The 144,179-nt window shown below is 37.0% G+C and overlaps 1 protein-coding gene and 1 long non-coding RNA gene across 2 annotated transcripts; one reads left to right on the forward strand and one right to left on the reverse strand.

Annotated features, from left to right (window-relative positions):
* The first annotated feature begins 6,706 nt into the window (after positions 1 to 6,706).
* On the forward strand, positions 6,707 to 119,569 carry Cyyr1 (cysteine and tyrosine rich 1). Its single transcript, XM_046430480.2, has 4 exons — positions 6,707 to 7,177; positions 12,263 to 12,365; positions 102,339 to 102,496; positions 115,320 to 119,569. The coding sequence occupies exons 1-4, from the start codon at positions 7,105 to 7,107 to the stop codon at positions 115,451 to 115,453; spliced, it is 468 nt and encodes a 155-aa protein (XP_046286436.1). The 5' UTR covers positions 6,707 to 7,104; the 3' UTR covers positions 115,454 to 119,569.
* LOC131423669 (uncharacterized) lies at positions 70,381 to 75,280 on the reverse strand. Its single transcript, XR_009225528.1, has 3 exons — positions 75,150 to 75,280; positions 72,840 to 72,896; positions 70,381 to 72,125 (listed from the first exon to the last, which is right to left on the reverse strand). It is a non-coding gene; the product is annotated as an uncharacterized LOC131423669 (long non-coding RNA).
* Positions 119,570 to 144,179: the final 24,610 nt, after the last annotated feature.

The raw sequence follows: 144,179 nt of genomic DNA on the forward strand, positions 1-144,179 counted from the left end.
AAGGAGGCAGGTCCTCAATATTCATTCTCACCAGATGTAGACTGAAACCCAGCCAGTGGTAGAGCAGGACTCCATTACTAGAGAAAGAAAAGAAGTTCTTATTTGGGACATAAAACATATACCCACATGCACATATTAAACATCCTACAATAAACATAATAAATTATATGGTAGGGCAGACTATGAAATATGCCATGTCAAAGAGAAAAAAATAGAACATGCACAGTGTGAGAGGTCAGTCATAGGGAAGAGAAGAGGCTGGATGGAATCTTTGAAAGTGTGGTCAGACTAGACCTCATCAAAGATGTGACATTTAATCAACACTGTGAAGCAGCCACTCTGTCTGCTTAATTTTCTTCCAAGACTTTATATAGAAGATCATCATTGGAATTATCAGATTAGATCTTAATTGTCCCACATTTAATTTTAAACATCAAACAGTAAAAGTAAGCATAGGCTGAGGCTTTTTTTTAAAAAAAGAATGAGACACCTAAGAGGAAGGTCAAGAAATAAAGTTTAATAAAAGAACACACTCACCTTTCATTGATAAGCATTTTCTCATTATTAAAATATTTTGAATCCTATTTTTCTGTAAACTATATGTTATAACTATATAAGTTATAAGGATTTCTCCTAATTTTAAAGTATTAAATATTAATCCATAATATATATGTATCCTAATTTACTTAACTATTCTATCTCATCTGGACATGTTCTTTTTCTGTGTTTTAAAATTCTAATAAATACTATTATAAATATTTATCTTCATGGACTTACATAAACATGGAAACTGATTAGGAAATGGGATTCCTAAACTGTAGTCTTCATCTTTCAAAAGTTTAAAATATTTTCACTCTCTTTTACATTTCAGGGTTGCAAATGAGATATCTTATTATATTTATCTGATGTTCTTTCTTTTTGAAGTAAAAATTTTAATTACATATGGAAATTTATAGTTTTTAAATTTATAATTGCTAAAATATATGTATATATGTATACTTGTATATACAGACTTTTTTTCAAAAATTCTCTTTAGAACTCAGCATTTTAAATATGAACATTCAAATATCATTATAGCTCATAATTAAAAAAAATTATTTCTTTGATGAATTCTTTTCTTTTTCCTCCTAAAGTTGCTTCTAGCCTACATTTATTTCCATATTTGATCTCCTCAATGTGTTTTTACAATTTCTTATATTTTATTCATGGTTTCTATTTCTTTATATTTTTTCTTATTATGAAAGCACTCTTTATTTAATCTGATTATCTAAGCTCTTTTTTAAAATATTTGTGATGATTTTATTGTTTTTCTCTGTGAATTTTAGAAATCTCAAACCAAATATTAATTTCCAGAAACTTTCTTAGGCTCTGTAAGGCTTCCCATCTCGTGTGTGTATGTGTGTGTGTGTGTGTGTCTGTGTGTGTGTGTGTTTCCTTTTATTTATCCTTCAAGTCCTTTCTTTAAACTGCCACATATCCTTAAGTGGTTTGGTATCTTTGTTTACCTTTGTAAATCAGTTGAGTTGACTTATCTGAGACTCTGAGTACTTCAAGGTGCAATTTCTTGTTCAGTGCTGAACCAGTCCAAGTTCACATGCCCCATCTGTGGAGTCATATGAGAGAGCCCTCTGCTCTCAAAAGTAAGCTAAGAGAAGTGACTGACAAACACTGCCACTTCCTACTGGCATCAGTGGCAGAAATCAGCCTCTTCTAAATCTCTGTGCAACAAGCAGGCAGGAAAAGTTCCATGTCATTTCCAGTGGCCTGTCCTCACCTCAGGGTCTGTATCCAATCTCAACCCCAAAAGCAAGTCATCTTTCCATTTCAAAGAATTTGACACCATTCCTCAGCTCTACCAACAGTGGTATGCACCTGTATCTTATACTTTTTTTAAGTCTTTGCTTATTTGAATTTTTCTCCAGGTTCTAAACATCTTTCCAGTTATTTAGATATTATACTCCATAGTGGTAGAAGGTTAACATTAGGCTAAGAGTGGCAGGACCTAGTGATGAAGTTTCTTGGAAAATATGAATTAGGGCTGGGTCTGTAGCTAAGTGGTAAAGCACTTGCCTCGAAGGTGTGAGACCCTGGGTTCAATCCTCAGCACCACATAAAAACATATAAGTAAATAAATAAAGATATTGTGTCCATCTACAACTAAAAAAAAGATAATATGAATTAGATGATTGAAAGTTAATCTAAGAGCAACAGGAAATCATGATGTTTAACCAGATGAATGGATGTAATTTGTAGTTTAAGAAGAAATATTCTAGCTTTAATCTGGCAAATATGTCTGTAGCAGGGAGGCTGGTTGTAATGTAGACTATAAAAGAGTCTAGAGTAGGAGATAAATAGAAGATAAAATTAGAATGCATTTGAATGATGTTTAAGAGTCCAACCACTGTAACATGGTGACAGGTTAGGTGTTGGGGTTGAGAGTAAAGAAGGAATAGATTGGGCTTCTTTTGGACTAAGTGACAGGTTGGGCCTTCATAAGGGCATAATACACAGTAGAAAGCTTAGTATTCATTTACTTGGTAGTGATGCTGGCCCATCCTCTTACGGTATTGTGGTCATGGATTTACAGGTTAAAAAATCAGAAAAGAACTCACTAAAATGTATACATATTTGAATTATATATGTATATGTGTGTGTGTGTGTGTGTATATATATATATATATATATATATATATATATATATATCAACAATGTGGATGTGTGTATCAACATTGATCTCCTTAAAATTAATATTTTATTTTATTTGGTTGGCTTTTTTATATGAAAAGTGAAGTCTCATTATCAATTTGTTTTCTACTTTTATTTATTTATTAGAAATAAGAATGACACACTGTTTTAGTTACCTTTTTTGCTGCTGTGATTAAAAGACCTGACAAAAACAATTAGAGGAGGAAACATTTATTTAGGGGCTTATGGTTTCAGAGGTCTATAGACAGCCAACTCCATTCCTCAGGGCTCAAGGTGAGGCAGAACATCAGGAGAAAAGCAGTTCAGGACATGACCACTAATAAGTAGAGAGAGAGAGAGAGAGAGAGAGCTCTTTTCACCCAGACAAAATATAAGCTGGAAACCCATGCTCCTAGGGACCCACCTCCTCCAGCCACACTCAACATGCCCATGGTTACCATCAAGTTAACTCTATCAGGTGATTAATGTACTGATTAGATTAAGACTCTTATAACCCTTTCATTTCATCTCTAAACTTTCTTACATTGTTTCACACATGAGCTTTTGCCAGACACCTCATATATAAACTATAACATTCTACCCCTTGACCCCAAAAAAGTTCATGTCCATCTCACAATGCAAAGTACATATAGTCCATTTCCAAGAGTTGCCATAATCTTAAGAGTTTTAGCATTGACTGAGAGTCCAAGTCCAAAGTCTCCTCTGAGATTCAAGGCAAACTCACAGCATGAACTCTTGTAAAAAATCAAAAGTAAGTTACATATATCCTAATATAAAGGCACAGAGTAAAAATTTCTATTCCACAAGGGAGAAATAGGGGCTTTGAAAGAAGGAATGGGATCAAAGCAAGACCAAAATCCAGTTCTGGGCAAATAAGTCCCACAGCTCAACATCCAGCATCTGGGGTACATAGCATCATGGTGTTTCCAGAGGGCTGTGCAGCTCCATCTCTACAGCTTGCCTGGTTGCAGCCCACGTGGCCTCTCTGTGGATTCACCTCTGCTCAATTCCTGAAACTTTCCTCAGCAGATGTTCCACATTATTGGCATTTCTTAATCTTGGGGGTCTCCACTGCAGCTTTGGTTTTCTCCTCACAACTCCATGCATCACCCTCTAGGAGCAGCCTGCGGAGACTCTGACCCTGGAACACTGCCTGGCCTCCTAGGCCTTCCTTTGAAATTGTGGTGGAAGCCTCCATGACCCTTTAATCCCATCATTCTGCTTTCCTGTAGAACCAGTACCACATGGTTGTCACCAAGGCCTGATGCTATCTTGAGCCAGAGCCAAGCTTCCATTGACCACAGCTGCAGTAGTCTTTTAGTACCTGGTTGGCTGAGCATGGGGAAGCAACTTCCTAGGCCACCCTGTGCAAGCAGGGTGCCCCACTCATCTCAAAGGAATTTTTACTTTTCTTCCCTTGAGCCTGAGATTGGTGTGATCTTGCCAATTTTTGAGATCCTTCAGATCTAATCTTTCTAAATGTCTCTCTGCAGAGTTTTCGGAGATTTGTTAGTGGTTATAATGTCTATAACAACCACATATTCCATAGTCCCAGTTTTACTCACAGTTTTCTGGTGGAATTGCATATTTTTCAAATCTTTCTATTCCTGATTATCATAATAAACTTGCTGAAATCTGCCAGTAATATCCATGCTGCTTCTTGAATGTTATGTTGCCTAGACATTTCTTCCACCAGATTAAGAAATACCTCATCTTTAAATTCAGCCTAACAAAGTCTTAGGACTTGGGTAGAATGTAGACAGCTTCTTAGCTAGAACATAACATGAATGTCCTCTAGTCAAGTCATCAATAGCTGTCTTCTTTTTCCTCTGATAGCTCATGAGCCCACCATTGAAGATCCACAGTCCATCAGCATTCTGGTCTTCTGAGCTCCTACCAGAATCGAAAGCTTTTCAAGCTTGCTTGTCTGAACTTTCAAAATTCCTCCCACAAACTTCAGAAAGCTTCTGAACTACATGATCAGGTTAGTCAAAGCAATGCCCCCATTTTTCCGTAGCAATTTCTGTTTGAGTCAGCTTTTTTGCCACTGTGACCAAAAGACCTGACAAGAACAATTAGAAGAGAAAAAGTTTATTTGGGGACTCACAGTTTCAGAGGTCTCACAACATAGATGGCCGATTCCATTCCTCTTGGCTCATGGTGAGGCAGAATATCATGGTAGAAGAGTGTGGCAGAGGGAAGTGGCTCAGAATACGAAGACCAGGGAGCAAAGAAAGAGACACCAGGACAAAATGTAAACCCCACCTCCTCCAGCCACACCCTACCTGCTTCAGTTACCACTGAGTTAATCCTTAACAGGGAATTAATTCACTGATTGGGTTAAGGTTCTCATAACTCTTTAATTTCTCCTCTAAACCTTCTTTCATTGTCTCACAATAAGCTTTTGCTCATAATTAACACACTCGTGCGCGCACACACACACACACAAACACACACTTTAACAGAATGTCTGTTAAATTAAGTTTCTATTGTTGATTTTTCTTTTGCTTATTGGTTTTCAATGGATTGTTGTACTTTTTCTTATTGATTTTAAGCTCCTTAAATAGTAAAAGATCAGATGTGTTTATTCTATGCATTGCAAATATTTTTACCAGTCAAATGCTTAATGAGTTACATACAGAAATTCTTAATTCTTATTTAGTCAAATTGGTCAATATTGTCTTTTATGGTTTCTGAATTTGGGGAATTTTTAGAAAAGACTTCCCTGTTTCATAATTCCTTGAATGCTATTATTTATTTTATCTAATATTTTCATGTCAGCATGTTTAAAAAGCTTAAATATTTAATTCATTGTGGAATAGACTTTGATGGAAGAAGATAAGGCTCCAAAACACCTATGCATAGTACCAACTTAATTTATTGAGTAACAAGTAACGTCATTTCCCCTGCTATTACACTGTTTTATCATAAATTGAATTGTTGTACATGGTTATGTCTGCTTTTAGTTTCTTTTTTTAATAATATTCCTTTATTTATTGATTGATTGATTGATTGAAAATTTTGTTTTTATTAGTTGCTCAAAATACTACAATGATCTTGACATATCATACATTTGATTCTTTTGGTTTCTTTATTCTCTGCTATTGAGCCTGTATATCTCAATGGCTAATCCAAACTGTTTTAATTATTGTGATATTATAATACATATATATTTAATATCTGCTGAAGCTAGTCCCATTCATTCTTTCATTTTAATATATATAGCTTACATGTTTACTTTCCACACAAACTTTAAGATCAAATTGGCTTGGGGAAAAAAAAAAGAAACATTTTGGTATTTTTTTTATTGATATAATTTTGTTCTCAGATTTATAGAATAGTTTAGGGAGCCTTAGTAGTTGTTAGCTAAGAGAAGTATCTCTACTTGTTCCCCCATTTTTTCTCCTTTCTTCATAACATTGAGCACTTGATGATTTTTATTTGAAAGAAAGAAATTTTTTTTTAGATGAGAGCTTTAGAGTTGGTCTTTGATTTTCACATATCCATCTCATTTGCTAATAATTTTTGCTTCCAATCCGAAAAAAAAAAAAACAAAAAACTTTTTCCTTTCTCTTTTCTAATTGCATAGGCCAGTAACTCCAGAATATTGTTCAACAATAGTGATGAGTGTGTACATTCTTGTTTTGTTTTGCTTTCCCTTGCTTCACTGGCATGCTTTCATTACGTATTTAATAAGTAAAACATTTTACCAGCTTTCAGCAAAGATACCAGACAGTTACTGTACTTTCCAATTCTGGATTTTCTTTACTCTCATTCTTTGTACATTTAGTTTCAACCCTGAAAATTCCCTTCATTTGTTTAGAGATAAAAAAAAAAAGTAACGTTTTTTATCTATTGCTTATGAAGGACAAAATAGTGCTAGAGGGTAGGCAGGAAAAGGAGCTGGTTAAACACCATAGCAACAGCCCAGACAGAGGGTTAGAAAAAGTTCCTTCGGGACAAGGCCGTGTCCTCAGTCACTCTACAGAAGGAAGCACAGCATCGTGGGGAGGAGTCGCGCCACCCCGCCCTGGGCCCCCTGTTAGTGCCACCCGCGGAGATGAAATGTGAGCCTGGGTGGCCCGGACGCCAAAACAGCCGCCTCCCTCAAGTGCAGTGGGGAGGGACAAAGAGTCCTCAGTCCCCAGCGCGTCGGGCCACCGCGCACCAGCCGGGAGTCCCGCACCTCTCACGCACGCGACGCGCAGACAAGCTCTCCTCGGAGGTTGGCTGGGCCATGGCCAGATTCCCGCTTGGCCGGGCTCTCAGGAGCACTGCTCTCTCGGTCTGACCGCACTCCATCCTCCCGTGCCCTCCGGTACCGCACGCTCCTTTAACTCCAGCCTCGGTCCACACCGTCCGTCCGTCCTGGCGCGCAGTCTCGGGCCCCCGGCTTGGATGGACGCCCTGAGGCTGCCCGGGCATCCAGGGGTCTTGCTTCCGAAGTTGGTCCTGCTTTTAGTCTACGCAGGTCAGTGATGGAGGGCGGCGGGAGAAGGTCAGGGGTCTAGGGACTGTGATCAGGTCGCCGTCTGGGCAAACGCTGGCTGGGCAGGACAGAAAAGGACCTTTGTAGACAGCAGAGCTTGTGGAAGTCCCCGACAGGCGACAGCAGGAACCAGCTCGCTTGAGCCCTCTGCTCGGCCTTTTGTTTTTATATTTTTGATTTTTTTTTTTCTTTAACTTTTCTTGTTTGCTTTTTTTCCCCTCTTTTTTCTCTCTGCCAAGCAACTTGGAATCCACATTCCGGTACTTCGGGGATTTCACTCTAAGCAGGACAAAATGTATCAAGGATTCAAGGGAAATCTGGGGCGGTGGCGGGGACTAAGGGGTAATGGGAAATCACTTTCAAAAAAACATCTGAAGCAAAGAAGTACTGCTAAATTTAAAAATAATGTAATTTGGTGAATTTCCCCTTTTGTTATGGGTAACTCATGGCCCCTTCTATTTCCCATTTTCTGAATATTCCGGGGTTTTTTTTTTTGTTTGTTTGTTTGTTTGTTTGTTTTGTTTGTTTTTTCCTATTAGAAATAAAAAGCCTTACACTTTTGCTTTTGCTCTTTAGGAGAGTCACAAGTATTGAAAGCTAGACAATTGAATGCTCTGACTTAAACATACAATTTTTGAGAGTCAGGAATTCACCCAGAGTCTAATCTGTTTTCTTTGATGTGGCTAAGCACTTGTACGTGAAGGACATCTCATTTTCCTCCTTCCATTTACTCTTAGTGAGAATTGCTAATAATTAATGAAGCAAGTGGATTTTCTTGTTTTGTGATTGATACAGACCCCTAAATGGCCTTTCATTGGTTATTCAAGTAGAAAGTTAATTACATATGTGGTCCTTGCATCTGTTTGGTTCACAAAACAGTGCCAGCAAAAACCAAGTTCTTTGTAAAATGTTTTCATGTCTCTAAGTTCCTATGACAAAAATCACAGTCTTACCCATGACCTTGAAATGCTAAGTATATGAATAACATTGCAATTTACCTTTTAAGATTTAAAAAATTCTGCCACTGGAATGAAGATGCTCTTCTACTTTGTTACCTGAGAACCAAGGGAATTGAATTCCTTATCCAACTTTGACAGAAAGGAGTCAGAATAACTTTAATAGAAATTTTTGATCTGTTTATTAAAATGCAAAACTTGTTTTATTGTAGGGGAAATGCTGACTTTCTAATATAGAAATTCGTAGAAGTAGAAAAGTCTACTATGAATCTAACATTTTAATCTGATTGCAGTATTCATTTTATTTAAATCCTATGAGGCTTTCCATATTTGATGGAGTATCAATTGCACTCATGTTAGTTTTATTTAAAAATCTCTTTATTAGTTCATTGGAAGCAATGATGATTCTTTCTCCTCTTCTGCTTATCAAAAGAGAATAAAAATACGAAAATAATAAACAAATGAAATTTGCTTAATCCTTGCTTGCCCTTACTCAGACACTTCACTGAACCAGTTTTTTTCTTATTCTTGTGGGTATTTTATGCCCTTGGTGGACTGAAAGTTTCTACTTTGCACCCCTGTCCTCTTCCTCTAGTTCTTTCAATGCTAGGTCCCCAGCTCCCCAGGACTCAGGAAACCAGCAAGGCTGGCTGGCTGCAAGGTTGCTTCCTATGGATAGCTGTCACTCCTTCTGTTTCTCTGATTCTCAATCTACCTAGTAAACTACGAAGTAATTGCAAGCCAGTACTAGGTTGTCTTTCATAAGAAATATTTAGTTAATGAGTTCTTTGGTGTTGATTCCTGAAATTCTTATTTCAAGGCCTTTTTAAGCTTGCCCTATTTATTGGAAAATAAGCAGAGATCATGCTCTGAATTTTTTCTGGGCAAGATCTTCAAAGAATAGAGAAGCCCCAGACAAAAGGAGATGGGTTAGGGCATATAGTGGAAACAAAGGCATAAACAATGAGCTGGATATGTTCAATGATGGATAATTCCATTTGGTTAGAACTAAGATATAAAATTGGAAGTGTCTGTTGGGGCTAGATGCCAGAACACCATAGAAATAAAAATATTCAAACAGTGTGGTAAATTACCAGTTTCTTGGGACAAAAACCAAAGTATATAAACCATTTACTTTCTGAATTATTTTCTGCAAAATGAATGCATTAAATTCCACCTTCCAAGACCGGCACGGGTGGTGCCCACCTGTAATCCCAGAGGCTCTTGAGGCTGAGGCAGGAGGATCTCGAGTTCAAAGCCAGTCTCACCAATGACGAGGCACTAAGCAACTCAGTGAGACCCTGTCTCTAAATAAAATACAAAATAGGACTGGGGATGTGGCTTAGTGGTCAAGTGCCCCTGAGTTTTATCCTTGGTGTCTCCTCCCCCCTCCTCCAAAAAAAAAAAAATCCATATTCCATGTGGTTTTGCAAATAACAGCAAGGTTTCTATACCTGAATTATCATGGTTTACCCTCAGGTCACCTTTGGAAAGATACCCACTGTAGTGTTTATATTATTGTCCAACTCCCACTGCATGCTACAAAGACAGGATTTGGTCAAGGTTTTACCTTCTGGGCCAAAGCCAGTGCTTCTACCCCCTCCCTTTCCTTCCTCTCTTGTCCTTAGCTATAGCTTGCAAATGCCATTTGCAAGCAAGTGCTTCAAGCCAGATATGGCTTTTCCTGTACTGGACATTCCTTAAGGAGGGGTGCAGGGTGAGTAGGGGAACCTTCTTCCACATCATGCCTTTAATTAAAAAACCTTTGAAGAAAGTTTGAACTGGCTAATTTTCAGGGATATTAACTTGGATATTAGAAGTGATATTATTTATCTTCCAAGGACAATTGGAGTATTCCATTCTCTCACAAATGAGAAAATGACCCTGTACAGTCCAGAGTAGGATCTTCATAAAATTATCCTCACAATCAGCCAGAGAAAGCAATTAACATCACAAAATGAGCTTTAAGGTAAGACTGAAAACTCAGTCAGGCAAGGTCATGATTGTGACTGTGTTTGACATACTATTAAATTTGCCCTTTTCAGTAGTAGCTTAATTCTGGGAAATAGACAAGAGTACTGGAAAATGCCATAAAAATAATGGACAATGTGTGACATGATCTAGATGTTTACTGCAGGTATAATCCAGTTTCTTGGCTACAAGATTTTGGGCTTGGTTTCCTGTAATGTTGGCTCAAAATATTTTGATAACACCATGTTCTTATGATAGTAGTAATTGGAGTACAATGTTAGTAACTGAATCTTTGATATCCATGGAGAATTTTAGAGGGTTTCACTGCCCTGGGCATCATTCAAAAGGCACCTGTGAAGTTACTTACATATTGGTATCTTCCTCTGACAAAACAGTGAGGACTTGGCTGTGTCATGATTTTAGTGATTTTTAAGAACATGAAGCAATGTATTCCTGCTAAGTCCAGAGATAATTGACAAGTCTAAAATTTTCAACAAATTGAACAGGCCTAAAAATGAGAGCTACAGAAAACTCATGGAGAAAATTATAAAATACGTAGTCTCAAAAAGTGTGGTATCCATGGGGACTGGAACTGTAGCTCAGTGGCAGAGTGCTTGCCTAGCTTGTGTGAGGCACTGGGTTCAATCCTTAGCACCACATAAAAATAAACAAATAAAATAAAGGCATTATGTCCATCTACAACTACAAAAAATATTCTTGAAAATGTGTGACATCCTTTGCAAAAAATAGTGATGGGTAATACATTAGCTTCTCCCTTGGATATAAATGATACTGTGTTTCTCTCTTTGAAATTTAAGAGTGGATTTCAGTAGAGTTACTGAAAACTTCAAGGTTCATATTTATTAATCTGTAATGTAGAAATAAAATTGAGGGAAAGACAATATGAACTTTCTTACTTGTTCCACAAAATTCATGCATTATTAATGAAGGCAGATGAGCTTTGAGACCTTCTGAACACGTCCCTTTGTAAAGAACTATTTTAGCAAAGAGGGGATTTAAAACCAGTCTAAACTTTCTTTTCTAGATAAATGAATACAGGGATGTGTAGACAAAAATATAATGTTTTAATACTTTAAATGTTATAACTCTTAGGAACTCAAAAATTTTGTATAATTTGTACAATAATGTTATCTTCAAGGACTGAGTTGAAAATGACTCATTTGGTGATTCTTGAATATATAACTTACATTATCAGACTATTTAATGTTTTTCTAATCATATACCTGAAACTCACACATCAAATATAATTCATTTTACTGATTATAACTCAGTGATAACCTTAAACTGTTGGATATAAATCGCTTTCTACTTAAGTAGAAATCACTTTCTACTTAGGTAGAATAAAGAATTTCCAAAGCTAGTGCGATTTGTACTCGATATTTCTGGTATAAATTTTACTTATTGAAGAATACATTGAAAAAAATAACAATTTGGTTTTGTTGACTCCCACATATTCTTTTAACCCCCAAACACACTTTTCCACTTTCCACTTGATGTTTCAAAACTTAAGAGTTCTTCCCTGTGATATTAAACTATTAATTATTCACAAATTAATTATCTGTGTGAGCTCTTTGTATAACTAACTCGATCACCTTCCACCTCATTTGTGTTTTGCTGTATGTATGCAAACTGTATTTATGAGGGTAAAAATAGGTGTTAAAGGAAAAACATATAATGCATTGTCATGTCAGTCGTACATTGGTTTTAGATTGTCACTCTTTTGGTATGAGCCCTTTCAGAAACACTTTCCATTAGTTGAGGTTGAGAATGTAACACCCTAAAATCAGAAAACCATCAATTTAAAACTATTATAAGAACTCTGTTGACAAATGGAATGGCTGATTAGTTGGCTCATTCATTCATTTCTCCCTTCATTATCTCAGTTAATCAACACCCCCTCCCAATGATTGTGCTTGGTGCAGGAGATTCAAGAATGGTCTTGGCCTTTACCAGCCTGGAGTGTGACTGAGAAGAAAGGCTAGTTTAGATTCTTGCACATGTTATGGGATTCACAGCATGACCATGAAGATACAAGTGTACTGAAAAAGTGATTGTTGACCTACTAAAACATGAATTTGATTTCACAACTCTAACTGCTTTTGTGGTTTCTGTTGTTTAGAGGATTGCCTTGCTCAGTGTGGCAAAGATTGCAGATCCTATTGCTGCGATGGGACCACGCCCTACTGTTGCTCCTACTATGCCTACATTGGGAACATTCTCTCGTGAGTACTGCTCACATTTGGCAATATTGATGTTGTTGGGTTATGTTTTCAAGCGTACTAAATTAAAGATATGGCTTAAAAAATTTAAGATCAGTTGCTTATTTTGATACTGGGGATTGAACCCAGATGCATATTACCACTGAGTTATATCCCAGCCCTTTAAAAAAAAATCATCTAAATTTATTAATTATTTTTTTGTGGAACTGGTGATTAAACACAGGTGCACTCCACCACTGAGCTTCCTACCCAGCCCTTTTTATTTTACTTTATTTTTTTATTTTGAGATAGGATCTACCTAAGTTGCTGAGGATCTTGCTAAGTTGCTGAGGCTGGTCTTTAACTTGCCATCCTCCTGCCTCAGCCTCCCAAGTTGCTGGAATTCCAAGTATGCACCACCACACCTGGCCCATGTGGGAATTTTTGGTGTGATGGGGATGTTTCACACCATGTTGTGGTATATTAAATGACTATACATAAGTCAGTGCTTGGAACTATCCATTTACAATTGGTACATTTTATTGTAAAGCTGCCTCAAAATGGTAGATGAGAAACATAATATAATTGGTTACTAGCATAAAATCTTTACTGTAGATATTAAGCACTCATCATTACCTAGTATTTTGTATTATTTGACAAAATGGACAAGTTAGTATAAATTGAAATTAGAAAAGAGTTAAAAATGATAGTTTTAGGGTTGGAGATAAAGCTCAGTTGGTAGTAGTGCTTTCCTCACATGCACAAGTCCCTGGGTTCAATCCCCAGCACCACCAAAAAAAAAAAAAAAAAAAAAAGATTGCTTTGTTTCTTAATTATGTGTACTAAATAATGTTTTAAGTAGATCTTATGTAGTTTAAATATTGTCCATGATATGTTTTCATCTGCTGTGGTGAAGGATTTATAAGTTAACATTTGTTATTTAATTATGGCAGGTTTACTTTGCCATCCAGGTATTAATTGTCTAATGCATCCAGTAGATATCAGGGGGAAGAGAGATTATGAATAAAAAGCTGTTGAGATACAAAATATCAATTCTCTGCATAATACTCAGAAAACAGTTTCAGGAACAAAGTTTAGAGGCCAAGATAAGATATGAGTGAGTCATGTAAAATCAAACCACACACATATACACACACACACACACACAAACACATACACACACATTATGAAAACAGGTACCTGCAGGATGTGTTAAGTATTTCACCATAACAAATTAAGAATGTATTTTAGAGCTGCTTCCAAACAAAGGGAAATGAGGAACCAGGACCTGCCTTCAGGATTGAGCTTTTGGAAGAGTATGTGTCAGTCCTCTGCCCGTTAACTGAGATAAAGAAGGTAGAGAATTAGAAATTAAAAATTTTTCTTGAGTCAAAATCCCCATGGCTTTCAGATGGTAGCAGTGGTCTGGCTGCCAACCTCTTGTTTTGCTTTTCAAGTGAATGTTGGAGTGTTCCCAGTCTGCTTAACTCGTGCCCTTTGAAGACCAAGTGGAAATGGGAAATATTAGGCACTAAGTCACCTTGCCCAGCTATTTTAGGGATGTGACATTGAGCAGGCTTATAACACATCCTCCATTTCCTGAAAATAGAAAACCTGGCACCACAGGAACTTTCTAGAACCAACACTGGGGATCAAATTCTTTTGAATATGGCTTTAAAAAATAAGTGATACTTTCAGATACTTTTGAAGACCATGCACAAACGTCAATATACGCAATTTAAGTATTCTTTGAAAATGCAAATAAACTCTAAATGAATATTTGAATTTTCCCTCCTGGAAGATTTGGTAGGAAAAGAGAGTTAAGCACATCTTCTACCTTAGAAAACTGTCAGAATGATTTTCACATGAATTTATCAGTTGCTGTTTACAGTTGTATATTTTTAGAATTTAAAGTAATTTAAAATCACTTATTAACAGATTAGAAATTTATTTTTGAGTAATCTCCACATGCCAGATGGTACTGTTTCAGGTGAAACCAGCAGATAATACAGATTTGGGGACTTAGGTTCAGAGATTCTGGGATTGTTTAGTCTTGTCTCCTGGCCCATCTCTCTGTCCACTAATTACATTGTGGTGTGCATAGCGCCCCTGTTTCTTACCTCATAGCTACTTGCACTCTGGTAAATATGCATAGAACATGTAATTACTTATTAATCAGAATATTTTTAAAATTTAAATTTACAAATGTGCTTTATGTGTGATTTACATTTGCAATCAAATCCATACTCTGATGATGCAGGCTCTAACTAATTTCACCTTTTGATTACAGTAAATCATTAGTTGCATTTCATGTATTTATTTGGGTTATTAGGACCATGTACTCATTATGTTTAGGGAAAAAAATAATTGTGTTTTGGAAAGGAAAATAAACACAGATGGCATTATATTTCAGGCAGTTAAAATTGAACTTTCTGTTCAAAATAGAAGCCATTGACTGTATCCCTTGCTAAACAATTTCTAGCCAAAAAAAGAAAGAGAGAGAGAGAGACTTTAAAGTGTTTTCCCCACTGGATAAAAAAGAATGCATTTTCAGGATTTCCAGTTATTGTTTAACATTTGAAAAGAGCTCTTAACTCCACCCAAAGCTTTATTTTATTTTTTTTTAAGTTGTGGGAGGGTGGGAGAGGTGCAGTAGTTAGAAAATAATCAATTCTAAGAATACTTCCAAGAGTCTCTTTCATGCACAATTTTCAAATATTGCCATTTTGGAACTCAGAAACTATGCTCTTCCTCTTTCAAGCATCCAGACCACATTCCTGACCAAAAAAAAAAAAAAAAAAAAAAATCAGTTTAATGATGTTAACAGAAAGTTAAATTTTTGTGGTTATCATAGTAATAAAGAAAAAAAACAATGTACAATAAAATGTTAGATATTTTAAATGAGTAATTTTATAATTCACTTTATTTTTCATTTATTTTCAAAGTAAAAATATTGGATAAGTTTAAAATGAGCTAAAAAACAGTAGAGAATATACTTTGACATATTTTGGACTGTTCCTAAGTTGGTAAAGTTTGGTTCACATGACTCTTCTTGCTGAGGTCACCCGGAAACCAACCTAGTTATCAGAGTTGAGAGATATTCAGCCCTTGATTCTGTTTACTTCACCTGATTTCACTCTTTTGCAAACTAATCATTAAGATTCACTTTTAAAGAAATTATAGGAGCCGACTTCCATTATTTTTTAGTTGAAAAGTTTTCTTTTACTCAGTTTCCCCCTTCTTTTAGGATATTTTCTATACCAAACATGAGTTACTTTGGGCAGATAAATTCAGGACCCACACCTCAATTTTGTTTCTTGTTTCCCTGAGGAATTTTTAAATTTACTTCTGTCTCCTGAAAACCTTTCAAAATTAAACTTAAAAAATAGAATACCTACTTTTGGTCCTTCCAGTCACAGATACTGACTTCTATATAGGAGAATAATGTTATCTTCCAGAATTTAAGAATAATTTTTATACTCATTGGCATATATTATTTAATCAGTTAATTATTTATAAATGCACATAGAGTGCTTATTACCATGGCATAGCTGGACAAGGTCCTGGGGTCCAAAGATGAATAAATGATACATCTTGACTTCTAAGACCTTGAAATCTAATAAGATAATGTAGCCAAATAATTTTTGAGGTAATCCATGAAGTGTTATTGAAGGACCAGAGAGAAAACAGCCCAGCCTGCTTGTGTGTATGTGTCTGAGTGTGAGTGTGTATGTATATGTGTGTGTGTGTGTATTTAGAATGAAATGTTTAGAGAAGCTTCAGAAAAGGCATTTGATCAGAGTTTTGAAGGAAGAGTAGGAATTTGTATAGATTCACAGTGAAAAAGGGAAGTGTATTCCAGACAGAGAGGCTCCTATATACAAAGGCATAGATAGAAGGAAGGAAGTGATCAGTTGGGAAAAACCCATGTTATTCAGCTTAGTTAAAGGGGGGAGGTTAAAATCTGACTATAACATGGGAATAACTGGGTCAGATACAAGATAGATTCTTTTTTAAAAGTTAATTAATTTATTTTTACATACATGACAATAGTGGAATGCATTATACTCATTATTACCCATTTATAGCACAATTTTTCTTAACTCTGTATATAAAGTAGGTTCTTAACAACATACTTTTATTGGCCATTCCTACCAAAATTCCAAAGAAATAATTCAGTCTTTTTCTGATAAAACTAGCCATCTGGTTTATGCAGGAAGCATGCATTCCTAGACACCACTTAGAACCCTACACAAAGGTGAGCAGGCTCCAAGCTCTTATTTACTCCATAGATGAAAAGTTTAGAATGTAAACTTTGAGATGTTAGATTATTTGGAAGATTTTATATGGCAAATGTGCAACCTTGTAATTTTTTCTTAAATTTAAGAGATTGTTGACCAGGAGGACAATTACTTGAACATTTAGAAGCATTTGGTATGCTTAAAAATGAGAATTTGGGCCAAGTTGAGAAATAAACAATTTACCACCAGATTGATTCTCAAACATTCATTCAGCAACTCTTCTCCATGAAAGATGAAATACTCTGTGATGAATATGAAAAGGACATTTACATTTTTGCTGCTGATGGAATTTAATTGACATTTCCTAGAGTGTGGATCCACAGTAAAGACATAGTGTATGAAGTACTTTTTAAAATTGGTAGAAGTCAGGGGGAAGAAAGGGTGCATCTGAGTGGTTAATTACTGTTATCTAATGGGACAAAATAAAAACAGGACTGTCCTATAAATTAAAGTATTCTGCCATGTGAATAAGAGAATAATTGAATAATTTTAAATATGAACTAGAATTTGACTGTTTTGGACACAATGAGCCAGATGACAAGATACAAGTTTTAATTCACTAACTCAAAAATAGATTTTAGCTTTTCTAATTTGCCATTGTGAAATGCTGATCTGTCTAAGGATTCTTCAGAGCACCATCTGGTCATCATAAAAACCCCCATGGGGGAAAAAATCAAGAGGAAGAACTAATAATGGAGATCCTGGTGGGATTAAGTTTCTTTTCTTTTCAATGAAATGTGAAAGATGTATTACCCACAGTTTTGCAAAGACAGCTAATAAATATCACAACTGTGGTTTTAGAGCCAGGCTGTGCATGAAAGCAAAGCTGGAATAAAAGATAAAGGTTTCATATTTTCAAATGACACTTGAGTCCTATGATCATTAACTGAGTGTTCTGAATTAAACACAGGAGGGTACTAAAACACTGACAGAAACAATGCATTTTAACAGAGCTTAGGCATTCATTAAAGACATCAATTAAATTAAAATAATTTTAGTCTTAGACATGGGGAAAAAAACTCTGAAGAATACATACTGAGTGAATCAAAGTTTGTGGGATTTTTTTGGTTGTTGTTTTAATAATGGCACAAAGATAAGTAACTAATATGATGTTTACAAAATACAAACTTGATTTAAAATGTACAATAACAGGTTTGATATAAGAAGGTGGTCAGGGGCTGGGGATGTAGCTCAGTGGTAAAGCACTAGTCTGGCATCTGCAACACCTCAACCACAAACAAAAGGAAGAAGGTTGGTGGTTCTCAGAAGACACAAAATTGCATCTTATAGGTTATTTTCAGTAAGAACAAATAAAAATGTGTTGCATCTAAAGCTTCTCGCCATCAGATTTATAGTGTATCCTAATTGCCTAACCCCTGTGGAAAACACAGTATGCAGTTGAACCAGTGAGGAGGATCTTTAACTTCAACATTAGGACCTGTAAAGTCTTCTAGGAGTAATTTTAAGATCCAACTTGGATAGAAAAACAATTAATAAAATTCATCAGTCAGAATAAAACACTTAGGAAACCCAGAAAATTAAAAAAAAATGTTTTAACCTAAGAGATATCTTTAAAAAACAGAACAAAAAATAAAACCCCACTTAACCTTGAACACTATGCTCAGTGGCAGGACAGTGAAACCCTTCCCTTTCAAGATAGCAGTAGGACCAGCTAGTGTCTCTCACCACTGCTGTTCATCATAGTGCTGAAAACCCTGGCAGGTGCAATCGACAGGACACGTATAAAGACAGGTAGAAGGAATTGGCAAGGAAGAAACTAAATTGCTGTTACTTACAAATGATATAATTGTCAATACTCTTCAGGTTATAAAACTAATAATAGAATTCACTGTGATGACAGGTTACAAGGCCAGTGCACAAAAATTCGTTTATCTCTATATGCTAACAATGCTGATTAGAAAATGTACTCTGTGTGTATGTGTGTATGTGTGTATGCACTGTATATAATATACATGCATATATACATAAACAAGTCTCAAATACAATATAAGTAATCTAATAATATATGCTCGGCATTTATGTAATAATCCAAATACATAAAAATTTCAGGGTATGAAGAGAAATCTAAAGACATTGAGAAGTATATATAATTTATGGATAGGAATGGTGTAATGATGTCAGTGCTGGGATATGTCACTTACTCCTGAACTATCTGCAAATTCCATGTAATTCAATCAAAATCCACAGAATATTTTTTACCAAATTTGAAAGACTAGGCTTAAAACTTATGTGAGATAATAAAGGGCCCAGAAAAGTGAGGATAGCTATGAAAAAAGAGCAAGATAAGAAGACATGCCTCTTAGATGGTAAGGTTTATTATAAAGTTATAGAAAATAAATTGTGCCATACTGGATCACAGATAAACCAAAAATAATACAGAGCTTACAGATGACTTATACATGGGGGAGCTTGATAGGTAACACAAATAGCATTAGAAATCAATAGAGGTGGATGGGTTATTAAATAAATGATGCTAAAAGTATTAGCTACTCTTTGAATAAACATTAAACTAGATTAGTCCATTTCTCTGCATCCAAAATCCATTCCTATCGAACTAATTACATAAATTCAAAAATCAACTATTTATAATATTTAAAAAGGGGAATATTACAATATATGCTTTATGTTTTAAAAAGTTGAAACAGAATTTAGAGTGTTATCACTCTATGAAAATAATAATTATCTGTGTAGATATGTTTAACCTATATGTACTATAAAATGTATACATGTATGAAACATCACGATACCCAATTAATATATGCAATTTTTATGTTTTTATGTATAATATCAGAAAAACAGTTTTTAAAGCAAACAAAAAAAAAGAAAGAATGGCATTATAGTGTCTGGATAGAAAGGTTTCTAAAAAATGAATAAATAAAAAGCACAAATAGTAAAAGTAGAGATATACTAAAAATCATTGAACTGTACACTTTAAACTGTTGAGTTTTGTGGTATGTGAATTATATCTGTTTTTTTTCAATGGTGAATATATAGGGCAACTGAATTCCTAGATAGAAGTAAGAGAAAAAAATCCCCACTTGGAGAAGATACTGGTAATTCTTATGATTTACATAAGATTAGTTTCCAGAATACTCAATAGGAAAATGTGCAATTCATATATTAAAAAAAAAAAAACCTCATAGGGCAGAATACTGAAGTTCAGGCCATAAACATACAGAAGAGGTACTGCATGGCTACCTGAAGCATGGGAAGCCATTAAAAACGATGAAATGCCTTCTCACACCCATCAGGGGGCTGTCCATATTTCATAATTCTGATAACACCAAGCAAGGTGGTCAAAGCTGAGAGGGTCCCCACAATGCCAAAAGGAGAACATAAACCCTTAAAAATACCTGGAGAGTAATTTGACCCCATCTAGTAAAGCTGAAGATGGCAACCCTTAGAACTTAGCAATAGTTCTCCATTATATCTTTCCTAGAAATTTTCAGACATGCAGGAGGAGACATTTGTAATATTTGTTGACATATTATTTAGAATAATAAAACACTGGAAGCAACGTAAATATCTACCAGAAGAGCGTGGATAAATAAATTACGATATATTTGTTCCATGGAAGAGGTAGGTGATTAAAATAAATCAGTGTAAATTAACATATCATTATAGTAAATCTTGAAACTGTAATGCTGTGTAAAAAAAGAGTGAATTAAAGATGAATGTGCACAGCATGCAACATAATTCTGTGTATTATTTATGGAAATGTGCACATGGTAAATGTGCAAATGTATGAAGGAGAGAAGGGGTGCATGTGAATTTTAGACTGCCCAGGACTTGAGGGGTGTCCAGAGATAAAGGACTTCATCAGGTACAGATGGCCCTGGCAAACTGGGACAAATTAGTCACCACAGGGAGAAGCATAAGGCCACATAGTCTTCAACTGTGTAATATTTTATTACTTAAAAAATTGAACAACTGAAGGGAAAATTACAAATTGTTAACATGTAATTACTCTGGTTGGGTATGTAGGTATTTATATGGTTTCTGACTTAAAGGTGGTTCCACTTATGATTTTACTTTATGATGGTGTGAAAGCAGTATGCAGTCACTAGAAATAGTACTTTGGGCCTGTACCCTGACTCATCCCTATAATTCCATCACCTATGGAGGCTAAGGCAGGATGAATCAGAAGTTCCAGTTCAGCCTCAGCAATTTAGCAAGACATTGTCTCAAAATAAAAAGGGCAGGGGATATAGCTCGGGAGTAGAGAACCCCTGGGTTTAATTCACAATACCATCAAAAAATACATGAAAAGAAATAGTACTTCAAATTTTGAATTTTGAACTTTACCAAGCCAGTAATATGCAATACAAAACTCTCATGATGCTGGCCAGTTGCAACAAGTACCCTCTCTGAGCAGCCATGCCATCCCAAGAGGAAGCTATTGACACTCCACGGTGTACTTTGTTTCCAGCATTTGGGGATATTGTGTTGTGTGGTTTTCCATCCCATATTGCCTACAAAATGCTCATCTATGAGAATACACGAGATAGTCACCACTTTGTTATAAAATAGTCTTTGTATTCAATGATGTCACTTGACTCCAGGCTAATATAAGTGTCCTGAGTATATTTAAGGTAGGTTATGCTAGACTTTAATGTTCTGTTGGTTAGGTGTATTAGAACACACACACACACACACACACACACACATATATATATATATATATATATATATATATATATATATATATATATATATAACTTCATATCATTATTGTTGTGGAGCTTCTATGTTTGTAATGCACAATTTGATAGTCCTTGTAATTAAAAAGAGAATAAAGAAATGAAATTTGGATGATGGCTGTCATGCGATCACCTGGACACCTTGTTCATATACAGATTCTCATTTGGTAGGCTTAGGTGGGGCCTGAAATGCTGCACTTCTAACGACTCCCAGACCATACTGGTGCTTCCCATCATGGTGCCATTTGACAGTGTCTTGTGCTACAGGATGAAATGATAGAAGAGCCTGGGACATGTGTACTGAGATGTGAAAAGAACAAGTCCGCTTAATTTCTGAAGTTTCTGTTTGGGATGATTGGGTGGATCACATGCTGAGAACTAATGGAGGATATGCAGGAGGTTCAGAGATGGGAATGGATTCTGTTTTGAGCATATGGGGGGAGGCTGGTAGACTATACATCAATGTCTGTGAGCCTTCACTGGTGGAATGCACCAGTCTGAAGCTGAGTAAAGAACACAGAGCAGCACGTAGAGACTTGGAAGTGAGGAGCCTAAAGCTGCTGGTGGAAAAGATATGGGGAGATGAATAAGTTGTTCTGAAGACAGGCAAAAGAAACAGAACAGCAAGCCAATGATGGAGCTCCAGGGACATTCAGCAGCATGCAGTGATGTCTTCCTCTTTCACATTTGGAGGCCATTTCAGCCTCCTTCACCTCTATCAAAACTGATCTGAATACACCTAACATAGTGGTGTGGACAAATGTCCCTATTTTGTTTTATTTGTTTTTGTGTTTAATATTGCATAAAATGTAGGTAGGATTCATTGAATTTCAGTTCATTCTGAATTGCATATGGTACCCTAAAAAAACAGATTAGGTGATGGTCCATCTATATTTAATCTGTGGCTGAAGCAGATCACTTCATATCTGGTCACATATTTGAGGTTTTAGGGGTTCTTTTCATTAGATACAAATCACAGTTATTATTTTGTAAGAGAATGTGTGTTTGGTGATGGTAGAGATTCTTAGAATGTAGAGCACTACTATCTACTTAATGTTTTCTCCATCCCAAATGCTTAGAATATGTTTTTTTTTTTTTTTTTTTTTTTATTCTTTGGAGTAGCACTTATGGCCTAGGTATTATTATTTCTGTCTGTCAAAATGATGAGGTTTGGGCTTAGAGTTAAGTAATCATGCAGTTGCACTCAGGTGTGATGGAGTGGGCTAGCATTTAAATGTAGATGTACTTTCTGCTTTACTCACTGACTCCTGATAATCTGAAGGAGGTTTCAAGATGGGCTGAAAGAAGATTGCTATTGTTAGGAAGACCCATACCATGTTTGGGGATAGTCTTTTCTTTCCTTTATTATCTGGACTAAATTCCTTCCTATATGCTGCTATGACAGTATCCTTTCTAGGCCATGTTATTGTTATCCATTTATCCAAGTTTCTAAGTTATGGGTCTGTCCTCTCCTGGTTATGTTCCACACCTGAGAGGACAAGGGAGCCCCTTTGCCAACTCACCATCCAAACTACAGGGTCTATTGGTCTGAAAGATCCAATGACAAATCATTTACAGGCAGGTCAATCCTGCATTTAAACATGAAAAGCCTGAGATTTTGCAGGGTCTAAATTAATATTCATCATCTGGATAAATATTTGTTTAGACAAGTCAAATCATAATATGAATATGTTATTGGTTTCGGAGATTGTCTTCATAGAATACAGATTAGATGTTATTGCAGAAGAAAAGGTGTGATGGAGTCAGTTGTCACTTTCTAATCACACTGTTTATGATAACTTAAAACCAGACGAGAGGGACTAGAATTGAAATGCCAATTTGATGATCATGATTTAACTTCTTGTCATGTTTCCCAGTGACTGCTCTCTATCAATGAGGCAGTGTGATCTGCCAGCATATGACCATTAAGGCAACAGGCTCCCATGGAACTCTATTCACTTCTATAATTTTTAGAGATGATGTGTATTACTGACAAAATTGAGGAGGGAAATTTTATTATTGATAAAATTGAGGAAGGAAATTTACATACACTCAGTGATTTTTCCTCCCTTATATTGGGAGAATTCTGGCAGGCAGCTGCAGCCCAGAGCACAATGTCTGCCAGCCATCTCCCAACTGCAAAATGTTAGGCTGAACACACCCATAACTAATGAAGATTGCAGAGGGCGATGATAACCTCATAAAGTCTAATAGGATTTCATCCAAAAGTGCCACAGGTAAAAACCTTAGCTGTTTAACCCATACCAACTCTCTGTGACTCAAGGACAAACACCATCTCTAGTTTCTATATCATTTCTATGGAATGAGGAAGAAGAAAAAAAGACCTTACAGGTAAAGAGAAAAATTTTTTGTACTTTTGCATAAGCCAGAAAAGAAATAGAGAAAAACCCTGCACATTACTTCAAATGTATTTCTGTATGCATTCACACTGCCAAAAGGCAAGATGAACTATTTCTCTCTGCTGCATTTTGCTAAAGATAAGTGCTACCTTATCTTTTTTGAAGGCTGATCTTGTGTTATATCTGGTATTTGTAGAAGGAGAAAAATGCTGTATTAACAGTATAGAGTTGGTTGCAAATAACTAACTCTATACTGTTAACACAGCATTTCTCCCTCTACAAACACCTGATATAACACAAGATTAACCTCCAAAATATCACTCATAGAAATTGAATTGAGGGGTCTTTTTAAATTTGATTTTTATTAACATTAATTGTACATGTTACTGGGATTCATTGTGATATTTTGCATGCATATAATGTACATTATCAAACCTAGCCTTCCTTTATTCATATCCCCATCCCACTTCCCAATCTCTAGTTAAATGAGTATTCTACATTTAATTTCACAACTTTCAAGTATGAAAGAGAACATGCAGTACTTATTCTTTCTGTATCTGGTTTATTTCACTTAATATGCTGTCCATAGTTCCATCCATTCTGCTGTGAATAACAGGATTTTATTCTTTGCCATGGCTGAATAATATTCCATTTTGTACATATACCACATTTTCTCTATCCATTCGTCCATTGATGGACACCTATGTTGACTCCATCTTTTAGCAATTGTGAAGAGTTAGAATATACATTCATCAAAAAAATACTGAAGGCTCTACTTTGAGGTTATCTCAGATAATATCCATCTTTACATTAAGTAGATAGACCTCACCCTTTTCCAGGTAGAATCAAACAGGAAGCAAATCTTTGATTCTATTCTTAATTAATAGTACTTTTATCAACAGGAAGTTGTAAAAGAAAAGCCACAAAGGTTGAGATTCAGAAAAATCAGGTTTGGGTTTCTCTTTTATGCTATGTAAACTTAATTTTTCTTATATCACTGAACCTCAGTTTGCTAATGTATCAAAAGAAAATATTACAAACAACTTTCCTCCTTCTCATAATTGGGCCAATGGATTTATTCATACATAAAAGCTCCTAGTCCTGGCTTTTCAGAGTTTTTCTGTCATTGATGAAAACACTGGGCTTTGAAAACATCTGGAATTGGGGAAAAGTGGAAACACAGGAGGAAAGCAACTTCTCCAAGGTCATTTGAAAAGTCTGGAAAGATTGCCACTTCTGGTGAGAGGCACTGTTCCTGGCCCTCTGGACTTCCTCAACAGGAGAATGCCACCTGCTGAACTTGAACACCCCTTCCCTCCCCCCTAGAGAGCACTCTCAGCCTTTCCTGAAACAAATGGCCCTCTTAATCAAATGTGATTGCAGTCTGATAACTGCAAAAGCAGCTAATTAAGTCTGGTGTCCTGCTGCCCAGCAATTGCCAAAAGCATAATACACCCTGAAAAGTCAGGTGCATTAAGTCTACAAATCTGTTGTGCTGCCCTAGGCTGACCCGTGAGTTAGAGAAAACAACTGAGAAACAGAGACAAGTCTAAATGAAAGTACATAAACCTGATTTATGAAGAACCACATACGTAATACCAGCGATCTGGAGGTAATGATTTGCTTTATAGTTTCATTATAAAATTCCAATGAGATCCCTTTTAGAAATTTATTTTATGCACAACTTTTCAGAAATATTTATTTTGCATATGCCTGGCTCATCTGGGAATAATTTGTGCTCACAACAAATGTTCTAACTGCTGGTCATTTCAGTAGTGATCATGGTGCTCTCTAGATAGACGTATGCTTTTTTTCATGTGATCGGTTAGAATTGCCCTGATTAAGCTCTTTAAAAACTCTATCAGCAGTTCTCTCAGTGCAAGTCAATGCTTTTAAATTTACAAGAAAAGGGGCAACAACCTGCCTCTGACGTTATTGCACATAACCTACATTTGCAACAATCTCCAGTCTGAACATATTTTCAGGGGTAGCAGATAAATGCCAGATGGTGACGCCAAATAAAAAGTCATTGATCAAAGCAGGGACCAAAAGAGGTCTATCAGTTCCAAAGTGACTTTCCTTTCATTCAGCTTGTTGGTGCTACACAGCCGACTGTTAGATGAGCTCTATGTTTTGCTTAGTGTTTGTGAACTGGAAGGGTTGTTTTCGTTCTGCGCAGGATGAAGGAAGCAGCTACTCAGGGCTGTGCAAAGTGAATGGTAGGAAGATGGAGAGCAGAATCCACAGTACTGCCTAACCAGCCTTGACTTCATTAAGTGTTTTCCTTTCTTTACCCGACCATGGACTAAGCAGCACAAAACACATTGGAGGGCATTAAGGCCAGAGAGAGCTACTGGAGGAGCTCTCTAATTTCAGTAAAGTAAGCAAAGGCTCTTCATGCTTCAAGACCCTGGTAGGCATTCTCTGATATTTTACTTTTGTAGTACTAATGGATGGGGTGAATCCCACTGCTTTTTCTTTTCTTTCTATCCTCCTACCACTCCACCATGGATAGGAGCCCATTTGTTGACATATGTATACAGTAGGGTAAATAAAGCCCAACCTTCTGGCCAGAGAACCAGAAAGGGTTGCCCCAGGGAACTAACAGGTGCTCTAGAGATTGTAGAGATGGAAAACTCAGGGAAGGGGCTTCTATAGTTGCTTGTGAATTCCTGGGCTTACCTCCAGTTGCACATGCATGGATCTGACCCTCAACAGCCCACCACAGACCTGAGAACTAAATACAGGTAAGATAACCACAGAGATCCCACAGCAGTAATTGAGTGGTCACACAGGGGGCCCATCTGAACACGACTACAAAGGTTTTGAAAATGGAATTTACACTGAAACCACAACCCACAGAAGTCTGGTTGGAACTTATTGTCTTTAATTGAATCTAATTGATTGCCTTCTAAAATGAAAATATCAAAATTCTCCATAAGCTTCAACAAAAATTAAGTCTCTTAAAGAATTAAAAAGTCCAGATTGCAATTTAATATACTCAGCATAAAAAGAATCAAGGAAATTTTAACTCATAAGTAAGGTATTAGTCTCACTGACAGATGTTGCAATTACCTAGTAGAGACTTCAAAGAAGTTATTGTAAAAATGATCCATGAAGTTGCCGCAGTCCGGCTGGCTGGGCAAAATAACCGAGGGGGTGACGAGCAACTTGTGTAGATTGATACAGCAGGAGTGGGAGCCGTTTATTGTAGGACTGGAGGGGTATATATACATTCCACACAGCTTATCTTAATTAACATAAACTAGATACAGCAGTCAACCAATAAGGAATCTCCACACTTAATGGCTCGCTGGCGTTACTTCACAAACCACTCCCTCTGCCAAAATGCCAGGTGCCATCTTGACTTGTTTACAGACCCTAACATGAAGTAATGGCAAATACTACTGGAAATTAGTGAAAAAGCCGAAATTTAAAAAAAAAAGATAAGACAATATGAAATTTTAGAACAATAGCAAAAAATATACAGTAACTAAGGTTTAAAAAAATTCTCTATATGGGCTCCAAGGGAGAATCCTGATGTCAGAGTAAAGAATAAGTGAATTTTAAGACAAAGCACTAGAAATTATCTGGTCAGTGAATTATCAAAAAAAAGGAAAAAACATAATGGTTGTTGATGTGGGTGATTGGTAGAATGTTTGCCTACCCTGCCCTTGGGTTTGATCCCCAGGACTGAAAAAAAAAAAAAAAAAGCAAAGTGTCATTAGAGCAATGACTGACATGAACATAGATGAGGCCTGGAGTTCATTGTCATCAGAGTCCCAGAGGAGAGGAGGAAGCACATGGTGCTAAATCTGGGCATGGGGCACACACCTGTAATCCCAGAGACTTGGGAAACTTGAAGCAGGAGGATTGCAGGTTTGAGATGGCCTCAGCAACTTAGCAAGAACATATGAGTCTCTGTCTTGAAAATAAAAAAAATAAAGGACTGAGGATATCTCTCATTGGTAGAGTGCCCTGGGTATGATCCCCTTTAACAAAAAGGTAAAAAAAAATATGGTGCTCAAAGAATTTGGTGAAATTAGATAACTACAGAGTCAAGAAGCCCCACAAATTCCACAAGGATGAACCAAGAAATCTACGTCTAAATACATTATAGTTAAACTGGTAAAAACCAGAGAAAAGAAATCCTCAAGCAGCCGAGAAAAACAGCATATTACCTATGGGGGAGGTAGGACTTTCATGACTTCATATTTATCATTAGAAACCCTGTTTTTTAAGTGCTGGAAGAATAGAACTATCAATCCCGACCTACATATTCAGTGAAAGTATCCTTCAGAAATAGGAATTAAACATAGACATTCTCAGATTAAGAAAATATGAAACTAGCTGACCTGATCTAAAAGGATTGCTAAAGAAAGTTCTTAAGAAAGAAAGTGAATGATACCAGAATGAAACGTGGAATATTAAAAAGGAAATAAGAGAATTGGTATACGTCTGGGTAAGTATAATGTAGATGATTTTTCTCCTCTTCAGTTCTTTAAGATGCATTTGGCAGCTGAAGTAAAAAATACTGCATGATACTGCTTTCAAAGGGTATCCATGTAATCATTGATGCCTCTCCAGCACCAAAGGGATGTGTTGAGAGATTTAGAAGATAGTGAAGTTTCTATATTCTAAGTAAAGTGATATAAAATCAGTTCAAAGCAATGATAAGTATATATTCTGCAATTCCCCACAGAATCCAATTAAAAAAAAAACAATGAAAATCTACAGAGCAGTATAGTCAAGGTCACAATAGACAAATTAAAATGGAATATTAATAAATATAAATGTTCATATAGCCAAAGCAAAAACTGGAAAAGGGGATCAAAGGAGTGAAAAACAGGTGGGATAAACAGCAAATTAAGAACAATGACAGATCTAAATTCAAACATATCAATAATTACATTAATAGTCTAACTGGACCAGTTAAAGGACAGAGAATAGACATTTTTTGATGCTGACCAAAATCTACTGATATAGATAAATTAAAAGTCAAAGGATGGGGAATGCTGTGCCATGCCACCATGAACTGAAAGAAAGCTGGAGTGGCCCAACTGATGTAAGATAAAGTTCTGAATATTACCAGAGATAAAGACTGACATAACAAAGTGATACACGGGTCAGTTAATCACAGAGATGTAACAACCCTGGATGTGTATACACCTAAACAGAAAGAGAAGGTTCCTGAAGCAGAAACAGGAAGAACTGAAAGGGGTAATAGATAAGTCCATAATTATGGGAGACTTCTCTCTCAAAAAACAGGATTGATAGAAGTGGTCAAGGGAAAATCAGCAAACATTCAGAAGACCCCAAAGATTCCGTCATTCAGTGGATTGTGGTTGAAATGTTTGAAATGCTCCTCTCAAGCAGAAGGTGACCTTCTCAAGCGCTTTCATGGAACATTCATTAAGACAGACCACAACCAGGGTCACAGAACAGCCACACTGAAATTAATGAAATATGTTATCTTTACAATAATAGAATTATGCTGGAAACCAGAAACAAAAAGAAAGGAGAGGAATTCACGAACACCTGAACACAAAACAGGAGACAAAAATAACCCACTCTCAAGAGGAAGTGTTCAGGCAAATTTAAAAATACTTTGAACAAAAGTGAAAATTCAACATAAGAAATAAGCAATGAAGCAACAGCAGTGTCCAAAGAAAAATTTAGAGCATTAAATTATATTACGAAAAGTATTAAATCAGCATTTGGTTTCTATTTTTAGAAACCACAAAAGAAGGGCAAGATAAACCCAAAGCAGGGAGATCCAACAGAGAAAAATAATGAAACCAAAGCTTATTCTTTGAAAACATCAATGAAATTGACAAACCTCCAACAGGACCAACAAAGAAAAAAAGAAAGAAAAGTCACCGATTACTGGTGTTACAAATGACTTAAATATCTGAGGTATTCCTTGTAATATATTATCACTAAAATATGATATATTGATAGTCATAAAACACAGAAAAATACAAAATTGCATATCAATTTTTTGAATTTTATATAAATTCCTCCTCATTTACCAATTGCCCATCCAGCCAATAAATAATCAAGTAATTCTTTTTTTATTCCTTGTAGCAATTTATTCTCACAATTCTAGCAGTATTTACCTCTTTTTAAAAAATATTTTTAGAATATCTCCTTGACTAAATTCTTGAATGCAGATGTCTATAAGAGTCACATCTTTAGTGTCTCTCCTTCCTAATATGATACCCAGTCCTATGAGAGTTCAGAGTTTGACAAACAGCTAGCCATATGGAAGATACAAACTATTAAATAAAACAGTTGTTGGTTATATAATCCAAGGAGAAAGAGCTATGGAGACAAGGAAAACCAGGTTTGTCTCCTGGCTCCATATTAGCTAGTAAATTTATACAAATTTATTGACTTCTTTGATTATCTATTTTTTTTAAGTTAAGAGGAGATCATAGTAGCAACTTGCAAAATTCTCGTAAAGTCTAAATGAAAACAGCACTAAATTTCATGCTTATGTTACAGCAGATGCTTAAAATAGTTGGAGGCCTTAACACTTGCTGCTTGTATATTGCTGAACAGCTGGAACTACATAATAGAAGAGTGGTGTCCAAATTGTGTTCAACCAGGAATGTAAAAATGATTCAGCCATGCACAGTAGCGCACGCCTGTAATCCCAGCGGCTAGGGAAGCTGAGAGAGGAGGATCCCAAGTTCAGGTCCATCTTCAGCAACTTAGTGAAGCCCTAAGCAACATAGGGAGATCCTGTTTCAAAATGAAAAAATAGAAAGGTGTGGGGATGTAGCCCAGAAGTAAAGTGCCCCTAGGTTAAATCCCCAATACTCCCCCTCCCCAAAATGATCCACTGGGGTGTCCTCAAGAAATCATAGAAATAGAAATTTTTTTTTGAAGAAATTACTTTAGGTTCTTTATCACAGTAGGGCAACTACTGGTTAAAACAATCTATTTTAAAAATTTAAAGACACTAAGGTAAGGGAGAAAATGGCCCATGAAGTATGCTTTGGGAAAGACAAGATGTAACTGTTGACTTTTAATCAAAGTGATAAAATATATATTTAGGTCACCATGAACTAAAGAGAATTGTAAAAATCTAAATATCTAGACCAGTGGTTCTCAGTCAGAGGTGATTTTGCTCCACTATGGGCATCTGGAAATGTCTTGAGATGTCTTTTTATATGTAAGAAGAGAGGTACTGGCATCTAGAGAGTAGAGGCCAGAGATGCTGATAAATATCCTACAAAACTTGGGCTGGTCCTTCACCTCAAAGAAATAGCTAGCTTCCAAAATCAGTAGTTAGTGGTAAGGCTGAGAAACCCTGAGCTAGAAAAGGACCAAGCTTCAAACTAGCTCTGCCATTTAGAGGCCTTGAAGCAAAGCATTTAAATTATTTGTAGACATTTTAATCTACTTTAAAGAAGATCTAATAACACTTTTTTTCCCCACTTAACCAAAATGTCACTCTCAGTTGGCAGTGAAATGCTTATTGTAAGCATACTTCATCTTCTATTGGTATGAGGGGAAAAATAGGTGGCACTATAACAATTGATAGACAAAGAAAAAGAAAATATGTCGCCTGTTTCAGTAGCACATGTTAAAATATCTTAAATATATTATAAATAAGAGATAGAACAAGTGGCTGAACTAACCACTCTTCACGAGGATACTGGATGGCCCTCTATGCATTTTGGAACAAATGTTTAATAAAATCATGACAAACTTGTTTAGTCAAAGAATAAATCAGAAGAAAAAAATCAAAATTTTGATATTTGATATAATAAAGAGTAAACAAGAAAACTACTTTATTGAAACTCACCTTCAGGAGAAAGAGAACAATACAAGTATGTCGACTTATATGAGTGAAATTGTTTGTATTTCTCTTTCTTCTTTAATTTTACTTAAGTGTTCTGCTGGCAGATTGCAAATAATACCATGAAAACTTATATTTATGCCAGTCTGTTCTAAACCAGTTCAAAATTTGACAGTCCCTGATAGTTTGTACCTGTGTGAACACCTCTCTTAGGAATTGAGATTTTTGAGGAGTTGGCCCGCTCTGTGGTACTTTCCCTCATGCACCAAAAAGCCATTCAGAGATGGCAGAAATTCTAATTTCTGATGCTGTATAATGAGAAACCCCGTAGATGACATGGAATAAAGACAAAGACATGAGGAACAAAAAGTTAAGGATGTCGATAATTAAATTTGGTGATGAAAATACTAAAATAATTAATTTCAATGGAGACTTATTAAGACAAAAATACTGTTTCATGAAATGTGTAAGAGAATTTTGGAAGAGAAAAGAAAATAACATGAAATCAAAACTCTTTAATCTCTGGCAGCCTTCCCCAACTATGTTCATACATTTTTAAAAATTCATTAAACTTTTTAAAAGAATGATCCTGGTTTTCGCCTTGTAATATAAATATTTATGAGAAGGGAGAGCTCACACACAACTTCAGAGACCCAGAGATTCATTCCTTTCTGGATGCAGGGAGAAGGTGGTTCATAAGGGAAAAGAGCTTATCCTGAAATGATTTATCTGAAGCCAGTAAAATCTGTTCTGCTTTTCAGATTATGCTATTAGGAAGTCCAACCCCCAGGTGTTTCAATTAATCAATGGTCTGATTTAAAAATCTGCAAAATCTTGTAGGGTTTTTTTTTTTCCTGTACTGCATCCATTTGTTTCAAATAGCACTTTTAAACTTGCATTTACATACCAGAAACAAAAAATATACTTTATTTCTTAAATCACATTCAAGCTTTTAAATGTCTTGCATTTGTAAACGTCAGACCTTAATTATTGTCTGTTCAGCAGAAGTAGAGATTTCATAACATTTAAATTAGAGGTTCTCAAACTTTAGCATGCATGGAATCACCTAGAAGTGCTTGCTAAAAATACATTTTCTCAGGACCTGACCTAGGAATTCAGGTTGAAAAGGTGCAAAATGGAGAAAGAAAAGCTTTTTTTTCCACCCCCATTCTTGAATAAATAGTCCTTGGATCACACTAGGCTGAATAAACCATACCAAAAAGCTTTTCTTTTCAGACTTTTATTACTCTCTTTAGTTATCAAATTAACCTACATAGTTAAAGTCATTTAGTGAATTTTAACTTCTTTACCCTTACCTAGACCTATGTAAAGGGTTGTTTAAAATTACTCTTGTAAATATGTATCAGGAGTATTAAACATAAAATGTAATAAAGATTCTCTTATGTTTGGTCAAAGTAATTAAATAGGAAGGCGAGATAAGTGTTATCTCAGTGAGTCCCCAAATAGTCAAATTTACAAAGTTTCTACCTCTACCATGAATGGGCTATGAAATAGAGATGACATTACAATCTGCCTCATTGGTTGCTATATGGACAAAATGAGTGAAAACCTATGAACCACTTGGAACTAGTTCTCAGTAATTATTGCTACCAATGTATGCTTCCATTATGTCAATTAATACATCCATGATGGGTAAAACAGGAGCGGACATTGCTATAACTGATAACTTGTATTTATTTAAACATGATCTTTCCTTGGCAAGAAGAACCAAAAAATAAAATGCAAATAAAATTATAACTTTGAGCAGAAAAGGACAAAGTGCGCCAGAGACTGGACCCTAATTTTTTAAAGAAAACTTTAAAATGAGTGGTGGCTCTAGGGCTTTCAAACCAGAAAACTCCACTATCATCCATATTCAGCTCTTTACTTCTAGACATGCCCTTCCCCTATGTCCCCAGGCCACTTCAGTCTTTCATGTCTTAATGCTGGCAAGTTGACCTTTGTACTGGACAGTTTCTTCACCTTTTTCATGTCCTCTGAGACAGACTCAGGCTGCATTAACTTCCTGCCAGAGCTGGGCAAGCTGTTTCCTAAGGTACCCATTATTGTTGCAATAATACTCTAAGCAGAGTGAAATCTACGGTGGCATGGGTGAAGCTTTCTCTTCAGGTGTCCTCTCTACTTCAGCCTGGTCTTAGTCTTAATATGATGTGTACTGCTATAACAAGATACTGACTAATTAAATCCATGAGACCTGCCTCACTCCCAATGAGGGAAACATTAATCTTTCTTAAAGACCTAATCACCATCTTTTAAAGACTCCAACCCTCTAACACTGGCACATTGGTGACCAAACTTCTAGCAGTTAAATCTTTGTGGGACAAGCAATGTCCCACGTATAGCAGGCCCCTTTCTTGCATCTCAGAGGGTGCAATTGTATGGTCATGAATTATTATAGCACTTGAGAAGGTATTTTAATTGTCAAGATCATTATCTTTTCCATTTCCATTTTCTCTCTCCCTCTCTCTAATGGTTTGGAATAGCTGCACCACTTTGGAGGATCCTGCTGGAATTGTGGATGCATCTTCTGAGTTTATTTTAGGATGTATTTTTGTGGGTGATAAATCATGTTTATGTATAGTTAAGTTGCTGCTGGCCATTCCTAGATAGGAAAAGCTCCCAAGAATGATCAAGTAACCCACTGTAGAACTTACTCAGCATTCTGAAAGGAAGGAGAACATGATTAGGTGAGTAAAGTGTGTCCTACAGCTGTGCAGAGTAGAAGTCATAGATAGTGATGGAGAAACAAAGTTTGAAATATAGGAGTCAGGAGAGAGTCTGCGGAAAATTCTTTTAAATACAGTATTACCACTTGTATATAAAAGAGACCTAATACAAGTTTTCTCAAATTTGATAACAGTCCTAACTTTTACACACTGCCACTAACATGCTGTGAACCTAAAAACAAAAACAAAAACAAACAAACAAAAAAAACTTAAATCAGGAATAGCCAAAAGCAAGTTATAATCCCTCATGCTAGTAGAATATTATACTACTTTTCTCTTACCAGTTTGGAAGAAGATATTGCAAGGTGGTTGTCACATGAACAGAGGATCAAAAATTTGCAGCCAAAAAAATGTAATAAAACACTCAGGAATGTATATCACTGACTGTGTTGAGCAGTTAATCTAATGTATTGATATCCTTAAAGAGAGGCCCCAAATTTTATAAGGTTCAGACTTAAGAAAACAGATCCACAGCTGGCTTTGATTAGGAAGTTGCACAGATTTTACTTATTCTACCTTGAACCTGTTTTTCCATGGCTTCCCATAAGTTCTGTTATTTTTTTATTTTTTATTTTTTTATTCATGGTATTGCAGAACTTAGGTGTTCTAGTTTTTGCAGGAAGGGATATGCCATGTAATAATAGATTCACCTGTTATAACAAATTAATAATATGGTATCCAATCACTACAGTTGTTGGATATTAGGATGGACAACGAGGGATATGTGTGTGTGCATGTGTGTGTATAAATAACCAAACCAGTTAAATAATAGAAAGATTTATTTAAAGTATTATCACAATTTCTATTTCATTTGTTAAAAACTGAATTTTAAGGACAATCTCAAGAGTATTAAAGCTCAAGGAAATGTTACCCCAGCTATTTCTGGAAATTAAGAACTAAGCAAATAAGTGATTTCCTGAAGCAGTTATTGAACTTATATTTTATTTTAAAAAGGCACAAGCCATTTCCTCTAGGCTTTTTCTTTTTCTTTTTTTTTAAAGAAATCTCTGAAACCTAGCCTGAATAGTGAAGTCTACATCCTACCCAAGAAAATCTATAATTTTCTGCTCGTTTAAATTAGTTTAAATTATCTGTTTAATCTTTCATTATTGAGAGGTGAATAATGTAAACTCTCTTTAATATTAGGAATATGTATCATATTAAGCATAAGATAGAAACCATTCCACCCTGCCCTGTTTGCTCACCACATCACTTCATTAACTCAGCCATCTTGGAATCAAACCTTCAACTTGTTCATTATTACCTTTCTACGAAAAAAAGAAAAAGAAAAGAAAAGGAAGCAGGCTAAAGGACAGAGAATGGTGGGGTGTGCTTCACACTGTATATTTGGGACCCCATAGACGGTGCTGAGGAGGTGACGCCATAGGAGGTGCTGAGGAGGTGACTTTTGAACATAGAACCGAGCAAAGTGAGGAAGTCAGCCCTGGAAGCTTTTGAAGAATGCAGTGCCACCAGGAGGGAGGCAAATCCAGACCTGAACACCATGACATGAGAGAAAGCTGAACTTGAAAAATCAGACAGCTCAAAATGGCTTGAATATTTTATATTTATACTTAAATTTCTTTTAATGTAAAATTAAAAATATTTCCCAAGAATTTGACACAGACCAGAACGTATAATAGAGAAATTATTTTTTTATATGTTCTGAAACATTTAACCTACTCTAAGATATTTTTGATGTTTATTTAAATGCTCTCTTATGTGTCATTTTATAATGAATTAGTCATTTATCTTATTCTTTAAATATTTAAACCTATATCTCTATAACATTAAAATATAAATATTTTATAATAAATTTATTCTTTAAACTTTATTTAGGTAATATTAAATGATGTGAATAAAATTATCTTTCCTTGTGGCATTTTCATTGATCCCTGTATCCCAAGTTTCACCAGTATGTCTGCCCATCCAGGGTGTCATTAGAGATGGATTCTGCCTGCCAAGGGTTAATGAAATTTAGTTTTATAAGTCAGAAAATAGATTTATAAACATGGCATTCTTATGGTAGGCATTCAACTAATAAATCCTAAACATGCTTTGATTTATAAATCATTTTATTGCCCTTGGAATTCCAGTGACTGACTTATGAGTCAGTATGCGAAAATCTATAATTTGATCAGGCATAAATCTTATTCTACAATTTCTGTTTTAACACATGATTCATAAATCCTGGTCAATGTTAAGTTTGCATTTAGCACTGAGTTTTTAAGTCCATATTTGAGGATTTTGATGAAGAAGAAAGTAATTATTTGCCTATAATTCAATTAAATAAAAATAGTAGCTGAGTAGAGCTTTCTCTGTGTTCCGACAGGTGGATTAGTAGAAGCAAGCTCTAAACTCATGGATGATTTCAAAGTGTTTTAGCTTTAAGAACAGTAAAATATTGCAATTAAAATTCATCTTGATTGTACATAACAGACAGCATTTGTGTTGGAGATGATTAACTGTCTCCTAATATCCAATCTCTGTAATTCAATAGCAATTGAACTTCAATAGAATACCATGGCTTCCCATGATAAAGACTGACAGCCTCTCTCAGCCCACCACACAAGTGAATGTGACTATGTGACTGACTTTCAGCCAGTGGTGTGTGAGCAGGTGATTATTTGCAACATTATTACATATTCTGTCAGGGGATGCAAAAGTAGCTCAGGTCCAGGTGCAGAAACCAAGGAGCACAGACCCCTGACAGGAGGTGCCATGTTTTGATCCCTGGTGCACATAAGCCTGGAAAAATAGGGAGAAAACAGTTTCCATTTTATAAAGAGTAATTAAAATCTCTTGTATAGCAAACAAATGTTCTTTGATTATTCAATAAAATGTGTTCAGTGTGTTATTTGTTAGGCATTCTGCTGCTCATTGTGGAAATAAAGATACATCAGATTTGGTTAAATTTTTCCTAATAGCAATTTCTTTCTTTTAAAAATTTTTTGTTTACTTATCAATTAATTTTTAAAATTTTAAGTGATATATAAAAATTATACATATTAATGGGGTACAGATATTTCTGAGCACTATAATAGAGAAGATTGTTTTAAGTATTTCCTGATTGCTACAAGAGCATAAAATTGCAATTATTGGTCATTTATTGTCAATACAAGAACCTTGCTAAATTTACTTAGTAATTCTAGTAACTATTTTTTACATTGTTTAGAATTTTCCATGTTAAAAAATGTGAATATATATATATATATATATATATATATATATATATATATTACTCATAATCTGAAAATAGAGTTTTAGTTCTTCTTTTTGATATGTCTTTTTTTGTTGCTTGTGTTAACCTTAATTCCCTGAAAAATATTGAATAGAATCGTTAGAGAAAACATCTTTGCCTTGTGCTAGAACTTAGGGGCAAGAAAAGTGGGACATTAACCATACTTCTTCCTGCGGATCCTTTTTATCAGATTGAGGAAATTCTCTTCTGTTCCTGATTTGCTGTGAGTTTATTAAGGAATGGAGGTTGAATTTCATTAAATTCTTTTTACAGCTATGGAAATGCTCATGTTTTGTTCTCTTGAAAAGTGATTCAAGGAGTTGATTTTCAATTTTTAAACCAGCCTTGCATTCCTGGGAAAATCAATCAATCAATCTCTCTCTCTCTCTCTCTCTCTCTCTCTCTCTCTCTCTCACACACACACACACACACACACACACACACACACACACACGCCATGCCCACCTTCTCATACTGTTTGTGCTGTGGAATGCAATAGTGTCTTCCCAGCCTTTAACTAAGTCTGCATTCAGAGTGCATCTACCTTAAGTTTTGTATTCAAAGCTCCACTCCTCTAGACAGCAAATAATTTGTGCTTTATAAAGTTATTCTGACTATCCCTGTCTCTTAACTGAAGTATTTCATTCCCAATCAGTGTAATTACTGATGTGCTTGGATTTAGTTCTGTCAGTTTGCTATTTCTTTTGTCCACCTCGTTTGTTTTATGTTCCCTTGTTGCGCCTCTCCTACCACTTTGTGTTAATTGAAATTGCTTTCAGGATTCCATTTTCATTTATGTATTGGCTTTTTAGCTTCCATCTTTGTATTATTATTTCAGAGGTTTTCTACAGATTACAATATGTACCTTTAATTTTTCAGCATATTGAAAGCTAATATTGTAACGCTTCTCATGAAATGCAATAAATTTGCAATCTTGTCTTTTAGCCCCTGTAATTTATGCTGTGGCTTTGGCATTTATTGCACATGCTGTCATTTTTATTTTAAACAGTCTTCAGTGTTTCAAAGAAGTTAAGATCTGAATTTCACTCGACATCCTTTCCCTTCTGCTTCAAGAACTTCTGTTAGCTTTACTTTTAGGGAATGTCTACTGATGAAAAATCATCATTGTTTTTGTTAATCTGAAAATGCCCCTATTTCACATTTATTTCCAGAAGTTATTCTTGATCCATATAGAATTCTGGGTTGGTGGTTTTTTGCTTTCATTTCACATTTTTTAAAGCTATCATGCCACTATTTTCTGGCCTCTACTGTTTCTGCTGAAAATATAGGGGTAATTTATACTTTTGCTCTCACATAAATAATCTTTTTTCTGTGAATGCCTTTGAGATTTTCTTATCTTTTGTTTTTATCATTTTCAGTATGACATTTTCAAAGTTTCTGGAACTTAGGGGCAAGTAAAGTGTGATTTTTGTTTGTTTTTGTTGTTTTTTTGCTCTATATTACATAGGATACCTAAAATTGGAAAGGGGTCTGTAAAATATAGGGTTTTTAAAATATTCTTTCTTCAAATGTTGAGTTCTTCCTCATCCTGTCTCTCATCTCCTCTAAAACTCCACATGCATTTGACCTTTTGATAAAATCCCACAAAGTACTACGATCCATCTTTTTCTCTTTTTGTTCTCTTTTTTCCCCAGACTGTGTGATTTTTGATTGAAATATCTTCAAGGCACAAGCATCCCTTCCATCTCCAATAAGCTAATAAGCCCATTCAATGAATTTTTTCTTCTGTTTTATACATTTTATTGGTCATTTAATTCATATTCTATTTTGTACACTTTTTTTTGGTTACCATTTCTCTGCTGAGATTTCCTATTTATCCACTCATCACAAACATATTTCCTTTGGTTCCTTCAGCATAGTTATAATATCTCCATCAAAATTCTTGTTATAATTCTAGCAGTATCTTGGTCATTTCAGCATTTTATTTTAAATTGCTTTTCCTCTTGACCATGTATCTAGTAACTTAGAATTATATACTAGACATTGCTTAAAAAATACACTGTAGAGATTGGACTTTGTCATTTCTCCTTATTGATGTTTTTTCTTCGTGTGATTTATCAGGTAGTTAATTTGTGTCTCTTGTGAAGTACAAAACTCTGTTTAGTTCTTTGAACCTAACATGGGCTGCTGGGTGTTTATTCCATGCAAACACAATTCTAAAGTTTTCCTGATATTTTCCCAAGATTTATAGGTAAAATGTGATGCCCCCCCTTTTTTTTGGTTTTCTCTGATTTCCCCCTCATTAACCATCTGCTTTGTCTTCCTGAACTCTCTCCTCTGGTTTTTAAAGCCACTATGCTACCTGGGCTTCTGTGTAAACGGGAGTTATCTTTCTTCTGACTGGAGCATGCCCTTAGGACAAAAGCTTCATCCATTGGAAATTCATTTCATTCCATTCCCTTCTTCCCATTTTTGACTCACTTCCTATTTATGCCTGCTTTTGCTTTATTTCTGGTGACTTCAGGAAGTTGCTTTTACATTTGTCAATAATCTATGGTTGTTATCTGTAGTGGGGTTATACCAATAGGAAATACTCCCTTCTACCATTCCCACAGAAGATGTTGCCCCATCCTTGAACTCAGTCTTATGTTCTGAAAAGAGATGCCAAAGGCATCTGGGAAGAGTCCAAGGAAAGTTCTTTTAAGAAATGATTACTTTACAATACAGAATAGATGTCTTCCTAAAGTGGCATTACGTATCAACCTTGTTTTCCCACTTACTTTCATATTGAATTAGAAAGAAGTAGATATGCTATTATGAAGCAGGGAGAGAGGATGTGAATTCCAGACATAATAAAATGCTACTTAGGAATGCACCAATGCTTCTGGTTAAATAGCATAGATTGAATGCAAATGTCTCTCTGTAATTCCTCCTGAATCTTCACAAAGCAATGACATTTTTTAAAACTCACAAGGACAAAAAGAGGTAATAGTTTGAATTCTGGAAAATAATTTAAATGCTGGTAACTGCTGTAGTCTAGAGAATGCAGAAAACTGAATGAGGCAGAAAGCCCCCAAAGCTAGTCATTTCCACGCAAAATACTATAGTCTGCTGGACCCGGAGACAGGCAAGTAGTGCTTTCAAGACAGTTGTACCAAAAATGGGGATAAAAACTTGAGTGTGGATGGAACATATTTAAAAGACAAGTTCGACTTCCCATGTTCCCCTCCAACTGTGCTGCATGAAGAGAAAACCGGAAGTCGGTCATTGGAGAGGATTCATCAGACAGGCCCTGAATTTGGAAAACGAATGTGTTTGAGATGGGAAGGTGAGTTACTGTGCTGAAATCCAAGGATTATGGGACAGTCTTTCCACTGAAGAGAGATTTATTCTTTGCATGTCTTGAGAATTGCTAGCAGCTGGGCTTAAAGTTTAAGGTTAGAGATTGGTGAACTGCTTCCTGGAAAAAAAATCAATCTACCCAGAAGTAAAGACCTACAGCAAGAATGTTTAAACAGAGGGTCTGAGCTTGAGTGAGAATGAGGATTCATCTCCATTTTGACTCACTTCTGAAAGTGAACATTTCTTCCATTTCTGAATGTAGGTAGCAAATCATCATGCTCTAATCATACCTGTGACTTTGTGACCAATAGCAATCAGTTATTTTCTGATAAGATGACTGATTGCATGGATCTCAAAATAGCATTTACACTCACCATTATTTCAAAATTATAGCGATCTGGAGAAATAATTCTGAAACAGGTTCATAGAAGTTTTAGTCAGTTTTTGTGTTGTTATAACCCAAATACCTGACAAGAACAATTTAGAGGAGGAAAAGTTTATTATGACTCACAGTATCAGAGGTCTCAGTCCATAAGAGCCCAACTCCATTGGTCTGGACCCAAGTAAGTGAGAACATCATGGAGGAATGGGTGTGAGGGCAGAAAACTGCTCTCTTCATGGCAAGTAGGAAGCTAAGAGAGGGGAAGAGGCCACAGGAAGAACAGCCCGTCCAGTACACACCCTCAGTGACCCACCTCCCCCAACCACATCCCAACGGCCTATGGTTACCATCTACTCCTTCAAACCCGAATGTACTTATTAGGTTACAGCTCTCATAATCATTTTACCTGTGAATATTTCTACATTAATCAGAGCTTTGGGAGTCACCTCATATCCAAACTATAACCATAGACATCACCAGGTTGCATGGCATTAAAACATTCAAGAGCCTCTGAATTGTGGGCATTTAGAGTCGTCTTCATCACAATAATGATCCCACAGTAGCAAACCTACAGTGAGAGTCAAATGATGATAAGTTACAGTCAGCCTTCCAAATCAGGATTTTTAAAATTTGTTCTAATTAGTTATACATGACAGTAGAATGCATTTTGACCCATCATACATACATGGAGTATGACTTCTCATTCTTCTGGTTGTACGTGATGTAGAGTTATACCAGTCATGTGATCATATATGTACATAGGTAATAATGTCTGAAATAATGTCTGATTCATTTGACTATCATTTCTCCCCTCCATTCACTCCTGTCTGTCTAATCTAAAGTACCTCTATTCTTTCCTAGACCCCTGCCCTTACTCTGAATTAGCATCTGCATATCAGGGAAAACATTCAGCTTTGGTTCACTGGGATTGCTTATTTCATTTAGCATAAAATTCTCCAGCTCTATCCATTCACCAGCAAATGCCATAATTTCATTCTTCTTTAAGGCTGAGTCACATTCCATTGTGTTTATATACTGCATTTTCTTTATCCATTCATCTGTTGAAGGGCACCTAGGTTGGTTCCATAGTTTAGCTATTGTGAATTGAGCTACTATAATCATTGATGTGGCTGCATCACTGTAGTATGCTGATTTTAAGTCCTTTGGATATAAAGCAAGTAGTGGGATAACTGGATCAAATTATGATTCTAGTCCATGTTTTCTGAGAAATCTTCTTACTGCTTTCCATAGTGGTTGCACCAATTTGCAGTCCCACCAGCAATGTATGAGTGTACCTTTTCCCTCACATACTCACCAACATTTATTGTTGCTTGTACTCTTGATAATTGCCATTCTGATTGGAATAAGATAGAATCTTAGTGTAATTTTACCAAATCAGGTTCTTTAGAGCCTCATTTAAAAATATAATTTGGTATCAAAGGAAAACCTGACATTTAAGGAAAGCCTCTGCCACGAAAGGTAGAAACAGAACAAAACAAAGTAACAATGAACAAGAGGGAAGGAGAATAAAGTGGAAAAATAAACACACCAAAGAAGCATCATGATTAATATCCTGACAGAAATAACAGACTATATTGCTTTCATGAAATGAGACCAATCTGATACATATAAAGCAAAAAAGTAACAAGGAGCTCTTGGAAATTAAATAGATAGCTTCAATAAATGTACAGGAGACACATGGAAAACAATATTCAGGACAAGGTTACTCTTCAAGGTAATTCTTTCTAGAAAGTAGAGGAAAAGGTCAAAGAGACGGAAATGGTATTTTATCCAATATAATTATTTTCCACTTACAAAACATTGTGCATCTTAGTAAACAACTTCTAACTTCCACGTTTGCACATTACAACACCACTGCAATGCCACTAGCCACTCCCATTCACCTGTAGTTGGGAACAGATGCTTGAAAATAATGGAAGGTTTGACAATGAATTAGTTGCTGGTAGGGCACTAGTAATTTTCTCTTTACATAGACTTTAGCATCTGATAAAGGAAGGTTTGTCTCTGTGCTGGTCACTGCTGTTGCTCATCATCTTGGTCCATTCTTGCTACTACAAAAAAAAAATACCATAAGCCAGGTAGCTTGTAAATTTATAAGAAATTTCAACAGAAATCTATTCCTCAATAGTTATGGAAGCTGGGAAGGCCAAATTCAAAGTACTGGCAGCCTCCGTGTCTGGAAATGGCCTGCTTTCTCAAAGACAAGGACTTCTCCACATGTTCTTATGTGGTGGACAGGGCAGGGCAGCTCTCTGGGGTCTCTTTTAGAAGCACATTAATCACAGTCTTGAAAGTTCATCTCATGACCTAATCATTCCCCAAAATGCCCATCTCATAATATTGTTTCACTGGGGTCAGGTTTCAGTGGATGAATCTGGGGAGGCACAGACATTCACCAAGCATTTCTAACTTTCAACTCACTAGTCTCATGCAGGATCCCTCCACTTTGCTGTAGCTTGAGGTTAGGCATCAGCTCTGACTTGCTTTGGCCAGTGAACTGTGAACCACTTCTGGAGAGAAGCCCCTACAATGGTTCAGTTTGGCACATCCTCTTCTTTGTCACAGTGAAGCCTCTGCTAGCCCAAATTGAAGAATGCCAATTAAGGACAAAGTCTCCTTTCTGCCAACCCAAGCTGGACATAAAGATCAAGCAGTAGGTAAACTTTGTCCAACCCAAGTTGGACATAAAGATCAAGCAGAAGGTAAACTTTGCTTGGATCACTCACTAAGAGCTTGAGGTCATTTGTGTCACAATGAGAACCAGAATCTCTCTCTTCTATTTCCCTGTGTTTGTTTATATGTCCTGAGCTATGAACTGCTATGATTTGAATATGTCCCACGAAAGTTCATGTGTTTGAAAGTCAATCTCCAAATTCATATGTCAATGGTATTTGGAGATGGGCCTTTTAAAAGTGATTAAGATTAGATCAGAGGCTAGGGCTGTAGCTCAGTGGTAGAGTGCTTGCCTAGCATGTGTGAGGCACTGGGTTTGATCCTTAGCACCACATAAAAATAAACAAAATAAAGGCATTCTGTCCATCTACTGAAATATCCACAGATCCCAAACCCGGAATGAACCACACGAGACACTGGCTGCAAAAAGCAGGAGGCGTTTATTCTCACACAGGCGCCTGCGGGTGCACAGCAAAACCTCAGCCGGAGCTTCGATGAGCTGGCACACCGGGCTTTGGGGTATAGATCTTTTATATGGAACAGGTGGGTTAGGTCTTAGCTTAGCACAGCAACAGCCTTCCTATTGGTCCCTCTGAATTCAGCAGTTGAGTCACCTAGGGGGGTAAACTTGTTTTTCAACTTTTTGTTCTCAGAAAAACCATAAAATTGCATTCTGTCCTTTCAGTTCCTGTTTTTAAACCTAGTTCTCAAGTTTAACCAGTAGGACTGTCTAAAAGGAACATCTTGTGATAGGGGGCCCGTTAGGGTTATCTACATGGAACATCTTGTGGTAACATTGTGCAACACCTGAGGTGCTACATGCTGCTGGAGGGGTTTTGACATGGGGGTTGGGTGAGGGAACATCTTGCAGCTTCAGGGCACAGGGGTTAGTTTTCCTAATGTTGGGCCTGGGGCCTTGGGGTCCTTCATTCCCCCCTTTTTTTTTATATCATGGATATAATCTTATATCCATTGACCCATCTGCTCGGATTCCAGCATTATTTCAGCTGACGGCTCAGCATACTGGTTGGGGGTTGGTATTTACTATTAATCTAATTTTGAATAGGACCCCAGGGTCATAGGCAGTTTTATGATATACTCTCAGGCCCCATTGTTTTTTTTTTTTTATCCAATCTTTTGATGCTTTGCCTGCCTGAGTAAAGGTAATGTTTAAGGGGTTGCAGGCAAATGCGGTACATGGCCCTGCCCCGTACCATTTCAGGCTCCTGCAAGAGTCGGCAGAAAGTGGGGGATCCTGTTTTTTTTTTTTTTTTTTTTTTTATTTGAATTAAATTTTAAGATGAGCTTGGCTTCTACTATGCATCCCCCGTAGTTTTATATCCCCAAGACTTACAATAGTAACTTTTATGTTGTCCACATTTTTGTGCCTGCGACTTAGTTTTCAGGCCCTAGGGTAGGCCATCAAGCCCAAAGGGGGTATTTTGCGGATGTTTTTTTTTTTTTTTTTAAATTATATTTTTTGTCCCCGATAATACTTGTCATGTCTGGCTCACAGATTGGTTGGGGTTAACTGATATGGGGAAGACACAGCACAAAGCAAGAAAAATTAACAGCGAGTGAGTCTTATCTTTAGCGGATTTTGGGTACGTTGCAACTTCCATTCTGGATCCGGAGAGGTGTCTGCGGACTCCTGTGGATGTGCAGTCTTCACGTGGGAAGCATGGATCTAAGCAGCGATGCCGTCCACTTTGAGTGCAGTAGGAGTGGTCAGCAGGATAGTGTAGGGTCCTTTCCACCGCGGTTCGAGGTTCCTGCTCTGGTGCCTGCGTACCCAGACGGTATCTCCGACCTTGAAGGGATGTGGCAGCAAGGGGGTTTTAAGTTCCTCTTTGTATGCTGCGGCTAGAGGCTTTATTGCATTCAGTGTCCCTTCTTTTTAAGTAAACAGAGATTAAGTAAACAGATCCTTAAGATGTAGATAAGGACCCAGGGAACTCCCCAGAGCTAAATGGCTCTGGCAGCTGCTGGGAGTCCCTTAATCCTATCTTTCACCCACAGGATCAGTTCCTTTAGTTTAGGTATTTTTTTTTTTTTCTAACTTGTTAGTAGCCAGCTCCCAAAAAGTCCATCCTCTGCTTGCAGTTGTTTCAAGTGCTAGGCTTCCCCAAGAAAGCAGAGTGGGAACTCCTTAAAAGTCCCCTTGAGAGTGTCAAAATTTGTGACTGAAAATTTGGTTCCCATCTCTAAAGTTAATTAACATTAATTTAATAATGAGGACAGGGCTTTGAGAAAAGTCAAAGCGAGATGTCAAAGTTGTTAAATCCCCAGCAGGCATCTCTATTTGCACTCAAGCCGGTTATGGGGGGGGGAAGAAAACATTGCTTCCCTAGTCTCAGTATTTAGCCTTAGATAGAATTTATCATCCGCCTTGGGCTGCATTTCCAAGCAGCCCGACTCCAGGAAGACCCGTTCGCTTCCTGGGGTGGAGGGGCCGGGAGGAACAGGGACGGGACAGATCCGCCATACCGCCGGGTGGAATCCTCCCGGCGGACTGCGTGGATCCCACCCATGCAGGAGGGGATTCGCAGAGGTCCTGAAAGGTTAAAAGCCATGATCTGGATGGCCATGCGGCCCCGGCTGAAAGACAATCTCTGACTTTGCAAATTAGAGAGAGAGATGGAGGGACTCTCCTGGGGGCCATTTAACTTCGAGGGTGGGCCAATATTGGCCACTCCGTGGTACAGAGTGTTACCCATTTTTTCTTTTTGACTGTCACGGACAGGTTGTCTGCCCGATCTTGAACGTCTTGCCAATGATCTAGAGTTAGGCTCAAAGGGGTTGTTAGTGATTGTCCCATGTTATTCTCAGAGAGGAAATAGAGAGACAGACACAATGACACAAAAACGAAACCAAACAGTGAGATCGCTGCGCGGCTTCGGTGGAAACCGAACAAATCAGATGGCCTGGGAGAAGTTTGTACTTCTTTGTCGCCTACAAAAATGGTGTAACCCTCGGAAACACCGGGGGCCCCAAAGAAATGGACCCTTCTGATCCCTGGGACGTCTCCCAGGGTGGCAGGGGAGAAGTCCGAGTTCGTCAACTCCTTCTCAAGCTGCCTCAGAATACTAAATGACAGAACTGCCTCAGAATACTCAGAATACTAAATGACTATGCCTAGGATCATATAGTCTTACAGACGCTGCGCGGAACAAAGAACAGATAACCAACAGGACAACAAGACAGTCAGTTTGAGCTGGCCAGCTTACCTCCCAGTGATGTCGGGTGTCCTCCGGATAGGGACCGGGATCGGAACCGGAACCGGGATCTTGGATCTCGGTGGGACCTCCACAATGAAATATCCACAGATCCCAAACCCGGAATGAACCACACGAGACACTGGCTGCAAAAAGCAGGAGGCGTTTATTCTCACACAGGCGCCTGCGGGTGCACAGCAAAACCTCAGCCGGAGCTTCGATGAGCTGGCACACCGGGCTTTGGGGTATAGATCTTTTATATGGAACAGGTGGGTTAGGTCTTAGCTTAGCACAGCAACAGCCTTCCTATTGGTCCCTCTGAATTCAGCAGTTGAGTCACCTAGGGGGGTAAACTTGTTTTTCAACTTTTTGTTCTCAGAAAAACCATAAAATTGCATTCTGTCCTTTCAGTTCCTGTTTTTAAACCTAGTTCTCAAGTTTAACCAGTAGGACTGTCTAAAAGGAACATCTTGTGATAGGGGGCCCGTTAGGGTTATCTACATGGAACATCTTGTGGTAACATTGTGCAACACCTGAGGTGCTACATGCTGCTGGAGGGGTTTTGACATGGGGGTTGGGTGAGGGAACATCTTGCAGCTTCAGGGCACAGGGGTTAGTTTTCCTAATGTTGGGCCTGGGGCCTTGGGGTCCTTCACTACAATCATAACAAATTAAAAAAAAAGATTAGATGAGGCCATGAGGGTGGAACTCCCATGATGGCATTAATGGCTTTATAAAAAGGAGAGAACTGAATTAGCATGCTTGTTCTGTCTTACTCTGTGACGCCGTTTGCCATATTATGATGTAGCAAGAAGACCCTCTGCAGATGCTGAGCAGATGCCAGAGTCATCTTGGACTTCCCAGCCTCCAGAACCATGAGCTAAAGAAACTTCTATTCTTTATAAATTGCATGGTCTTCGGTATTTTGTTATGCCAACAGAAATCAGACTAAGTATAAGCCAAAGGGAATTGCTACACAAAAGAATAGACTAGAAAAAGCAAACTGGAATCCCTTCATGTCTGAGACCTAACCTGATAAATGAAATAATTTGCATCCAGTGGTTTTTCAGTCAAACATTGCATGTATCCATACCTCATCTCAGAATCATGGAATCTCTGAGCCCCTAAAGGTGCCATCCTTTCTCTCTGATAAACTCTTCCCTGGACCTTCTCTTAACCCCTTTAATTAACTGATGAACTTATACTCCTCAGTCACATGCTCCTCCTTCATTGTTTCCCTAGGAAACTTCTCTGAGTCTACCTTTTGGGGAAGGCTCCTTGCTTTAGGCTCCTACAGTATATTTTTGCTTCACAGTTTCCCAGTATTTATGGTGACACATTCTTGGCTCTTTTGCTTGACTGCAATCTCCATGAGTGCAGAATCTCTATCTGGGCTGGCTCACAGCAGATGCTCAAAGGATATTTATTGAGTGAATGAACAAGCAAACGAAGCATCCAGAAAGCTGAGGATATGTCTAGAGAATACAGAAGTGACGTAGTTTGGGGAAATGCAGAAATAAAGATCAAGGCACAGATCAAAGCAGACCCTGTTAAAGGACTGTGATGCAGTGGTACCCAAGACACATCACAAAGCATATACATTTTCATTCCGGTGTCTCAGGGCTGCCAGTGTTATAAAAATAGTGAATAAAAATCAAAAAGAAAGAGTTATCATTTTCTTTCTACCTAAGTATTGAATTTTAAAAGCCAAGCTTCAGGCCCTTTATAATCACATTAGAGTGACTCCTGCCATGCTTTTCTGACATGAAAACCTCTGAAGTTTGGAGGAAATGGTGTTTAAAATGGACTAAAGCAACTGACTTATACCTTCTAAAAAAAGTCTTAAGTTGCTGCTATCCCTGATTTTGAAATGTTGTCATTTGACATTGCCTTCCTTTGATAATGTGCACTCTTTGTTCATTCGCACAGACTATACATATACCCATTTGTTAAAAGCACAATAAGGCATCTCATGGAGAAGTAGGGCTCACCACCTGCATGCAGCTTTCAACAATGTGATACATCTGCCCTCTTTTTCATGCGTCTCTGGCAACTTAATACTTAAGTGACACAAGAGACGTACAAACTCACTGAACCCTGTGGATAGGGAAGTTATGAACATCTTCCTGCAGAGGTCTCAGAGTTCAGTCCACTCTTGAGATTGGAGGAGAAACTGAAGCAACATTTGGAGGGTGGGGCTCAGACAGTGGCCACCACTGCATTCTGGCAGCACAGGCAAGGGGAAGAGCTCAGAATGCAGACACTATGTATGAAACAAATGAAGTTAGAGAGCTCTCTGGTTTTCTGAGGGTACTGTAATAAAACTTGATTTGGAAATCATTGACTTTATAACCATGGATTAGATACTAGCAAAAATCTCACACACTTTCTTCCCTCCACCTAAATGAATAGAGAGAGCAGAACTTCAGTAGTACAGTTCCTGATAATAGCAAAATTATTCTGCACTAAGTTCTTCCATCCTTCCTTTCATAAGCCTCCCTCCCTTTTTGCCCTAATTCAACAAAGAGCCTTCTTAAACTGACTTATTCTTTGTTCCAATGGATACATTCACTTTGGGCCAGACTGTCTCCATTTCACCTTGTTCTAGCAGTTGTGGTGTCAGAAGACAAATTTCCAATAACTTGTGGAAAACAAAAATGCATGACTAAAATAAATAGAATAGAATAATAAAGCAAAGTAAAATAAAATAGACATTCCAGGTGGGCATCACAGTTCCCCTGTAAAATGAGAAGTCATATTTGCCTTGCAGATGCAAGGAGTAACATTAATTATGTAAAACCATTGTGAGACATAGTTATGGTACCTGGCCCTATCAGTCTGTCATACAAATAGCACATTTGGTCTGGAAATTCCAAAGGAGTTTAGTAAGAGGACTTCTTAGAAAGGTGCAGGCAGGGATTACAGAAACCAACAAAACATGGTGCAGCGTTCTGGGATATCAACAGTGGAGAGCATTTATGGTCTCTGAGCCAGAGAAGAAAGGAGAATGAGCAGTTTCTAAGAGCAGCTATATGAAAGGGGCCATCCACAGAAATGATGACTATCTAGAGAACAAGGCAGCCAGCTAGCAGCAGTGGACTGAAGAGGAGCTGGCGGACCACACATCTCCTTCCCACTCTCCCCTCCACCTCCATTCTCCAACACCAGGCTTCCACTGGCTAAACCCAAACAGAAGTCAGTGAGCAGCTTGATCTGTTGACACAGTCAGTCACTGATTACTGATGAAGATGGAGAACTGTACATAGATCCTGAGGGGCAAGAAGAAAATATCCATCACATTAACAGAACAGAGATGCAATGCATGGCCACTAAATCCTGATACTGAGTCTGGGGATGTGAGCAAGGAGCAACTCATTCTTTAATCCACTCCTTTAACATTAGTACTGTATTAAGCCCTTAATGTGTAAAGAAACCACCAGATTCCCACAAAGTTTGACATTATTTAGGTCCTCAAAGGGTTCTAATGGAGAAATTAGGTAAACAGACAAATAAGAATATATATTACAGCCATGTTAGTAAATATTGACTTAGTATTATTGCAAATTTGGTTTTGAGATTCTGGTGGACAAATTACTTAAACTGATTTGAAAGAAGTGCTATGAAATAGTAACAAAAATAGTGGTGTGTGACATGCTGTGTGTACTTGGAGCTCCTTGTCTATGGTACAATTAGACTTTCATACTAAATTTTTTATCATTTGACTCAATCTTAAAAATATGTGAATTCCAAGTTCTTAACAAAAGCTTCTAGGCATATTGCCATGAAATAACAAATGGCTTTAGTTGGTTAGTATGTAAACTAGTATTTTCTGACCTTCACTTTTATAAAAGTGTTTTCACTCTCAGGACCAACACCAAGCATTGAACACAAGCACCATTACCACCAACAGCAATGGCAACAGCCTGGTTGCATGGTTAATTTTATGTCAACTTTACTGTCCTAAGGAATACTCAGCTGATAGGACATTTTTATGAAGTGTCTGTGAGGATATTTCTGAGAGAGTTTAGCATTTGAATACTTACACTAAAGATCAGCCTCATTTGTGGGCGGGGATCCTCCAACCTGTTGAGGACCCTGCTAGAACAAAAAAGGTGAGGAGAGGCAAAATCACTCTTTCTGTTTGATCTAGAACAAAATCATCTTCTGCTCTTGTATTTTCATATTTTGAATTTTCTGAACTTTGAGCTCCAGAACTTACACTAACCAGCAGCCACATACCCCTAACCACCCAGCTCCACTCCTGACTCTCAGACCTTCTGTCAGACTGAATCATACCACTGGAATTCCCTGCTCTCCAGTTTGTGCCTGGCAGATTGTGGGACACCTCAAACTTCATAATCCTGAGTTATGTATGATGATACTAGAGAACTCTGATTCAAACACTAGCTAATTTTTGTCATGAATATGTGCCAGTGGTATGGCCAAAATAACAGGATACTCAGAATTTTAGAGATCAACAAATTTCTCCATTTGAAAATAATTTCATTATGGGAAAAATAATTATTCAAGCAGCTTGTGAGCAACTTGACTTCACTAAGCAGCTTCTCAACTCTAGTGTCTTTCATAATACACAAATATGAGCAAATAGACTGACAAATTAAGGCGTCACAGTACATCCCGAGTCTTGTAGCTTGGGTTGGTTCTACTCTCCCATGGAAAAATGGTTTATTGTATCACCATATTTGTACTGTTACTTACCAGTACTTAATACATGTCAACATATGTCAAGATTTCTCTTGATATATGTGTTTCATCATAGTTCATCATTGTCACTAGTGAAAGTAGGATGGATAATATTATGGGCTATATATGAGATGCCCCCCAGAAAGCTCCTGTGTTAATGCAAAAATATTCAGAGCTGAAATGATTAGATTTTGAAAGCTGTAAGCTAATTGGTTCATTATTCTATTTGATGGATTAATAAATTTGAAAAGACCACTGAACTGAGTTAAAACTGTAGGAAGGTAGGGTGTCAATAGAGGAAGTAGATCACTGGGGACATACACCTGGATTATGTTGTCCCTGGATCATTGCTCTCCCTCCCTGGTTTCTGGCTGTTTGGAACTGAGCAGATTTCCTCTGCCATGTTCTTCTGCCCTGATGTTCTACCTCACCTTGGGCCCAGACCATTGGAGTTCACCGACCATGGACTGACACCTAAAACCTTGAGCCTCAAATAAACTTTTCCTCCTCTGAGTTGTTCTTCTCATGTATTTTGGTCACAGCAACAAAAACTTGACTAACACAGGCAGCAATAACATTAATTTGTCGAGAAAAGAACTTTTGAAGATCAACTACTATTACCAAAGGTCTAAGGGCTAACTTCTTAACCTTTCTGAATATACCTCTGCCTATCAATCATTCTAACAAACTTCTAAGTGCTTAATAAGATAAAATTTAATAGCAATGAACCACACTGACCTCTGTCAAAAACAACACTACCTACAGCAATTAATTTCAGATTAAATGAAATAGGAACTGATGATATTGTCCTTGGCTGTAAGAAACCATACTCACCTGTGCCTTCATGACCTGTTTTCTGAGCCATGCTACTGGGTTTAGCCAGCCTCCAAATTTGCAACAGGGACTTTCTCCTAAACCATGCTAATGACTGCTGCTGGATCCTGAAAAACCTTAATGTACACATTTGTATCCAAAGTTTAACTAAAAATTGAGTCTACCTCTTTTCTTCATGAAATTGAATATTTACTAATGTAATGCATAATATTCATTAAACAGTGAATATCTCTATTATATGTTAATATGGGACTCAATTTATAACAAGTTATTTATATCCAGTTTATCAGTAGCTCAGTTATTTCATGAAAATCCTCATACATGGCTGAGGATGTGGCTCAAGCGGTAGCACGCTCGCCTGGCATGCGTGCGGCCCGGGTTCGATCCTCAGCACCACGTACCAACAAAGATGTTGTGTCCACCGAAAACTAAAAAATAAATAAATAAAATAACTATTTAAAAAAAAAAGAAAATCCTCATACATTTCTAAAAAATATGCAAAAGGAATATATGTATGAAAATTTGATGTGATAGACAGAATGGACTTTGGACTAAACAGAGTACTTTTTAAATTTCAGCCTTTGCTACTTACTAAGTAACCTTAGGCTAGTTGCAAAATGCCTCTGAGCCATACTTTCTTTATATGCTAGATAGCATTAATGCACAACTTTGGATTATTGTGAGAAATAAGTGCTGTATGTAAATTTTATCTGTGTACTAGCCACGGTGAGGGTGAGGCACTTATAATTATTGGGAATGACTCAAATTTATTTTAATTTTACCTATGACCCTTTGTTTGCTGCTCATGATGGACTATGGTTGTATGAAATAAAACTAAACCAACAAAACTTTATGGTGTTTGCCCTCCTGCCTGAGAAAAACTTTGTTGAAAGATTTATAAGGTATCTACTTGCATGTTCCTCCTTTTCTTATAGGTTATGCTTTCTAATGGCCTTGTATGATTAGTAACCAAGCTCTATGGTAAAATTAAATCAAATTGATTTCAGATCAGGAAATGGTTTCTGAGTATGAATAATGGTGCCATCTCAATAGTTGAGACTGAATCTTAGATTTTTTTACTTTCACTTTTTCCCTTATTTTTAATTTCTTTCCAAAATTGCATTAATAAAGTTCTAGAAAATATTATTACACAGAAATTCTAAAAGAAAGAAAAAATATAGTTTTTGAATATTTAATTTTTTAGTTTTTCTAGGTGGACACAATATCTTTATTTTTTTAATTTTTATGTGGTGTTGAGGATCGAACCCAGTGCCTCGCGCGTGCCAGGTGAGCAGGCTACCACTTGAGCTACATCCCTGGCTGATAAGAGCCACAGCCAAGTAATATGATGCATGGCATTTTGGGTTGAAAGGTGATGCCAGCAAGCCATTGAGATGATATGATTATATTAAGATTTGCATTCATATGGATATTGGACTCCTGCTGTCCACCTCCGCCTGCTAGGGACTCCTGGAGAGTTCCCATTGGTTGGGGAAGTGCGGTAGGAGGGAATTCCGGGAGGAGGAACTTCCTCTTGGGATCTGGGAGAATGCCGCGTGCGTTGGTCGGCAATCTTCCCAGGAGCATATGGGGCATTGGCGGCAGTTTCAAAAATAAAGTTTGTTCCTGCTTGAGTGGCTCGTGATTTTGTGCCCAGCCAGACTGCGGCACCCAGCCTAGAAAGAAAAAATATTTTAAATGCAAACCTTTTGAGTGAAAAGCAGAAATTTAGTTATTAACAAAATTTTGATAATATTTTTATGTAAAACAAATATTTGTATTTCTATTCTGTCAAAATAATTTTTCCCTAGTATTGGATTGTTTTGTTTGAGAGTTGACCAGATTTCTACCAGAAAATCTCTGGATTTCTACTCACTTTCGGTTTTGCTATATTTTTCCTTTGTTCTTTATCTATAGAACACAGTGGTTTGTTTCTTGAAATTTCCATGTTTTTTTTTCTTATAAATCGATTACTTCTTTGAGCTTTCAATAATGTAATAATGATGCCTCCACCGTCAATTTCTCTGACTTGGTAGAATGTATATATTTCTAGATTCTCAACAGGAGAAAAGACCTGATGATCACTGAGCTGTAGTATTATTTGAACAAAATATTCTCCTGGGACCTATAAAAAATTTGGATATCTCAAACCTGAATTTAGCTTTGAATCTGGCAGCAGTGCACTTTTGTAAAACAGCACTTTTCAGGAGGAACAGAGATTTCTTTATGTGTGAATCATCTGGTCATATTCATGCAAAATAAAAGAAATATACAAAAGCAGCTATAAAATGGCTTATATCCATGCCAACATAGGCCATTTCTACTTGATGATGAAAACAGATCTATTCAACAATCAGTAATTATCCATAAAATGACAGATACGGAATTCAGAGGGAATATAAAAATTAACCTATCAGACATTCCTTTCTGGTTAGTGTTCTAACCCTTGAGGTTTCTAGGACATTCATTATGTAAAAATAAAAGTGATCTGGATGTACTTTGGTTATGTAAGTTGATTATTTTACATAAGTGAAATATATCAAGTTTACCCAACTTCATGCCTGTTCCCTCTCCTCCCCCACAAAAAATGGAGGAGGTGGTTATAATATTTTAGAAATTATGCTTGTTTATTTCTAAACCCCAAGACCTAGTTTATTGACAAGACTACTTATTTTCATAACATTTTGCACTGTGCAGGAGAAAAAAAAGAGAGAAACTGGCAGCCTTTGCTCTCTAATTTGCTCCAAATGTAAAAATGCCTTTCTTATATGTTTCCTGTGCAGAATAGGTATGTGAGGGTAGCCCTTCCCTGATCTCTGATCACTCGTGGTAGGAATGTATTCATATATTTGGAGGGAAAAAAAAATGAAGCCAGAGTGTCTTCACCTGTAGGGTCAACTTACTTTATTTTCTAATTCATTACAAATGATTGACATAAACTCAGCTTCCTTTATTATGCAAGGACAGGAAAATCTTCTCTCAGGCAGAGTGAGAAGGAGCAAGGCCATAATGCCTGGAGGGCATGTGATATATTTCTATGGGGATTCCTGAATTTCAAAATGTCTTTAACTGTCTTGCTTCCTTTGATACCTAGGACCCTGAAGTAAGGACAGGAATTATTATACAACTTTAAAGATGGGAAAAAAAATTAAACCAAGAATTAAGTAGATGAAGAAGCTTGTATGTCGTTCTCAGTCACTTAGCTAATGAAGAGTGGATCTGAGATTGTAACAAGTTTTCTGAATCTTACACCAGGATACCAACATGGAAAGATGTGTTCCTGGAATCCTTGAGGTGTTGTTAAAATTCATTATTTTCAATTGAAACACTTAAAAACTATTTTTAGTGTGGAAGACACTCATATTTATCAAATAATTCAAATGTTTGTAGTGATCTTAACATGAAAGTGAATTCTACCTTACAAGTATCAGGTTTAAAATGTGTTGCTAAACAGTTGATTAGTAAATGGGGGATTGCTCATGAGGAGGTTAAAAAAAATAAGACCTTTTTAATTAATGGGAACTACCATCAGAGATAGCCCAGTAAAAATGATTTGCACATAAGCAATGATTATTGTGGTTTGGGAGGGTCAGAAAGCCAAGTATACTTCTAATTAACAAATGAATCCCTTCAGAAAACAGATAAACTTTAACATGTGCTAATAAATTCACTTATTAAGTATCCCACATACACATAAGAATAACATCTTTTTAATGAAAAGCTTAACATAAATAACTCCATGGACAAAAATAAATAAACAAAATGGGAAAAAAAAAAAAAAAACAGAAATACATAGGTGTTCGTCCATGTTGAAGCCCTAGGAGAAAGACAGGCAGGGATGGCTGGCGTTCAGCTCTAAAGTCCTGGGCTCATGGTGGAGGCCCACATGTTTGGGGTGGAGCCAGACTCATTGCTAGAACTAACTGGTGAACTGCTGTGGGGCTGAGGTCAGATCACCTGGCTGTCAGAGATGCTTTATACAAATGCAATGGAATGATGTGATAGACATTGATAGTCAGCTCAAAATAAATATTTTAATATTCCCAAAGACATAAAGGGAGAAGTCCACTAAAAGATATGAAAGTACAACCCAGAAAACAGGCAGAAATGAAAAAACAGGTCATTAAGGATTAGGAGGGTGAAGATAAGGCATTAGAAATTCTGAAAGTGAAAAATATGGCATTGAGATTTTAAAAAATTGCAATGCAATAAGATCTCTAAAGAGATTAAAGTGAATTGGAACTTGGTACTGGGAAATCACACAGGGCATTAGAAAGGAGATGACAGAGGAAATGTTCTAGAATTTTCATGCCAGTTACCCATTTATTACCTCTTTTAAAATCTTCAAATTAAAAAGCACTAGTAAGCAAAACTGAAAACAAGAAGCCTGTTGCCTGGGCCTTCCATGAAACTGAAGCAGCACAAAGGCCCCCCTTTATCCCAATTCTTGTGATGAGGTCAGAAAGAATTCAGACATGCCATTCAGAGTAATGGGCATGAGTTCTTTAGAAGGAATAGGAAAGGGGTAAAGGGACATTCTCAAGGGAAAGAGTGGTTCCTCTCAGAGAGGAGATTCATGGTGTAAGCGTCTCCTGCTCACTAGTTTTACTGGGGTCCCAGGGAAGATTCCAGAGATTCCCACCCAGGTATTTCTCTTGACTTTTAACTGACAGCAGGATGATATCAGACTTTCAAGTCCCCGCTACATGACAACTCTTGGTCATCCTGAACCATGCTAACTGATTCTAATTAGAACCTGTTCTTACAGATTTTATGGTTAGAAGAAGTTATCCTTATCTCCTGGAGTTCTGGGATCTGGTCTGTGTAAAGATCACAAAAGTCCTTCACCTTCAGAGTGGCTTGTGTTCTTATCATTGACACTCAGGGCCTACATTTCTTCTGCAGATAATATAATATGTCATATTCCTCAGCAGTTTTGCTGAGGAATGTGACATATCCTGTTTACTTAAGCCAGGCAGGGCTGCAGGTAAATTACTTTTTTGGAAAATAAAGCATGTGGGGGCCAGCACAGTAGGCCCATTTTATAGAATTATCCCCTAATCTCATGTCCCCAAACTCATTTTGGTCTTTTCCCATCAGCACTATTTTATAAAGATGATTATTACTTATGTAAGAAAATAACAACCTGTCAGTCCATTGATTATGATAAAAATACACAATTGTAACCCTGCACAATTGACAATATATTCTGGAATTATACAAAATGAAAGTTGATAATGCCTTAATGATAATGGGAGATTTTTAATACACTTCTCTAAAAGATCTTTTAAACAAACAATGAGTAGGAATCTAGAAGATTAGAATGTCAGTCAAAAACTCTGCACCAAAAATTAGAAAATTCACATTTCATTCATTAATTCCTGGGACATTAACAGAGTATGACTACAAAGAAAATTAAGCAGATACCAAGAAATGATGTCAGACAGATCATCCAAGATGCAATTAAATTTCATACATACACATACAACAAACTGAATTTAGAAACTGGAAAAAAGAAAAGGAAAAAATTATTGTTAAGTAATTTGTGGAATAAATTAAAATATCTTAATGGGAATGACAAAATGATTTGAATTAAACTCTCTTATATAGCATCAAAAGTACTGAATCAAATTTTATGAAATGCAAATAGACTACTGAGAGGAAAATGCATAATCTTAAAAAGACTGAAAATAATCAAGCTAAGCATTCATCTCAGGAGGCCTGAATACAGAAATAGAATCCCAAAGAAAGTACAAGGAAGGAAATCATAAAAACATTTTTTTTGCACCTCTTACTAATAGGAACGTAAATCAGAACTTCTGACACATGGTGACGAGGGCATTCAAAGATACCCTTCAGGGCATTATTATTTTCAGGAGGAAAATAGTGTAAATAGACAAAACATTCATTAAAAGTGTTCATCAAGAAGAAAAAAGATAAGTCATGGCAATAATTAAGTAGAATACAATACTGTGATTAAGAAGAAACAGGTTTAAATAAAATAGAAACTTGTAGAAAAATATACATATATAAGATTTTGATAACAAGACACTTTATTATCAGATAAAAATTTACATATGTGTATTTTCCATATATTTGTGTATCATTAAGAGAGTCTAAAGTATGACTCAGCTAGAGTCCATGTTCCTAACAACAGTTATCATGGAGAAAAAAGAAGGAAATAAGAACATGAGGGGACTATGACAATCATATTCTTTATCTGGAATGATTTTGTTTTCCTAAAGAAAGAAAATATCTGAGGCAAAGAGACAAAATGCTCATGGCAGTTTCTTCTGGGTGAGGAGTACATGGTATTTGTTAAGGGACCCTTTGTTTGATGATGCCATCTGTTAGATTGACAAAATTTTAAAAATTACACAAAGAATATAGAGTGGCTATTTAAGAAAGAGAGGAGACACACACACAGAGACACTACTCAATTGCTAACTTGGAGATGATAACCAAGCACCTTCTGCTTCCAGGCCTCAAAAGCCAAAAGAACTGCCTAAGCTAATTAAGTCTTTATTTCTCCACTACAATGTACTGTATTTTAGAATGCCTTATCGCTTTTTCTGCTAGGGAAAGGGGAGATTAGGATTTCATATGTACAGGCCAAATATATTTTACTGCTTTTTTGCAACATCAACTGCCACTGAAGTGGCCAAAATATCAATGGAAGCTAATTTGAAATTTTTGGGTTAAACTCAGGAATAGCAAATTTGGATATTCTACTGGATTCAAGTTCAGAGTTTTAATTATGCTGAATTGTGTTGAATATCAGAGTGAACTTTTTGAGAAATAAAATGGCTAAAAACTAAGAATTGCAAATGCCCTGTATACATACATTGTTTATAGCTCAGTGGAAGATCAACCCTGGGTCCAATCTCTAGTATCTCATAAAGAAGAAGAAAGAGAAGGAGAAGAAGAAGAAAAGTCAGTGTCCATCCAGACAGTTTTTATTGGAATATGTTATTGCACTCAGTGTCCATCCAGACAAAATAAATAAATACTTAAGCATATCTCCAGTGAAAGCTTATTTGCAGTGCTATATTTATTTAACTAGGTTTTTGTTGTTGTTGTTGTTGTTGTTTTGTTTTGATTTGTTTTTAGTGTACATATGAAACAGCTTCACTCTGGGCTGTTAGTTTGATAATTTAGCTCATGAGAAAACCAAGGTTGTGGATTTCATCTTTTAAAAATATGTTTTACTGCCGGGTGTGATGGTGCATACCTATAATCCCAGCAGTTCAGGAGGCTGAGGCAGGAGAATCACAAGTCCAAAGACAGCCTCAGCAATTTAGCGAGGTCTCAAGCAACTCAATGAGACCCTGTCTCTTAAATAAAATATAAAAGGAGATGGGGATATGTCTCATTGGTTAAGGGACCTTGGAGTCAATCCCCAGTACCAAAAAATAAAATAAAAATATGTTTTACCTAAATTATTGCATTGCCTACTAATTCATCTCCATAACTTTACCCTCACTATGGTCAATCTCTTCTCAATCCAGCAATCAGTGATTCTTTCAAAAACGTGAGGTTGAAACATGTCATTCTTGGATCAAAATCTTTCAGTAGCTCCCCATTTTCAAGCAGAGTAAAAGCCAAAGTCCTTAAACTGATTACTAGTCACTTTGCGACCTGCCCTTTAACCTGTGTCCTCAACTGCCCTTGTTCCCTGTGTGGACTTTGCTTGAGCCACATTGACCTCCTTTCTTAAGTATGTCAAGCATTCCTCAGACTCCTGCTCTTCCAGGGCCATCTGCCTGGAACAGAATGCTCTAGGCCGTATGTCTGCTTCGCCAACTCCACCACCACCTTCAAGTTTTCTGTTCCTCAGTTTACTCCTATCCCTGTCCCTGTTCCTCCTTATTCTGCTGGCTAATTTTGTTATTCCCTGTGGAGTTGAATACCTAGTGATGATATTTATGCTTTGTTCATGTATGATGCCTGTTCCTCTACCCCGCCAGAATTTGGAATTTCTTCATGGATTAATATTTTACTCAATGACATAATTCCAAACATCTAAAATAGTACTAGGCACACAGTATGCTCCTGGTAAATACTTGTCGAATCAAATGAACAGATGGATTGGCTTCACATCCTAAGATTTTCTTATTAATTTACTCTGAGAATACAAAAAGTAAAAAGGATAATTTGCTCTTGTTTTCCAAAAACTACACCCGCCAACCCTCTAACCTTAGAAACTGTATTAAAAAGTTACAAACTCTGGAAACAAACATATTTGAATGAAGGAGCAGGGATGATTTGCCAAAGCTATTGTACCTTGGGAGAAAAGACATCTGCCACCAAAGTTTCAGTGACGCTTTGAAAATGTAAATTACTTGTCCAATTCGTGAACTCAGAGTGACATTCTGATCCTGGGCACCGTTTGTTTCTTAAGGCACTCAGTTGATGAGGAACTAAGATCAAAATTGATTGAAGGTTTTGTTAGGTGTTTTAAAAAGCTAAGAAGCACCAAAAAGTATGGAGTTATAAAGAACAAAGTAGTACAATTTCTGCATCTCACCACTGGAGAGGTAAAAGTAGCAGGTTCAAGTCAGTGTCTTGGAAACCATGTCAAGAGTCTAAGTTTGGAATTTCAGGTGTTTGCAGATGTGTAGTTTCTCCTTTCTTCTTCCATAACACAGACACTGCCTCCTCCGAGGCTTAGGGAGTGGCCCCACACTCATTGGAAATCAGTCCTTCCTTAGAAAGATGCAAGGTCTTCATTGTGGCTGTGCGTCAATCAATAAGTGTGGGCCTCAGGGCCACATGAGAGGAACACTAATATATTTTCAGGTCATAAGCAAGTGTTGGGTTCCCCCAAAACACCTATCTCTGCCTATGTGCAGATCATCTGGAGTCTCCTAGAGATATAATGGAGAATTGTCCCAGCACCTCAAATACTGAGGTTCTCCTCCCCATCCAAGAAAGTTAGTATGTCTGATTCCTCATCAATCTTTTCTTTTTTGACAAAAAAAAAATATCTCTAGATGGATGAAAATGTTTTCTTCTGCATTTTTCTTTCAGTTGCAAGTCACTGCTGGGAAATAATTAGGTTTATCTGACAAGGTACTTAAAAGATTAGAAGTAATACCATATTAAAACCATGTATAATAATGTGCAAAGTAAAAAATAGATTCTAGAAGGAACAGGCTTGGATATTCTTAATATAAGCCTGTTCTGTTTTCTCCATGATAATTCACTTTCTTGGTAGGCACATTATTTTTTTAACCTTGATTATAGTCAAAATTGTTATTGGGTAGATTGTCCCAGTGAATTCTTAAATTCTAGCTAATCATTATTTTTCTTATTCCCTAGAATCCCTTCATTACTGGCTAGCTTGTAGACAAATTTTAATATTAAATTAAGCAAAGAATTTTGAAGCAAATATTTCCTTAAACATAGAACACATCCTAGAGGGTGTGACTATAAATTTGACCATTATCATGCATAATATACATAGCTACTATTGCCTAGTTAAGTAGATAATTAAAAATTGATTACATTTTGGGAGGCCTCTGTAGATCTATCAAAACTAGGGAACTTATTATCTAGCAGAATCCTGGAGTTTGATATTGTGCCATTAATATTTTTAAATTACAATTTTCAGAAGAAAAATATGTTTATATTTTTAACTTTAGTGGAGGAAAATATTCTTGTGGTCACTGAAAACCCAAGATTTATTTTTTCATAATTTAGCATCCATTGGTCATCTACTAATAAGAACATTAATGTTTATAAGATGGGATAGTAAGCCTCTTTTAATATTCTTCAAAATGTCCTAAATTCATTCTGCCCTCCAGTTCAAACTGGCTTTCATGGAGCCTTGTAAACTCTCTGACTGTCAAAACACTGTAAATTGTGTAGTAAAAGAAATTATGCAGAGATTTGAATAGAACTTCTTAAGAAGGATGCTTGTTCTCCAATGCAAATCAGCATAGTATTTCATTGAAGACTTTGAGAATCAGATTGTCTGCCACTAACCCTACACATGCTATTGACAGTGAAAAGTGTTTTTTTGACTCAGATCTTCACATTAGCTTTTCAAGAGGTATAAGGAAAGGTACCACAGTCTGCCTCAATTATTTCAGCTTCTACCATTTTTTACAATTGCTTCATTCTGAAGAATTCTGGTAATCAGAGAGATTTGCATTCATTAAAAAGAACCTAGTCAGAAAAAAAGAGGGTAAATTTGTAAATAAACTTTAGAGGGGAAAATTGTCCATATAGTAGAAGCTAAGAAAGTTAAATTTTATGTATACATTATATTTTAGTACTTATTAAGTATCTTAAACACTTTTAGTGTCTAGGTGACACTATAAGGCACTGTGGAAGATAAAAATATGAGTACCAGGCTGGAGCTGTGGCTCAGTGGTAGAGAATTGGCCTAGTATGTGCAAGGCCTTGGGTTCAATACCCAGCACCAAAAAAAGAAAAAAAAGAAAGAAAGAAAGAAAGAAAGAAAAGAAAAGAAAAAGGAAAGGAAAGAAAGAAAAAAATATGAGTATATACTGTTTGTAGTGTACTTCTTGAAGTTTATAGTATATGCACAAGTTTTATTTCCAATCAACTATAGTACCACATAAATAGTGTAGATAAAGATGCTGTAAGAATAGAAAAAGAAAAAGATTGTTTCTGAAAACAGAGATCAGAGGAGGTAGCATTGCTCATGGAGGGACAAAATGTGCAAAGGTTGATTGGCAAAAGTAACCCAGGAGAACTGAACAAAATAAAACTATGCTGGAAAGGAAGTTTGGACTACTTTGTAGAGGGATTTGACAGTCAGAAATCTAAAGCAACTTCCCAGAGCAAACAGTATGTTCTTAAGTCACATCATGTGCCTTTTGGCACTTGGGTCACAGAATATGTGTGAGTTTTTAGTTTCGTGGCCAGCAATAGTAGAGACAGAAGCAATCTAACTTAAAAGGAAAACCTCAAGAGACCATGGGCAAAGTGGCAGGGTGTGCTATCACATGCCTGTAATCACAGCTACTCAGGAGTCTGAAGCAGGAGAGTGGCAAGTTACGGTAGGCCAGCCTGGGTGAATTAGTTAGACACCCCCTTGCAACATATTTTTTTTTAAATAGGGTCAGGGATTTAGCTCAATGGTAGAGCACACTTGAGTTCAATCCCCAGTACTGAAAATGTACACATACACAGAACAGAGAAAGTTTAATACTACCATGCAGACCATGTTGAATTGTAAAAAGCCGTCCATTTATATAACCTTTCTATCTTCATTATTCTTTTTAATAATATCTGTTGAAGAAATGTGATGTAGTCACAGGGGGTATGTGGGAAAATTGGTTTGGATTCATTTAGGCCTGCTTTTGGATCTCAGTTCCATACTTACCATCTCTCTAAGCCTCCATTTCCTCATCTAAAAATGGGGATAATGTGGTTTCCTTGTAGAACTACTATGTTAATGTGACAACCTTATCACAGGACCTCACAAATGGTCAGTGCTCAAGTTCAGTTAGTCCCTCACACTCTGGGCCACTCCTCTCTTGGCTTGGTTCTTTCTTCTGTGTCCCTTGTTTTTGCCCACAATATGTCCACTTTTACTTCTTTGTAGGTTTCTCTACTCTGTAGACCCTGGGTTACATCAAAACTGAAGTAAGAGTAGTTACTCCATATTTGGGACTCGGTTCAGATCACCTGCACTGCAGTGGTTTATTCCTGAGCTTGAGTGTGGTTTCTCATCTCTGAATAGGCAGGATTGGGCAGAAGATCTGGTTGAGCCAATCACTTCCCTAATGAGGTCAAGAAAGGTATCATCTCTGGGTTGTGTTTAAAACAAAAACAAAAAAAAAAAAAGAAAGAGGGAAATAACACAAATCCCATTTATATCAGAGGGGTTTGCAGTCACGATTATAAAAGTTTGTAAATAGAATTTCCAAATATAGGCTACCATTCAGATACTGGCATATGATAGATAACAGCTGTGATACCTAAGCAGTGAAGGTAAGAGCTGATCCTCACTCCAGTTTTTATGCCCAGTCACCTCTGTAGGGCCCCAATCCTCAGGATCCAGCCACAGCCTCCACTTTATCCTCTTTTCTATTGGTCTCTTGACCTTCAAACTGGTGTGGTTAAGATTTTGACATTTAGGGCCTGACTGGTTTACTTCTGGATTGGGTCCTGGGCTTCTGACTCAAAACTCATTTGATTTGTCTGGAACTGAGCCCTCCCACAGCAGCTTTATTAGAACACCAACTTGAGTCTTTGGCTACCCCACTGGAATTTCCTTAGGACTCTGCAACTACATATGGGATTGTGCATGTACTAAGGGATCTGTACCAGGCCTGCCCCATCTGCAGCATTCTTAAGGGTACAAAGACAACTGAGACAGTCCTTATACTCAAGGATCATATAATACATGAGTGCATGACTAAGGACAGCACAGGCCAGATGTGGGAAGTATGTCAGAAAAGTACGCATCTCTGTGTGAATTCCCAGCAGCAAGAAATCACACGAGCTTGACACACTTCTGAACTGCCATGCTGACAGGGACATTTGATTCTGGATCTCAGTGTCAGATTTTAACAGAAATAAAAGAGACATGGCTAGGCCAGAGAAGCTATGTAAACAGACATGGGTAGTTAAGCCACACCAAGGGAAGAGTAAGCACTGGGTAGGAAGGTAGAAAGAATGTAGTCTTGGTCCTGAGTACAGAATACCTTAAATGGCTGGGACTGGAAAAGCACTTAATATGGTGGATATTTGAGAACAGGATCATGGTATACAGCCGCACAGTTTATGCACAGCCAACTCCAGGAGGTCCATTCATACATACTGGGAATTGGCAAGCTTTTGTGTTTTATCTGGCCAAATATCAAATATTTTAGGATTTGGAAGCCATGTGGTCTATGTTGCAACCACTCAAGTCTGCCTTTGTAACTCAGAAGTCATAATAGACAATGTGTGAAAAAAATGACTATGGATGCATTCCAATAAAGTTTTATTTATGGACACTAAAGTTTAAATTTTACAAAATATTGTGACTTTTTTAACCACTTAAAAATGTAAAAGGAAGAAATAATGTTCTTAGGTAATAGACTATCCAAAATCATGCAAAAGACCAAAAGACCAGATTTAGTCTTCAGACTGTAGTTTGATGACCCCTAATATGAAAGATACCCCTAAACTTAATATTGATGACACCCTGGAGTTGTTAGACACATGGACCTTGGTGGAAAGCTATTGGTGCTGCTCATTAAAGTAAATGTGACCTAATGACATATAAGAAATAGACTAGTAGAAAAATCTGTGTGAGAAAGGGATCCAATCTAAAAAAAAATAAAATAAAATAAAGGAATCCCCTTGTGTATGTGTGATATTTTTGATACATTTCTGAGCTTTCATGTAGAAAGTGGCAATTGAGCTGAGCTTTCTAATTTTTTAAAATTTTAATTTGTTATATATGACAACAGGATGCATTACAATTCATATGACACATATAGAGCACAATTTTTCATATCTCTGGTTGTACACATACATGTGTACATGTCACATCCTTCTGTAGAGTCACATCCTTCTGTCATCATACATGTACTTAGGGTAATGATGACCATCACATTCCACCATCTTTTCTACTCATATGCCCCCTCCCTTCTCCTTCCTCTCTTTTTCCCCTTTGCCCTATATAGAGTTCATTTGATCTTCCCATCCCCCACTCCCTGTAGCGTATTATGGATCAGCATCCTTAAATCAGATAAATCATTCACCATTTGTTTTTTGGGGATTGGCTAATTTCACTTAGCATTGTATTCTCCAGCTTCATCTATTTACCTGCAAATGCCATGATTTTATTCTCTTTTAGTGCTGAATAATATTCCATTGTGTGTGTATGTTTATATATATAACTGAATAATATTACATTGTGTGTGTGTATATATATATACGTATATATATATATATATATTATGTTTATATATATAAACATACACACAGACTGCAGTTTGATGATGTCTATTTTCTTTATCTATTCATCTACTGAAGGGCATCAATGATGGTTCCACAATTTAGCTATTGTAAATTATGCTGCTATATACATTGATGTGACTGTGTGTCTGTAGTATGTTGTTTTTAAATCCTTTGGGTATAGACCAAGGAGTGGGATAGCTGGGTCAAATGGTGGTTCTCCATATTGTTTTCCATATTGGCTGCACCATTTTGCAGTCCCTTCAGCAATGTATGAGTGTGCCTTTCCCCCCACATCCTCTTCAATACTTATTGTTCTATTTTTATACACCTATTATTCTATACTTTTTACTGCAGATTTTCTTACACATTGTGCTTTCAACTTGGCACTATGATCAGCTCACCGAGTATCTCTCATTAAAGAGAATAGCAGAAGTGTCCAAAGAGAAGAAGAAAAAATTTCTCAAGGTTATAATTGTGTTGGAAGTGAGGAGGAGTAACTCAAACCCTTGAGTGAAAGCAGTAGTATAAGTTGCCTGCAAAATAAAACAAAAAGGCAGTCACATTGCAGTAACCCGATCTGTTTTATCACACCATCATACAAAACAGCATATAAAATCCACTATGCTTTCCCTTACCCTCCATGATAAGCCACCACTTGGGCATGTCTCAGATTGTTGGTTCAGGGAACTTCTGTTGTGGAATGATTTGTCTTCTTGTTGATAACCCGCCTGCCTTCCAGCACATGGCTTTGGATATGTATTTGTGTCTGGTCTGACTCAGTCCATATTCTTTGGTTCATCACAATAGAGCTATGTAGGCCAATGAGTGGGCAGGAAAATCACACAAGCCTCAATTAGAAGATTCACATCTTACTTTTTATATGCTGGTTGGCCTAATACTGACCCCATTATGATTGCTAATACTTTAATCTCAATCTGTGATCTTTAAATAATCATAAAGATGTTTCCAATGTTTGATATGTGTGTGCACAATACAGTCATTAGCACAAGAAGCATCTTCTAATCTAGTAACAAGTGGAGTTCCAGGGTGAAATACTTTGCATCAAATACAGACACAAATGAATGGAATGAGCTTTCTCCTAGGTAATCAATGGCATGCTACAGGAAATTGCTGAAAAGTTCTTCATAGGGACAAATGGTTCATTTGGCAGGTAATGGGAGCAGGAAGCTTGTCCTCCCTCTACCCTGATATCATAAAATAACTCTGAATTTTCTAGAAGATCAAAACCAAATTTTAATAGAGGAACACAAAATTGAGCACTTTGCATTAAAGGTATTTTAAAAAATTAAGTTGCTATTTTTAAGACTTTCACATTGAGAAAACTGTCAGAACAGCATTATTGCCATTATTAACATTAACATTTTATTATCATCAGCAACTTTAAGGTGACTAACAAAATGATTATGTATAAATTCAGTATCTTTTTGAGGTTTGATGGGAAATGTACTCATCAATTTTCCAAATCTGTACAAACTAATGTTTTTAAAAGATTTTGACATATCCTTAAATAGATCCTATTAAGACTTTAAATAGCTGGTATTTGGTCAATGCTAAATATGCATAAATCCTTGGAACAGTGATTGACAGTACTGCAAAATTACCCATCCAGGAAGGGTCTCCCAGCAACAGAGCCTAAGATTCAACGCAATCTGCCAATGTTGAATTCAATGAAGGAAATGATGAGAAAAATGTCTTCATAGTCTGTAAGCACATGATTTTGGTACTCTTTAATATTTACTGTATATCTGAATTTCCTTGGCATTTTCTTCATGCTCAATACATAGAAAATAAGCCCAATGCTAATGCATTATCAGATCCTTACCTCACCAACTGTTAAGCCAGCAGGTCCACAAATGGGAAATTCTCTATGGCTCTGATAATAGGATAACTTTACCAATATTTATGTCCCAAAAGAGCATGATTCGTTTTCTCCTATCTGGTCAGTGTTCTATGATCATACTATACTATTTGTATACTAGCACTTGAATGGTAGCCTACCTTTGAAAATTCTGTGTGCAGACTTGTATTGGTGACTTGCAAGCCTTTCTGTTATAAGCAGGATATGTGTTGTTTCCCTCATCTCATGCATTTGAAAACAGAATCACAGAGCAGATACCTGACTCAGCCCATGACGGTAGTGGTTGGCTCAGCCAGATATTATGCACAGATCTGCTGAGTTCTACTTCAGTTCTCTCTGCATTGTCTCATGCTGAAGGTTAAGATTATTTCAATGCCAATCAAAACCATTATCAATGACAACAAACAAATGTGGCAAGGATGTGGAAAAAGGGAAGCTCTCATATACTCTTAATGGAAATGTAGGTGACTGTAGTTACTATGGAAAACAGTATAGAGGTTCCTCAAAAACTAAAAATAAAACTCATATGATCCAGCAATCCCACTACTGGGTAAATATCCAAAGGAAATGAAATCAGTATGTCAGAGAGATATCCATACTCCCATGAAGCATTATTCACAAAAGTCAAGATATAGAATCAACCAATGAGTCCATCAATGGAAAAATGGGTAAAGAAAAGATAAAGAAAATAGAGTATAATATTATTCATCTAGAAAAAGAATAAAATTCTATCACTTATAGGAACGTGGAAGGAATTGAATGACAATATATTAAGTAAAATAAAATAGACATAGACAAATACTGCATGTTCTTCCTTATGTGGAGACTGAAATGTTTACCAGAACTTGGGAAGACCCTGGGGGAGGGGAGATGGCAAGAGAAAGGTAACAGGTACACAAGTACACTGTTGAGTAGGAGCGAGAATTTCTAATACTATACAGCATGGTGAGATGACAATGGTTGAGCAACAATAAATTAAATATTTCAACATAGCTAGCTGAGAGGATTTTGAATGCTCTTAACACAAAGAAATGATTAAACAATAAATGTCTAATGTGATGGATATGACAATGATGTCATATGTCATATGATCAGATCACATGTTTTTTTATATATATATATATATATATATATATATATATGTGTATATATATATGTCCTGAAGTATCACACAATACCCCATAGATTTGTAAAATTGCTATCTTTCAAGAAGATCATTCCAAATATGGCTGTTGTGGTAGAGCTAGAACTGCTCAACAATAGCTGTGCCTCCTCCCTTTCCATGGAAATAGTTCTGACCATTAGACCATGAGCAGAAAAGATATGCATCACTTCTGGCCTGAGTTAGGTAATAGCCTTTTATAGGATCTTTCAACACTTTCTTTTTCCTTCTGGTGGCAATCACGAAGCTATATGATGAGATGGTGGGTTCATAAAATGGAATGATCCTGAATCCCTGAATCACTGCATGGAGGAGAGCTTTCCTGGAGACTCACTTGAGTTAATCATACTTTGAGGAATAAATGAACTTTTTCAGTTAATTTATTAAGCCACTGTGACAGCAGCATAAACTCAGTCTATTCCACCATATATGTATTTTCTAGTGCAACTCATCTAGATTCTTTCTACAGCTACTCTTAGCACTATACGATTACCATCTCCCAGTATACCATTATCTCCAGTTATAATATTTAAAGGAAGACCAGCAACTGCTCTTTGGTTCTATGGTGAAAATAAAACAGAAGAAAATGACAGGGAGTGGATATGGTTTAGGTGCCATGATTTTAAATTGGGTGGTCAATGAAGAACTCACTTAAAAGGTAATATTCGACCAACCACTTAAAGTTAGGCAGACATCTACAGAAAGCATATTCTATGCAAAAGGGAATTGTCAGGCATCTGTTATTTTAGGAGCAGCAACTAGGCCAGAGGAGCCGAAATTCTGTGATTGAGAGGGGGGAAAGCCAAGAGAACTGAGGACAGAGAGATAAGGAGAATGAGGCATATCATGGAAGGACATGTGAGTTTTTTAGGAACTTTGTTCCTGGTCTAAGTAAAACTGGAAACCCCTGGGAAGTATGGTGCAATGTAGTGACATGATTAGATTTATGTTTTTAAAGAATTGTTTTCTAAAAGCATATTTATGGCACGGAACAATTACTTACAATGGATAGTATTGTTGCAATATAAAAATTCTGGCTTTGATCAGGTGTTGTTTTGATCTATGAGTGATTCTCAGCAAACCACAGTGATGGTGGTATGAGCTCAGAGTTTACATTATATTGATAATAATCAGGCTTCTATCTGAGGTTCCTGGTACCCTAGACTGCCATTTCCTGACTTCAAATGCTTGCCATCAAGCTCTTAAAGAGATCTTTGCAAGAGTCTTTATTCTCAAGACCCTCCAGTGTAAATCACAAATAGCTGGCTATAGTTTCATAGCATATGAAACTATTATGTACAATAACAGTATCTATCCTAGGTGATGACAGAGTGCATACATTGATCTCACAAATAGTTTACTTTGTTATTTCCACCTCAACACCCAAAAGAAAGCTTTGGTTCAGCATCTTCAAAGAATAAAATCATTTTCACTTACTTGTCTTTACTTACTCCAGAATTTGTGCCCATTATATTCCTTTCTTCAGTTCAGAAAATACCCCTTACCACAGTGGATCAAGTCAGAAACGCTAGCAATTTGTAAGAGTTCTTTTTCTAAAACCCACCTTTCCTACAACCCCACACAACCTCGAATTTAGCTCTCGTTTTCTCGCTTGTGTAGCTCGCACAGCCATTTATGGGGCTTCGCATTGCACAATAGTCCAGAAAGTGTCATTTTAAAGTACAGGTCAGGCTATAGGATTCCTTCTCTATGTGTGGGCTTAAAGATTCCCTAATGATCCTGTTTCTGCCTGCATTTTCAGCCACATCTCCTGCTGCTTCAAGATCACAACATTTGCTTCAGCCAAACAAAGCTGTTTGCTGCTTTCCATTCACTATAAGCTACTTCACCCATCTGTGACTTTGCAGATGTCATGCCCTCCACTGGAATATTTTTTCACCTTGTCTAACTGGCAGATTCCTATTGCTTTCAGCCTGTGTGTAGATGTCATATCATTTGTGAAGTTTTCCCTGACCTTACCTTCAGGGCTTCTCATAGATAACTTTTCTTTAGGGGTGACTTTGAGCTTATGTCTGTCGGGCCCATAAGACAACTCTTTGTATGCCAAACCCCTAAAATAAAGATGGATATATGGCATTGATCTTTGTGGAACTCTAAAAACTGTTCTGGCTAAAAGTCTGGTGTTAACATAATTAAGAAGATATCACAACTGTAGGGGAATATCCATTCTGTGTTCATGAGGGAAAATATGGCCATTTCTTCCAGCAGTTTGCCTGGTAACAGACTTTTCACACGGAATTTGTTCTTCCTCAGGACGGGTTCTGTATTTGTTTTTATTTGTTTGTTATACAGTCATTTTATTGCCCTAGGATTTTATCTTTGTCATCCTTCTCTGTCTCACAGCAGTTGTTATGAACTGATTGCTGTTTCTCTAAAGGCTCACCTGGTCATCTCGTGTTCTGGAATCGTTGGCTATCGAGGAGAAATATGTTGAGAAAAAAATCAGCTCCTGTTTCTTGCTTCATGTGGAGATCCAATTTTCTATATTTATATAAGGATAGATTTCATTTAAGAGAGCAGCCATTCTAAAACTCATGGTCAAATTATGAGAAACACAGGAATACTCCATTTTTCTTGAGAGATTACAGTTCAGTTATATAATGTTGTTCAGTATTTGTATTTGTTTTGTGTGTGTGTGTGTGTGTGTGTGTTTCTTATTACAGAGTAGCATATGTTCTGAGACGGGACATTGCTGGTTCTGCCTCATCAACTTGAAACCCTCTCTAGACAACATAAGGCCTGCTGAGTTGAATACTGCAATGACATGCTCTTCTAACTGGTGGCTGAGTCCCCTGTTTTCACAGGGTTCGTGCCATAAGGAATTGAGACATATGTCTCATGTGTCAAATTTGAGTGTGAATTTGAAAGTTGAAAGTAAAATGAACCCTTGAACATTCCAAGAGGAAATCATAGCAACCTGAGGGCTGAGGATTTTCATAGCTACTCTTTGATTTTTTTCCCCAAAGTTGCATTTTATTATACTGCTTGTATTTTCATGCAGTGCATGGGAAACAACTAAACCCACACCTTACTGATAGTGTCATGAAAAAGATATTAAGAATGATTCTGATTTCTCTGTGATCAGTTATAAATCTGTATTTTCGGGTCACTGGGGGCTTTCCTTTCTTGTAGAACAACCAGTGAATAAATGGTCAAATGAGGGGGCCAGGGTCATTTTAGCAAGTGGATACCCACCTAGATTGGGTAGAAACCCTGCAGAGGTCCATGCACCTTTGAACCTGTTTCTTTTTCCTAGAATGGAAGGATTCACAGCATGAACATGTAGGTCAGGAATCCAAGAGAAGACAAAGGGCACATGAGATGTGGATGGTGTCAGGACATGGAGAGGGTTCCAGGGACACTGAGTAGCTTCTGCTGTTACACTCTGACTTAACTGAAACTGGAACCAAGACACCTTCTTCCAAAGGTTGAGATTGAGAGTGTAGCTGCTGCCCCTACAATTCACCTTTATGTCTTCTTAAAGCATATTTTCTCTGTCTTCTTATTTACTATCTATGGCCCAAGATGCTTTAGAGAAAACAACTCAAGGATGGTTAAAAATATGGTGAAATTTATAGGGCTTATGAATAAAAAAGAGGGAAACTTCAGTTAACATTGCAGTTGAGAGAAAGCCCCTAAATGTCAGAAGAATGTCACAGTGCAGATGAGTTAGGATTGGGGACATGCTTATTGTAAGGTAACTAGAACCAAGGTGACCTAGAATATAAATAAAGTCAAATTTATGGGTGAGGATTTATGTCTCACTAGAGAAGAAAATGAGGGCTTCAGATTTCTCAAGATCATTTTTCCAGATTAAGAAGAGAACCTGAAGTCTCATGTAATCCACAGAAATGGGTAGAAAGTGGAAACTGAGTAATGGGTTGACTGTGAACAGACCAAGGGGACCTGTCAAGAAATATGTTCTATATGTTGAAGTGGTCATGGTTCCATGGGCATATAAAAAAAACATAAACCTATCAAGCAACAAATTTAATACTTATATGCTGAAATGAAATATGTCTCACTAAAGGTTAAACAAAACAGCGAGAATGTAGAACTGGGGCAAGACCTAGATTTTATACATCTCCCAAGAACAAACAGTTTCTCAACACAATTTTATATCAAAATTCTCTCCTGTGCTTATGAAAACTACTAAAAACCCTTTCTTGTTTGTTTTTTCATGATAACCTACTTTCTTCAGAAAGTCCTCTTTGTATGGTATTAAATAGACAATAACTCCCTTTCATTTTCTTAACAGCAGTTCATGATTAGCTGTGTGGCTCTGAGACTGCTCTCATAAACCCTGTCTCAGAATTATGATCATATTGGTTTAATGTAACTTGATAATAATGATAATGATAATGGCTAATGTGTATTAAGTGCTTAACAATGTTACTGATACTCTGGTTACATACATACATACTCTCATTTAATTCTCAAAATGATCTTATAAATAAAGTTCATTAAGTATGTGCATTTTTCTTATAAAACAAAAAAAACCCAAATCTTGTGAGGTTGGGCAGCCAATGCATGGTCACCCTGAAACAGGACAGAAATTTCGGTTATCAAAATTTAATCTTAAGCTCTCCAGACTGTAGCATCTCCTAGCAGCACCCAAACTCTCACATAAAAGCATATCTTTATTTGTAACTTGTTCTTTTAATTGCTCTTTACATGCTTGGGAATAAAAAATTTGAAGATTATATTAATTGTAAATACTTTGTCATACCTTGGTGACCATGAGCCATCATATGAAAAGCACAGGAATAATTAATAGAATCAAAACTATAAAAATTTAGCCAAGAACATGTTTTCCTTCTAATTTCATCTCTGTGCTGGATTTTAATTCACATAAATTTTACAGATTAAAGATTTTTTTTCTTTGAGCATAAACATTTTTAAACTATTTTAACTATTTTTTCAAAACTGAAAAAGACATCTGTTTATATTCCTCACTTCTTATCTATAATACACATTCTGCTACATGCTCACCTGTTCTTGAGGTCTTTTGTTGATCACTGTTTTGTCATAATACAGTGAGTTATGTAGTTACCATTAAAATGGGCTGGACTCTTGGACCTTACTCAGAATGCCCAAAGTCAATACGCAACTCATATTGTCTCCCTGCTCGCTCACTTTTTTTTTTTTTTTTTTTACCGTTGTCCTTAATGCTATTTCATGGAATTTGATGATTCAAAATCATCATAAAGAGAACAATAATAGATCAATAACAGAGCTAAAATTACAGGTGATAGAGACTTTTAGAGAAGTTTTTAAAATGCAGAATAAACAAATAACCAGAAAAAACTCCTATAAGTGAAAGTGCAGATTTTATAGATTTATTTTTATCCCAGCTTCCTCTTGCATGGATTTAGACAATTTAGATTTATACAATTGTACAATTTAGATTGTTTTCTCCTTTGCATCCCGTTCTTTATTGTTATGGTTACCAAAATAGGTATTATCCAGAAAAGTATTTTATTGTGACTTTAAAAAAGCTCTTACTTTCTCAGGAGCAAATTGATGACGTCTGTCAGCTCCTCATTAGACGTCCTAAATTTCCAAGAGGCCACAGCAGTGGATGTTCTTCAAGAATGGTCTCCTGGCAACCAGGTTTCCAGGAAGATACTGCTAAGGACACAAAAGTGAACAGAAATAAGATGAGGCAGTCAATTTAGAAAAAAAAAATGGAAGAATTTCATACATAGCATGTATGTATGAGTGTGTGACTGTGCATGCATGCACGTGTGTTCTATGACCTTAGAAGAGTTGAAGGGAAATTTTTCAACCCATAATTGTTTCTTAAACTGAGGTAGGGATTTTTAGTTATCTGCTTAATAGTATTTTAACTTTTACCAATAAAATACAATACTCAATGGCATAGAGAAATGAAATGTTCAGGTAGAAATTTTATTTAATTTTGATCATATATCTCGAATTACTGCTTTCTTTTTCAAGAATGAAATGAATGATCAAAGAATGCAGGATTTAAAATGAAAATCAGTCCCCGACTCATGAACAGATTCCAAATCCCCTCACCAACAACCTCACTTTAATGAGATAAATGAAGTTCCCACATATGCACTTCTTTAAAACAATACCTTCAAATACTTTTTAAAAATTTTTTTAGATGTTGATGGACTTTTATTTTATTTGTTTACTTATAAGTGGTGATGAGATTCAAACCCAGTTCCTCACACATGCTAGGCAAGCACTTTACTACTGAGCCACAACTTCAGCCCCCTTCAAGTACTTTTAATGATGATGATATTACTGTACTGAAATTGACATTGTTTTAATACAGTCTGATTTTTTTAAAAAAATATTTAGTCATTGATGGATCTTTAATTAATTAATTTATTTATATGTGGCGCTGAGAAACCCAGGGCCTCATACATGCCACCCTCTTCCACTCTGATACATTGCCTCACCTCAAGCCCCAAGGAATGGAGTTGGCCATCTATGGACTGACCCCTAAATAAATAAATAAATAAAATCTGCTAAAAACAATGTTCAACTACTTCTGCAAGATGGAATATAAACATCTTGGCAAAAATAAGGAGTAAGAAGAATAAGAATTAAGAAGAAAAAAAATCATCATCAAACATATTAATCTAGACGAACAGAAAACCATCTCTTCCACATGTCTTTTAAAATGACTTAAGAAAAATAAATTTTCTTTGACATTATCTATAGCTCACTGTACTACAACATAAAGGCAAACAATAAGAAATATAAAACATATTTGAAATTCAATAAATAGCAAGACATGGACAATTGTTTTAGATTTACAGGGAATTGGAATACTTTAAAGGAAGAAAGGGACACTGTCCATCTCCGAGACCAAAAAGAGATTGTAAGGGCCAAAGTAATTTTATTCTGGAGAGTTTGTAGCTTGAAATAATTAGTTCATAGGAAGGACACAGTGACTTTATCTTTAAAATTATTTAAATTTATAAATAATGTAATCTTTTATTGCTCTATAAATGTAAAAATGTAACTCGCCTAAGTAATTATTAGTTATTCTTTTTGTCAAATGTACTATTCATTTCCTGTGTCCCTTGACTATCCTCCTAAGCAAGCAGCTTTCATATCCTCCTTTCAAGTCAAAAAGAAAGAAAAGCACTTACCAAGTTATCAAGCACATACACAGCAAGTGAATTCTGCTTATGGTGCATTTTGAATGGGAAGCAGAGAACCCTTTGTCTTGATTCTATTTCTGAGTGTCTCTGTCTTTAATCCTTTGCCTTCCTATATTGATGATTCTAAAGTTTCAAGACACATTATTTTATTCACTAAAGTCTGGGTGTACCAATCAGTGCTTTATTTTAAAATTGGAGGATGAAATTTTCAGTGTGCAAAGGATAATTCACTATAAATGTCTCAGACAGGTTTCATTATTGCTTTTGTTTTTCTACTCAGGTATCTTATATATTCTTTACTACTCTGCAGCTTTGAGGCACAAGGCAAGATCCTTTGCTGTATGTTTTTCCACATTCATTAAAATATACTTATCCTTTGACACTTTAAATAATACTCATCACTTCTCTCACTCCCCCTCCCTTTCCTCCCTCTCTCGTTCTGCATCTTCGATACACTTTGCAGACTTCATTAATTCTTACAATACTTCAGAGAGGTAGATAAGTGGGTATTACTGGTCAGATTTTCATTCAGTCTGACAGTGGGAATCCTTCCATCGAGATAACATAAGATGAAATTGGGACCCATTATCTCCACTGCACAGATGAAGAAAATGAGACCAAAAGATTAAGTGGTGAACCAAGGGCAGAGAGCCCACGTGAGCAGAGTGGAAAAGCCTTTTCAATTCCACCTCTCAATCCTGGGTCTTTTGTATTTACCTTGTTACAGACCTCCCTTGGCTAGGGAGAACAAGTGGAATCTATATGTGATACTCAGAAAGTTCTGTATGAAATCTTCTCTAAGAATTAGGAAGGACAAAATCAACCAATGCATTTCATACCTTCATTTGTGCATCCTAATTTTAGCACCAGGGAATAAAGAAAGCATCCATGTAGAAGAAGTCTTTGGCATCTTCTCGATTTTGTTCCAAAGAAAGATGTCCCTCACTGGTATTTCTTAAAGGAAATGTACATCCTTTTCTTTCAATGTCTGAACACACATTGAACAACCAAGATGCTTGATTGATAAGCAAAGCTCAGCTCTAGCCCATTGTTTACAGAAAGTTTTCACCTTCTGATGGCTGAAAATGTGGTAAATCTATGGCTTTTTTGCTCACAGTCCATAAGTCTCTTAAGCCCCAAATCAATGTATTTCAGAAATTTTCAATATCTCTCCTAAGGCATCAGTAAACATTCCAGATTTTATGCAAGACTTCTCCCCATCTACCAGCAGAACCCAGCAGTTGGTGGACCACCTGAATTTGGGGACAGGGCTACGGGCACTTGCCCTCTATTCCCACGCACTTCTACCCAGCAGTTCTCTTCGTCCACTACCAGTGCTGGTCCTCCACTACCTGACCTATCCGAGGGAAAAGAGAAGTAGGTGGCAAACAAAAGTTCTTGTTCAACTCCTGTTAGGTAGTTTTCCAAGCTATTAGAATGCCTGGATAGCAGCCTCCAAAACTTAAAGAATCTCCTCTGCTGGACTTGTTGACACCTACTACAAGGGACCACTGTCTCTTCCTCCCTGTTTCCCCTCCTGTCCTTCCATTATTCACTCCACATAGACAGCTCTTCTGGTATAGCCCTACTGCCCTTCCAGGTGGATCTCTCAGGACTGAGAACAGCTCTAGGCTGACTCTGATCCACATGGCCCACACCTGCTACAGAGAGTCAAATCCCTTGCCTTCTATGAACTGAAGGTTTGGGTCCCCACAAAATGGACAGGTTGGAGCTCTTCTTCACAAGATGATGTTATCAGGATGGCAGAGGCTTTGAGAGGGAATAAGGTTTAAGTGAGATCATGGGAGTTGAACCCCATAATGTGATCAATGCCCATCTACAAGAGAAACCAGAGCTTCCTCTCTCTGACATGTGAGGATGCAATAAAAAGGCAGCCATCTGCACACAGGAAGCAGGTCCTCACCGAGAAGCAAATCTGCCAGCATCTTGACCTGGGGCTTTCTAGCCTCCAAAACCATAGGAAATAAATGTCTACTGTTTAACCAACTCACCTTGGTATTATAGCAGCCCAAGGTGACTAAGGCCTTGCTCTATTTGGAGCAGGGCATAAATCCCTTCCCTACCCAGGTTTGTTGTCCCTCTCCTTGTATTCTACTGTAGAAAATATTGCATTCTGTTTATTTTTCTTACCTTTCCAATTTTTCTTTCCATTGTCCAAAACATGGTCTTCCTCCAACCAGTCTAATCTACTCACTGGTCTTCTGGCGTGTGCATTCAGACCCAGAGCTTTTCACAAACATAACCTGCTTGCCTATTTAGCCTCATTTCCAGCTTCTCACTCATAGACTTGGTTAGATCTTGCTCTTCTGGACCTGTTCAGAGTACACCAGATTCTCTCCCTCCTTCTAGGTCTTTCTCCTACCTTGCTTGTATTATTTACACACAGCTAGCATGACAAATTACCAAAAACACTAGCTTAAAGCAAGAAATGTTTAAAACACTAGCTTAAAACATATGTCTCTTGAAATTCCCAGAACCAGAAGTCTGGGAGCAAGGGGTCAGGCAGAGGAATATTCCCTCTGGAGTCCCTAAGCATGAAGCCCTCCTAGCCCTTTGCACTTTCTGGAAGTTGCCACTCCTTGGCTCATGCTGAGACTCTGCCTCTACAGTCACTTTGCCTTCTCCAATTTTCATCTGCAACATCCCCCTGATGTCTCTTTTAAGGACACTTGTCACAGGATTCAGTGCCTACCTAGATAATCTAGAATGAAGTCTATATTTCCAAATCCTTAATTTAACTACAGCTGTAAAGACCCTTTCCAAAAACAATATCGTTCATAGGTTCTGGGAATTAGGACAAGGACATGTCTTCTGGTGACCACCATTCAGCCACTAGGCACCACAGCGCTTTTCCTCTCCAGTTACATAGAAGCCTCTCTACTGGTATCCCTGTCTCCATTCTTTCCTCTTCTAATCAATTTTCCCTTCTACTTGTGTACTTCTGAAAGACTGTTTCCTTCCTGCCACCTGCCCCTTACGTTACAGGCTTCACTGACCTGCGGCCTTTCATGAGTTAGTTTCTGTGTGACCATTAGTCAAGCATCCTTCTACCATCAAACTTCACATAGTACTTGCTTTATTGAACTTCTCCCTCTTTAAAAGAGGCCTGTGCTCTCTCACCTTTCTGCAAATTTCCTCTTCCCAAATAGTTTTTCTTTTCTTCCTTGACTGGCTCACCTTTCAAAGTCCATTTTCATGACCACTAAAAATATTATCTTGAACATCAGATGTCTGTGGTCCAACTATTTTTCCCTAGCAGAGGTTAAATGGCATACGTTCTAGGTCACTATTTTGTCCCCAGTACCTAAAAAACACCCATAGTCAGTAAACGTTCTCTTCAAGAACTTGCCAAATATAAAGGATGGATATTACATAGCGTTGACAACAAATTTAGCAGCTTGAAATTTCAAAGCAAATAAAAATATATGATGCAAGTGAAATACATGGATTTGGTTTGAGACTCCACTTAGGGTCTTTAATTCAATGGAAAGCATAAAAATCAATATTTGCATCTGGCTCTGCTGAAGGGAGGAATTATTTACTTGTCTTACAATGCAGAAAACAATGTGTATTCTTCAGGCATTTTACCACATAGCAGGGGCTTAGATTCTAATTTGATTGGTTCCCCAAAAAGAAATTATTCATTTTGTATTATTATGATGTTGTAATAGGAGGCAGTACGTCCTTCTCAGGTAGATCAGGTGGACATGACCCACACCTCACTAGAGTTCATGGCATTTTAATAACTTAAAATGGTAAAAAGCCAAACTGCATTTTTTTTCTAGCTCTATAGAGTTTTAGAACCTCCCTCAGGGAATACATAAGACACACACTATCTGCTAGTAGCAGAAGGGAAAAGCAAAGTTACAGATTTCTGGACTGAAGTCTCCTGTGACCATTTTTCTTCGTAGCCACACTCCTCCTGGCACTCTTGCGAGTTGATTTACTTTTAAAAAATGACCTCATCTTTCTTATAGAATCAAATCCAGATTCTTGTTAAAGGATTTATTTTATGTTCTTTGACTTGAGAGATACAAGATTGATGAAACAATCTTTGAAATCATGAACTGGTGAATTGGTTGGCATAATCCAAAACTAACTCGATCAAGTAAGTTATTGGTGTTGTTCCCTGGAATTTTTATGAAATGGATTTTCTGCTAAAGGGTACATTAGTATGAAAGGGCCCCTTTGCAGATTAAATTTGACCAAATATGAGACTATTTGGGGGACCAGTGAAAACTATTAAGAATTTTTACTTTGATTTCAAGTAAAAATAAATAAAATCTTTGGAACTGTTACAACTTTGAGTAACTTAGTCATGTGCTCCTTGGTGACCAAATAATTGATACATTACTGTCCAATAATTATCTTTCATTACCAAAAGATATTTTTAAATTTTTCTTCCCACTATCACTTAGTGATTTAAGAAACAGGAGTAATTTATGAGTGACAATTATAAATTACTAAAGGAAATTATTATATATCTTTTCATTATGGTTCATTCACATCTAGGAGGAAATTGGTCTTCCTTGCTGACTGTGGATTAGTCAGCAGTGGAATATGGAACTGGATACAAGATGAGTCTGAACAAATTGGGAAATGTCTAGGTTGCTGGGCCAAATGTTTTCCTTTTCTAGGAAACACTGATCAGTCAATTTTTCTACAAACATATATTTTAATGACAATCTATGAACAGAAAAGACTGCCGGCAATTATTCAATGTCTTTATTTCTGTAACATTGTGTTAATGTTTTAGTAGCTTTGTATATTTACCAGGCTTAATTAAAAGTTTCCTATGTTGCGGGGTTTAGGGTTGTTGCTCAGTGTGTAAAGTGTGTGCTTACCTTGCTTGAGGCCCTGGTTGAATTCCTAGCAACTCCTCTCCACAAAAATGGTTTTCCATGTTGAATATTCACTTAATATCAGTCATTTCTTCCTATAATTTACATGTATCCAGTAGAGTAAGAATATGAATTAATTCCAGTGGTTCAGAAAGCTAAGCCAGGAGGATAGCAAACTCAAAGCCAGCCTCCACAATTTAGAGAGGCCCTAGAAGCAACTTAGTAAGACCTTGTCTCAAAATTAAAAACACACACACACACACACACACACACACACACACAAAAGGACTGGAGATATGGCTCAGTGGTAAAGCACCCCTGGGTTCAATCCCTGAGGCCCCCCACACACCCAACAAGAGAAAATGAAATAAAATGAGGGCTGAACAGAAAATAAGAATAATAATATTCATAACCATTTTTCTTCTTTGTAATCTCTATAAAAAGTGCTTTAAATTAAATCAGTCTCTTTTTTGTTGTTGAGAAATTGCTACTAAAATCACTTCATTTTCCAGTTTCATACATTTGAGTCCATTTGAGTTCAAGGTGTTTCTTTGCCTTGGACCCTGAACCTATTTCTACTGAGACAACTCTTAAGCAGCTTTAGATATCACTGTGGAATTCTTAGCCTCTAGTTGCACCAATTCAGTAATTCCCAACACTGGTTATATAGTAACAAGACCAGGGTAACTGTAAAATATCACAATGCCTGGCTATCATCACCAGAGACTCTGATTTAATTGATTTGGGTTGGGACCCAGGCATCATCCTTCTTTTATGATTTTTTTTTAAATCTAATGTGGAGCCAGAGTTGAGGACCACAGCCTTCAATCAGAGAAAATGGGATTAGCTCTTATATTTTGAACAATGTCAGGTGCCTCTGCAGGCCCATGCATCTATATATCTGGGGGATCTTAGTGGCCACCCCAGAATCCTTGGAAGAGTTTACCACTGAATTTCAGTTTTGTTTCTTGCGTTGACCTCTTCCAGCAGTCTGTCCTGGTAACAAGATTCTTACTCCAAAATCTGAAGCTCAAAACGGTCAAGCCACAGAGCTTATTACTAGTGGAAACTGGATTTAAACACGGGATGTGGATTGCTGAATTCACATCTGTTCTCTTAATGATAAAGCCAAAGCTGCAGAAACAAACAAACCCTAGCATCTCAGTGGCTTAACCCAACACACTTTCATTTCTTGATCACAGCACCATCTCAGTGGTGCAACTCTCCCTCAGTCCATGACATGGTGACTCACCCTCCTTCCATGTGGCAGGCTTTCTCATCTCTAAAGAACCCTTTACTTCCAGTCATGTGGGCAGACAGGGGCATACAGGTAGTTGAAGAAGAGGCATTGATGCTAACTGATGTTGTCAGGAAGTGACATATACCTTCCATTAGTATCCATAGGGGAACATTAGTTGCAAGGTCATTCCAGGAGATATGAGAAAGTGGGAAATGTAAAGAGGCATGTGGATGTTTGGCGATCCTTATCCATTTCTGCCTGAAGTTTTCTGCTCCCCTTATTAAGGTGGATCTCCAAAACCAAAGATTATTACCCCCTTATTCCCTGTTGCTGAGTTTCTCTTTATTAGATCCACATCTTTCTGCCTGATCTGCATTAATTTCATCAGAAGAATCATCAATTGGTAAGGACAGCTCAGACTAATGTGCTTCACTCTGCCTGTCTACACCAGCAATATAAGTTACTTGAATAACTGTAGTTTATAGTGTTCTATATTGACAGTCAGTCTGAAGAGCTTATATTGACTAATTTTCTTGCCCCCTAGCAGGAAAGCTGTCATTTCTCAGGCTACTCCTCCCTGTTACCTGTCCTAATACATGGAGCAGGATGAACTTTGCCTGATTTCTGAGACATACATCTAGACCAAACTGTGATATAAGAACCATCACTCTGATGGTTTAATCCAGGAATAAATCCCTTCTCTTTCAGTTGTGTGGCTGTAAAAGTAAGATGCTCCCTGGTCTGTGAGAATTTCAAAGAATGCTATAAAGTGTTCTGTTATTAAAAAAAAAAAGTACAGAATCCCCATTTTTAAAATTTTATTTCTTTTTTAATTGAAAAAAATGTATATACTTATGGAATAAATGCAATCTTTTAATACATGTACATGTTGTGGAATCAGCAAACCAGTGAAGGCTGCTTAACATATCCTGACTACTTTATTTTAAAAAGTCATGTAAGATGATGTATTTTCTACATCAGTTATTTTGTAATTATTTAGTCTATTTTGCCAGGACTTTTAAGATAAAACTATATATTTCCAAGTTTAAAGTCATTAATTTAGAGTGAACTAGATAATATGAATAGGTATATGCAGTTACAATTACTTATATAAAATATTCATTACTGTCTTGGTGATTATTATCTCTCCACAAACAAAACTGTTGCTTGTATTGACAATACATGAGATAAGAATTATTGGAAAGAGATATTTTCTCTTCCTTTCAGAATTGAAGGTGATACTGGAAAAGACAATTGTGTGAATAAATTCAGCTTCAGTTACAACTTCAGTTACAACTATATAGAATTTTTATTCTCATTGGACTGTAATTAATAACCACACTAAAATTTAACTTACTTCTAGTCTTTTTTATAAGTTCATTAGGCTAAGAGTTCCACCTTTGCTTAGCTTTCCTTTATTGACCAGCAGCAACTGTATTACTAAGGTAGAATTTCTGCTAATTAGCTGTGGTGCTAGGAAGCTGAAGGGAAGCACAAGCATTATCTAATCTAATTAGATTCTAACTGTACAAAGAGCTGGGTGAGAAGATCAGACTGCATGAATCAATCTAAGAATAACTCAAAAACTATTATTTTTTAACTTGTATTTTAGAGAGGCTTAAGTATAAGAGTTTTGGAGGACAATTAAAAGTTTGTTGCTTATATGAATAAAGCCAACCTCCTATCTCTGTGTGTTCATTATCCCAAAAGTTTATGGAATGCAGTAATAAAAACTAGACAAGCTTTTTATAAAAATTTTCATGTTGGAAAACACACTTGGTTCCAAGTGGGCCAGGAGGCATCACTAACAAAGGCATCATAAGCACAGTTTATGTCCTGCCCTCTCTATGACACCTTGCTGGGTCTGACCCTTACCTTCTTTCTTATAAAGAGTCAGAGTGTTCCCTCTGTAGAGTTCTCTTTTTTGGAAGAGAGATGGAGGTCTGATAGATTAAATTCATCCTCAAAGCCACACACATGCAAGGCCTCCAGACTTACTGACTTTTAAATACTGGAATTATTCAAAAACTTCAGGTGACTGTGATGGCATAGTTCTAATAGTCCTGGAGGAGTTGAAACTTGGTGACTTCAAGACACTGATGAATTGGTTTTCTATGTTATTCCTGAATTCCCTTCTTCCCACCTTCTTCCCTGACACACTTCCACTGTCACTTTGAGTCTTGTGCCATCTTTTACTCAGATAATTACAGTGATCTTTTAATAGGGCTTCCTGCATATAGTCTGAAACCATCAAATCCACTCTCCACATTACTCTTAGACTGATCCGTGCTGACAGCTTTTCACTTGCTTCCCATGAACTCCAGTAAAAACTCCAAGATCTTTAGAGTGTCATTGAAGACCTTCCCAATCTGCCCACACCCCTGCTTATTCTGCAACCTTACCTCCTTTCTTTTTATTCCAGCAACTCTTGACTTTTCATGGCTTCTTAAACACATCATGACATATTAAATTCCTACGGCACTTATAAATTGTTCTTTCGGTACAAAATGTACTACTGCTATCAATTCTCTTTGATTAATTCTGTATCTTCTTTCAAGAGTCAAACAAGTTACCTCCTTCAGGAATCCATGCTCAGGCACCACATATGCAATACAATCTCTTTCCTTAACACACCAACCTCGACTCACCACACACTAAAACGTGCCCTCACACACTAACATGTCTGGATTAGGTACCATCCTCTTTGGTCTCATAGAACCAGTCTGTGCTTCCCCATTTGCTCTTAATGCCTTACTCTACTATGAATGGCATGTATATATACATCTGTCATCCCCAATCTCTGTTTTCTTAAACCTTCAACATTATATTTAGGACAGAGGAGATATTTTTAAATGTTTGGTGTTGCATAATTTACTATTCTCACCAATCTCTAGATTAAACTATTTTTTTTTTGAAGTAAGGGTCTGCCAAAATGGATGGTCATAGAAATCCTCATGGTATCAAACCTGCAGACTTGCCCAAGATTATCTTTCTGACATTTTAGTGTCACTTATATGTTTGGGTGAAGGGCAAATAGATCTTAGATTTGGGGCATTTGTCCCTATCTGTCCTTCTTTCCTTATATAGCTTATACCTATAGATGCAGACGTGGACCTGGAATTATAACAATGCCAACTATATAAGTTTACAGGTGAGCGAACATCTATTTCTTTGTTTGCCAACTACTACTTCCTCTATTGAACCAGCTACCTTTATGTCCCCCATTGGTTACACAGGGAAGGTTTAGGGACAGACATGTAATCTAAGCTGCACTACTCATGGTACTAAAACTATTGGTTTGTTACCATTCCCATCTGGGCCAATCACATTCCTTCTCTGGGATTATATTTGCTGGAATGAGAGGAGATTTAAATTATTTTTTCTCTGATAGATAATGGTAAGACATAAATGCAGTAACTATTTGTAGCTCTTAGCAGCAGTCATTTAAACCAAGAGGGAATGATATTGATGCTCTGATGAAAATGAATTGCTTGTGAATGACTTTACTGAGCAAGAGGTGAGATCCTAAGAGAAAGACCAAATGTGACAGCTCTAATCAATCACATCAGTCTGGCACAGGTGAAGTTGTAAGTAACACCTTCTGAGAGGTGTGACCAGGCAGCAGCTGCCAGGTCTAGACAGCCTCCGGCTCATGAGAGTTAGGTATGGATAACTAATGTCAAAACCAGGCAAATGGCTGGCAGGGCTAGAACACAAGATGTCCCCAACTGACAGTTATCAATCATATGCTTGTCTTGGCAGAGGATGGGACTCACCAGGGTCCAGGAAGAGGATAGCAAGCCAGCTTGTAATGTATAGTCAAGCAGTCAGCAGAGACACAGGAAAAAAAATACTGGGCTGGCACAGGAGCTCATTGCCAGGGGACTTTTATACCATCAGGGTCTGTTGCCTGCTTCAGCAGTTAATCTGGAAAGGTTTACAAACTCCAACATCAACCTTTAAATTCTAGGACCTGAAAGGTAGCTGTTCTGCCAGGTCAATTACTGTGAGCCTCTATATGTATTTGAAACTCCATCCTTGAGTAAGTAGGAAGAAAAGCAGATTAGGTCTGAATTTTTATAATAAGATCCAATTTATTGAGTCTAATATGCTTTCAGGACTTAATCTCAGAAAGAAGTGAACTTTCAATAGAAATCTTTGTAGTCTCTGTCAAAAATTGGTTTGTGATTTTTTTTTATTTGTTTGATAAAAAGGCATAGAAAGTCTGGTCTAAAGTAATCATCATAAGCAAGTTAAAGTGATTAGCTCAGTGGGAAGTTTCAGCAAACCTTACATCAGAAGGATACCCTTTGCTGATATAATAGGAATGACAGTGTTATATCCAGAAGAATGTTTTAGGGTTCAAAAGTGGAAGGCAGAAGAACTCATATGCAGTGACTCCACTTATTTAAATCTTGTCTTTTCATGTCAACACAGTTTACAGATTATATTGTTTGCCATGTAGGGCATTCTGCATGACTGCTTCTCACTCCCCCATTCAATTAGTCACCAGATTTCTGAGCATCAATTTCCAAGCATATCAAAAATCACTTTTACTCTGTCTGTCCAATTCCCAACTAGACTTTCTTTCATCTTTACATGCCTAGTGCTTTGTAGAGAATTGGGTTCAATGATGAGATTCTCTGTGTTTTAGTCAGCTTTTTTCACTGCTGTGACCAAAAGACCTGAACAGAACAACTGTAGAGGAGGAAGAGTTTATTTCATGATTCGTGATTTCAGAGGTCTCAGTTCATAGACATCTGGCTCCATTCCTCAGGGCTTGAGGTGAGGCAAAACAACATGGCGGAAGAGTGTGGTGGAGGGATGCAGCTCACATGGTGATTAAAAAGCAGAGAGATATTAAGCTCAGCTCACTAAACATATACCCCAAAGATATGCCCCATCTCTTCTAGCCACTCCCTATGCACCACCAGTTACTCCCTATCAGGGATAGATTCACTGAATTAATTAATTAATTTCTCCTCTAAAACTTGCATTGTTTCACAAATGATCTTTTTGAGGGGAGGACACCACACATCCAAACCATAATACCATGAACATTGTAAACAGTAAGAGCAAGATAGCCCACTGCCACCTAGACAGCTCTGTGGTGACAACTTAAGACTGCCAAGCTCTGTCCTTAAACCTACCACAAAACTAGACACAAGATCTTTCACAAGTACTTTTTTTTAATCCTCTCGCATATTTGGTTTTTATATCTGCAAAACATGTGGGTTGGATTCAATTTCACAAAACACCATCCAGGTCAAGAACTGTTAGATTGAGAAATCACAACAACTCCCTTTAGTTTGCTATCTTCATTAGGTTTTATTGTTAGAAAAATAAATTCTCTTTTGCTGAGTGTGACCAATTCTTTCATTGTTCTCCAGTCTTAGTCTTCTATGCCTGGAGATAGTTGACCCTCATAATCTCTGTCCTTGTTTGCTATATGACATATGACTTTAAATTTTTTTTCATATATTATATATTTCTCAACTTCATACCTCAGGACCCAGAACAGTGCCAGTATGTGACAGATGTTGCTATCTAGTAACAGCCATTTGGAATAATTGTAGACATAATGGCTGAGGAATAAATCAAACCCCCTGAGAGTCATGACTGGAAAATTAAATATACTCAATGGTGGGTCAGTACCACCTTTTCAAATATTGCTGTTAAATAGTTAAATGAAACACTTTTATGTAGAAAATGAAACTATAACTTGAAAAGGTTCTAGAAACTTCCATAGCTATGAACCATTGCATTTAGATTTTGATATACAGTATGTTTTGTTGTATCATTTTGGAGCTACACTGACAGCTAATCAAATGACATTTGGTTTCTGTTTTGGTTTAGATGTGTAGTGTCCCCCAAAAGCTCATGTGTGAGACAATTCAAGAAAATTTAGAGGTGAAATGATTGGGTTATGAAAATATTAACTTAATCAGTGTTAGTTCACTGATAGAGATTAACTGGATGGTAACTATAGGTAGGAAGGTTGTGGCTGGATGAGGTGGGTCATTAGGGACATGCCATTGAGTTTATATTTCACCCTTGGAAAGTAAAGCTCTCTTTCTGCTTCCTGAGTGCCATTCCCAGATGCTTTCCTTTACCACACTCTTCCGCCATGAGGTTCAGCCTCACAGGCACTCCAAGGAAGGTAACAGCCTGTCTATGGACTGAGACCTTTGAAACCATGAACCTCAAAATAAACTTTTTCTCCTCTAAATTTGTTCTTGTTGGTCTATTGGTCACAGCTATGAAAAAACTGGCTAGAACAGTTTGTACACAGTATTTATAACACATCAAGGATATATAATAAGGCCCCAGGTGCAGTGTCACACACTCAACTTGTGAGGCTGATACAGAAAGATCACAATTTTGACACTAGCCCTCTCAGCAACTTAACAAGATCCTCAGTAACATAGTGAGACTCTGTCTTAAAAAGAAAAAATGTAAAGGACTAAGTATATAGCTCAGTGGTAAAGTTCCCCTGGGTTCAATCCCCATACTAAGGGAAAAAAAAGAAAATATCATAGAGGATAAATGTGTGTGCATACACATATCAGAGTAATGCATTTGATAGAATATATTTAATAAATGGCTTTTTGGTTTATAAAATATGCTTCTGAGTGAGGATTCCCTGAAATATATATGTTGTTTCTCTCTCTCTCTCTCTCTCTCTCTCTCTCTCTCTCTCTCTCTCTCTCTCTCTCTCCTCTCCCCTCCTCCTCCTCCTCCCTCTCTAACATATAGATAGATTAGATGATAGATATGTGCGTGTATATATATATATATATATATATATATATATATATATATATATATTCACACACGTATATACACATATGTATATGTATTTATATCTCTATGTAGTAAACTGGAAAACAATGTTTAATTGGTATTTTCAATATTACTCTTGTTTAACCACACACACTTAATCTCCATTGAATCTATATTGGCACAAAATCAGATTGGAGCTGAGCACTTTTTCAAAAAATATGATCAGTGGAGATAAGAGCAAAACAACTAACTCTCAAAGGATCCTTTTTGTCTTGAATTATTCTTGCTCTCTTCATCAATCAAAGCATTTACATTGAGATCTAGTGATAAAAGTATTATTGCATAGATCACCCTACATTTCACAACACATTCAAGACCATTTTTATTTTCATTTTGATGTCTTCTTTGATGTCTAAGCAATGTAGATTATTTCTTGAAGGTCCTCACTGAGTCATAAAATCCAATTCTACATAAAATGTAAGATGAAAGATTACAATTTAACAGAATTTGAATGTAATCTCTTGTCCTCTTGCTACTGATATGCGAGGTGGTGGTGGTGGTGTGGAATCTTTATACAGGTTTCCGAGTATCTGTATATTCCATAAAACTGCTGTTTACACATTAAATATTTCATTTTGTTTTCAGTAGCTGAGATTGTATAATAACCTTGAAAAAGGAGTTGTATTTAATCAGATTAAGTCAGGCAGCATATCATACACACATACACAGCCACACACACACTCAAAGTAATGGTAATTTTAATGGATTAAAATAAAAACTAATTCTCTCAGGTAAAAGAAATTCAGAGATAAGCAACTGATATAGCATTTCTAAGTAGCTACTGGGGAAGCAAACTCTATCAAATTCATACTTTCTCTGTCCCTAGGATATGGCCTTTTTCTCTTAGGCCAACATGGAGACTTGGTCACTGCATTTTTTATTTCAGAAAGCAGAATAGAGGGTAAAATGAAGAAGTTGGGACAAAAAAATCCAATTCAAGCCATCTCTTAAGTGGGTTTCTTAAGGAATGACACAAAATGTTTTACCTACAACTTACTTTCCGAACTTCATCACATTAAAAGAAAAATATATCTTGAAGGGTGCCTAGATCAAATATTTATTTCAGCTAGCTGTGTGTTCAGCTAGTATTTAAGATTTCTTTTATCAAGGAAAATGCAGAAGACAGAAATTGAAGTAGACAACTGTCTCTTCCACAGGGCTTGATTCAGTAAACCAGATAAATTTACCCATTCAGAGTCATTATTTTCTTACTTTACTATTATCTTTGGAAATGTGTGTGTCACAGGGATTCTTTTTGCAATTAATAAAAGCTTATTGGAAAATCATATAGGTTGGTTCTCCTACTCTCCATAAATATTATGCACATGGATTAGTAACAATATTTCATAACAATTTAACCATTTGGAATTATAGTTTTATTTAATATATGGAGATGTGCATGTTACTAGATATAGTGAGCAAGTTGGTGTTCTGAGGACCTATGATTATTAGTGGAAGTTTTAGAGGTAAATAATATTGAAAACTATACTCCATTAAGTTTGTTTTTCCATTCTGACCAATCTGTAATGATTTGTTAAAGCACCCGGCAAGAAAATGCATTAGTTTAAACTTAAGTAAGTCAAAATTTTACTGAACTATATTTCTTACAAATTCTCCAAAATATTATAAAGTATTGGTTTTGAAGGGTATGACAATATTGTAATGCATTGACACAAAAAAACACAGATTATTAAGCAAATACTACTGTAGTAGTCCAATGGGCAATTTTTTCTAAGATTTATTCTTCTTTTGTATATTGTTGGAATAGGATTTTTGTCATTGCTCTAATTCATCACATATGGATTTTGATAAAGAAATAGAATGTTTTTACATTTCCTTCTTTAATAAATAAATTTAAATTTTTTTCATGTGTAATTTATTTGTACATTGTAATAGGAAATTAACTCATTTCAAATTAACTCATTTCAAAATTGTGGTCATTTTTCCAGAAAGCTCTCCCTTTTAAAAATTTACCTTTTGCTATGTACTTCTTAAAACCTTTTATGTCCATATGAAAAGTTTCTCTTAGCAAAAATGTTCTACAGTTTGCATACTTTTTACGTGGGCATCAAATATTTCTATGGCCTTTTTTATTTTTCTATATTTTGTGAGTGATGTTACTAAATAATTATGTAAGATGTTCATAAATTCTTTTATTATGCTTATTGCTAAAATGCATTTGTAAATTGAATCATGTCAGAGAACAGAAATATTTCCCTAGAATTTTTCTCACATTTACTATTTTTCTTAAATATTATTTAATAGTAAAATCATGTCAAGATGTCTGTGTGAGGTTGCTTTATAATAACCTAGAATTGTGTTGTCAGTATCATTCTAGCAATGCAACATTATCAGAATCTTTTCTACACATAAAAGCTATTAATGGAATGAAATAAATTATCTTTGAGCCTTGATATAAAAGACAATTTTATATTATTGTCAGAGCCACACTACAAATACATTTAATGTCTAGATTGCAAAATTTCACTGTTACAAATTTTGAGACCATAATTTTGTTCCAATTTCTTTCATTATCATCCAGTAGTCAACATCTACCTATGAAGCTGAACAATAGGAACTTGATACTTACATGCATCTTTAAAGATTTTTTTCCCTTAACATGAGCCAATTTTGATAACAGTATCTGTCCTTTATAATTTAATTTAATTCTGACATTAATTATGTGGAATTAGCTTCAGACTTCACAAGTTTGAGAGCTTATTCCCACCTGTGCTCACTGCAAACACCAGACAGACATAACTTGCAGGTCTCTGAATATCAGATACCCTCATTCCTATGTATGCAACTTGGTTAGAAAGCCAAAGAGATCCCTCAAGGATGGTCACTTGCAAGAACTGCTCATAGGACTCAGGAAAGCACTTTGCTGTTATTGGTCTATTATAAACAAAAAAGATGCACAGATCAAGGTATTGAGGGAGGGGAGCTTGAAGCTTTCAGGCTTCCATGCCCTGTCCAGCACAACACTGCCCCAGCACCTCAAGGCGTTCAACAAGCTGAAAGCCATCTGTATGTATATCATTGTTTTATAGAGACTTCATTAAGTAGGCATATGTTATGGTTTGGATGTGAGGTGCCCCTAAAGCTCATGTGTGAGACAATGCAAGAAGTTTAACAGAGAAATGATTGGGTTGTGACAGTCTTAACCCAACCAGTGAATCAATCTCTGGAATTAATCTCTGGATAGGGATTAACTGAGTGGTAACTGAAGGCAAGTAGGTGTGGCATGAGGAGGTGGGCATCAGGGGCATGGATTTGGGGTTTACATTTTTATCTGGTAAGTGGATCTCTCTCTCTCTCTCTCTCTCTCTCTCTCTCTCTCTCTCTCTCTCTCTCTCTCTCTCTCTCTCCCCTCCTCCCCCTCTCCACTCTGCCTCTGATTCCTGCTTCTCTCTGCCACACTCTTCCACCATTATGTCTCACCGCACTTTGAGCCCTAAAGAATGGAGCCAGCCTCTTATGAACTGGAACCTCTAAAACTGTGAACCCCTAAATAAACTTTTCCTCCCCTAAAATTTTTCTGGTCAGGTCTTTTAGTCTCCACAGTGAAAAAGCTGAGTAAAAGAGCATGTGTGATTAAAATCACAAGTCATTGGTGATAAATTTAACCCTGAATCCTCCTTCCCTTCCTGAAGGTCAGTTAGTAGAGCTGAAAATTCCAACTATTGAATCATACCTCAGTTTTGCTGGTGACAAGTCCCTTGTAGGAGCTCCCAGCAACCAGTCTTTTCATCAGCTTGAGAAAAACACTCATCACTCCAGAGATTCCAACAGTTTTAGGAGCTGTGTGCCAGAAACAGGAAACACTAGAGACCTTATTTATTATTGTCTTTTATTATTCACACTTATTTTTTTTATCACTGATTTATTATAAACAAAAGAGATGTACAAAGGGGAGGGGAGCTTGAAGGTTTCAAATACTTTTTATTTATTTATTCCATGAAACATAAATGATTTTTGTGTTAAGATAGCATCAGAAATATACTAGAGTAACTAATATTAATAGGGTTAATCAAAAAGAATATTCAAACTTTTGCAACTCCTCTGAGTTTCTAATTAAAAGAATGAAAAGAGAATCCCAATACCATAGGGTGTTCAATTGTCAGTACAAATCGCCCCACTTATGCCACAACTTTGCTTTGTTACAATATCTTTAGTGGCATAACTTTTTCAAAAACTTCATCTAGGGAAAATCAACATTAATATATTTGAGAGAATTAAGTCAGGAATCAGTAAATATTGAAACTCGTAGGCATGTAGTCTCCGTCACAACTATCCAACTTTCACTTTGTAGCACCTAAGCAGCCAGACCACACATAAGGAAAGAGTGTGGCTTTGTCCTAACAAAACACTATTTATGAAAACAACTAGTGGGTCTCATTTCACCCATGGCCTTTGTCTGTCTGCTCTTTCACTAAATCAACTAAGAATGCATTCATTTAGAATAATTACAATGAATGATTACAAAGAATAACTTGATCGTATCATGGTTTCCGTCAGCTTTGTTGCTTCTGTGACCAAAATACCTGACAAGAACAAGTCAAAGAGGAAAAGTTTTTATTTGGGGCTCCTGGTTTCCGAGGTCTTTATTTTTAGATGGCTGATTTCATTCCTTGGGGCCTCAGGTGAGGCAGAACATCAGGGAGGAAGTGTGTGGCTAAGGAAAGCACCAGAAAGCAGAAAGAGAAACTTCATTCACCAGGGACAAAATATATACCCACAGCCACAACCCAGTGACCCACCTCCTCCAGCCACACACTACTCACCTGTCTTACCACCCAGTTAATCCATTCAGGTGGGTTCACTGATTAGGTTAAGGCTCTCATGCACCAATCATTTCACCTCTGAGCTTTCTTACCCATGAACTTTTGGGGGACACCTCACATCTGAAACATAATAAATACCTTGGGGTTTTATCTATTGATTGTCATACAAATAAGAAAGCTAACTGTTATTTAGTACTAAGCTCACTCAAAATTACTAAAATAATGAGATATAATTATTTTTGAAATTTGTAATTTCATGAAAGGTGTTATGGCAGTTATCCTGAAAACAGAATGTTCTCATTCTGTGTTTTTGACTAAATTATGCTTTATGAGACAGAAAATCAACAGTTCAAATAAAAATAATCAACAACACTAAAAATAAATTATATTTATTTATTCTCCCAAGAGGGAGGAAATGTAACTTCAGGTTTGATCTATGTTTACAGTTGATATGGTTTTAAGAAAGGATGACATTTCTATTACAGAGTTCTGCAGGTGATAGTTCCATTTTGGCTTAAATATATGTGATTGAATAGTTTATTTGTATGCATAGAAAAAGGTCCATAATCACTAAATATATGTAGGCAATTGCTTTCACACTAAAAACCTAAACGGTATTAAAAGCTGACATTTAAAGACATTTATCATGTATTTATCTTTTCTATAAAGGTATTTATATATTACTTGTGTTTGTAAAAAACTCACTTTGCAATTTTAGACAATACCTTTTTTATTATAATATTTTATTTTTCAATAAGCCCTAATCAGAAGATTCTGAAGAGTAAAGAGTAAAAGGCAGAACAATTAGGAACCTGGTGGACCACAGAACACAACTGTGAGTTCCCTGAGTTTTCAGCTGGAAATACAAAACGCCAGTGGGTTCAGATCATAAAAGCCCCAATAAAAAGATTGCTCTCTCCAGCCAAATTCAGAAAGAGGCAACCTAGAAAGAAAACTTTTAGACATAACCGTTTGACTGTGGTCAAACACTACAGGCAGAACTCAATATAGCCCCACTCCAAAGACCACCAGCAGCTACGCAAGAAAACAAAATCAGGACTGAATGGAGAAAAAGGCAAACCCACAATCATACCTAAGGACTTCAGCACTCACCTCGATAATTGATAGAACATCTCAAAGAAGAATCAGCAAAGGACACAGAAGAACTGAACAACTTCACCAACCAACGGAATCTCAAATCTGTCAAAACACCTATGCAACAGCAGAACTGCACTGAACCTAGAAATAGTCCCAGACAGGCATGGCCAACTGATTTTGACAAAGGGACGAAAGCACGTCAATGGAGGAAGGTCAGTGTTTTCAGTCAATTGGCAATCCATGTAAATAAATAAATAAATAAAATCCTAAACCTGACACCTTATTCAAAAATTAAACCAAATGGATAAAAAGCTTCAATATCAAATGTAAAGCTATACATAAATCCTTTAGAGGAAACATAAGAAGACCTAGGGCTCTGCAAGGAGTTTTTAGACATGACACCAAAAGCACATTCCATGAAAGAAACAATGGAAGGCTTCATTAAAGTTCTTTTATTCTGTCCCTGTTGGGAGATCAACAACAACAAAATACTATGGAGTGGGGGAAATATTTGCAAACCACCTATCTGATAAAGGACTTTTATCTATAATTTAATAAGTCTTTACAAAATTTCAACAGTGAAATAACCAATCCACTTAAAGGGGGGAAAAAAAAGAAGAGACATTTCATTGAGGAAGATATAAAAATGTCAAATAAGTTCATGGAAAGATGTTCAACTTCACTAGCCATTAAGGAAATGCAAATTAAGACTACTACGATGAAGCCAGGCGTGATGGTACACACCTGTAAACCCAGCAACTTGAGAGGCTGAGTTGTTAGGGTTTAGATATGTTCAGATGCATTCCCTAAAATGTTTTCAAGGTGCCAAATTTCTCAATTAATAGTTTCTCTTTCCAACAGTTAAATAAAATTGTTTATATACAGGAAGATTACTGTTTTTTCATTGCTTCTTTTAATTGATAACGCAGTAAATAATGCTATAAGTTCTATACTTGCCAAGTGTTAAACTCTAATTTTACAATTTCGAATGGGTGTCAAAGCATCAAGGACACCAAAATCATGATTTAATCAAAAAACCTCCTTTAATGTGTGAGTTGCAACTTCATTTATTGAGTTTAAGAGCAGGCACTGAGTATTATGGTTTAGATATGAGGCGTCCCCCAAAAGCTCATTTGTGAAACAATGCAATAATGTTCAGAGATGAAGTCATTAGATTATGAGAGAGATGACCTAATCAATGGATTAATCCACTGGTAGGGATTAACTGGACAACAACTGTAAACAGGTGGAGTGTGGCTAGAAGAAGTAGGTCTCTGAGGGCATGTTTTGGGGTTCTGTTTTGCTCCTGGTGAGAGGACCACTCTCTCTGCTTCTTGGTTGCCATGTCCGGTGCTGTTTCCCTCTGCCACACCCTTCTGTCATCATGGTCTGCCTCCCCTCAGGCCTAGAGCTACAGATTGGGCCAACCATAGAATGCAGCTCTGAAACCATGAGCCAAAATAAACTTCCCCTCCTCTAATTGTTCTTGTCAGATCTTTTGGTCATAGCAACTCAAAAGCTAACTAAAACACTGAGACAGAAGGATCACAAATTTAAGCAAGACCATATATCCAAATTTTTTTCAAAGTTCTAGAGATACAGCTCAATGCTAGAGCCCCTCTGGGTTTAATCCCCAGTACTACTTTTAAAAGAAGAAGAAGAAAAAAAGATTGTGTTGAGATATATCACAGCATTAAAACAGTTAAAATTAAAAATTAATGGCACTTATAATGGCAATACCAAGGATGCAGGGAAATTACCACAGGTGCAGAAAACATGGATCTCATACATTGCTGGTATAAACATGAAATGGTACAGGTACTCTGAGGAAAACAGTTTGGCATTTTCTCTGGAAATCAAACATAAATAATATACCTCCTAACAATCATACTCCTGAATATTTATTGTTGAGAAATGAATACTTATACTCAGAGAGAGACCTGTACATGATTGTTTACACCAGATATATTTGCAAAACTCAAAACTTGAAATAACCAAATGGTGCTACAATAAGTAATGATTAAACAAATGGTGTGATATCCATACCATGGAATCCTACTTATCCAGGAGCCAACTGTAATTCACACCTAAAACCTAGAGTGGATTCCAAGAGCACTGTGCTAAGTGAAAACTAGCTGCCTTAGGGGTCATGTATCATGTGATTCCATATATATAACATTCTTGAAATGACAGGTGGAAAGCAAATCAGTGCTGCCAAGGGGTACTGAGAATGGAAAGGAGGAGTGGACGTGACCATGAAGTAGGTGCCCAAGGGAGGTATTTTGTGGTGGAATAGTTTGGAACCTTGCTAGCTGTAATGATCATAAGAACATAAGCACATGTTCAAATGACATAGAACTGGACGCTCTCTTTACACCAATGTGGGTTTTCCCACTCATGCTGTACTATAGTTAAGATGTAACCTTTAGGGGAAATTGGGTGAAAGATACAGCAGACCTCTCTGTTCTATTCTTATGACTTCCTGTGAATTTAAAATTATTCCAAAGTAAGTTTTCAAAGGCAGGAAATATGCAAATCCTGCAAAGCATTCTTTAAAAAAAATACATTCCCTAAAGTGTTTTCAGGATGCTAAATTTCTCAAGTTAATAGTTTCTCTTTCCAATAGTTAGCTAAATCAAATTGTTTATATACAGAAGTTTCCTGGGTTTTTTTCCCATTGTTTCTTTTAATTGATAACAGAGTAAATAATGCTATAAATTCTATACTTTCCATGTGTTAAACTCTAATTTACAATTGATAATGAGTATCAAAGGATCAAGGACACCAAAATCATGATTTAATCAAAAAACTGCTTTAACATATGAGTTGTGACTTCATTATTGACCTTAAGAGCAGACACTTTTGCAGCAGCTGTCAACAGGGAAACAAAATGTGACTAATATTCTACTTTCTTCTATTTAAAAAAGGAATTAATTAATATAACTATGCCCCAATTAGATATCTTAAAAGCTTCCAGAACACATACTTTGAAAACTCTATGCCTGAATAATTGGGTTATTGATTATTTCTGGAACATAAATTCAGCCCTCCAATTTAATCTTATTTAGACATGAAATTACAATAAAAAAGGTTTCCTGATAACGTTTCATCTTCTTATTTCAAATTATCTCCTTTGATAAATCTCTTTTTCTTGAGAAGATTTATGTAATAAATTACTAGATTCTGACATGCTTTAATTACCAATAGCAGCACCTCCAAATATGTCTTATAGTCTGCTTTCATAATTTACTAGCAAAGTGAAAACTCCTGTAGAAGTATCTTAAAGGAGTTTATTGAAATCTTCAATGGTATTCTATTTTTTTCTTAAGTGAGTAGGGAAAAATCCTCAGAAAATACCTTGTGGAAAGTACAAATACAGGTTCACAGTCCCTTATCTGTACTTTCACTTGTCACGAGTTTTTGAAGATCTCAGAATTGCAGGTCAAGGTCTATTGGTGGCAACATCAGACTAGAACAATCCTGAGAATTTTTGGCCATCTCTTTGTAATCTGTGACACTATTTCTTTAAACAGAAAGATTACAGGCATGCAAAGACCCGAAAGACTACTTCTCTTTGAATCCATCTTTAATCCATGAGTGTTAATATTCCTACCTTCATTATAGAAACATAAATATGCTCAGGATGCTACCCAGCTGCTTGTGCAAGTATCATAGAAGACACAGCATACTGTATTTCAAAATCTGAGAGTTCTCATCATGTGAAATGTGATTGGCTCCAATAATTTGCAGTGGAAGATTATGAGTATCTTTAAAAAGTATAAAATAGGGCTGGGGTGTAGCACAGTCAAAGAGTGCTTGCCTAGCATGTGTAAGGCACTGGATTCAATTCTCAGCACCACGTAGAAATAAATAAAATAAAGGTCCACTGACAAATAAAAAAATATTTTAAAAAAAGAAGTATAAAATAGATGTCCAGGGAGCACTGAGAATAGAAAAAAAAACTTTAACACAGAAATCCACAAGCACAAAGATCATGACAAGAAATTCTACAGATTGGCTCCAAATTATCATTTTATAAATGCAGAAACTGAGTAATAGAGAAGCTGAGAAGCTTGCTCAGGGTTCCCCAGTTGGAATGTAGGTTATTTGGGTTCAGAGATTATACTCTTAAACCCAAAATCCAGCAGTCATGGTATTGTGAGAGACAGGGTCTCTGAGGTAAAAGCATGAGGATTTTGTGAAAGTTTATTTTCTTTCCAGCAAAAGTTCAAGGTTTAAGATACTGGAAATCAGGTGCATGATATCCAAGTTTGATATTGGAGAATCTTTTCATGGAGAAAAATGAACAGCCCACAGGAAAAGGTATAGGAAAACTGACCTCAGTTGGTCTTTATCTGTGGAGGTCACCTGTCAAATTCTGGTCATGAACACTGAAATAACAAGCACCTATTTAAAGCCTCTCTCTCTCTCTCTCTCTCTCTCTATATATATATATATATATATATATATATATATATAAAGAAAATGTATTTAGGGGTTGGGGATTTAGCTCAATGGCAGAGCACTTGTCTAGCAACACAAGGCCCTGAGTTCAGTCCTCAGCCTTGCAGGGAAAAGAAGGAGAAGGAGAAGGAAAAGGAGGAGGAGGAGGAGGAGGAGGAGGAGAAGGAGAAGAAGAAGAAGAAGAAGAAGAAGAAGAAGAAGAAGAAGAAGAAGAAGAAGAAGAAGAAGAAGAAGAAGAAGAAGAAGAAGAAGAAGAAGAAGAAGTATTTCTGTATTTGTCTGTTTTCAATTACTATAATGAAATACCTGAAGCTGGGTAACATTTTTAAAAAATTGTTTGTTTAGCTTGTACTTTTGGAGTCTGAAAGTCCAAACACCTCTGGCAAAGTTTCCTGTGACTGTGTCACATCATGGCAGATGGCATTGTGATGGGAGCATGTTGAGAAGGAGCAATCACATGATAAGACAGGAAGAGAGAGAGCAATTGGAGAATCATGTTAATTGTTTACAAGGACATGTGCCCAGTGACCTCCCAACCTCCCACTATGCCCACCTCTTAAAGATCTCACCACTTCCTAATATCACAACACTAGTGACCATGCTCCTATCACATGAGCCCCTGGGTACACATTTAAACCAGAAGTAAACCACAGCAGAGGGGATTCAAAAATCCCCAGACATTTGAGGAAAACAAACATAAAAGGGGTCAAAATGAACAATCAATGAAAAGGAACACAGGCTAGAGGAAACAGAAAAATTAAGGCAAGTTTTAAGTGAATATATCATAAGTACCTCAGAGAATAAGAAACAAGACTGAATTCACAAACACAAAAGAGGTTGCTATTTTTTTAATGAGAAGAGCTTACTGGCATGCAAAGACCTGAAAGACTGCCTCTGTTTGAATCCGTCTTTAAGAATGTTGTTCCACAACTTTGGATTGGTCAGAGGGCAGGGAAGGCAGGGGAGGGGCTGTGGGACTGGGAAGGATGGTGGAATGAGACGGGCATTATTACCCTATGTACATGTATGATTGTACGAATGGTGTGACTCTACATCATGTACAACCAGGGAAATGAGAAGTTGTGCTCCATTTGTGTACAGTGAGTTGAAATGCATTCTGCTGTTGTGTATAACTAATTAGAACAAATTAAATAAATAAATAAATAAATAAAAGTGGTTCTACAAAGCAGTTCAGCAAGACATAGCAGGAATGGGGTCCAGAAGCTTCATCTGAAACCACTAATGAAGGTCAGAGTGGACAATTCCTTTATTTCCCCATATTTATAAAATAACTGCTCTATCTCTATTTAAAAGATTGATATTTAGAGATATAGTTTTACCTCATTGCAGTTATTCTGTAAATACTGTTAAAACTTGCTTTTTTGTTCATATATTATTACTAAATTAACCATGTTCTGTGAACATTTCACTACAATCATGTTGATGAATATCCTTGTTATTATTTGTATACAAATGTGCTGTTTTTCCTTAGGGAAAATTGTTCGAAATGATACTGACTAGTCAAAATTTTCATTTTGATAGATTTTTTTCATTACTTTTCAAATTAGTAGATGAATATAGTTGCCTCCAAATTATCCACAAATAAAGATAATGTTTTATCTCATGCATTTTTTTATATTTATGGTTTCGTTGCATGAGCTAAAACTTTTTGGAGAAAACTATTAGCATGAGTAGGAATAGAAGTTATGCTTAAGTTGTTCCTGATTTTAATGGGAATGCTTGTTTGTTATACTTTTGAATATTAACGAATATGATGTTGGCTTATTTTTCATTCTGTGGTTAAAAAAATCCTCTGAAGAGTTTGAATTAAGAATAAATATTAAATCATATTTGGTATCATGTCATTTATCAGATTGTCTTCATTAAACACATACATACTGTTCTCAATAGACCAGATTCTTTGCTGCTTAGGTACACAGCAGAATGGGTTTTTAATTATCTTTTCAGATTGCCTACACAGAGAATTGTGTGTTGTATAAATACATCCACTCTTAAAACCAGCACCAAAATGATGATTGGTCAACTGTGCTAGAAGAGGATTCCCTAAAAGTTTATAACTTATCCTTACCTGTTGAAATACAGACTGTTTGCTTGACTGACTCAAGGAATTCTCTTTTTAAAAGTTGTCCATCAGAACATCTGTAAAGAAGCACTTGTCCTATAGCCATGGAGCCGTATTTGAACGACTAAAGAATCCTTGAAGTCCTTTTTAACGAAGGTGCTTTTGTTTGTCCTTTTAGGGGCACTGCAATTGCTGGCATCGTCTTTGGAATCGTGTTCATCATGGGGGTCATTGCTGGAATTGCCATATGCGTCTGCATGTGCATGAAAAACAACCGGGGCACCCGGGTGGGTGTCATCAGAACCACCCACATCAATACCATCTCCTCCTACCCTGGTGAGAAAAACTGCCTTCTCCTGAAGGAGGAGTCCAATTTTCTTTCTTAGACTCAAATCCTTAGAGAGGAAAAAAAAATTAAAGACTCTATGTGAAATAATCTCAGGTTTCTAGGGTATTTCTAAGTAAATGTAGTTTGAAGCTCTAGCTTTGAATAGAGATTATTTAGACCCAAGTAAGAAAATCCATTTTGTATTTGAGGGTATTCATATTTTCAATGGATCTCTCATTGACTACAATTGCCAGTCAGCCAGAATGAAGATAAATAGACAATTCACACACACCATCTACCTACCACTGAGCCTGACAGGTAATTACAGAGAAAGCATGTCTCGGGAAACTGGTATCTGATTTAATAGCATATATGTCTTGAGAAAAATTATTTTAAAAAGTTTTCATGTGTCCTCATTATACTAAAAGAAGAGCTTTCACATAATATTAAAATTCTCAACAAAGAGCAACAAAGGTAATATATTATTAATTTGACAAGTATTTGTTGAAAATCTGCTAGAAACTCCACATATAAATGTATCGAGTACATGTGATTCCATAAACAAAATACTGCATTTTGCACTAGAGATTTCAATAGTGCTTTCATTGTCAATCTTCATATATACTACTTGGCATATAAAAGGCAAGTGAATTCTTACTTTGACACACTCTTAGAAAATAATTTCCCCTTCACCCTTAAGTCCTCTCTAAGTCCCTGCAATAAAGAAACAGGGTGCCTTTAAAATATAGTCTACCCTATGCATCAATCCTATAATTCTTTCTTCCTTTTTAAATCTTTTCTCTATTCATTTGAGGGAGCAAGTTTCAGATGAATGTGGGAATGATGACTTCTGCAGTTCCTCTTTGCCAGTTCTTCCTCTTCCCTCCTATCTTCGTGTTGCAGTGTCTTGGGGCTCTGCATCTTCTTCCATGCGTACTTTAACTGTACCATTTGACTTTGCAATGAAAGTACCACTTATATGCTAATGTTTCCCCAAAGTTATATAATATCTCCAATCCAAACCTCTGCTCTGAATTTCAGATTCATTTTATCCCAGGGCGTATTGGACATCCCCACTGTGTGTGCCTAATAAGCATGCCAACTGTGACATATTTAAAGCTATTTTTCTGATCTTCTCCCCAAATCCCTTCTAGCCACAACTTCCTCCATTTCAATGGATGGCAACTCTAGCCCTTTAGTTAAGACCGAAAACCTTGAAGACACCCTTGATTCCTCTCTTTCTCTACATACAGTCTACCAGGAAAATGTTGCAGCTGTAGTTTCAAAATATATTCAGTATCTGACTCCTTCCTGCAGCGAGAAGCAGAAACTGTTACTTCCCTAGTGGGAACAGCACTGTCAGCCCTCGCCTGTCACTGCCTTAAAGTTCTGGCAGGTCTCCCAGCATCCTCCCTGGGCCCCCGGGATCTATTTTCAACAAAGTAACCAGCACAAGACTTTTTACCTAGATGTCACACACTCCTGTGCTCACAATCTTCCAGTGGCTCCCCATGTCCCCTAGAGGAATTTATCCCAATGTAAAAAGCCATTTCTTTATTGGGGCTTTCGAAATACTGTATTAATTGGCCCTTTCTCCTTTTCTTTCTGTCTCCTTCCTTCCTTCCCTTTCTTTCTTTCTTCCCTCCTTCCCTCTCTCTCTCTCTCTCTCTCTCTCTCTCTCTCTCTCTCTCTTTCTTTCTTTCTTTTCCCTTTATTTATTAAGGCTCATTTCCTTCTCCTCTCTCCCTTCCCACCCTGGCTCCAGTGCACTTTGTCTCTTGCTGTTCCCCGAACACAGGGCACACTCCCATCTCAGAGCTTTACCAAGGTCACTGCCTCCCTCACTTATTCAACTTTTTGGTCAAAGATCATGTCCTAATGGAGCCTGAATGAATCCCCCTCTTAAGATCCTAATGTGTCCCACCCAACAGCATCCCAGTCCTCCTTATGTTACTCTTGTTTTCGGGGTTCTTTTGTTCTTCTAAGATGCATATAGTTTAGCTAATAATGATATGATATTTATTGTCAATTATCTAATGCTGGGCTTAGCACATAGTGAGTATCCAGAAAACAGCTTGATGATGAAAAACCCACCTCATGACAAGACCTGATTTAGTCTTAGATCAATACCTATGGAATTGACCTTAAGTTTTCACCATGTAGCTTTTACTCCCTTCAGAAGTATGCTAGTCAGCTCTTGTCAATGTGACAGATACTTGAGGAAAAAAACCTGGAGGAAGAAAGATTTCTTTTGGCTCATAGTTTCAGATATTTCAATCCATGGTCAGCTGCCTTCAAGGCAGAAACAGGGAGGAAGGTCATGGTGGAGGAAAGTTACTCAGCTCATGGCAGCCAAGAAGCAGAAGAAGGAAAGGTCCAGGAGCAAGTCCCCAAGGACATGCTCCCAGTGACCTACCTCCTCCTACCATGCCCCACCTGCCTGTGGTTTCCACTACTTCTAAGTATTTCAGTCAGTTATCAATGTATTGATCCACTAATAAGGTCAGAGTCCTCAGGATTCAATCATTCTTCAAAGGCTCTACATCTGAACCTTGCTACATTGGGTAAGCCTTCGACGCATGAGTCTTTGGGGAACTTCATATCCAAACCATAACAGAGAACAATTTGTGATTTAAAATATCCCCAACTTGTCAAGAAGGTAAAGATGTTGGGACTAGGATAAAAGGAGAAAAAGAGATGAAACTATTTGTTATTCTTCACATCTCCCCATTTTTTCCCTGAATCAAACCATAACCCAAGAACAGAACACAGGAAAATCAAGTAGAGACATTAATTGGAGAGAAGGCAAGGAGAAGTGCTCCATAAGTATTACTCTACATACACATTTGCTTGACCAAAAGAAAAAGTTTATATTCAATTTTAAATCAAATAAATGTACTTTTATAAAATATTTTATATTTAATTTTATCTTTCTTCAAATACAAATCTTGTATCAAACCAGAAAATATCACTATTTTAAAGTGAGGTCACATTTTTTTAGGTGTGCAGTTTCTGTTTTGCACCTAGAATCCTGTTTAACTCTACAGTGGCTCCTTCCATAGTGGCAGGTCATAGCAGTATGTTGCAATTCCAATAAATGCATTGTTCTGGAAACAGAACATGCTGGAAGTGTTTTTCTTGCAAAAATAGCCTAGATCTTCAAAAGCCTAATGTGCTTGATTACTTCTCATTTCCTTCTCAAAGTCACTAATTAAGCTTTTACTTAAAGGATCAGGAAACCACACATAATGGTATTGACTGCTTTTCAAAATCTTTCATGTGTGGAAATGCAAGACTTTTACCCACATTAATTAATTAACCCTGTGAAAATTGAGATAACAACCCAACTCATTGTGTTGTCTAGTCCTACAGCCTAGAAGCCAGATAAATGAGAAGAACATCACTTAAAGAAAGATGTCTTGTCCCATGGTGAAAGTACTTAGTGGGAACCCTGCAGTGAATATTACTGCTCTGTACAGGGAGAAGAGAATGTCATTCTGCTGTCACTTCTAACCCTTTCTTGGAGAATGACCTTCCCAAATTAAACTTTTCAGCTGTATTGGGTAGAATAAACAGGAGTCCTCTTTAGTTGCAATTATTTTTAAAATAGTTAGTGTGAAGATAAGAAGTGTTGAGTTGTACATTTTCACTCTTTTCAAAGAAAACTTCAGAGTAAACAAAGAAAAATGATCATCTTAACCCTTTTTCGAAAAGTAGGTTGGGCTGATACACATATAAAAGAAAATAATATAGTGAAGCCGTAACAAAAATTGGCAGATATAAAAATCAAATGCAAACAGAAAAGAAAGCAAGCGATTTTAATCCCATCAAGAAAATGGAGGTTTGAAGTACAGTATTGAGTCTCGTAGGAGAGATAAATGGTAGATGGATAGATATTGGAGAAGTGGGCAGGGTCTCTTCCTAACAAAAGAACACACAAGGATAAACATTGAAGGAAACTGTAGAATTGGGGGGGGGGAAATTACCCCTTTAAAATCATCATAAGCTTTGGACCAAAATCTTCATCAACAGTCACTAACACTAGAGGAGAATGTTGCCAAGGAGCAAGATATTTGCAGTGCTTAATGTTTAGCGGATGTCTGGTTTAATGTCTGGTGGATGTTTTTTTCTCAGTTAATAAGAGGAAAAAGAGTAACTATTCAGATTCATCTTGGCCAGATTATCAAAATTAAGAGCACCATAGAGGGACAGATGGGTGTTATACATCCTGTTTGTAGTGTTCTTTCTGGGCGTTCACAGCCTGGTCGTTAGCATGAAAGGTATCTGACAAACCCAAGTTGTCATTGACCCAGAGACTAAAATAAATAGCATTTATTTGAAAACAAAAATCACAATTCAGGTACACTGAGTCAGGTCAGCCCTTAAGAGTGTCCTGTAAGGCAAGTGCAGGAGAGATTTCATAGGAGATTATTAGAGAAAGCTGTTTTCAGGGTAAATTCATTGGCCAGGCAGGAATTCTAAATCACAAACCTGTTCTGTTTGACTAGTTAACTGGGGTACTGCCAGCTGAGGACTGGGGACTCTGACTTCAATTGTTCATCCAGTCTACTGGAACATTCTGTGGTTTGATCTTTAGCAGTGTTAGTGCAATTGTATCACATTCTCCTAGCTCCTGTTAGAAAGCATTCGTTTTAGTTATTTCGTTTTCTTTTACATTTTATAAAGCAACTGGCCTGTAATCTTTACTATCTCTTGAAAATACTTCATTGGGAAACAACGCTCCATACGCCTCACTGCATTCAGAAACAAAAGCAACCTTAGTACATGCACTAGACACAGGAAGACTTCTGAGTACTCACCAAACCTCTTTCAAGACCAGAAATTTATATTGAAGAAAATGCCTTTATTTGTACTTAATATGAAAAAAAAAGGTTCAGGTCCTATGTGACCTTTTTAATACATGAAAATTCATACTAGAGAGGTTCTCTGTAATAAAGTTGTGACTGTGAACTTGAAGACACGACTCCTACTGGAGGAAAACAAAACAGATGGAAGGAATGTGGTTGTCTTCACCCAGGCAAGCTGTTCCAGTAACCTGCTTCAGAGAACCCAAACATGAAGTGAAAAAGCTTTCTCTGCAATTATATTAATTATACTTATAGAATCAGTACTGCAGATAAACTTATGAAGGTATTGTAGGATGAAGCAGAGATAACAAGTTCAAGTGTCCTGCTATATGATGGGTCAAGAAAAGTGGGATGGACATGAAATCAGAGGTTTTTTGCTTTCCATTAGTTAATCCAGATCCTGGTGTCTGGTTCCTCTAGCAAATACACTGATGGGAAAGGTCAAGGAGGAAACTGACAAACACTGAAGGTAGAGGGGATTGTTGAAAATCAGGGTCCATGAGTATGTGGAATAGGATTTAATACACAGTAGACTGGGTAGCCTTGGATGGAATCAGAGAGTGCCTTAACAGAGGGCAGGCAGTGCATGGATGAGGTCAGCTGTAGATGTGGGGATCAGAGTATGAGGATCTTCACTTCTGCTGGTGCCTATTTTTTTCAGTAAAATGAGAAGGAAGTTTCCCTCCAAAGGGTAGAATACAAAGAAGAAAACACGAAACTCATCTCAGAAAATGGGGTGTGAAAAATGCCTTAAGGTATATATGATTTCCAAGCAATACCAAGGGTCCCCACTCTTAAGAAAATGATCATTTATTTAAAGTGAGATCAGTTAGCATGATTGTACTTTGTTTCTAGGCACATTAAGCTCCTGGATAAAAAAAAAATGAAGGGCAGCCAAAAATGTTGGGTTTCATCAGGACTAGGGAGAAAAAGAGATAAGGTCATTGACCATAGATGCAAAGGAACCATCTTAGTGATGAAGCATAGATCTAAGCTGAATGAAGAAGAACTTTATGAAGATGGCAAAGAGATGACATACATTTAAATTGATTTTTTAAAATTGCCACCTATAAACATGAAATCCCAGATGTGGTGGAATGGACATTCTAGGAAGATAAAGGGTACTGGTCAGATTTGTAAACTGAGATTTACAAAATAGCACCATCATTGATGATAACATGAATGAGGAAAACAATTGAAGGTAGAAATGTCAGGGGACTGAAAAGCGGTCTTACATGGACGTTCAAATGACAGAAAAATAGTAATAGATGAGGGGAAGGAAAAATAGGTGGACCAGATTCTAAGTCTCCAATGAATAGGGGTTTGGGGCAAGATGGGCCAGAGACATCAATAAAAAGAAACAGAAAGTAGTATAATCTGGTGGCATATGTGTTACAAAAGAGCTCGGATTTTTAAAGAGGGAAAATAGACAATAGTTGGAAAAATAGATAGGAAGACCACAGATAACTCTGAGCAAGTTCTGACCCTATAGATTGTGGGATGTGGGAGAAATATAACAGTTCCAATTTGACAGTGCTGCAAAGGAAACCATCCTGCTGTGGAAAATCAGATTTCAGTAAGAGTAGAAAGGTGTTTTGGATGTTCGCTTCCATCCCTGAGAGAACTGTCTCAGGCAATCTTGTCCCTTCTCAAACCTTAAAAAAAAAAGTCTATTTAGGGCCTTTCTCACTCTCAGCAGTTGTCTTTTCATCACATCTTATTTCCCAGAGAAACAGACACAATCATAAAAGAACTTCCTCATGTTCTGAGCTGGAGTGGTGAAGGAAGGGACAGGGACACACGGGACTTTTGTGGTGACAGGCTTTGTTTTCCGCTGAGCACAGTCCAGTGGGTGGAGGAGCTTTGGAAAAATCAATCAGATTAGATGTGCAGAAGCTTCCTGGGTTAAGTTTACAATGAAGCCTATTCTGGGAGATTGTCCTTGTCATAGTAACAGAGGGATGTAAAATATGACAGGACTTGTCTTGATGTCCTCTGAGAGGAAGGGGAACAATGAGTTCTAATATCTCTTAGTATCTTAGTCATTGTGGAAGAGAAACAGGTAGTACTGTTTGTGTGGCTGAGCAGGGGCACTAGCTATCTGGCAGGAGCTTTGTGGGCTTCTGTTTAAATCCTCTGCTCAGGTGACTTGTGAATAGGGGTTCTGGAAGAGTGGAAGAAGAGATCTGCACCTAGCAATAAAAAAGTAAAAATTGTCTTTAAAACTAAGATGAGATTTGCAGTCCACCAAACATTAAAACCATTTAAAATCAGTAGTAGTTTAAATGAGGTATTTTTAATATTAAGAAAGCCTTACTCTTGGAACCAGAACATTATATTAGAATTGTACATATTCTAAAGTACACAGCAAATCAGTGTGAAAGTTGAGGGTTATTTGATAAGGCCACATTTAGATAATTTGGTTTGCACAAAACTTAAAAACTTAGAAAAAATAAACTTTGATGCAAAAACATATAGCAAAATAACAAATGTAAAGCAGCATTAAGTATATAAACACAAATGGATAAACTCAAAATAATTATATATCAGATATCTGAAAAAGAAGACTAACTATATGCTTATAAAAACAGAGAATAATGAAGATGAAAAGGCACATTTTGTTATATACAAGCTTGAAATTTCAGTATACTAATGTGGTACAAATTGCATAATGAAATAAACTATTTTTACAAATTATCCCTAAAAGAAAAAGCAGGTAATTTTGTATGTTGTTTATATTTTTTACCTTAATTTACCTTAACTCTAATTGAGCTCAATTTGTAAGTTATCAGTGCAGAACAAAAATTTCACATGGTATGAAAACAGAAAACCTAATGTAAAATAATGTAAACCCTAGCTATTATCAAAGAACTGACAAAGTAAAATAAAGAGCTATATTTTTTCTTTCATTAAATTGAAACAATTCTTTCTGAAAATAATACCATAGTATGTTCTAGACAATAAAATTTATGTTATTTTGGCCAGTTTAGTCAACTTCTGGAATTTTATTCTAAAGAAATCATTTGAAAAAGTCTCTGTGCAAGAAGATAGCCATCTCACACCTATTTATAATAATAAGAATTTTAATCTCAAAATAACTGAATGATCAGTAGAATCTTATGCAACCATAGCAATAAGTCTGTGAAGAATATGTAGCAGAATGAAAAAGATATAATGCAAAGTGGAAAAACATTTGGCATTGTATGTGACTGCAAAGATATAAATATACATAAGCAACTGGAAGATAATATGTAAAGATTTTATTTGTCAAATTGAGATGACAAAATCATGGATGATTTTCTTCCATTTTACAAATGTTCTAAAATCCTTTGTGGGTAAACAGATGCAACTGGTTTAGAACACAGTGCTAAGTGAAATAAGCCAGACTCAGAAAGGCAAGGATCCTATATTTCTTCTCTCTTCTACGCAGAAGCTATAAAGTAAAAAGGTATTAAAAGGCAGGGATGGATCTCATGAAAATAGAAGAATCTTCAGTAGAGGAGAGAAGGAGACCAAGGAGGTCTGAATATACCACGTATGAATATACCACACTTACCACACTAATCCCACTTTTATATATAACTTTCACCAATGAAAAAATGTATACATGTAAATAAAGAAAGGAAAGACTGAAGAGTAGAGAAAGGGGAACTGGGGGAGAAAGGTGGAGAGGGAAAAGAAGACATACTGGGAATAAATTAGAGTAAATTATGTGTGTACATGAATATGTCACAGTGAACCTCAGTATTATGTATAATTATAATACAGTGATAAAAACACAAAAAAGAAAATGTTGCTTTACAGACTAACTCGCTTTAGATTCATTTTGAAAACAAATAAGATAATAATGTTGAATAGTTTTGATGACACCAGGCATCTATTTTAAAAATAGTGGTCTGACCCTAAGATACCATCACACTCCAGTAAGATTGGCAGCCATTATGAAGTCAAACAACAACAAGTGCTGGCGAGGATGTGGGGAAAAGGGTACACTTGTACATTGCTGGTGGGACTGCAAATTGGTGCAGCCAATTTGGAAAGCAGTATGGAGATTTCTTGGAAAGCTGGGAATGGAACCACCATTTGACCCAGCTATTCCCCTTCTTGGTCTATTCCCTAAAGACCTAAAAAGAGCATGCTACAGGGACGCTGCTACATCGATGTTCATAGCAGCACAATTCACAATAGCAAGACTGTGGAACCAACCTAGATGCCCTTCAATAGACGAATGGATAAAAAAAAATGTGGCATTTATACACAATGGAGTATTACTCTGCATTAAAAAATGACAAAATCATAGAATTTGCAGGGAAATGGATGGCATTAGAGCAGATTATGCTAAGTGAAGCTAGCCAATCCCTAAAAAACAAATGCCAAATGTCTTCTTTGATATAAGGAGAGTAACTAAGAACAGAGTAGGGACGAAGAGCATGAGAAGAAGATTAACATTAAACAGGGATGAGAGGTGGGAGGGAAAGGGAGAGAGAAGGGAAATTGCATGGAAATGGAAGGAGACCCTCAGGGTTATACAAAATTACATACAAGAGGAAGTGGGGGAAAAGGGAAAAATAATACAAGGGGGACAAATGAATGACAATAGAGGGGGTAGAGAGAGAAGAGGGGAGGGGAGGGGAGGAGAGGGGAGGGGGGATAGTAGAGGATAGGAAAGGCAGCAGAATACAACAGACACTAGTATGGCAATATGTAAATCAATGGATGTGTAACTGATGTGATTCTGCAATCTGTATATGGGGTAAAAATGGGAGTTCATAACCCACTTGAATCAAAGTGTGAAATATGATATATCAAGAACTATGTAATGTTTTGAACAACCAACAATAAAAAATTTTAAAAAAATAAAAAATAAAAATAAATAAATAAATAAAAATAGTGGTCTGAGTGGGTGAACATACTAAATTCCTCCTCTGAATATTATAGTGTTCCTCCATTATTTTTTTATGTTATAGACAACTACATCTGACATGGCGTAAGTTACCCAACTTATAGCAAAGCATTATATATTGGTTATGAAAGAGTTTCAAAGGCTCTCCACTGCATCCGCACATTTTTTCAAAGATTATTTCAGGTATAAAAAAGAACAAAACCTCTGAGGGTTAATCAAGAAGTCTATAATTGATTAATACCTTGAAAAGTTTATTTCCTAGTAGAACTTATTATCAGTAAGAAAGATAACAAAGTCCACCAGTATACAAGTATCATTGGAAAATATTTTCTAGCAACAGTTATGATAAAAATGCACCATGTTAATTTCATGATGAATCATCCTTAAAATACTAACTTTCAATATTATGTTATTGCTTTATCAAAATTCTGAGGTTATATGTATAAAAGAACACTGTTTCATACCTGAGATGTTCATGTTCAACATGCAGCTGTGGAAACACTAAGGATATCTCACTGAAACATCATCCAGCAGTTTTTATGCAGATGGCCCAGTGCAGACACTTTGTTATGGATACAGCAACACACACCAGGAGTCCAAGACATGGACTGGTATAGAGTCAATTGGCAGGATAAGTCAGAGTATGTTCTTAAGCAGGAAGGGGAAAATCCTCAATGTACAGTTTTACTGTCACAGAAAGCTGTGGAATGGGGGTCAAATTGGACTTTACATGAAGGCTGTAGTGTTCCCTTCTTTGATTTGGATAAAGTTTTTCATAAACCTTTTTTATCTAAGTCCTCTTAAGACTTAATGCAGCCAACAAGTCGTAAAGTTCAGAGGGAAAGTGTGCTGTTATTCCACAGTGTTGTAGAAAACACAGCTTAGAGTAGCGCAGGTTGAAGGAGTGTTAGAGACTGAAAACGCCCTCGTTGATTTTTTTCCAGAACTGCATCCTCTGCTGAAAGCCCTCAGCCTGCTCAGTGTCCACCAGGGACTTAGCAACCGCCCTCAGGAACATCTCACTTAGATCTCTGGTTCCTTCTTCCCCTTTCTGTAGGTTACTCAGTCCCGCATCATCATATCCTCCAGCTCTAAGGAGGTCTGTAAATGGTTCCATGATCAAGCACTTGACAAAGAGGCAAGCCAGAGCAATCCAAAAGGAAACATACTGGCAGGAGCCTAGCAGTTGATGCCCCATGTTTGTCTATCCCTGTTTAGCAGAACATGGCTAAGTTCTTAGTAGAAGGAGCACAATTTAGAAGACACTTAGAAATATATTTATATAGATAGTTGCACTCTAATGTTTAAGGCTTAGCCATTCATTTGCATTATCATGACACAGATCTTGAGACTGAGGCTGCATTCACAGTAACCAATTAAGGCATGTTGATTTCCAAACACAGCCAGGATCTTGAGGATGATTCAGCTTCTGCCATACCTTCAGAATGGCTGCTGAGGGGTTGCTCAGCTGGTGCAGAGTGATTAATTCCTCAAAGAGCTGGATGAAATTCAGCTTAAAGGGGAGTCTCTCTTCTGATCTTGGAGACAGGATTGAGATCACTACAAAATAGACATCCATACGTAGTCATCATAAAGTGTTTTAAGTGTGATTTTAAAACACACATATAAATAAATTCAAGACAATTTTTTCAAATATTTAGAAAATTAAATTCATCATTCTGAAACCTGCTTGTCACATAGAGTAGATAGATTGATAGATCAATGGAGCAATCATACTTCTGCATCTTCTTTCTCACTGTCATCCCTTTTTCCACATACCCAGGCATCCCCTAATCACCTAAGTACTCAAAATGCTTGGCTCATCAGGGCATATATGAATGTTTTCTCCTCATTATCATGAATCCCTTATTATTGTTTGACTGTGAGGGGTCCCCCAAGAGCTCATGTGTGGGACAATGCAAGAAGGTTTAGAAGAGAACTGATTGGGTTATGAGAGCCTTAACCCAATCGATGAATTAATCCCCTTGTAGAGATTAACTGAGTGGTAGCTGAAGGTGGGTAGGGTGCGGCTGGAGGAAGTGGGTCATTGGGAGCGTGCTTTGGGGGTATGTTTTTGTATCTGGCAAGTGGAGTCTCTCTCAACTTCCTGATCATGATGTGAATTGCTTCCCTCTTTCGCCATGATGTTCTGAAGAACATCACCTTGAGACCTGAAGAACACAGTCTGATGTCTATGGACTGAAACCTCTGAAACTATGAGCCCTCAAATAAACTTTTCCTCCTCTACAGTTGTTTTGCTTGGGTCTTTTAGTCACAGCAGTGGAAAAAGCTGACTAAAACATCTCTTAGGTATGCTCCTAAATCAGTTCACCTTTTCTTCAGTTTTCCTGTGTCCGTGCTGCTTAAAGCATCGTCTTCCTGCCAGGCACAGTGGTGCATGCCTATAATCCCAGCCGCTTTGGAGACAGAGGCAAGAGTATTACAAGTTCAAAGCCAGCCACAGCAAAAGCAAGGCACTAAGCAACTCAGTGAGACCCTTGTCTCTAAAAGAAAATACAATAAATAGGACTGGAGACGTGGCTCCGTGGTTGAATGCCCCTGAGTTCAATCCCTGGTACCCCTACCCCCCTTAAAAAGGAATCCTTTTCCCAAAGCATATTCACTAATATATTAAAAAACATATCTGATAACTCTGCAGTGCACACCATAAAGACACTCGGAGCCTGCCATGATAATGTAGCCACACTCCACAATGTCTTTCCCTATTTCCCCTCCACAGGCATCTTGCTTAAACAACAGTGCTCTCTCCTGCTTCTTTGCTTTGGGTCAAACTTGAATTGTTCCTCATCTTTTTCTCTCTTTGCTCCTCAGCATCATACTTCCCAGGATCTCTCCCTATGCCTCCAATTCTAAACACCTCCATCCATTTGCCACATTTCACAACACTTATCCTTTCACAGTATACGTATTTTTGACCTGAAAAAAAAATTTTTTTCAGACAAAAATTATGCTCCCTATCAAAGTATCCAGTCCAGTGGTCCAAGTACGACTCTTGAATACTCTCCAAATGCCTGATGGTCTCTTCCTTTTCTTTTTCAGTGCCACCACCCCCCTATGGTTACGACCAGGAGATGGAATACTGTGCAGACATGCCTCCTCCATACTCCCCAACTCCACAGGCCTCAGCACAGCATTCTCCACCCCCTCCTTATCCTGGACATTCACGGAAATAATGTTTCTCCTGGAACAGAATATGTATCAATCAATGATCTTACCTAGATTAAAATGCCTCTACTCCTAAACAAACAGGAGAGGATTGCTCTAAGGAATACTTTTATGGGTCAGATACTATTTCTGGTGGACCCTCTGTGCTAAGAGGCACAGGGTTCCCACCCTGATCAGAGCTGATACCCATGTGGATTATTTTGCATGGTTCTTCAGAATCACGTTTTAAGGGATCTGATCCACTTAAGCACATTCAAAGAAGAGGAATGAGGATTGAGAAAACTTCTCATAACTGATGTTTAAAGACTAGATGAAGGAAGTTTCAGTATTGATCCTGTAAAAGAGAAGACTGCAGTAGCACAGGAGAATGGCCCGGACTACATAAGCCAACAGCTTTATTCTATGTAGCTTTAAAGTCAGAACCAGAATTGCTCCTTCTTTCTTTTATTAATATATGTATATTGAGTGTCTGAGGCCTAATATGTGCCTGGCACTGTTTGAGGCACTGGATGGAAGTTACCCGAGGGGACTTTGGTTTTTAGTACAGGCATACCTCATTTTATTGCACTTTTCTTTACTGTGCTTCACAAAAAAATGCATTTTTTACAGAATGGGGGTTTATGGCAAGCCTGCATTGAGTAAGTTCATCAGCACCATTTTTCCAGTAGTATACAGTCACTTCTTGTCTCTGTCTCACATTTTGAGATATTACAATATCTCAAACCTATTCATGATCATTGTATCTGTTATGGTGATCTGTGATCAGTCATCTTTGATGTTACTATAGCAGTTGTTTTGATACGCTACAAACTGTGCCCAAGTAGGGCAAGGAGCTTAACAAAGGGTAAATATTGTAATGTTCCAACTGCACTACCAACTGACTGTCCCCGTTGGGACTTCCTATTCCCTAAGATATAAAAAAAAGTTGAAATTATGTCAATTAATAACCCTATGTGTTTAACTGAAAGGAGAAGTCACAGATCTCTCCTTTTAAATCATGCACTAGAAATAACCAAGCTCAATGAGAGGCATGTAGAATGCAGAGACAGCTGAAAGCTCAGCCTCTTGCAGTAGTAAACCAAGTTGTGAATATAAAAAAAAAAAACAAATCTTGAAGGAAATTGAAAGTGTTACTCCAGTGAAGATAAGAAAGAGAAGTAGCCTTATTGCTGGTATGGAGGACGTTTTAGTGGGTAAAACTTTCTGGATAGAAGATCAAACCAGCCACAACATTTTTTTTAAGCCAAAGCCTAATCCTCTCATCAATTTGATAAAGGCCAAGAGAGTTGAGTGAGCTGCAGAAGAATAGTTGGAAGTTAGCAGAGCTCAGTACATGAGGTTTAAGGAAAGAAACCATCTCCATAACAAGACAGCACAAGCGAAGCAAGTGCCTATATAGAAGAAGCTGCAGCAAGTTCTCTAGAACACCTAGCTCAGGTAATTCATGAAAAGGCTAAACAGATTTTATTTTTAGTTTTTTAAACAATATATTTTCAATGTCAATGAAACAGCCTTATATTGAAAGAAGATACCATCCAGGACTTTCAGAGCTATGGAGAAGTCAATGTCTGACCTCAGAGCTTCAAAGAAGAGGATGATTCAACTTTTTTAAGGGACTAATACGGCTGGTAACTCTAAATGGAAGCCAATGCTCATTTGCCATTCTAAAAATCCTAAATTCCTGAAAGTTATACTGAATATACTGTTCCTGTGCTCTATTCATGGAACAAGAAAGCCTATTTACAACATGGGTTACTGAATATTTTAAGCCCACTATTGAGATCTATTACTCAGAAAAAAAATTCTTTTAAAGAAATTATAGTTTATAGAGGTAGAATCAACTCCTGGTAAAGACGCTGTGACCATTGTTGAAATAAACACAAGGGATTTAGAATAGTACAAAAAATTAGTTGACAAATTAGCATCATTGTTTGAGACGATATACTGTAATTTTGAAAAAAGTTCTAATGTAGATAAAATGCTATCAAACAACATTATATGCTACAGAGAAATCTTTCATGAAAAAGTCAATCTATGTGTCAGACTCTACTTTTGCCTGATTTTAAGAAATTGCAACCTCCTCCCCATCCTTTATTAAACACCACTTTGATCAGTCAGCAGCCATCAAAGTTGAGTTAAAGACCCTCCACCAGCAAAAATATTATGATCCAATGCTGACTGAGATGATCCTTATCATTTTTAGCAATAAAGTATTTTTTAGACATAATGTTATTGCACAGTTAGACTCAGTACAATATGAACCTAACTTTAATAGTCACTGGGAAGCCAAACAATTGTGACTCACTTTATTATGCTATTCATTTTATTGTAGTGGTCTAGAACTGAACCCACAATATCTCCAAGGTATCCTTCTATTTAAAAACAGCATTTAGAGCTTTCTTATTGACAAAACTGTTTTGTAAAGCTTCCTATTATGAAGACTTCAAAACGAACCTAATATATGATCTAGAAAGGATACCTAAATCAAATGGTAGATAAGCCCATTGGACACCCAAAAGTTCTGCTCATTTTTTTAATGCAAGTAAGTTTCTATGGTTTTAAAAATAAAAGCAACAATTGATTCTTACTTATTTACTTTGAGAGTTAAAAACCAGTTGATACAAGCCAAACACTCTTCAATGTCAGCTGCCACCTCCTGAAAAATCATCTGACTGTTCAGTGGATTTATGAGGTTTTTCCAATGATGAAAGAGAAATTGTATCAAGTTCTACAGGCAATAAAAGCTTCACTTTAAAGTAAAAGATAAGAAGGCAAATATTCCTATAGATTTTACATCAGTAAAATCTCAGAACTTAACCATGAAAATATACAATAGATTAACAAAAAGAAAAGGGAAAAATACAATTTGGTTTGCCTTTTGTGGGAGTCCATTTAAATGTAACTGAGACAAATTTATATTCCTCTTTTGTAAAACTATGGTTATCTATTCTCTTGAAAAAGTTATATAGCAAATGAAAAAGGATAAGATATTGACATCACATGGTTGCCTTTTACCAAAATGTAAATTTTATGAAGTGCCTACCTTTAGATGTAAAAGCACTTAATAAATAATTCAAATGTGCCATATTTGGCTGGAAGTGATCTTAACATTTATATTTTATATGGATCCTTTCATATATTTAAAATTGTATACTGAACTTTGGGGATAGATGATAGGACTTTTGTGTCACTATACAATTAAACCTAAAATGCTTAATCCACTGTCATCACCAATGTTTGGTGAAATCCTAAAATGTTGTTAAGAATTTTGCTAAATAAAATGATCAAAGGAAATTCCTTAAGGTATAAATTATAGTATCTGCACTTATAGTTAGGAAACTTAGTAGTTAATATAAGTGGTTATATAATATACATTCAAATATCTATACTAGAAATACATTGATCTGGCCTAATATAGCCTGCTTGTGAGGTCTAAAGGCTAAATTTGTTTTAAATCACTTGCCTGATTTTTAGGCACAGTTGATTTTCTTAGTCATGAACATGCACAGTATTCAAGAGTTCCAGTCTATTCTATTGAAAGATTCCCTGACTCACTATAGTATTTAGCACAATGTTAACAGCACATATGATTTAATTTATTTTTTCCTCTGCAAGTGTGATCAGATCCAATTACACTGCAGCTATGAAACTGAATGTGCCAGGGTCTCCACAATTTTGAGAATGTTGATTGCAAATACACTGTATATTCCTGAAGAAAACACGCAGAGGAAAGACCATTGGAAATTGATTTTCATCATCTCTGCCATCAACAGGTGTTGACTGGCTACATCTTATGTTCTACAAGTCCCGCCCACAGAAGCCCTTTCATTCCATACCATCTCTCCTGTGTTTATGCCCTCCTTAAGGGATACAAACCTATATTCCTACAATAGATGAGTATTTTTACTACTTGTGTTTAGTGTAACAGTATCACAATTGTGCACATTATAGACTTTTGAACTTCAATGATTATTTTCACAGATGATGCAACTTCAAGGGGAAACAGGAAGTGAAGTGAAAGCTTTAAATTATAGTGATTTACAAACTAACATATTTGCTGTGGCCAAACTGTTTACAATAAGCAATAAAATGAAAGAACCCATTATAACAAGGGTTATATTTTAGTTGTCTCGAGTCCATTTTTCACACACACACACACACACACACACTCACACACATAAACACACACACCCGCCCCATTCCTACTCACCCTCATTGTTCTGTACAGGAAATAAAGGTTAGAGCCAGACAGACTTTTTTTTTTTTAATCCTATCTCCTGCTTCTGTGATTTGAAGCAGTTGACTTCATCTCTCTAAGATTCAACTTTCTGCTCTGGAAAATGTAAGTAATATTATGGACCTCATCAGGTTTTGTGAAAATTGTATGAATATATGCAAAATTATAAGTATAGTGCCTGACTCTTGGAAAATGTTCTACAAACATGAACTAAAAATAAATTAGTGAAAAATCAGTATAATGAGAACAGCCTCTAGAACTGTGCTAACCAACACAGTAGTTGCCAACTACATATAATCATATAAATTAAAATTAATTGAATGTAAATTGGGTGAAAATTTCATTTCTTGGGCTGGAGATGTAGCTCAGTGGTAAAGCACTTGCCTAGCATGCCTGAGTTCCTGTGTTCCATCCCTAGCACACATATACATCCCCCCCCCCACAAAAAAAAAATTCTCTTCTTTAGTCCCACTAACCCCATTGCAATTGATGCCTAGTCTCATGTGGCTGGTGACTACCATATTGGTTAATGGTGCCCAGAAAAGCCTATGTAAAATGCAAAGAGGTAATGCTGTGGTGTGGCTCAGTGGCAGAGCTGGCCTAGAATATGCAAGGTCATGGGAATCCCCAGTATCCCAAGAGGGAAAAAAAAAAAAACAAAGCAATGAGGTAGCAGGAAGAAGAAGCCTCTCCAATCATCTCCTCCAGCAGAACCTATGGACTTTGTCAGTTGTTTGCGATGTCCTCTAGTAACATAAGAAGATATTGACATGAAAGCAAGGTATGACCTGCATGAGGACCCATGAGCTACTTCTTATGTTCTACAAGTCCTGCCCACAGAAGCCCTTTCACTCCATGTAAAGCACTTAATAAATAATTCAAATGTGCCGTATTTGGCTGGAAGTCACCATCTCTCCTCTCTCTAGGGCTAGACTGGGAAAGCCATTGCAAGGGCTAAAGGACTCATGATAGAAGAGAGACCTTGGAGTTGCTGCTGGAGCTAGTCAGACATTCTTTTCAGCTCTCAGAGCCATCATGCGAGAGTACAGGACAACACTCACCTTCCTGAGGTGCAGTCCTACAATGTTCCCTTCTGTTTTTTCTTTTTTTTTTAATAATCTTGTTCTTACACTAAATGAAGTAAAACTCACCACATATCCCTTTCATTCCCAACTTGTGCTTGTTTAGCCAAATTCATTTTGCTAACTCCTGGCTGTAGGTGAGGTAGGGTTTAGCACTCATTGGATGATATATACAAACCATCAAATAGCAACCCTGGGCACTATTGTTTTTTAACTTCATCAAACAACCTAAGACCAGAACACCAAAGTCACGAGATCACTTCTCTAAGCAGGCTTTTAAAGGCTACCAAATTCTCCATCAGAAACTTCTAGGAATGAGCAAAATTTACTTTCTACTCACTGATCCCAGCTGCAAAGGGTAAAGCTGAACTTGTGTAAGGTCAGTGTTTTTCCTGTAAACCTCACTATATCATATATTTCACTTCACACTGTCAGTACCTCTAGAGAAGGAGAGTGACATCAGTAACTTTGAAAAGATCTGCAGGTGATTCTGATTGCCCCCCACCTCTGCCCCCTCCTCTTATCTCTAAATGTAAAGGAAAGAGCCAGACTTGAGAGCAGGAGACACTGGTCTCTCACATCACTCTCGTCTTCTAACCATATGTTCTGAGTCAAGTAACTGGATTTCCAGAATATCTACTTCTTCCAAAATATGTGAACAACACTACCCTTGCCAGGTTGTTGCAATTATTATAGACAATATATGTAAGACATCTGTCACAAAGACCATTTGAGTTGGTGACTCAGATGCAAATGTATATATGTATTCTTTTTCCAATATTTGTGCCCCACCCAAAGCCTTATTACCTCTGTAATCAGTTGTTATTATTCATGGCTATGTAACAGTCCCTCAAAACTCCTTGGCTTGAAACAATATTTACTTTCTCAGTTTCTATAGAGCTGAACCCTGGAAATAGCTTCTCAGGATCTCAGGGACTCTCCCAGGTTACAGTCCCATGCAGACTTGTTGATGAGATTCAGTTCCTTGAAGGCTTTTGGACTAAAGACCCTTTTCAACTCTTCATTGGCGATTAGCCTGAGGCCACCTTCTATTTCCTGCCATATGGGCCTCTCCATGGGGGCATCTCAAAACATGGCAATTTGCTTCCCCAGAGCAATTGAGCCAACAAGAAGAGACATACAGTGAGAAAATCCTCATAAAAGACAGTGCTAGCAAGACAGGCGTCCCAGACTTTAAAAACCTAATCTTGGAAGTGACATCCCACCATTTTTGCCATATTGGTTCCTTAGAATCAGGGCATAAGAGAGATTAATAACACAAGGGAGCAGAAACTAAAAGTCAAAGATCTCCAGGAGCTATCTTGCAGTCAGCATACCAGAGCCCAGATTTCATCACAGTCTCCTCGATCCATGGTTTGGAGTTTAAGCAGTGTAAACATAATACTTCCCTCTAACAAGAACAAACCAACTCAGCAGCTGCAAGAGTCCCAGGCTCTGCCTGGCTGTGATCAAATTGCTTTTATTGAACTGACAAAAGAGGACTGGAGCTGGCAGCATTCAAAGGCCACACTAACTAGATAAGGCTGCATTCCTGAGGAATATCAAAAGGAGACACTCAGGTTTGTGTTTCTCATAAACTTCATTTATGAGCTGCACATCACATTTGGCAGAGAAGGAAATACACCACATACCAAATATCTTTATGGACAAGTGTTCACACAGTCCCGGTTCTAACCTTTGTTTCAACTTTGTTCCAAGATATTTAATCTCCACTGAGAAAAGAATTCCAAGACAAGTTTCCAGATGAGTGTTCAGTGGCCCAAGTTGCTACCTAACCTAATCCTGAATATATTTGCTAAAAATGGAGACACAATATATCCAAGGAAATGTTTGGAGCAGCAGAAACATGTGTTAGAAAGGTTCAGCTTCACTGGACTCATGAAGAAACATTGGTCAAAACACTGTTCCCAGACTCTCTTTTCTTCTGCTTCTCTTCTCCTCTTCTAACCCAGTCATGAGTAATTTTGGAGTTTGTGCCACCTGCCATTTCTAAGTGTGAGAAAGAGGCAGAGGCGTCATTTTCTGAATCACGTTTGGCTGCGGATGATAAAATGAATAAGAGATCTAGCACTGTTTCCATGACCTGAAAGACAAATCAATTATTTTTTTTACTGACTAAAATCCAAAGACAACCAAGTGATCTGATTCCTCATTTCTGTATCTTATTAACAGTTGATGTCTTGTTTGTCACACAGGGTGTGGGTCATTTTCTCTGGGTTTGTCTAGAAGGATTAGATATTCAGAATTCAGCTTCCAGTTTGCATGTGAAAAAGCATATGAAGACTTGAGCCCCTCCCCACCATGGGGCAGGGCATGTTAAGCTCATTCCCCTCCCAGTTTTTCTGGGGGTAAAAATGCCTCTAGCTTATTCTACAGAAGCTGTCCTCCTCTGTACAGACCTAGCAAAAGGGAGAGGACTTTATTAACTTCTCCCTTGAAAATTGTTTCCCACCTCTTTCCTTTTTTTTTTTTTGCACCTGTTTTGTGCCCCTCACAACCTTGGCCCAGATTTGTTTGAACAACTGTCTCCCCCTTAAGACTATAAGCTGTTTGAGAGCAGGGACTGTCTGTTAGATATTTGTAGTCCAGGTGGGTACTTACATATTTGACTCATGAAACTAATGGCTGAATATGTAGTCAGCAAATAATAGTTGACATTTAGAAATGTTAAGAATACTGGGGATATAGCTTTGCAGTAGAGAGAGGGCTTGCCTAACATGCATGCCACCCTGGGTTTAATCCCTAGCACTAAAAAAGAAATTGTTGAGAGGAAATAAGATTATAGTGTACATTCTAAGTGGGGGCTAGAATCCAAGAATCCAAGGTGTGGATGGAGGAACTAGACAAAGGGCTGGAATTTGGGAGTTTTTCATTGATTATCTGTGTCAGTCCAGAGACTGGTGAATTTGGGTGTTAAACTCGGTTTTAATTGCATCCATTTCTAAAATGCACATGCTAATCCATACTGACTCATACAGTGGGAACAAACCAAAAAGCCAGTATGGGAGAGGCACTTCACGATTCTCCAAATTAAAATGGAGCTGCTCCTTTTTTATATAAAAAGATTTGCCTTATAAATCACATTTCCATGGATTCTAATATAATTTTAACGTCACAGGCAATGTCCCAAAGATTCACTAAAAGCGTTTTTACTATGATAAGATGACACAGCTTTTGTAGTGCTATTTCTTCTGGGTGTCTTGAACAACTACTGAATATTCTGAAATGAAACAAAACAAAACTGGCTGGAAATGGGTACCAAATGGCAGCCAGTTTTTGAGCTGTGGTTGTTAAATATCTAGGGAGCATAGTGGTGCATTTATCCAAGTTCTAAAAAGCAGCAACAGCCCGGTGAAAAGACTGATTCCCAGTAGAATCATCCCTAGAAATGCATTACCTTAAATAGCAATAATAACAAGTTTTGCATGTCTGTGTGCATAGCACTGTTTTGAGGCCCTCTGTGTTTAATTTACATTTGATTCTCTCCCAACTCCCAACGATAGTGGCAGGTACTATCATTGTCCCCATTTTGCAGAATTAGAAGTTGTAAATGTGATGCTCAGTAGTCCAATTTTTTTCCTCTCAGTAAGAATAAACTTTTAATGCTGCAAAGAAAAAGCCCAGATCTGCCCTTTATTTGCACGTGCTACCTGTGACAACCTTCAGGTTGGTCATGGAGGATGCTTTTGCCTGGTTTGAGTTCCAAGCAGATGGTTTGAATAGTCTTAAGGCTCGCATCTTTCACCTTGTCCTTCTGTTGCCATTTTTCTTTTAGCCTCCACAGGCTCCAGTTCCTAAGTACACAGTGGACAAGACAGAGAGGGAAAGGGCTCTTTTACCTCTGAAACAGCACCTGGTCCCAGCAGATACCTTCCTTAGATTACATCCGGTATCGACATTCACTTGCATGTTAAAAACCACTATGAACTTTCTGTGAGTAGTTTATATTTCCTTTCTGTGAATGAAAGAATCAGTATTTAGGCAAAAAGGGATAATAGAAGGGAACCACTTCAAAATGATGTGAACTTTTATCTAATTTTGCAAGGATATTCATGAGTGCTGGTATGCTAGACTGAGAGCAATAAAAATTGGGACATTAGTCCAACCACAATAGTTTATCTGTAGCTTTGCTTTCCATAGTTTCAGTTATATGCAGTCAAAATATTTAATCAAAAATTCCAAAAATAAATAATTCATAACATCAAACTCCTCTGGGAAGCATGATGAAAACTCACTGTGCTTCCTCCTCCCACCAGGGGGCCACCGGTCATCCCTCTGTCCAGCAGCCTTACACTAGGCCACCCATCTGTCAGTTGTTGAGTAGCCATTTCAGTTTTCAGATTGATCGTTGACTGCAACAGTGTCACAGTTCCTGTGTTCAAGTGACACTTATTTTTACTTAATAGTGGACCAAAGAACAAAAGTAGTGATGCTGGCATTTGAGACATGCCAAAGACAAATCATAAAATGCTTCCTTTAAAGGAAAAGCTAAAAATACAATAAGATACATTGAAAGGAGAGAGGCCACATTCCCATAACGTTTATTACAGTGTATTGTAGTTGTTCTATTGTTGACATTGAGCAGTAGGACCCTAGCATCTTTGCTGTTATCCACCACACAATGCAACTTCTCTGTACAATTATTGATTCAGGTTATTACTGTCCCAGTCTTTCCAAGATCAGGGCCTTTGTACATGCTGATCCCTGTCTGGAACATTGCTGACTCATTCTCATTCTTCTGCTCAACCTTAAATAAGGGGCTTTCTTGATATTCCCACTCAAGTAGCTGTCCAACAAACCTGTCCATTATTCTGTACCACTAATTCCCAAGTATTGTCTTCATAGCTCTTATCTCAAGTTGAAATTAAACATGTATTTCTTTACTTATTCCTGTACTGTCCCTTTTCTCTACTAACTTTAAAATCCCTTATAGCCGGGATATGTCTATTTAATGCACAACTCTATAGCCAGCACCTGGTACAGGCATTCAGAAAGAAACATATGTTGAATGAATTGTTGAATGTGTTTACAGATCTACAAATTAGGGTATAGAATGTAGTGGCACAAGTGCTCTTATGAGAGCAAAGGTGGATTTAAGCCCAAAGTTCTTTAGTTCAAAGTGATCATCACAAAAAGCTATTATCACAAAAAGCTATCTCCCCACCCCCTTTTCCATGCTACCTTTCCTAACGGGCAAGATTCACAACACAGGCTGGTACCACTCCTCGCACCCAGACCAGGGGTCTTTGAAACACTGCAGTAGCACTTCAGTTGGTACCTAAGTTATGCTATTGGTACGCAGTGCACTGTAGGAGATGGTCATCTACAATAAGGAACCGTCCTGCTCAAATACACCAGGACCACCCTTCCCACAAGATTTTGCTTCCTGAAGGTACCTCAAAGTCAACCAGAAAGGTAAAAATAAAAAATCACCTGAGGCATCCTTACTCTTGAAATGTTTCTGATACTTAATAACCCTAAGATACACCAGCTGACTGTGTCAATCTGGGGAACAAAGGAGTATTAAGAAATAGTCTACCTCAATTCACTTCTTTAAACTTGTGAGATGGTGGGTAAGCACCAAGGATATCTCCAGCAGTGTTTTAGTCTCTTGCTGCAGTTCTGCTTTGACAGCTATGTTTTACCCAGGTAATGGCCACATGCCACTGCCTCCAGAGATAGATGCAAATAGCCAATGTTAAGTCAGGAAATATTTTCATCTGACAGTCACCTGCAGTCTATTCAGGGAGAAGCTGTATTTTATTGTTGGTGAAGAGGTGAGTTGGTGGATGCACAAGTTGCTGGAGTATGAATAATTGATACTGGACATAAGTCCTTTTTATGGTCTCCATTCATTAGGACAAAATCCAATCAGGAAGAGCTGTTCCCATGTCACCAGGTTTGAAGTATGTCTCGGGGAATAAAAACACTGGCTTTTTACATGCATTGAGCACGAGTTTAAGTGAGTTAAGCCTTATAACTATACATGAAAAATGAAGGTCAATACAAAATCTATTCACCAAATTTAATTGTAGGAATTGCTGTGAAGACACAACTGTTCACATGAAAACTTAGAGGTCAGTAAGCTTGAACCCATGATCTCAAAGGCGGGGATGCTGACATGGAGGAAGGGAAAGTGCTGAAGTGTACATACAGTTTGTCTGCACCCTTGGAGTGTTCATATGCTGGAAGGTTGGCCCTCAGTATGGCAATATTAAAAGATGGTGGAACCTTTAAGAGTTGGGAGTCCACTAGGAGGTAATAAGGTCACTGGAGTCATCACCCTTGGAATGATCTCACGGAATGCATTAGTTCTCATAAGAGTGGATAGTTACCATGTGTGGCCACTCCACATGCTTACCCCTTTCTGCATGCAGCCAGTCCCCTTTCCACTCTTCCATTGTCTTGTGGGGTAGCCAGGGGGCCAGCAGTGCCATGCTATTTGCCTCTGGCCACCAGAATTGTAAGCCAAATAAGCCTCTTTTTCTTATATAGTACCCAGCCTCAGACATTCGTTATAGCAATAGAAAACAGACCTATGAATGAATGACTCAGCTGGGTAGAGACTAAGGAAGCAGCAGGCTTGGTGCTCACACCAGTCAACATGGAGGAAGGATATGAGATCTTCTATATACATAAGTTTTACAGGAGTACTAAAGGGTAAAATCCCAGTCTTTCTTTGTTTTAGGCTTATACCTAATGCGACCTAAAGAATTTTCTTTGAGAATATTTATCTTTGAAACCAGAGAATTTTTTATCACTTTAATGTGACAATATTGATGGTTTTCATTTGGTTTTATCATACTTATTGGTTATGCATCTATAGTTTACTTGCTGGTTGTGCGGTAACATGGCTCAACTATTTCACACTTGTACAAGACACAAATCATCCTTGAGTAAACAAAGAGAAGACTCGTAGTACCCCATAGGCCTACTTTTGTTAATGGTCCTTCATTCAATCAACATCTATCAGTTGAACACCTCCTACGTGCTATTATGGGCGTAGGTTCTGGGGATTCTCCAGATGACAAAAACTTCCTAGAGTTTCATTCTAATGTGGGAGAAGGATCAAAATAAGTAAATAAGTAGTACATCAATTGTGAAAAAGCTCTATCACAAATAAAGAAGGTCAAAAGAGAAAGAATGATAGGGTTGCAAAACCAAAGGCTGTGTTCTTTATAGGAAGATCAGGAGACTTTCAACACAATGCTCATAGGAGTGAGTCTAATAGACAGATACCGAGAGCATGAGTGTGCCAGGAGAATGGAATAGCAAGTGCCAAGAGCCTGGGGTGGGAAGAGATTTCACTTATTTAAGGAAGAGCAAGGAGTCCTTTGTAGCTCCAGAAGAATGAACTTAACAAAGAGAGGATGGAGATCAGGTCACCCAAGAATCTATACCCAGGAAATGTAATGGCTTATAAGTCACAATAAGGATTTTGGAATTCATCTGAAAGAAATGCAAAGTCACCAGAGGATGTTGAGACAGAAGAGATATATAGTAACCGATGTGATTCTGCAATCTGTATTTGGGGTAAAATTGGGAGTTCATAACCAACTTGAATCTAATGTATGAAATATGATATGTCAATAGCTTTATAATGTTTTGAACAACCGATAAAAAATAAATTAAAAAAAGAAGAGATATATAAACAGGTAGATATTGGTATAGATAGATTTATGATGTTACTATGATGTGTTTATTTCAAAAAATAAAATCATTAATATATATCACTTTGTTACAATGTATAACATTTTGTATACATGACAATGTATTGCTCTTCAGGTACTAGAGTGCTTCTGCTTATATAACTGTATTTTTATCCTCACATAGGAGCTTGCTGGTTGCCGGGAAGCTGTGAAACAGATATTGATTTAAGGCAAACAGGTAACCTGAGATTTCAGCACATGGATGGCCAATATGACATACACAGTTTTTCTTTCAGGACTTCATCCAACACATCCCTAATGGGCATTTTTAGACTATGGAAGAGACAGGACAATTTGGAAATTTGAGGTCACTGCCATGGATCTCGAAGAGACCGGATAAGTAGCTGGTTGTTAAGGAGCAGCTGGAACTGGCTGGCAAAGAGGTGGTACTGAAATACAGTGCAGAGTGCTTCAGCATGGGGAGTTATGTTCCCAAAGATATTTTTTACTTCAACATTTCTCCCAGTACCTGGAGAATACTGGCAAAGCTCTAGCCAGCTATTCTTAGCCCACCAACAAGAAACAACCAGAAATAAAATTTCACAGCACAAGATCAGGTCTCAAAACTTCATCTTCATTTGTAAAAAAGTCCTTGGGTAGGACTAGGTTGTAGCTCTGTGAGAAAACACTTGGCCAGCATATGGGACGACCCAAGTTTGATCTCCAACACTGAAATCAAAATCCCTTAGGTCTTACCTCTGAAATTTTCTACCAGCTTATTTGTTGTGCCCTGGACTGGAGCACCAGTTCTTCGTGTGGGTCTATCTACACTTCCAGATGTTAACCACCTGTATCCTACTGCAGCAAGACACACAGCTCATTCCATTCATTCTATGGAAGGGGAAAAAGGGACAACAGTTTGCATCAGATAGTATAAAAGTGAGGATGGATGAGTCCCTGGTTTGTATGAATGTTCTTACAGAACTTTTACCAGCTTTCTGTAGAACTAAAATGTAATATGGGCCTTTCATTTATTAAAGCTTTTGTGATCCATGAGATATTTAGTATTCATATAAAATTAAAAATGGAAAATATTATTTTACTGCACTCCCACTGTGCACTGGGAACCAATTTCTCTGAGTCCAATGAGGCAGAACACAATCACAGACAACAAGTTACAGAAAGTGGGTTGATCACTTACAGATGGGGGCCAAGGGATGACAGTGGCCTAGGATTTATTGACAGTCAGACCCCCAAAGCTCAGAAAATTGCTATGGGAGGATAGAGTCTGAGCTGTGCCTGCCCCATTTGCACTGTGGCTGAAGGACCCTGGAAAGTGGTATGCCTCAGTTTTATACCCCAAGGTTATATACTGCACTAAAGCCTCCTGTTTGGGGCAGGGTCTAGAGCAAGGCCTGGGCTGTTCCTACCATCCCTCTCTATCTCAGGAGGCTGCGTTCCTAGCGCATTCTACAAGTTATTGTTAAGAACTATAAAATCAGAAAAGGGGGAAACTGGCTTGGTCTGAGACCACTCAATTGTCCCTCCTACTATCCTTTCCCCTTAAAATGAATTTAAGAAGTGTCTACATCTCTTAAAGTAGGAATTTTTAGTATACATTATGATTTGAATATGAGATGTTCCACCAAAATCTGCTATATTACTACATGCATATTCAAAGGTGAAATAATTGGATTATGAGAGCTATAACCTAAACAGTGAATTGATCCATTTGATGAATTAATAATTTGAAAGGACTGTTATCCTAGGTGGTAACTGTAAGCAAGTGGGTGTGGTTAGAAGGTGGGTTTCTGGAGGTTTGCCCTCGGGAATTATAACCTGTACCCAGGCTCCTCTTTGTTCTCCCTCTGCTTGGTGGCTGCCATAAGGTGACCAGCTTTCCTCTTCATATCCTTCTGTCATGGTGCTCTGCCTCACATGGGGCCCAGAGTGACAGAGTGGGCTGACCATGGACCAAACCTCTGAAACTGTGAGAAAAGAAAAAAAATAATTTTCCTTTCCTAAGTCGTTCTGGTCACTTTGGTCACAGCAGCAAAATGCTCAGTAACATAGCATACCATGAATTTTTAAGTCTCTGCCTTACCAATGATGAGTAAATTGCTATAGAGGTCAGCGATTATTTAAGAATCTGTAATAGATCCATATGATACCAAATCTAGAGAATACATATGCTTATGAATATAAATCACTGCTCACTCTACAATTAGTCAATGATAAAATAAAATTTGCAAAACAATCAAATGTCTTCTATGACAGTTATCAGATTTTAAGCTTTTAATCCCATAAAATAGGTAAAGGAGAACCTTGAATCTGAAAATAGCTAGTGTTTTTCATTATAAGATTTACCTTTGCCTTGAGTCAGTAATTTGTGGTATTTTCCAGCTGTCTCTAAAATTTAGCCCTATAAAATCAGTCAAAGAAATGGGGACATTTTAAATGAAATATAAAGACAATTTAAGGAATACCATTTTGTCTCCAGAATAATAAGTTTGCCTTCTAATACTAAGCCACAGCAAGGAAAGTTATGGGTTGAATATTTATATTTTAATGAAGCAGAGCCATTTCATCACTTCTGACCTTTTAAATTTCCCATTTTATATTTCTGAGTGGCATGAATCTTTTCAACACATACACAATGAAAACTAATTGAGCCCAATATTGAAATTACCAAACCACCCAATTTCTTAACATGGAGCCAGTGAAAAACAGAATCTTCTAACTTTCCTGAAAGGGAAGTAAAGGGGAGAGGAAGGAGGCTCTTTATAAAATGCTGAAGTGCTTGAGAAGGAGGCTGATCCCTGCTCCCAAGTAATTTGAAATATCATGACAAATTGACATGGTTAATAAGTTTTCCCTTATGCTCTGCACATGTTAGACTCAGCCATAAATACAAATCCCTGAAAATTTTTATTTTTCCAAAATCAGTGGAATTCTTTTTTAAAAATGGGGCCCAAACAAAATTGGAAGGTTTTGATTTATTCCCCATGACAACTGCTTTCCTTTCCTTTCTGACTCAATTTGCCCACACACTATGGCACAGCCTCCCCTGGCAAATGTCAGTGATAACAAAAGATGGTCTGGGACATTTTTCCTCTAGTGTGACATGAATTTTCCAGGAATTTGTCTATAAAAGGCAAGAGGAGAGTGAGGGGGAGAACTTGCATAGCATGTGCGTGTGAGAGTGTGTCTGTTTGTGCAGTGAGCTCATTGTGGACTTTGGCATCAGTCAGAGATGGATTTGAATCTTGATTCCACTCCTGACAAGCTGCAGGATCTTGCTTAAAGTTAAATAATTTCTCTAGGATTCTGTTTCCTCATCTGTAAGTCATAAGCCACTTAGTGTAGATTATTAATTTTTCTGCACTTCTTAGATTTCTCCATGATGTTTAATATTTTGTGTCATTTTGGCTAAATTATGGTGTCCAGATGTTTGGTCAAACACTCATGTATGTGCTGATGTGAAGGTATTTGTAGATATGATTGACATTTACAACCAGTTCACTGTAAGTGAAACAAATTACCTTCCATAATACAAGTGGGCCTCTTCTAGTCAGTTGAAGATATTAAAAAGCAATGACTGAGGATTCCTAAGGAAGGAGCAATTTCACCTCAAGACTGAAATATAGAAACCCTGCCCAAGTTTTTAGCCTCCTGGACCACATTATAGATTTTGGACTTGCCAGTCCCTACAATCACATAAGCCAATTCCTTAAACTATACACTCATTAACACACACACACACACACACACACACAAGCGCCCACCCTATTGGTTCTTTGCTGGAGAAATCTAATATACTATCTCATGTAGTTATATGAATAAAAGGAGAGATTTCATACAAGGCCAAAATATCCTAAGTGTTCAATCTTACTCCATTACCCACTCCCTTAAAGAAAAATGTCAGAGCATGCCCAAAAGGCTAGCAATAAAAGCAAATCATCTCTTTCCTTTGGGCTTTGCAGAAAAGCAAAGAAAGAGTGTAGAAGGAGAGAAAGTCACAAGGGGTAGACTCTCCCATGGGGAAATAGCTGTGTGTGTTGATCCGTCTTTTGCCGCAATTTATTCACAGCAGCTGTCCACAACAGAAAAAAATTAAAGTCCCGTGTGTCATTAGCTGTCATTTGGCCCAGATCCAGTCCTAGGCAGGGTCTCACTCCACCAGAGAAGAGGGCCATATGTCTGGCTGCAGTCATTAAATGAGAGCTGTTGGCCCAGTTTCTGGAAACCATCTAACATCAAAATCAGAACCAAACTGTGCTTCTCTTGGGCTCTGGCATCGAAAAAGAAAGTGGAGAAAAAGGATTCAAAAATAACTCCATCAGAAGAAATCTGAAAAAGCAAGGCTCAGGCTTTCCTTTATCACCTAAGCTGATAAAAAAATAATGCAATGCCTTCAATACTCTTTACCAGAATTTCTAAAGGAGAAACTTAAACCAAAGTTAGTTCAGCTGCAGAGTTGGCACTGTTCTCACAAGACAAGTGAATACAGTATTATGTTTCAGTGACCAGAATTTAATGCACTGTTATCTCTCCCCCACTCTCTAACAACCTTATATTACGGGTTAAACTGGAAAATTTTCATCTGGGAAAACACTGAATTATATAATCATTGCTTATGAAAACATAATCACACTTCACAGTCAAATTAATCCCATTCAAGACTTCAGAATTTTGGCAGCCTTCTTAATCTATTGGAAACTATTCTAAAAAGTACGTGTCTGGTGAAGAAGTGGGAGATGGGTGCACGGGGGACCTATTAGAGTGGCAATGGGCAGCTCTTCCTGGAGAGCAGCCTGGCACCAGGCATCCAAATGCAAACTGGGCATCATCCTTTAACTCCAAGTTTCCACATTGAGGAAATTATCTGCAAGAAATAATAAAACAAATAAGCAGAGATGTATGCCTGCTAATCATAATTGCAATGTTGAATATAACATAAAATAAAATCAACATAATTACACATAATGATCATCCACCTGATGAAACTCTCTTCAGCTACCACAACTGAGAGATTAAAAACAATTTTATGTCCACATTATATAAAGCAGAAAAACAAGAGGAATTGTGATATATGTTTAACAAAAATTCTATCTGGGAATTTTGTTATCCAGGAAAATAGATTTAAGGGTTTTTAAAATATTTTTATCTTTAGGTTGTTGTACAAAAGGGCTCATTATTTCTTTTTTAAAAAATGTTGGGCTGGAGTTGCAGCTTAGTGGTAGAGTGCTTCCCTAGCATGTGTGAGGCCCTGGGTTCGATCCTCAGGACCACATAAAAATAAATTTAGAAAAATAAATGTATTGTGGCCATCTACAACATATATATATATATATATATATATATGTGTGTGTGTGTGTGTGTGTGTGTGTGTGTGTGTGTGTGTGTTAAAAAATTGGCATTATGTTTTAGATAAATAGTACTTTGATTTTTTAATCATGAACAGAAGTTAACTTAAAATTCTAAAGCTAGATAAATTCAAATAAAATATGAATTTTCATGTATTTTAAGGGGAAATTTAAATTTTTGAAGTTTTAGGAAATTGGTAAAAATTCTTTTTTTTTTGTATGAGGGATTGAACACAGTGAGCCACATCCTTAACCCTTTTTTAAATATTTTATTTAGATATAAGATCTCACTGAGTTGCTTAAGCCCTTACTAAATTGCTGAGGCTGGCTTTGAACTCTCAATCCTCCTGCCTCAGCCTCCTTAACTGCTGGGATTACAGATGTGCATCACCATGCCTGGTTGGTAAATAATTCTTAATAAAAGACTTTTAAAAAGTCATAAACAGGGATGCACTTTTTCAAATTCAAACAAAACAAGAGACTTCTTTGAAATCCAGGGAATCTGCAAAAAAATATTCAAATGCTCAAGAATCCTGCAAATAAGATTGTAAACTTAGATATATGGTACTACAGAGTAGTGCTACCAGTGTCTCTAAGTCTTTGGTGGAGCATGAGCAGTTTGTCAATGAATCAATTAAGAATCATGAGAACTGATTCCAAGTACTATCTATCATTGACTTCATTATGTGCAATTTGACAAAGCTTTTGTTATCATCTCAGCTGGCGCTATTTTTATATTGTACGTTTGCATTGCAATTCCTCTCTGGATAGTTTTCCATTGATTTTCAAAAGAAGCCCTTCTAAAAACTAAACTCAAGTCAGATATGCTTTATTGTGTGTTCAGTGGTGAAGAGAGCTATTGTTTTAGAAGATGGATTATGTACTGGGCAGGAAAACACCAGTATTTGTCCATCAGGACAACAAACTAGACAGAATAATATGACTTCTGCTTTGGGCTCAACTGTGAATACAGGTGCAATGGTCTAGTTTCTTCCAAATTGTTTAAAGGAGAGATAATAAAATAGAAGAAATACAAATAATTAAATTAATAAATAAAATATTAAATTTAACAGATAAGGCAATCCTATAGGCACTTGGCTTAGTCCAAACATGGTCCTTGAGTCTCCGCATATGTGGGAGGTAGAAATGGGTGCAGCTGAAGATAACCCAGGGCAGAGTGAAAGAAGAATTTGGAGGACTCAGAATAGCATATATCTAGGAAACAGTATAAAATTATTTTTATATTATAACAGTGATAGGGCCCTCATTCCCATCATATAGCTTGGATGTTTTTGTAAATTGTATCTCAATACAATCCATAAACATGGATCCATAAACATGCCCCAAATCAATGTTTCCCAATATATTTGCCCATAGGCAGTGGTTCAAACATTGTGTGTTTGTCTTCCCCAGGACATAATGTTAAGGGAAATAAGTCAGACACAGGTAGACAAATACAGCATATTCTTTCTCATATGTGGAAATTTAAAGAAAAAATGGCTTGAAAGTAGAGAAGGTAGGAAAAGGAAAGGGGGATATGATCAAAGCCCAATACATGCATGTATGGAAATGTCACAGCAAAACCCATTAATTTCTATAATTAATTTGTTGATAATTATAACACTGAAAAAATGGGGCTTTTCAAAACAAAGAATAAACCACAAGTGATCTTCGACTTACTTACAATGGGGTTATGCATTTTGAGTTGAAATCACTGTATATTAAAAATGTCTTATACCTAACCTGCCAAACCTCAGAGCCTAGGAAGGCAGCCCACGGAGGAGTACCACGTGTTCACACTGGTGATGGCATGGCTGACTAGGAGCCATGACTCACTGCCACTGTCATTACAAAGCATCCCACTGCCCATCATTAGCTTGAAAGACCCCCAAATTCAAAATTCTAAGTATCATTTCTAATGGATGTGTATCATTTTCACACCACTGCAAAGTCAACAATTGTTAAGGAAAAACATAACAATTTGAGAACCGTTTGTAATGGCCATTTTGAGTTGGTTTCGCTTCTGGAATTTTTCAGCCATTTATGCAGCTCTAGAATTCAGACATAATACCATCTTCCAGTGATTTTCCATGGCATAGAATGCACAGAAGGCAAATTCACAAAATCCTTCAGTCATACTCTTTTAATACAATAGAATCTAAGTGAAAAAAAAGCTTAAAATAACAAATTTTAACCTTGGCAAAACTGTAAACATTTCAGTCTTTCTTTTCTTCTACTAAAGTCTACTGAGTTGCACAAAAATGTGAATGTGTTTAATGCCATCAGAATGAACATTTAAAAATTATTAAAAACGGTCAGTTTTTACCCAAAAGAAAATGCAGTCCAAGAAGTAAAAATTTCCAGATGAGTTTACTTCTAGAATTTAAAAAATGCATTAAAATTTGGATCTGTGCTATGCTAGGATTTCAGTAACAACTGTTCCCTTCCCCAATTCAATCTTGATGAGCTGTGCATACTTATACCAACACAGTCACCGTGATGGATGTCACTTATGTTCTCTTAGTTCAACCTTGTTACTTCAGCCATTGTTCCACCACCACCTCATATCAGGTGTAGCTCCACATCACCTTTCCTCTGTATCCCCCACCTGCCATTTCATGTTCTCAGGCTTCCCTGTTTCTGTTACTGCTGCTGCTACCTGGTGCACCTGTGGAAACCTTTTAGTCATTCGATAGGTGTTACCCCTGGAAGTTCAGGGCAGTTAACACCACATGGGAAACCAGACAACTCTGAGATTTTTACTTTCATGGCTTCTCAGATAGAAGAACCTAGCATATATCATATTCCTACAGATTTATTCCTCAGTAGCCTTGGGGGATTGATTCCAGAATCCCCCAACAGATCCCAAGATCTGAAGATCTCAAGCCCCTTATATAAATTGGCACAGCATTTGCCTATAACCTATGCATTTCTTCCTGTGTACTTTAATCTCTAGATTGCTTATAATACACAATACAATGTACCTATTAAATAAATAGTTATTTTTAAATGTTTTAATTGTCCATGAACCTTTATTTTATTGATTTACGTGCAGTGCTAAGAATCAAAACCAGTGCCTCAAGCATTCTAGGCAAGCACTCTACCACTGAGCTACAACTCCAGCCCCATGAATAGCTATTATACCATATTGTGTAGGGAATCACGATAAGAAAAAAGTCTGTATGTGTTTAGTAAATAAACAAATATTTTTCTCAAATATTTTTGATCTGTGGTTGCTTGAATCCGTGAATGTAGAACTCACAGATTTGGCAGGCTGGCTTTGTGTGTGTGTGTGTGTGTGTGTACATGTATGTATGTCTATTTTTGTATATGGAGCATATAATATCCCTGGAAGGATAACCAAGCAACAAGTGGCACTGTCATGTCCAGGAAATAAAACTGGATAATGAAAGACCATGGAGGAAGGATAATTTTCAATGAATATTCTTTTATGACTTTTGAATTTTGAACTTTGTGAATGTATGCCTATTAAAAGATAAATAAAATTTAATTTAAAATAGTATTCTGTATTAATGTTAGAACACCTTATACAATATGAGGAAGGCCTTAGTATTCAGCATGATTCCAGTCATATAGATTGGGGAGAGAAACGAAACTTACGTTACATATGGCACAGTTGTCACTTTGAGAAATTACCTAAGAAAATCAAGTTTGTCAGCAATTATCTACCATAAGGCATGCTATTTATAAAGGATTTAACATTAGTATTTTCAAAAGCAATTATTACATTATTTTGGCTACATTTAATACATCACATGTTGGAAATGTTGGAATAGGAAACTGTTGGTTGAAACCTATTTCTGATACCCTCAAATCTATTCTACATCAAAAGTGGAGGGAAAATATATATCATACATCAAACTACTAAACTGACTGACAGCACCACTTCAGTTTTCTCTGCTATTCTATTCAGAAGTCTTGTTCCAGAAGAACAGTCAAGTGAATCCAGATGGAGTTGTGTGATCATTTCAGAGGAAAAATTCTTTGATTTGGATAGACTTCTTTTCAAAATGGCCCCATTTGCTTCTAGTGCCACATCAGACTTTGACTACAAAACACAATTAGTCAGCTACTGGGAATATTTGTATTGCCTGGAACTTTTTTTTTTTTGAGTTTGCCTTTTTCTTCCTTTTTTGAATGTCAGTAATTTGCAGATAGGAAATTTAACAGAGCCATTGCTATTATTTCCTACAAGTGAAGAGAGAGGCTAGATCATATGCTAGTTAAGACAGATGACCTAATAGGAAAATTTGAAGACCTGTACGAACAGGACTAGTCAAATTATTCAGTCTTCCCCAAGAACATTCCATATTCAAGCATGAAAGGCAGTTCTGCTGAGCTGTTACTGAAAAGATGACTCAAAAATTTCTGTAGTCTCTATTCAGTTCAGGAAGGAAATACCAAAAGATGATTTCTACAAGGAGACACAAACCTGAAACAAGGTGGCTTTCCAATATTTTCTTAAAGGCCTAATTTTCTCTTGGATGTTTTGTTCAACATAATTGCTTTAGTCAGCTTTTTTGCAGCTCTGACCAAAAGACCTGACCAGAACAATTTTAGAGGAGGTAAAGTTTATTTGGCTCATGGTTGTAGAGGTTTCGTCTGTAGACAGCTGACTCTGTTACTCTTGGCCTGAGGTGTGGCAGGATATCATGGCCAAAGGGTATAGAGGAGGAAAGCTGCTCAGGACATGGCATCAGGAAGCACAGGGACAGCTCCCCACTCACCAGTGACAAAACATAAACCCCAAAGGCACTTACCTCATGACCCACTTCCCCCAGTCACACCCTACCTGTCTACAGTTACCACCCAGTTAATTCAATCAACGGGATTAATGTACTTATTAGGTTAAGGTTCTCATAACCCAATCATTTCACCTCTAAACTTTCTTGCATGTATTGTCCCACACATAAGCTTTTAGGAGGCACCTCATGTTTACACCATAACAATAGTGTTGCCCCAAATGGGAGCTAGATCTATTTCCCATTGTTTCAGTTTTTTATGCTGTGTAAATAATTATCACAAGTTCAGCAGCTTAGCACATACCCACGTATTAGCTCACAAGTGGGCTCAACTGGCTCCTACACTTAGTATTATATAAGGCTCAAACCAAAGTGTTGACTGGGCTTGGCCTTTATCTGAAGGCTTTGGGAAAGAATTCATTTATCCATGTGGTTTAAAGAACACAGTTCCATGACAACCAGAGGCTGAGTCCCCCTTTCCCTTCTGGCTGTCAGCTGATGATCATGCTTGGCTACTAAGGGTTGATACCTGGTCTTTCCATGTAACCTTCTCTGTCCTCAGAGATGCCAGTGGCATAATGAAACCTTATGCTTCACATCCTGCTGACATCCCCTTCTACTCCGGTCAGAGAAAACTCTGCTTTTGAAGACCTTGCAAGGGATTAGGTTTGCCCTGGTCATTTCCATTTTTTTCCATATAAGGTATCACAATGATGGCGGTGACACTAGCCATGGGGATGCTTTTAACCTTTTTCCTAACACAATTATTAATGTCCTGTGGTACAATTGCCACATGGGTGAGCATAGAATGTTTCTTCTTTGGAGTAAGGTTGTCAGATTAATGGATATAGCTCAAAACTGCAATTTCAGTAAACATGGTCTTTAAGCCTTCACATTTATGTCTATTACCATATTCACTATAATAATTCTGCTTGTCACTAGGTTTGAATCAACTCTTTGTAAATTCTATAAGATCCCCAGACCATATTCTTTTCACACATGAATTACTATATGTAAGAAATCCAGTATAGTTTTAGGCCCAATAGTCAGTACTTTGATTCACTCCCCATCCCCACAGTGTGCACATCTATGAGCCTTGTTGATTTTTGTTTGTTTTGCCTTGTTTGGTTTGGAGAGAGCATGTTCATTTAGTCACAATCCAAATTTTTTCCTGAGATCCTACTGAGTAAAATGCACCAGGACTATAGATGCAGCAGTATCCTAGAATTCTACAGAACATAACAGAAACACATACATTGCAGTAAGTTCTCTGTAGTCAGAGTGGTTGAGCCATACTGCAACGAATGACGGGATACACCTCTGCCACGGCTAGATCACCAGTCAGGAGGATCAACTAGGACTGCAGAGCCTGGACTTGAAAGAGTTGGCAACTTCCTGGCCAAAGGAGCTAGTGTTCCCCCAATCTCCAGCTTCATGTTTTACTGGAGAACTATGTTCATCTAAGATGCAGAATGGCTCCCGTGGCAAAACATGGAAATGATAGACCCTCATAAAGTCTGTTACACAGAAGTTTCCTTGATTGATAGTCTCTGCTGTGCTTTAAGCGAGCATGAGATATGCAAATCTGTTTTTATAAGAAGAACAATCAGTGAAATTTCAAATAACCAGTTCACTTAGTGAATTTAGCTTTCAATTCACATAATCTAGATTTACAATAAAAACTTCTGGGAACCTTTTTGTGTATAAAATGTAGTTACAATGTTTTATATTAAGCAATTTTCTCGCTTTTTTTTCAGTATCCTTCTAAAAAGTAGTACTGGTTACAATTTTTCCACTTTTACACAGAGAAAAAACTGAAACTAGAGGGTAGTTTCACTTGCCTCTCATGCAGTGAGGTAGCATAGGAAAATATATGAAGATTTCATCCTTATTTTTCCCACAGAAAACAGATACTGCTCATTTGCACCAAATCATGGAATATGTTTTTCTTACTTCCTTTCATGTTTTATTGATTAGATAAAGATTAAGTCATGATAAAATTACAAAATTGACTTGAATCACATTAAAGAAAATTATAAAACCAGGCAATTTTATACATAGCAGAAAAGAGCCTCTATACAACATACCTATCTGAAAAGCACACTATTGGTTGCTGTCCTGAGCTTCTGCCCACAATATTTCAGGGGAAGTATTGTCACATGCCAGAGGAAGGCATAATTAGGATTGCCTGCTGGCAGTGCCCCACGCAGTGCCATCTGTGCACTCAGAAGCTCCACTTATCTTCTGAAGGTTGATTCAGGAGCTCCTTAATCTGACAAGATGTGCTGTATTGGGTTTTCCTTTGTAATAAATCTTGGTGTTGTTAATGTAAGGAATGAACCTTTATTGAAAACAATATATTATAGAGATAAACTTTCACTCTGTCTGAGAAAGCAATCTCTAAGTTCCCAGTATATTAACTATCTAAATTTGATCATCTTATGAAACTAATTTTTAATTGTCTTCAACAAGTACATGCAAGGTCTTTTATACCAGGGGTGGAGTAAAATCAGTGTGACCATTTAAAATAAAACAGCAAATAGCCAAAACAATGAATTTCACTTAGTTTGTATTTAATAAGCCTTATATCTATTGAAACCTGAACCTCTTAGTTATTACCACTTACATAACACTGAGCTAGGCATTTATGTAAGACCATGATAGAGGTGATATTATCCAAATTAAAAAAAAAAGAAGAAGAAAACTTCGAATAAGAGATTACCTATGGACCACCAAGGGACTTTTAGAACTATCTAGAAATTTGCTATACTAAATAAGGTAAACTTTGGGGTGATAGACAAAAAATGTACATATTACTTGGAATTCTGGAGACAGACCATTTAACTTTTAGAAATCAATTTCTCTTCCTACAATTTGATTCTAGTATGTGAGAACATATTTTTAATTCCAGATATGTAATCTTTGGCCCCTGGTAACAACTATTTTAATTTCCCTGCCATTCAAAATACTTTATATACCCTTGGGAACAGATGGAAGAATTTTCATTAAAAAAAAAAAAATCTCTCAGTTTCAAAATAGCCAGGGCATTGTGTTGGACAAAGAAATCAGTCAATTCAACCAAACTAAATCTCTGATGTCATGTAAACAACAACAACAACAACAAAAAAGTCATTTGTGTTAATATTTATTTATTTAATCTGTCATTTGGTAATTTTGTAATGTTCAAATACCAAAAAATGAATATGTATTTTCAATTTTTAATCCAGAACAAATTTATTCTTGGTCTAACCTCAAAGGGTTCCAGGGAAAATAACAAGGAACTCTTTCAAGGATAGTCTTCTAGCATAAATTTTCAGGAGTGTAAAATCTGAAATGTTTTTTCTCTATTACTCAACCGAAGCGCCTTTAAATTATGAGCACATTTCACCTATGGACTTGTTCAAAACATCCTTCTATTTGTGACTCTCAGTGGCAGATGATCCCCCAGGAGCTACTCTGGGCATGTTAGACATCATGGACCTGACAATATATGGAATGAAAAATGACAAGCTGACCCTCCAGTTGAAATCGATCTGCTCCCCTAAACTTTGAAGTTTAAAGAGTTATTTGTCATTTTCACTGACTCTGCAGGTGTGGAATTCTCTTGTTACAGTTTTCAGGGTCGAAGCTTTGGTCACTGTGCAGTGCCTTGTTTCCTTTCCTCCTGAGCATGACTTACAGCCCAGTCAGTAACCAAAATGACAACAGGGAGCAAAGAGTAGATTGACTAATTCCAGAGCCAAGTTTCCATTCCAAAGATTTACAGCAAGGACCACAAAGAGATATTGAGCAGTCAAGAAGAGCTGCTAGACTCCTTGAATTCATGATGTTCTTCATTTCAACTTACCTAAGAAATGGGGTGACAACAAACACTATCTGATACTCTTTTCCTGCTGTTTAACTGTGTTAATGTCGTAATGCATTAGTAGTAGAACTGTAAGGATATTATACCTTGACATCCTTACAGTTCTAGAGTAGATTTTACTATAACCTTATGAAAAGGGCCAATTGAATCCAACTGAAAAAAAAAAATCCCATGTTTGGTAAATCACTTTTCAGAAGAAAAAGGAAAACAATATTTGAAGATAACAAAAATATCATTAAATGCAGGAGAAGAATCTGAATTCAGAAAATCCATGCTCTTAGTTAGCTACCCAAATTTCAGTTATTTATCCAACTTTCCTGACTCTCAATTTTATCATTCACGTAAATGAGAGATTAAATGACATCTAACTTCCTTCTCAATTCAAAACCTTGAAAATCTGTGATTGTGTATGTATCAATAAGAAATAAGTGAATATTTACTTCTCATCCAGATGACTACCAGTTCTACATTTCATGTTTTGTATAAACACAGAGCTATTTTTGTTTAGTTGGTTTTTCTATTTTACGTTGAATAAAATGGAAAGAGATATTTGACCAAAACCATCAAATATATTTCCTTATAGTATGACCAGTGCATCCTGATTTGCACAGAACTGTTCCAGTTTTAAAACTCTAAGTCCTGTGTCTCAGGAAGCCCTTTAGTCCAGGCAAACCGGGACAGTTTATCACTCTGTCTTATCACAATATTACCCCAGTTACTCCCTGAGGCATCTCTCTTCTCCTGCAGTGATTAGCTCCTTTCATGAAGAAATTCAGTTCCATCAAGTTACTGATTTCATCTCAACCAAGAGAGGTCTCAGAGAAGGAACTAAAACAGCTGCTATCTAATGGACCTGGAGACCCCTGGCCAGCTGCATGTCCACAGAGAATTTATTCCTATACTAGGTCTGAAATCCTCCTATGACTCCCTGACCTCCTAGCTACAGCCTTGACAGCTTCCCCCATTCTCACTATGGGGGATGTACATGTCCTTTGTATATCTTGATATAGGCCAGAATCCTTTTCAATTAGTTGAACTTCCCACCTGGGAGTGAGTTGTCCTATTCCCTTAATTTCCATAAAACATCTCCCAGACTGGGCTCCCCACTCACTGTACCAATTCTCTACCTACTTCTAAAAGGGGCTCCAGGGGAGCTCATATGTAGCTGAGATGGGCATATCCCTTTGAATATCATAACTTTCCTAACAGCTACCTTTACGACCATCACTGGTTCCTTTTGTTCCTGAATTTCCCCACCAGCTGGCATCGTTGGAGGCATCAGACATGAGACTCCCACCCAAATAATGCCAATTTCCCACACTTTGGAATATGAACCTCTCATCCTAAACATAGCACTTCTCATCTTCAACTCTCGGCTTCAGTTTTTTATGGAAACCTGTTATGGTGGAAATGGTGCTGAGGTGGTGGCTTGGCACCCCACCCACACTGGTATCAGCTGTGTTCAGTGTCACTAGAGCAGTCACAGAAATGATGAAGTCAGCACGAGAATGAGATGGCTAAATCTCCTGAGCCTCTTAAAATGTTTTATGGCCAAGTCAATTTTATGCAATTTTTAATGTACATGGATTATATTATTTTTAATGTACTAAGGAGAAACCAGGAGCTTCAGCCTCAAATGATCTCTTTAGAGGATTTGGGGTAGGTATCAGAGCTGCTGTCACTTGTCACTGAGTAGATAATCCAAGATTATTGTTTGAATCTAATTCACACTTCCTATTGGAGCTTGTCCA

The sequence above is a fragment of the Marmota monax genome, unplaced genomic scaffold (genome assembly GCF_021218885.2).
Source record: "Marmota monax isolate L192 unplaced genomic scaffold, Marmota_monax_Labrador192_F-V1.1 WCK01_AAM20220418_F8-fsc00016, whole genome shotgun sequence".
In the NCBI taxonomy this organism is placed as follows: domain Eukaryota; kingdom Metazoa; phylum Chordata; class Mammalia; order Rodentia; family Sciuridae; genus Marmota; species Marmota monax.

What these genes read in the sequence shown, in the direction of transcription:
- Cyyr1 (XM_046430480.2), top strand. Translation starts at nt 7,105, where the DNA reads ATGGACGCCCTGAGGCTGCCCGGGCATCCAGGGGTCTTGCTTCCGAAG. An exon ending in CCTGCTTTTAGTCTACGCAG is followed by an intron (nt 7,178 to 12,262) that starts GTCAGTGATGGA and finishes TCTGTTGTTTAG; the next exon opens with AGGATTGCCTTGCTCAGTGT. An exon ending in TACATTGGGAACATTCTCTC is followed by an intron (nt 12,366 to 102,338) that starts GTGAGTACTGCT and finishes TTGTCCTTTTAG; the next exon opens with GGGCACTGCAATTGCTGGCA.